Source organism: Mustelus asterias, chromosome 19, assembly GCF_964213995.1.
Source record: "Mustelus asterias chromosome 19, sMusAst1.hap1.1, whole genome shotgun sequence".
Taxonomy (NCBI): domain Eukaryota; kingdom Metazoa; phylum Chordata; class Chondrichthyes; order Carcharhiniformes; family Triakidae; genus Mustelus; species Mustelus asterias.
The window spans coordinates 14,822,149-14,934,237 of NC_135819.1; the positions used below are offsets into that span (position 1 = coordinate 14,822,149).

Below are 112,089 nucleotides of genomic sequence, written 5' to 3' on the forward strand. Positions count from 1 at the left end.
CATTCAATGTTTTGGCATCAACTACTTCCTGTGGTAATGAATTCCACAGGCTCACCACTCTTTGGGTGAAGAAATGTCCCCTCACCCCCGTCCTAAATGGTCTACCCTGTATCCTCAGACTGTGACCCCTGGTTCTGGACTCCCCCCACCATCGGGAATATCCTCCCTGCATCTACCCTGTCTAGTCCTGTTGGAATTGTATAAGTCTCTATGAGATCCTCCCTCGTTCGTCTGAACTCCAGCGAAAACAATCCTAACCTAGTCAATTTCTCCTCGTAGATCAGTCCCGCCATCCCCGGAATCAACCTGGTAAACCTTCGCTGCACTCCCTCGAGAGCAGGAACATCATAGAAATCATAGAAACCCTACAGTGCAGAAGGAGGCCATTCGGCCCATCGAGTCTGCACCGACCACAATCCCACCCCACATATTTACCCGCTAATCCCTCTAACCTACGCATCCCAGGGCACTAAGGGGCAATTTTTAACCTGGCCAATCAACCTAACCCACACATCTTTGGACTGTGGGAGGAAACCGGAGCACCCGGAGGAAACCCACGCAGACACAAGGAGAATGTGCAAACTCCACACAGACAGTGACCCGAGCCAGGAATCGAACCTGGGACCCTGGAGCTGTGAAGCAGCAGTGCTAACCACTGTGCTACCGTGCCGCCCCGGTCCTTCCTCAGAAAAGGAGACCAAAACCGCACACAATATCCTAGGTGTGGCCTCACCAAGGCCCTGTATAATTGCAACAACACATCCCTGCTCCTGTACTCAACCTCTCGCAATGAAGACCAACATACCATTTGCCTTCTTTACCGCCTGCTGCACCTGCATGCAGATTCTTGTTGTTCAGTGCGGACAGGATGGGCTGAATGGCCTTCTTTGCTGTACATGTTTGAATTTGCAAGATTACCAAATGTAAAGGGAGCAATAATTTATTCTATGTGAGAGAGTGCTGTCTTCCCATACGGTGTAAATTGTTGTTACTTTTACATTTTGTGTTCTTGTAAATTGACCTGATGAGTGCAAGAAGAAAAGCTTTGACAATCTGTTCAGCAATACTGAACTAATTTTGTTGGACATTCTTTTATCCAATCTGTCAATCATTATAAATAAGAATTTAAACTGAAGAATAAAGTAAGTGCACACTCCACAATATGAATGTAGCCCAATCCATCACGCAAACCAGCCTCCCATCCATTGACTCTGTCTACACTTCCCGAGGCCTCGGGAAAAGCAGCCAGTATAATTAAGGACCCCACACACCCCGGACATTCTCTCTTCCACCTTCTTCCATCGGGAAAAAGATACACAAGGCTGAGGTCACGTACCAACCCACTCAAGAACAGCTTCTTCCCTGCTGCTGTCAGACTTTTGAATGGACCTACCTCGCAGTAAGTTGATCTTTCTCTACACCCTAGCTATGACTGTAACACTACATTCTGCACTCTCTTGTTTCCTTCTCTATGAACGGTATGTTTTGTCTGTATAGCGCGCAAGAAACAATACTTTTCACTGTAAATACATGTGACAACAATGAATCAAAATCAAATCAAAAATAACGTGGTTAAATTGGCCATTTTGAATCTCAAATAATAAATATCAAATATAATAAGACGTATATTCACCATGAGGAGAGATTGGGGAGATTGGATCTGAATTCTCTAGAGTTTAGAAGAGTGAGAAATGATCTCATTGAGACATACAAAACTCTTACAGGACTTGACAAGGTAGATGCAGAAAGGATGTTTCCCCTGGCTGGGGGATCTAGAATCCGGGGACACAGTCTCAGATTACGGGGTAGACCATTTAGAATCGAGATGGGGAGGAATCTCTTCGTTCAGAAGGTGATGAATGTTCAGAATTCTATCCCAGGGCTGTGGGGTAACTCAGTAGCTGAGTTACGTTCATGGCACAGATTCCTAGATATTAAAAGTATCAAGCAATATGGGGATAGTGTGGGGTATGAGTGGCACAGTGGTTAACACTGCTGTCTCACAGTACCAGGGACCCGGGTTCGATTCCTGGCTTGGGTCACTGTCTGTGCGGGGTCTGCACATTCTCCCCGTGTCTGCGTGGGTTTCCTCCAGGTGCTCCGGTTTCCTCCCACAGTCCGAAAGACGTGCTGGTTAGGGTGCATTGGGCCGTGCTAAATTCTCCCTCAGTGTGCCCGAACAGGAGTGTGGCGACTAGGGGATTTTCACAGTAACTTCATTGCGGTGTTAATGTGAGCCTTACTTGTGATGCTAACATTTTAAAAGGTAGAAGTTAAGCCACAATCTAGTTGAGTGGTACAGCAGGCCCGAATGGCCATCTCCTATTTCCTATACTCGAATTTGCAGTTTTCCATCCTAGGACAATATGGCATTGGGTGAAGATCATCTGACTCATTCTACTTGTCGAGCTATCCCTGCTCTTCTCCCCCGAACCCCACTAATTCTTTTCCCCTTTCAGTTTGGATATCATTTTATTAAAGTTTTTGTTTTAAACCCTCAGGCCTCAGCATGCCCAGGAGCCCTGGGTGCTACAAGAGGGCTACCTGTCCCCCACAACAGCTGGCGGGGGTCCAGGTGTGATCTGAGCAAGTAGCAGGCTGCTTGCTTTTCCCATGTTTTACAAATTTGACTTGTTGTCACATGTATTGGGATACAGTGAAAAGTATTGTTTCTTACGCGCTATGAGGAGGCGATGGCCTAGTGGTATTATCATTAGACTATTAATCCAGAAGCCTAGCTAATGTTCTGGGGACCTGGGTTCGAATCCCGCCACGGCAGATGGTGGAATTTGAATTCAATTTTTAAAAAATCTGGAATTAAGAATCTACTGATGACCATGAAACCATTGTCGATTGTCGGAAAAACCCATCTGGTTCGCTTATGTCCTTTAGGGAAGGAAATCTGCCATCCTTACCCGGTCTGGTCTACATGTGACCACAGAGCCACAGCAATGTGGTTGACTCTCAACTGCCCTCCAAGGGCAACTAGGGATGGGCAATGAATGCTGGCCCAGCCAGCGACGCCCATGTCCCGCGAATGAATAAAAAAAAATACAGACAAAACATACCGTTCATAGAGTACGTAGGGGAGAAGGAAAGGAGAGAGTGCAGAATATAGTGTTACAGTCATAGCTAGGGTGTAGAGAAAGATCAACTTAATGCAAGGTAGGTTCATTCAAAAGTCTGATGGCAGCAGGGAAGAAGCTGTTCTTGAGTTCGTTGACACCTGACTTCAGACTAAAGAAGGTGGAAGAGTGTATGTCCGGGCTGCGTGGGGTCCTTGATAATGCTGGCTGCTTTGCCGAGGCAGCGGGAAGTGTAGACGGAGTCAACTCTGTACCTAACAGCACTGTGGCTGCACCTACAACTCAGAGACTGCAGCAGTTCCAAGAAGGCAGCTCACCACCACCTTGAGGGTTATTAGGGATGGCTAACAAATGCCACCCTTGCTCACGGTCCATGACGTGAGAAAATGGTTCAGTTGAGCAAGCCTATTGCCGCCTATAAATTGTGTTTGAGAATTTCACTTGGATCCTACCATTTTAATTAATTATAGTGTTCAATTCTGGTCGCCACACTACCAGAAGGGAGTGGAGGCTTTGGAGAGGGGACAGAAAATATTTACCAGGATGTTGCCTGGTATGGAGGGCATCAGCTATGAGGAGAGGTTGGAGAAACTTGGTTGGTTCTCACTGGAACGACGGAGGTTGAGAGGCGACCTGATAGAAGTCTACAAGATTATGAGGGGCACGGACAGAGTGGATAGTCAGAAGCTTTTCCCAGGGTGGAAGAGTCAATTACTAGGGGGCATAGGTTTAAGGTGCGAGGGGCAAGGCTTAAAGGAGATGTACGAGGCAGATTTTTTACATAGTAGTGGGTGCCTGGAACTCGCTGCCGGGGGAGGTAGTGGAAGCAGATATGATAAAGGGGCGTCTGGACAAATACATGAACAGGATGGGAATAGAGGGATATGGTCCCCGGAAGGGTAGGGGGTTTTAGTTCAGTTGGGCAGCATGGTCGGTGCAGGCTTGAAGGGCCGAAGGGCCTGTTCCTGTACTGTAATTTTCTTTGTTTTTTGTTCTAACTGGGACCATTATAATATCGCAAAATCGCCAGTTATGATGGGACATTTTACATGATCATCTTGTCCTTTAAAGTTTAATACGAACACAACTCACTCCGCATTCACTGGATGAATCATCGGAATGTCCTCGCACCCACTCAGAAATCATCCACCTCCGATAGCAACGACAGAACATGTCAAAGTCTCCTCTAATTTAAGGGTTTAATTTGTGGGTGACGCACTGCTTCCTCACAGCGCCAGGGACCCGGGTTCAATTCAGGTCTCAGGTGACTGTGTGGAGTTTGCACTTTCTCCCTGTGTCTGCGTACGTTTCCTCCCACAGTCCAAAGATGTGAAGGTTAGGCAGATTGCCCATGCTAAGTTGCTCCTTGGTATCCAAAGATGTGCAGGTTAGGTGGATTGGCCATGTTAAATTGCCCCTTAGTGTCCAAAGATCATAGAATCATAGAAACCATACAGCACAGAAAGAGGCCTTTCGGCCCATCGAGTCTGCACCGACCACAACCCCACCCAGGCCCTACCCCCATATCCCTACATATTTACTCACTAATCCCTCTGATCTACGCATCTCAGGACACTAAGGGCAATTTTAGCATGGTCAATCAACCTAATCTGTACATCTTTGGACTGGGAGGAAACCGGAGCACCCGGAGGAAACCCACGCAGACATGAGGAGAATGTACAAACTCCACACAGACAGTGACCCGAGCCGGGAATCGAACCCAGGTCCCTGGAGCTGTGAAGCAGCAGTGCTAACCACTGTGCTACCGTGCCGCCCTGGTGTGCAGGTTAGGTGGATTGGCCGTGCTAAATTGCCCCTTAGTGTCCAAAGGTGTGCGGGTTTGGTGGACCATGGCAACTACTCGCGCTTACAGGGATAGGGTGGAGGGCTGGGCCTTGGTGAGAAGCTGATTGGGGGAGTCGGTGCAGACTCGAGGGGCTGAGTGGCCTCTTTCTGCGCTGTTGGGGTTATATGGTCGGTCAGCACAACAAAGGGGTCGCCACCCCTCCAGGATTGGCCTGGAGTCACTGTCCGGGACACTAGACGCTGTGTCCAACCCTGGCGGAAAAATCACCAGGACATTAAAAAAAAGAGTTGGTCATCTTCATTGAACTTTCTCCTTGCCGGATATAATGGAAGCAGGGGGGGGGGAGTGGGGGGTGGTGATAGGGTGTGGGGGAGGGGGGTGATGTTTGGCTGACATAAGCATCATTCAATCGGGCACTGAGTCTTTTTGCTTTCCAGTTGGCGTGAGGAAGTCATAGACAGTCGGTGTATTTAAAAAGAAAAGTTTGGATCAGACTTTGCTATAATTTTGCCCCATTCCCCATCACGGGGACACTTTACATCTACACTCTTGCACAGAGAATAGTCTCTCGTTCATAAGTTCATAAGATATAGGAGCAGAATTAGGCCATTCGGCCCATCGAGTCTGCTCCGCCATTCGATCATGGCTGATATGCTCCTCATCCCCACTTTCCTGCCTTCTCCCCATAACCCTTCAACCCATTACCAATTAAAAATCTGTCCAACTCCTCCTTAAACTTACTCACTGTCCCAGCACCCACTTTGGGGCAGCGAATTCCACAGATTCACAACCCTTTGGGAGAAGTAGTTTCTCCTCAATTCTGTTTTAAATTTGCTGCCCCTTATCCTCAGACCGTGATCTCTCGTCCTAGAATGTCCCACAAGAGTGGGACCCAGAAGGGTGGATCAGTAAATTTGCTGATGACACCAAGATTGGTGGAGTAGTGGATGAGGTGGAGGGCTGTTGTAGGCTGCAAAGAGACATAGATAGGATGCAAAGCTGGGCTGAAAAATGGCAAATGGAGTTTAACCCTGATAAATGTGAGGTGATTCATTTTGGTAGGACTAACTTAAATGTGGATTACAGGGTCAAAGGTAGGGTTCTGAAGACTGTGGAGGAACAGAGAGATCTTGGGGTCCATATCCACAGATCTCTAAAGGTTGCCACTCAAGTGGATAGAGCTGTGAAGAAGGCCTATAGTGTGTTAGCTTTTATTAACAGGGAGTTGGAGTTTAAGAGCTGTGGGGTTATGCTGCAACTGTACAGGACCTTGGTGAGACCACATTTGGAATATTGTGTGCAGTTCTGGTCACCTCACTATAAGAAGGATGTGGAAGCGCTGGAAAGAGTGCAGAGGAAATTTACCAGGATGCTGCCTGGTTTGGAGGGTAGGTCTTATGAGGGAGCTAGGGCTGTTCTCTCTGGAGCGGAGGAGGCTGAGGGGAGACTTAATAGAGGTTTATAAAATGATGAAGGGGATAGATAGAGTGAACGTTCAAAGACTATTTCCTCGGGTGGATGGAGCTATTACAAGGGGGCATAACTATAGGGTTCATGGTGGGAGATATAGGAAGGATATCAGAGGTAGGTTCTTTACTCAGAGAGTGGTTGGGGTGTGGAATGGACTGCCTGCAGTGATAGTGGAGTCAGACACTTTAGGAACATTTAAGCGGTTATTAAGGCACATGGAGCACACCAGGATGATAGGGAGTGGGATAGCTTGATCTTGGTTTCAGATAAAGCTCGGCACAACATCGTGGGCCGAAGGGCCTGTTCTGTGCTGTACTGTTCTATGTTCTAAGAGGAAGTGCTCCACGTCCACTTCATCCATACCTTTTATCATCTTGTATACCTCAATTTGACCTCCCCTCATTCTTCTAAATTCCAGAGAGTATCGGCCTAAACTGTTCAATCTCTCTTCATACGACAAACCCCTCATCTCTGGAATCAATCTAGTGAACCTCCTCTGAGCTGCCAAATGTACAAGATGTTGAGAGGTATAGATCGGGTGGATTCTCGGAGGCTTTTTCCCAGGTCTGAAATGGCTGCTACGAGAGGACACAGGTTCAAGGTGCTGGGGAGTAGGTACAGAGGAGATGTCAGGGGTAAGTTTTTCACTTGGTGGGTGAGTAGAATCGGCTGCCGTCAGTGGTGGTGGAGGCAAACTCGACAGGGTCTTTTTAGAGACTTCTGGATGAGTACATGGGACTTAATAGGATTGAGGGTTATAGGTAAGCCTATGTATAAGCCTAGGTAGGTAGGGACATGACCGGCGCAACTTGTGGGCCGAAGGGCCTGTTTGTGCTGTATTTTTTCTATGTTCTATGTTCTAAATAAGGGGACCAAAACTGTCCCCAATTCTCCAGGTGCGGCCTCACCAATGCCCTGTATAGTTGCAACAACACTTCCTTACCTTTATATTCTATTCCTCTGGCTATAAATGCCAACATTCCATTCACTTTCTTTATTATCTGCTGTACCAGCATGCTAGTTTTCTGTGACTCATGGACAAGGACACCCAGATCCCTCTGCATCCCGAAGTCTCTCCCCATTTAGATAATATGTCTGAGGTATTTACTCAGTTGTGCCTTGAGAAGGGGCACCGAAGGAAGCAGCTGTCGTTGTACAGTGTGTTCCAGAATGGGTTTGGATGGTGGAACTTTCCTTACTGAAGATGTGCCAAGCCTGGGAGGAAGGGTAGTCCTTGATCCCCCTCTTGTGGCCACTTTCAGAATGCAGTCTCTTCTTCCCTCTCGACTTTGGGGAAAAAAAATCAGTTCATTGTAGAATCCCGACAGTGCAGAAGGAGGCCATTCGGCCCATTGGGTCTGCACTGACAACAATCCCATCCAGGCCTTACCCCCCCCCCCCCACATATTTACTCCACTAACCCCAGGACAATAAGGGTCAATTTTGGCATGGCCAATCAACCCAACCCGCACGTCTTTCGGACTGTGGGAGGAAACCGGAGCACCCGGAGGAAACCCACGCAGACACGGGGAGAATGTGCAAACTCCGCACAGACTGTGACCCAAGCCGGGAATCGAACCCTAGTCCTTGGAGCTGTGAGGCAGCAGCGCTAACCACTGTGCCGCCCATTCTTTGTGAGTAACAAAATAAGATTTGCTTTCATACACGGTTTTTTCATGACCACCAGATCTGTCTCCTTTATTTTTTATTCTTTCATGGCATCACTGGCAGGCCCAGCATTCATTGTCCATCCTTAATTACCTTTGAACTGAGTGTCTCACTCGGCCTTTCAGAGGGCAGTTAAGAGTCAACCACATTGCTGTGGCTCTGGAGTCACATGTCGGCCAGACCGGGTAAGGACGGCAGATTTCCTTCCCTAAAGGGGGCTTTTGCGACAATCAATGATAGTACTTTCATGGTGGCGCAGCAGTTAGCACTGACGAAGGGTCATCCAGACTCGAAACGTTGGCTCTATTCTCTCTCCACAGATGCTGTCAGACCTGCTGAGATTTTCCAGCATTTTTCTGTTGTTATGGTTAGCACTGCTGCCTCACCGCGCCAGAGACCCGGGTTCGATTCCCGGCTTGGGTCACTGTCTGTGTGGAGTTTGCACATTCTCCCCATGTCTGCGTGGGTTTCCTCCGGTTTCCTCCCACAGTCCGAAAGAGGTGCTGGTTAGGTGCAATGGCCGTGCTAAATTCTCTCTCAACTGCCCTCCAAGGGGCAACTAGGGATGGGCTATAAATGCTGGCCCAGCCAGCGATGCCCATGTCCCATGAAATGAATTTAAAAAATATAAAGGAGAAAAGGCAAAAGCAAAACAAAGAGCTATTTTAGGGACGGCACGGTGGCCCAGTGGTTAGCACTGCTGCCTCACAGCGCCAGGGACCTGGGTTCGATTCCCGGCTTGGGTCACCGTCTGTGTGGAGTCTGCATGTTCTCCCCGTGTCTGCGTGGGTTTCCTCCGGGTGCTCCCGGTTTCCTCCCACAGTCCGAAAGACGTGCTGGTTAGGGTGCATTGGCCGTGCTAAATTGCCCCATAGTGTCAGACAGATTAGTAGGGTAAATACATGGGGTTAGGACTGAGGTGGGATTGTTGTCGATGGGCCGAATGGCCTCTTTCTGCACTGTAGGGTTTCTACGATTCTATGAGATCATATCATTCACCGAGTGTACCCGAACAGGTGCCGGAGTGTGGCGACTAGGGGATTTTCAGAGTAACTTCAGTGCAGTGTTAATGTAAGCCTTGCTTGTGACTAATAAATAAACTATTAAATTTACTTTACTGAGGGAGAATTTAGCACGGCCAATGCACCCTAACCAGCACGTCTTTCGGACTGTGGGAGGAAACCGGAGCACCCGGAGGAAACCCACGCAGACACGGGGAGAATGTGTAAACTCCACACAGACAGTGACCCAAGCCGGGAATCGAACCCGGGTCCCTGGCGCTGTGAGGCAGCAGTGCTAACCACTGGGCCACCGTGTTGTTTGCTGTTGGCTTTTCTCTTGCCATTTGATAGCTTGTTACGATTACGAGCACCTTTCTCTATGAGTCATAAGATAATGTGGTCAAATGTCACTCCAGGGTTTGCGAATATCATTTAAACTGACACTGTGGTGCGTGACTGAGGGAGTGTTCCATATTACATTAAGAGCTCTTCCTGCTGGCACTAATCCCTCACACAATTCCACTTTACAAGATTAAAAACAGATTAACTGATTGTTAGCCCCATTACTGCGGATCCTCGAGTTGACATTAGCTGCTTTGTTTTATCTGGAAGCGAGCTACAAAGCAGCACCAACTCACAGTTACACAGCTCAGTTAAAGTCGTTAAAAAGTTTCAGAATGCTGAATGAAACTAACAACAACAAAAAAAGGCCGATTCAGGACAGATGACCCGAGGTTTTGTAAGAGAAAGGGGTTTCATCGAATCCCCACAGTGCAAAAGGAGGACATTCGGCCCATCGGGTCAGCACCGACTCTCTGACAGAGCAGCCCACCCAGGCCCTATCCCCGTAATCCCACATATTTACCCCACTAATCCTCCTAACCTACATGGGACACTAAGGGGCAATTTAGCATGGCCAATCCACCTAACCTGCCCATCTTTGGACACTAAGGGGCAATTTAGCATGGCCAATCCACCTAACCTGCCCATCTTTATACACTAAGGGGCAATTTAGTATGGCCAATCCACCTAACCTACACATACCATGGCTGGCACGGTGGCACAGTGGTTAGCACTGCTGCCTCTCAGCGCCAGGGACCTGGATTCGATTCCCAGCTTGGGTCACTGTCTGTGTGGAGTCTGCACGTTCTCCCCGTGTCTGCGTGGGTTTCCTCCGGGTGCTCCGGTTTCCTCTCACAGTTCGAAAAACATGCTGGTTAGGTGCATTGGCCGTGCTAAATTCTCCCTCAGTGTACCCAAACAGGTGCCAGAGTGTGGCGACCAGGGGATTTTCACAGTAACTTCATTGCAGTGTTAATGTAAGCCAATACTTGTGACACTAATAACTTTAACTGTACCTCGATACTGAGGGGCAATTTAGCATGGTCAATCCACCTAACCTACACATCTTTGGACACTAAGGGGCAATTTAGCATGGCCAATCCACCTAACCTGCACATCTTTGGACACTAAGGGGCAATTTAGCATGGCCAATCCACCTAACCTGCACATCTTTGGACACTGAGGGGCAATTTAGCATGGCCAATGCACCTAACCCGCACATCTTTGGACACTGAGGGGCAATTTAGCATGGCCAATCCACCTAACCCGCACATCTTTGGACACTAAGGGGCAATTTAGCATGGCCAATGCACCTAACCCGCACATCATTGGACACTAAGGGGCAATTTAGCACGGCGAATCCACCTAACCTGCACATCTTCGGACTGTGGGAGGAAACCAGAGCACCCGGAGGAAACCCATGCAGACACGGGGAGAATGTGCAAACTCCACACAGACAGTGAGCCAAGCTGGGAATCGAACCCGGGTCCCTGGCGCTGTGAGGCAGCAGTGCTAACCCACTGTGCCACTGTGCCGAGTATCTGAAACGATGACGAGAGGTTTAGGGGGAAAGAAATCTGATGATTCGGGTTTTGTCAGCTGAGGTCAGAGCCACAATGGTGGAGTGAATAAAATGTTGAGCGTGCAAGAGGCCAGAATTAGAGGGGCGCAGAGATTAATTGATGCTGTGGTACTTTTGCGGAATTTTGAACGATCAATAAGCACCGTGTAAACACGGGTCCTCGCTGCGTCTCTCCAGAGTTTTCTGTTTTTATTTCGGATTTCCTGCAGCCGCAACATTTTGCTTTTAAACACGAGCCTCGCTGCTTCATCAGAACGCTGTGGGTTCAGGTCCCACTCTGGAGATTTGAGAAAAAGAAATTCCAAGGATTATACTCCCAGTGCGGTCCTGAGGGAGTGCTGCACTGTCAGGGGCTGCCCGACCTTTTAGCAGAAGATTTGGAATCGAGGCCCCTGTCTGTCTTTGCCGGCCGTTGTGACAGATCCCGTGGTGCTATTTTGGAGAAGACTTGGGGAGTTCTCCCTGGTCACTATTATTTATTTATTTGTCACAAGTAAGGCTCACATTAACACTGCAATGAAGTTACTATGAAATTCCCTGAGTCGCCACATTCCGGCGCCTGTTCGGGTCATGCACCCTGAACCCTAATGCACCCTAGAAATTTATCCCTCAACCAATATCACTGACACATAGAAACTAGAAGCAGGAGGAGGCCATTCGGCCCTTCGAGCCTGTTCCGCCATTCATTTTTAATCCTGGCTGATCATCAAATTCAATATCCTGATCCCCCCTTCCTCCCATATCCCTCAATCCCTTTAGCCCCTAAGAGCTATATCTAATTTCTTTCTGAAATCACATAATGTTTTAGCCACAACTACTTTCTGTGGGAGTGAATTCCACACATTCACCAACCTCTGGGTGAAGAAATTTCTCCTCACCTCAGTTCTAAAAGGTTTACCCCTTATCCTCAAACTATGACCCCTAGTTCTGGATTCCCCCACCATTGGGAACATTCTTTCTGAATCTACCCCGTCTAACCCTGTTAGAATTTTATAAGTTTCTATGAGATCCCCTCTCACTCTTCTAAACTCCAGTGAATATAATCCTAACCGACTTAGTCTCTCCACATATGACAGACCTGCCATCCCAGGGATCAGCCTGGTAAACCTTCGCTGCACTCCCTCTATAGCAAGGACATCCTTCCTCAGATAAGGACACCAAAACTGCACACAATACTCCAGGTGCGGCCTTACCAACGCCCTGTACATTGCACAATCCAAACATTGGACTCTCCAGCATCCCACCAGTCACTAGATGAATTCCCTGACCTCTGGCACGGTGGCACAGTGGTTAGCACTGCCGCCTCACAGCGCCAGGGACCCAGGTTCAATTCTGGCCTCGGGTCACTGTCTGTGTGGAGTCTGCACATTCTCCCCGTGTCTGCGTGGGTTTCCTCCGGGTGCTCCGGTTTCCTCCCACACTCTGAAAGACGTGCTGGTTAGGGTGCATTGACCCGAACAGGCGCTGGACTGTGGCAACTAGGGGAATTTCACAGTAACTTCATTGCACTGTTTACTTTATCAAATCAGATCAGTCATGATCTCATTGAATGGCGGAGCAGATGGGCCAAATGGCCTACGTCTGCTCCTATGTCTTACGGTCTGTGTTCATAATGATCACGTGGAGATGCCGGCGTTGGACTGGGGTAGGCACAGTAAGAAGTCTCACAACACCAGGTTAAAGTCCAACAGGTTTATTTGGTAGCAAATACCATAAGCTTTCGGAGCGCTGCTCCTTCGTCAGATGGAGTGGTCTCTGTTCTCCAGCAGTGCACAGACACAGAAATCAAGTTACAGAATACTAATTAGAATGCAAATCTCTACAGCCAGCCAGGTCTTAAAGGTACAGACAATGTGGGTGGAGGGAGCATTCAACACAGGTTAAAGAGATGTGCAACCGAAGAGGAAAGAGTCGAATTGGACTCCTCCGGAAGGCCGCTGCCCTCGACTTGACATGTATGCCCAAGCCATCAGGAGGTGCGTCAACACCAAATTCATCAGCCGCACTCACAAGACAGCCCCGAACATCACCCAAGCACAACGCAACGCCATCCACGCTCTCAAGACCAACCGCAACATTGTCATCAAACCAGCAGACAAAGGAGGGGCCATCGTCATACTGAACAGAACGGATTACTGCAAAGAAGTGTACCGACAACTGAACAACGAGGAACACTACAGACAGTTACCCACAGATCCGACCAAAGAACACACCCGTCAACTCAACACTCTGATCAAAACCTTTGATCTGGACCTTCAGAGCACCCTCTGTGCTCTCATCCCACGTACTCCACGCGTTGGAGATCTCTACTGCCTCCCAAAAATACACAAGGCAAACACACCCGGCCCTCCCATCGTTTCAGGCAATGGAACCCTGTGCGAGAAACTCTCCGGCTATGTCGAGGGCATCTTGAAACCCATTGTACAAAGAACCCCCAGCTTTTGTCACGACACTACGGACTTCCTACAGAAACTCAACACACATGGAGCAGTTGAACCAGGAGCACTCCTCGTCACAATGGATGTCTCGGCACTCTACACCAGCATCCCCCACGATGATGGCATTGCTGCAACGGCCTCAGTACTCAATGCCGTCAACTGCCAGTTTCCAGATACAATTTTACAACTCATCCGCTTCATCCTGGACCACAATATCTTCACCTTCAACAACCAGTTCTTCATCCAGACACACGGAACAGCCATGGGGACAAGATTCGCACCTCAATATGCCAACATCTTCATGCACAGGTTCGAACAAGACTTCTTCACCGCACAGGACCTTCAACCGATGCTATACACTAGATACATTGATGACATTTTCTTCCTTTGGAGTCATGGTGAACAATCACTGAAACAACTATATGATGACATCAACAAGTTCCATCCCACCATCAGACTCACCATGGACTACTCTCCGGAATCGGTTGCATTCTTGGACACACGCATCTCCATTAAGGACGGTCACCTCAGCACCTCACTGTACCGCAAGCCCACGGATAACCTCATGATGCTCCACTTCTCCAGCTTCCACCCTAAACACGTTAAAGAAGCCATCCCCTACGGACAAGCCCTCCGAATACACAGGATCTGCTCGGATGAGGAGGATCACAACAGACACCTCCAGACGCTGAAAGATGCCCTCTTAAGAACAGGATATGGCGCTCGACTCATCGATCAACAGTTCCGACGCGCCACAGCGAAAAACCGCACCGACCTCCTCAGAAGACAAACACGGGACACGGTGGACAGAGTACCCTTCGTCGTCCAGTACTTCCCCGGAGCGGAGAAGCTACGGCATCTCCTCCGGAGCCTTCAACATGTCATTGATGAAGACGAACATCTCGCCAAGGCCATCCCCACACCCCCACTTCTTGCCTTCAAACAACCACGCAACCTCAAACAGACCATTGTCCGCAGCAAACTACCCAGCCTTCAGGAGAACAGTGACCACGACACCACACAACCCTGCCACAGCAACCTCTGCAAGACGTGCCGGATCATCGACACGGATGCCATCATCTCACGTGAGAACACCATCCACCAGGTACACAGTACCTACTCTTGCAACTCGGCCAACGTTGTCTACCTGATACGCTGCAGGAAAGGATGTCCCGAGGCATGGTACATTTGGGAAACCATGCAGACGCTATGACAACGGATGAATGAACACCGCTCGACAATCACCAGGCAAAACTATTCTCTTCCTGTGGGGGAGCACTTCAGCAGTCACGGGCATTCAGCCTTGGATCTTCAGGTAAGCGTTCTCCAAGGCGGCCTTCACGACACACGACAGCGCAGAGTCGCTGAGCAGAAACTGATAGCCAAGTTCCGCACACATGAGGACGGCCTCAACCGGGATGTTGGATTTATGTTACATTATCAGTAACCCCCACAGCTTGCCTCCTGGGCTTGTAGAATCTCACCAGCTGTTCTGTCTGGAGACAATACACATCTCTTTAACCTGTGTTGAATGCTCCCTCCACCCACATTGTCTGTACCTTTAAGACCTGGCTGGCTGTAGAGATTTGCATTCTAATTAGTATTCTGTAACTTGATTTCTGTGTCTGTGCACTGTTGGAGAACAGAGACCACTCCATCTGACGAAGGAGCAGCGCTCCGAAAGCTTATGGTATTTGCTACCAAATAAACCTGTTGGACTTTAACCTGGTGTTGTGAGACTTCTTACTGTTCATAATGATCCACAGTTGCCCCAGGACACTTCTGCCAGTACTGACCCCATGATCTTATGAGGAATCAGGTGATTATGAGTGTTCTGAACATTTAAAGCTTATTTATTAGTCACAGGTAAGGCTCACATTAACTGCAACAAAGCGATTGTGAAATCTCTCTTCAACCTTACAGGAAGAAAAACTTGCATTTATGTAGCAACTTTCACAATCTCTGGACAACCATTTATAGTCATTCTGAAGGCCAGTCACTGTTGTAATGTAGAAAATGCGGCAGCCAATTTGCGCACATCAAGATCCCACAAACAGCAGTATGGTAACGTCCAAGACAATCTGTTTATCATAGAATCCCTACAATGCAGAAGGAGGCCATTCGGCCCATCAAGTCTGCACCGAACACAATCCCACCCAGGCCCTATTCCCGTAACCCCACACATTTACCCTGCCAATCCCCCTGACACTAAGGGGCAATTTATCACGGCCAATCAACCTAAGCTGCACATCTTTGGAGTGCGGGAGGACACGCAGACACGGGGAGAACGTGCGGATTCCGCACAGACAGTGACCCAAGTAGGAATTGAACCCGGGTCCCTGGCGCTGTGAGGTAGCAGTGCTAACCACTGTGCTACCGCTCCCCCCCCTCAATCCTCAACTCCACTTTCCCGCCATATTCTCCATAACCCTCGATTCCCTTACTGATTAAACATCTGTCTTATCTCAGCCTTGAACATACTTAATGACCCAGCCTCTACAGCCCTCTGTGGTAAAGGATTCCACAGATTCACACCCTTTTAAAGACGAAATTCCTCCTCATCTCTGTATGAAATGGGCGACCGCCCCGCCTTACAAAACGTGGCAGATGGAGTTTAATGTGGATAAGTGCAAGGTTATCCATTTTGGTCGGAAAAATACAAAGGCAAATCATTATGGAGAGAAACTTGGGAGTGCTTCGGGGCAGAGGGATCTGGGTGTCCTTGTGCATGAATTGCAGAACGCTGGTATGCAGGTACAGCAGGTAGTGAGGATGGCAAATGGACTCTTGGCATTTATTTTTAAAGGAATAGAATATAAAATTAATGAAGTGTCGCTGCTACTGTACAAAGTATTAGTGAAGCCGCACTTAGAGTATTGGGCACCGTTTTGGTCCCCTTACTTGAGGAAAGATGTAGTGGCATTGGAGGCAGTTCGGAGGAGGTTCACTAGATTGATTCCAGAGATGAGGGGTTTGTCGTATGAAGAGAGATTGAACAGTTGATACTCTCTGGAATTTAGAAGAATGAGGGGAGATCAGATTGAGGTATACAAGATGATAAAAAGTTATGGATAAAGTAGACGTGGAGCGGATGCTTCCTCTTGTGGGACATTCTAGGACGAGAGATCACGGTCTTTGGATAAGGGGCAGCAAATTTAAAACAGAGCTGAGGAGAAACTACTTCTCCCAAAGGGTTGTGAATCTGTGGAATTCGCTGCCCCAAAGTGCGCTGGATGCTGGGACTGTGAGTAAATTTAAGGAGGAGTTGGACAGGTTTTTAATTGGTAATGGGTTGCAGGGTTATGGGGAATGGGCAGGAAAGTGGAGTTGAGAGCAGCCATGATGGTATTGAATGGCGGGGCAGGCTCGAGGGGCTGAATGGCCTCCTCCTGCTCCCAGTTCTTAAGTTGAATGAGTAAATGTTCGAGCTGCTGCCATTTGCGATTGGTGAAAGACCGTTTGTCATTTATTAATCTGAATAATTATGAAGGGGAAGTTAGATGTTTGATGAGGGGAATGGGAATAGAAGGTTATGATAATGGAACGAGATAAATTATGGTGGAAGGAGGTTTGTCTGGAGCGTAATAACTGGTCTGGAGAAATGTCCTTCATGGGTGGGTGGGGGGGGGGGGGGGCAGGGGGGGGGCGGTGCAGCAAGGGTAATGGATAAAATCTGCAAAGTAAAGATGATCAAAACTCATGAGCGTTTGCTCAGTAATATTTTCACCCCACACATGTAGCAGAAAGTGGCCCATAGGAATGCGGTAATGAAACCGGAGCAACTCAACACTGACTCAATAGGAAGTGTTCCTCTCTGCAGCTTAAACAAACAAAGGGTGTAGCATCGTCTATAACCAAAGTACACCCTCTCATCCCGAGTTACTATTGATCCCTGTGTGTTTGCCTTTGCTGTGGGTTACTGTTTAAACACAGGGAATGTCTGAGCCTTTGAGAGAAAGGTGCTACAATGGAATCGTGAGACTGTTACCCACTGGACAGCAGGAAGAAAAGGTTAGATAGTTAGAATCCCTACAGTGCAGATGGAGGCCTTTCAGCCCATCGAGTCTGACTGATTATCTGAAAGAGCATCCCACGCAGGCCCTAACCCCGCGCATTTACCCCGCTAATCTCTCTAACCTACACACCTTGGAACACTAAGGGATAATTTAGCATGGCCAATCCACTTAACCTGCACATCTTTGGATACAGTAAGAGTTTTAACAACACCAGGTTAAAGTCCAACAGGTTTATTTGGTAGCAAATACCATTCGCTTTCGGAGCGCTGCGCCTTCGTCAGATGGAGTGGAAATGTGCTCTCAAACAGTGCACGGAGACACAAAATCAAGTTTAAAAATCAAGTTTAAAAATCAAAATCAAGTTGATTTTGTGTCTCTGTGCACTGTTTGAGAGCACATTTCCACTCCATCTGACGAAGGAGCAGCGCTCCGAAAGCTAATGGTATTTGCTACCAAATAAACCTGTTGGACTTTAACCTGGTGTTGTTAAAACTCTTACTGTGTTTACCCCAGTCCAACGCCGGCATCTCCACATCATCTTTGGATACTCAGGGGCAATTTAGCATGGCCAATCCACCTAACCTGCACATCTTGGGACACTAAGAGGCAATTTAGCATGGCCAATCCACCTAACCTGCACATCTTGGGACATTAAGAGGCATTTTAGCATGGCCAATCCACCTAACCTACACATCTTGGGACACTAAGAGGCAATTTAGCATGGCCAATCCACTCATTATCTGAAAGAGCATCCACTCAGGCCCTAACTCCGCGCATTTATGTCGCCAATCCACCTAACCTGTACATCTTTGGACACTAAGGGGCAATTTAGCATGGCCAATCCACCTAACCTACACATCTTTAGATACTAAGGGGCAATTTAGCATGGCTAATTTCCCCAACCTACACATCTTTCGATACTAAGGGGCAATTTAGCATGGCCAATCCACCTAACCTTCCTATCTTTGGACACTAGGAGGCAATTTAGCATGGCTAATCAGCACATCTTTGGACTGTGGGAGGAAACCGGAGCGCCCGGAGGAAACCCACGCAGACACGGGGAGAATGTGCAGACTCCACACAGACAGTGACCCAAGGCCAGAGTTGAACCAGGCTCCCTGGCGCTGTGAGGCAGCAGTGCTAACCCACTGTGTTGAATTGGACTCTCACAGCTGCCTGGGTAAGGGAGTTAGAATTTACAGCACGAACACAGTCCATTCGGCCCAACCAGTCTATGCTGTGCTAACCACTGTGCCACCGTGCCGCACCACTTTCTGGGTAAGGGATTAGCTCCTGAGTTCCCCATTGGATTTATTCTGCACTATATTTATATATGGACTGCCCCAGGATTGGAAATCAATCTCCGGGATACTTGCTGTGTGTGCGACCCTGGAGAAAAATCATCGAGAGATTCCTTTTTGAAAACATTTCCCTTGAATGTTTCTCTTTGGCTGACATCAAGCATCATAGTCCAGAACTAGGGGGTCATAGTTTGAGGATAAGGGGTAAACCTTTTAGGACTGAGGTGAGGAGAAATTTCTTCACCCAGAGGGCGTTGAATGTGTGGAATTCACTCCCACAGAATGCAGTTGAGGCCAAAACGTTCATAGAATCCTACAGTGCAGGAGGAGGCCATTTGGCCCATCGAGTCTGCACCGACAACAATCCCACCCAGGCCCTATTCCCATAACTTCACAGATTTACCCTGCTAATCCCCCTGACACTAGGGTCAATTTAGCACGGCCAATCCACCTAACCTGTACATCTTTGGAGGAAACCAGAGCACCCAGAGGAAACCCACGCAGACACGGGGGAGAAGGTGTAAACTCCACACAGACCATGACCTGAGGCCGGAATTGAACCCGTGTCCTTGGTGCTGTGAGGCAGCAGCGCTAACCACTGTGCCACCGTGCCGCCCGTTGTGTGATTTCAAGAAGAAGTTAGATATAGCTCTTGGGGTTAAAGGGATCAAGGGATATGGTGGTGGAAGGGGGGGATCTGGATATTGAATTTGAGGATCAGCCATGATCAAGATGAATGGGGGAGTAGGTTCGAAGGGCTGAATGGCCTACTCCTGTTTCTATTTTTTATGGTCCTATCATCCAATTGGGTAACAAATCTTTTTGCTTTCCAATTGGTGCAGGAAGGCAGTGCATCACGAGGGGGGATATGTTGGCCGACTAATAGCTGGAGCACAGGGTGGAAAGTCATGCGATGAGACCTCCAGAAACACAATTGACAACATTTTTGACCCCCCTCCCTGCTCTGACTGTAGCCATAAGTGAAAACATAGCTACATCTGACCTGTTGAAAATCTTCAGGTTACCCTCTTTTTAGATGGAAACTCAACTGGACTCACCACATAAACACAGTGGCTACAAGAGCAGGTCAGAGGCTGGGAATACTGCGGCGAGTAACTCACCTCCTGACTCCCCAAAGTCTGTCCACCATCTACAAGGCACGAGTCAGGAGTGTGATGGAACACTCCCCACTTGCCTGGATGGGTGCAGCTCCAACAACACTCAAGAAGCTCGACACCATCCAGGGCAAAGCAGCCCCGCTTGATTGGCACCACATCCACAAACATCCACTCCCTCCACCACCGACGCTCAGTAGCAGCAGTGTGTACTATCTACAAAATGCACTGCAGCAATTCACCAGAGATCCTTAGACAGCACCTTCTAAACCCACGACCACTTCCATCTAGAAGGACAAGGGCAGCAGATAAATGGGAACACCACCACCTGCAAGTTCCCCTCCAAGCCACTCACTGTCCTGACTTGGGAATATAGCGACCGTTCCTTCACAGTCTCTGGGTCAAAATCTTGGAATTTCCTCCCTCACGGCATTGTGGGTCAACCCACAGCACGTGGACTGCAGCGATTCAAGAAGGCAGCTCACCACCACCTTCTCAAGGGGCAACTAGGGATGGGCAATAAATGCTGGCCCAGCCAGCGACGGCCATGTCCCACAAATGAATTTTAAAAAGATGCGTTATATGCGGGAAGCCTAGCTTTTGTCATAGCGGAGCCCAGTGCAGCTATTGATACTGGGGGAGGCAAATGCCATTAAACAAAGAACCATTGCAGCAAGCCATCAGGCCCATCATAGCTGTGCCAACATTTTGAAAGAGCTGTCCAATTAATCCCATGCATCTGCTCTTCCCCCACCAACTCACAACCCTCCTGTTGTAAAGAGAACAGTTCAGGCTTCCCTCCAACTAACTGAGACATTCCATAAAATTGCCTCTGCACCCTTAACAAGACCTTGATATTGTTTTTACATCTTGGTGCCAAGAATCGAACCCAATACTCCAGTTGAGATCTATTAATGATTTATGGAAGTTTAACGTAGCTTCTGTGCTTTTGCACTCTCAGCCAACATTGTCAAAGTTAACTACCCTGTAGGCTTTTATGTAAAACAACTCATCAGCTTGTCCTGCCCATCATCAAGTGTGTTCTGTATGTAAACCTCAGGACTCTCTGATCTTGCACTCCTTCAAAGGCAACCCATTTAGAAAACATCTAAAACAATGTCACTCTGAAGAACATCTGAAGTCAAACATGACAGGATGGAGCCAAGACATGAGTCAGCAGTGTTCCTGATTTTCCCAATGGGAAATGCTTCAATCCGGTACCATCCAAACTCTTGTACAGAGGACATTTTATGGAATATCTGGATTAGTATCCAAAGATGTGCAGGTTAGGTGGATTGGCCATGCTAAATTGCCCCTTAGGGTCCAAAGGTGTGTATGTTAGGTGGATTGGCCATGCTAAATTGCCCCTTAGGGTCCAAAGGTGTGTAGGTTAGGTGGATTGGCCATGCTAAATTGCCCCTTAGTGTCCAAAGGTATGTAGGTTAGGTGGATTGGCCATGCTAAATTGCCCCTTAGTGCCCAAAGATGTGTAAGTTAGGTGGATTGGCCATGCTAAATTGCCCCTTAGTGTCCAAAGATGTGCAGGTTAGGTGGATTGGCCATGCTAAATTGCCCCTTAGTGTCCAAAGATGTGTAGGTTAGGTGGATTGGCCATGCTAAATTGCCCCTTAGTGCCCAAAGATGTGTAAGTTAGGTGGATTGGCCATGCTAAATTGCCCCTTAGTGTCCAAAGATGTGTAGGTTAGGTGGATTGGCCATGCTAAAATCGTCGCTCAGTGCCAAAGATGTGTAGGTTACGTGGATTGGCCATGGTGAACGAGTAGTGTTATGGGGAGAGGAGGTGGATCTGTGCAGGTTGCTCTTTCAGAGAGTCAGTGCAGACTTGATGGGCTGAAAGGCCTCCTTCTGCACTGTAGGAATTCAATGGATTCTATCTCAAAGTGCTTCGAAGACTGTGCCCATTAATATGTGTACTGGTGGGGCACGTTTCAGACTGAACTTGCCTGACCTTGTTCTGAAGGCAAAGTCAGTTCAAGACAAACAAGAATCTGTGTACTCCCAAGAGTCTTTTATCACTGCACTCATCACTAAAGCAGTGATGTTTCCCTGGAACCATTCGGCTAAATTTACTGGTGTTCCATTATGCAATATGTTCTTATGCCAATCCCTGGCCAACCCTGTGCTCACTAACTTACATTACCCCCCTCTCCAGAAATGCCTCAAGTTTAAAATTCTTACTCTTGCTTTCAAATCCCTCTTTGAGCTCCCCCCTCCCCTGTAATCTCTTCCAGCCCAATTACCTTCAGTCCACCATTGCTGGTGGTCTTGCCTCCAGTTGCCCAGGCCCTCCTCTTCTCTCAGGTACCAAGCCAAGAGTTGGTGACTTCCATCGGATCGATCCATAGCCGTGCTTGGCAAAATACTGCAACGCTTTGCCATTACCGTCTGTAGCCTGGCTGATCTCCTGATTTTACCACCAGCCATTGGAAGGATTTATGGGTTGATACTCTACCTGTTCAGCCGCGTTACGAAGGCACCTTTCCTTGGCCATCAAGTCCCGGGGTGGGACTCGAACCCGGAACTTCTGGCTCAGAGGCAGGGGCGCTAACCCCACTGCGCCACAAGAATCCCAGCTCGGACCCTAAATCCCCAAAACTTTTCCACCTCTCCCTCCCTTCCTTGAAGAAAAATTAATTTAAAACATACCTGCCTGACCAAACGTTGGGTCTCCTATGGTGTTATCTCCTTATGAGGCTTTGTCAGGTGACAGCATCTCGGGACAGTCTCCTGCATTTAGGGCGCCATATAAATGCAAGTTGTTGTTGGTTTAAAATTGACTGTTTGGGGCTTCACATTGGTTTTGGATTGGACGTTCGAACACAATTTTATGCGTAGAAAAGCTATCAGTTTTATATGTTTCAATTATATCACAACTCCTTCTTTTAAACTCTGGAGAATAGGAAAGCATTTGATCCCTCCTCCCATCCCAGGGATCCATTTGGTGATCACTGTTGTTCCCCACCCAAACTGTACACATACTCCAGCTGTGATCTCACTAAAGGCCTTTATCGTGTCAGCAAGACCTCATTTCCTCCACTCGGATCCTCTCGAGGGTAAAGGACAGCAGCTTTACTCAGCGCTCTCACTGAATCGATCGGGGATAACTGGGATTATTAGTTACACAGAACCCTCTCCCCCAATCCATTTCCCCCACCCCACCCATCACACACACACACACAGACACACACACTCACACACAGACACACACAGACACTGACACACACACTCACACAGATACACACGCACACAGACACTGACACACACACTCACACACAGATACACACACAGGCACACACACACACACATCAAACACACACACACAGACATAAAAACACAGACAGACAGACACATACACAGATACACATGAAAACATAGACACAGACAGACAGACACATACACAAACACACACTCACTCGCACAAACACACACTCACTCGCACACACACACACACACTCACGCACACACACTCACTCGCACACACACTCAAACACACTCACACACACACGCGCACACACACACTCACGCGCACACACACACACTCATACACAGAGACACACACACACACACACTCACAGACACACGCACACACTCACTCACACACACACTCACGCGCACACACACACACTCACACACAAACACACACTCACTCGCACACACACTCACACACATAGACACACACATGCACACTGATACACAGACACACACACATACACATAGACACACATAAACACATGCATACACACACACACAACACACACACACACAAAGATACACCACACACACACAACACACACTCACACACATATAGACATTGACACACACACTCTGACACACAGTAGATTTAAGGCTGTTGAAAGTTGGCGAGTGAGATCTGAATACGATCCATCCTTCAGATCAGCCAGGGGATAGGCTTGAGGGGCTGAATGGCCTCTTTGTGGCTTTATGTTCCTGCCACGAATTGCGTCAGAATTCCTTCCTGGAAGGATTGACACCTGTTTAAAAGGCAAGGTCGGGAGGGGGGAGGCGGGGGGGGGGGGGGGGGGGGGGGGGTGGTGAGGAAGGGGATTAACACCCTGTGGGGCTGCCTGATCCCACAGGCTTGGTTTCTACCTTACACACTGCCTGTTCAGGCTGCTCTGTGTGAAATAAAACCTCTTGCTTTATCGGATTGAGCTGTGAGGCCGCTTTCTCATCAGATCCTGTTTTTCTGGTCTGGCTGCTTTATCTCCATTCCAACACAAGGATTGCATCAGTCAACGCACTCAGAGGCTCACTCCGTGAGCAAGGCTTCAACCACAGATCATACTGACATTAAAATAGTGCAAGAAATCTACACATGTGTGAGCTGTTACACAATCCGTCATGCTATTAAAATAAACCATATTTATAATTGCCTCCTCAATTCTGGCAGCTTGCTGGGTCACAACTGGCTGCCATTGGAATTCTAGAAAGTTTATAGCACAGAAAGAGGTCACTACAAGCGGTGACCCAAGCCAGGAATCGAACCCGGGTCCCTGGCGCTGTGAGGCAGCAGTGCTAACCGCTGTGCCGCCAAGGTAAATCAGACACATATTGACACTGATCCAAAGAAAGAGACACGGTGGCACAGTGGTTAGCCCTGCTGCCTCACAGCGCCAGGGACCTGGGTTCCATTCCCGGCTTGGGTCACTGTCTGTGCAGAGTCCGCACGTTCTCCCCGTGTCTGCGTGGGTTTCCTCCGGGTGCTCCAGTTCCCTCCCACAGTCCGAAAGACATGTTGGTTAGGGTGCATTGGCCATGCTAAATTCTCCCTCAGTGTACCCAAACAGGTACCGGAGTACTATAACCCTTGCTAAAAATCATTAACTGGGAGGGTGGGTGAGTCTTCAGTATAAGATACAAGTGACGCTTTACTGGGTGGTGACTGTCTTTGATCTATTCAGAGGCACAAAAGGTTGTGTAATTAAGCCTGGTGCTGTTTGCGTGACTGGAGAGTGAACGCACCCCTTCTTCGATGGCACAGTGGTTAGCACTGCTGCCTCTCAGCGCCAGGGACCCGGGTTCAATTCCCGGCTTGGGGACACTGTCTGTGCAGAGTCTGTACGTTCTCCCCGTGTCTGCGTGGCTTTCCTCCGGGTGCTCCAGTTTCCTCCCACAGTCCAAAAGACATGTTGGTTAGGGTGCATTGGCTGTGCTAAATTCTCCCTCAGTGTACCCGAATAGGCGCCGGAGTGTGGCAACTAGGGGATTTTCACAGTAACTTCATTGCAGTGTTAATGTAAGCTGACTTGTGACACTAATACTTAAAACTTAGGATAGAAGCTGCCTTTAAAGAGTGTTTTAAAGGGGGGGGGTGAGAGTAGAGAATGTTCTGGTGTGCCTTTAAGGGGTGTGGTTATGTTTTCAATGTACAGTAGTCACATGGTATATTACATAATTTCCCTCACATGACTCTACATAGACACGCCTCTTAAAGATGAACCCCAACAGTTTTTTTTAAGTTTTAAAGTTTATTCATTCGTGTCACAAGCAGGCTTACATTAACACTGCAATGAAGTTACGGTGAAAATCCCTTACGGAGACGTGTTGTGAGGAGATTACAGAGCTCAGACCCCAGAGAGCTGATGACAAGAAGATAGAAGCAGGGAAGTTGTTTCCACTGGCGGGTGAAATTAGAACTTGGGGGCATAGCCTCAAAATAAGGGGAAGCAGATTTAGGACTGAGTTGAGGAGGAACTTCTTCACACAAAGGGTTGTGAATCTGTGGAATTCCCTGCCCAGTGAAGCAGTTGAGGCTACCTCGTTGAATGTTTTTAAGGCAAGGATAGATACATTTTTGAACAGTAAAGGAAATAAGGGTTATGGTGAGCGGGAGGGTAAGTGGAGCTGAGTCCATGAAAAGATCAGCCATGATCTTATTGAATGGCGGAGCAGGCTCGAGGGGCCAGATGGCCTACTCCTGCTCCTAGTTCTTATGTTCTTATGACATGACTGCCAGGGTGGGAGATGCTCAGTTTGTATGGGGTGCAGAGACCCTGGGGAGTGGGGGGAGGAGTGTGATGGTTGGGGAGGGGCGGGGGGGAGCTGGAGGAGGTTGCAGAGAGAGGGAGGAGTGCGACCACTGATTTGACCATGAGGCTTTAACTCCCAGAAATGGTGGGAAAACAAGTGTTTTATTTATTTTTTTTCAAATACTTTATTTTTTGCAGAATTTCCCCACCATCCTCCCGACCATTCCTGGTCATGATGGTCAGAAGGAACTTTGCACTTTGGTGCAAAGGACATTGCATGTCTATGGTTCTGATCAGCAACAACAACTTGCATTCACATAGCCGCCTTTCATGTCACAAAACCACCCAGGGTATTCTTGGATAGAATTTGAGGGCGGCACGGTAGCACAGTGGTTAGCACTGCTGCCTCACAGTGCCGGGGACCCGGGTTTGATTCCGGCCTCGAGTCACTGTCTGTGTGGAGTTTGCACATTCTCCCTGTGTCTGTGTGGGTTTCCACTGGGTGCTCTGGTTTCCTCCCACACTCCAATAGGTGGATTGGCCATGCTAAATTGCCTCTTAGTGTCCCAAGAAGTGCAGCTTAGGTTGATTGGCCATGCTAAATTGCCTCTTAGTGTCTCAAGATGTGTAGGTTAGGTTGATTGGCCATGCTAAATTGCCTCTTAGGGTCCCAAGATGTGCAGGTTATGTGGATTGACCATGCTAAATTGCCTCTTAGTGTCTCAAGATGTGTAGGTTATGTGGATTGACCATGCTAAATTGCCTCTTAGTGTCCAAAAATGTGTGGGTTAGGTGGATTGGCCGTGCTAAATTGCCTCTTCGTGTCAGGGGGATTAGCAGGGTAAATATGAGGGGTTACGGGGATAGGACCTGGGTCAGATTTTAGTCCTTCTGTGCTGTAGGAATTCTATGATTCTAAGGTGACATGAATGAAAGGAGATGTCCCAACAAGTGTCCAAATGATTGAGCGCAGAGGTACATTAAGGAGCATCTTAAAGAAGGAGAGAGAGGTCGATTTATGGAGGGTAATCGCAGAACCTCTTACAGTGCAGAAGGAGGCCATTCGGCCCATCAAGTCTGCACTGGTTCATTATACGAGCATTCTACCTAATCCCACTCCCCTGCCATATCCTCGTAACCTTGCAGAATATTTACAGAGCTCCAGGCCTAGACAGTTGAAGGCTATTGGATCAGTTCCATTGCAGTTGATGAGATTAAATATCTCGGAGTGAGTATAACAGGCGATAGGTTGAGTATCACCCACCAAGTGGCTTGGGTCACTGTCTGTGTGGAGTTTGCACGTTCTCCCCGTGTCTGCGTGGGTTTCCTCCGGGTGCTCCGGTTTCCTCCCACAGTCTGAAAGACGTGCTGGTTAGGGTGCATTGGCCGTGCTAAATTCTCTCTCAGTGTCCCCGAACAGGCGCCGGAGTGTGGCGACTGGGGGATTTTCACTGTAATTTCATCGCTATGTTAATGTAAGCTTACTTGTGACACTAATAAATAAACTTAAACTTAACTTTCACCTTCAGTTCATGCCCCCTAGTATCAGATATTTCTACTCTGGGAAATAAAAATCATAGAATCCCTTCAGTACAGAAGGAGGCCACTCGGATTCTGTACTGACCACAATCCCACTCAAGCTCGACTCCAGTAACCCCACGTATTTACCCTGCTAAACCCCTGACACTAGGGTCAATTTAGCACGGCCAATCCCCCTAACCTGTACATCTTTGGACACTAAGGGGCAATTTAGCATGACCAATTCCCCCTAACCTGTACACCTTTGGACACTAAGGGGCAATTTGGCATGGCCAATCCACCTAACTCGCACACCTTTTGACACTAAGTGGCAATTTAGCATGGCCAATCCACCTAACCTGCACATCTTTGGACACTAAGGGGCAATTTAGCATGGCCAATCCACCTAACCCGCACATCTTTTGATACTAAGGGGCAATTTAGCATGGCCAATCCACCTAACCTGCACATCTTTGGACACTAAGGGGCAATTTAGCATGGCCAATCCACCTAACCCGCACATCTTTTGATACTAAGGGGCAATTTAGCATGGCCAATCCACCTAACCTGCACATCTTTGGACACTAAGGGGGAATTTAGCATGGCCAATCCACCTAACCTGCACATCTTTGGACACTAAGGGGCAATTTAGTATGGCCAATCCACCGAACCCGCACATCTTTTGATACTAAGGGGCAATTTAGCATGGCCAATCCACTTAACCTGCACATCTTTGGACACTAAGGGGCAATTTAGCATGGCCAATCCACCTAACCCGCACATCTTTTGACACTAAGGGGCAATTTAGCATGGCCAATCCACCTAACCTGCACATCTTTGGACACTTAGGGTCAATTTAGCATGGCCAATCCACCTAACCTGCACATCTTTTGACACTAAGGGACAATTTAGCATGGCCAATCCATCTAACCTGCACATCTTTGGACACTTAGGGTCAATTTAGCATGGCCAATCCACCTAACCTGCACATCTTTTGACACTAAGGGGCAATTTAGCATGGCCAATCCACCTAACCTGCACATCTTTTGACACTAAGGGGCAATTTAGCATGGCCAATCCACCTAACCAGCACATGTTTGGAGAATAAGATTCTATCTGTGCGAAAGAACACCTTTCAATGGGTTTATTTATGTTTAAATTGAAGGGATTGAGGGTTGGGAGGGAGGTTGTGGATGCAGATGTGACTTGGTGAAGGTGCGCCGGTGTTATTGCAAAGGCGCAGCGACGGTCGGCAGTCGGTGAACCCCCCCTTGTGAAACAGACAGCCCTGGGAAACAAGCGAGTGGAGACGGGACTTGATTCAGTCCTGCGCTGTGTGTGTGTGAGAGAGTGTCTGATGATCATCCCTGTACTGGCTAAAGGTGGTGGGAGAGGACGGAGAGCAGTAAAGTGGCCCAGATCCAGTGGGAGAGAGATCTCCCTTTAGCCTCTCCCTCTCCTAACCGTGTGTGAGAGAGAAAAGTGCAAATTGACTTATTTCCACCAACACAAGACCTGTCTTTTAAATCTCTCTGCCACATTCTGGATCCGAACAGCTGGCAATGGCTCACTCCAGGGACTCCCCGCCCAGGAGGCAAGTATATCAGCAGAGAGGGGGAGAAAAATAGTAAGTTCTGAGACTTGTGCAGTCACCATTGTCAGAAGGGAGTTGTTTACAGATGTCTCTTGAGTCAATGACAGTTTTCAGATCATTTTTTAAAAATCCTCTTTCTGTCTCTCTCTCTCGGGAGAGAGATGTGAACGTGGCAGTGTGATCAGATGGCCGGAAATTTAGGAAACTAGCCCCTAAAGAGTGGCTAAAATCAGCTGTCAATGAATATAATGTTCCCCCCCCCCCCTCCCCCTTTCTGACCTGATGCTGGGGTTTAAAGGTTTTTGATACATGGTGTGAACACCCTATGGGGTGGGCCTGATATGTACAACAGGTGTAACACTCTGCGGAGGCACAGTCAGGTTCTTATTTGCAAGTGGTTATGTGGGAGTGAAATCCACCTCCCCCTCATTTCCACGGAGGGTAATTTAATCTCTCCCTGTCCATTCCCTGGGAGGGTAATTTATTGATTTTAGTGTCGTAAGTAGGCTTCCATTAACACTGCAATGAAGTTTCTGTGAAAATCCCCTAGTCGCCCTCACTTGTTCGGGTACACCGGCCGTGCTAAATTCTCCCTATCTACCTCACCAGCACGTCTTTCGGAGCGTGGGGGGGGGGGGAAACCCACACAGACACGGGGAGAACATGCAGACTACGCACAGACCCAAGCCGGGAATCGAACCCGAGTCCCTGGCACTGTGAGGCCCCAGTGCTAGCCACTGTGCCACCGCACAGTTTCACCTGTCCGTTCCCTGGTAGGGTAATTTAATCTCTCCCTGTCCATTCCCTGGGAGAGTCATTTCATCTGTCCCCTGTATTTTGTTTTACAAAACAGTGGGCGGTAAAATTCATTTTGTGTGACCACTTGCATTTATTTTGTGTAACGAAACCAGAAAATGTTGGACAATCTCAGCAGGTCCGACAGCATCTGTGGAGAGAGAATCAGTACCGATGAAGGGTCATCCAGACTCAAAACGTTGGCTTTATTCTCTCTCCACAGATGCTGTCAGAGCTGCTGAATTTTGATTTGATTTATTATTGTCACATGTATTGGGATACAGTGAAAAGTATTGTTTCTTGCACGCTATACAGACAAAGCATACCGTTCATAGAGAAGGAAAGGAGAGGGTGCAGAATGTAGTGTGACAGTCATAGCTAGGGTGTAGAGAAAGATCAACTTAGTGCGAGGTAGGTCCATTCAAAAGTCTGACGGCAGCAGGGAAGAAGCTGTTCTTGTGTCGGTTGGTACGTGACCTCAGACTTTTGTATCTTTTTCCCGACGGAAGGTGGTGGAAGAGAGAATGTGCGTGGGGGTCCTTAATTATGCCGGTTGCTTTGCCGGGGCAGCGGGAAGTGTAGACAGAGTCAATGGATGGGAGGCTGGTTTCTGTGACGGATTGGGCTACATTCACGACTTTTTGTAGTTTCTTGCGGTCTTGGGCAGAGCAGGAGCCCAGACCAAGCTGTGATACAACCAGAAAGAGTGCTTTCTATGGTGCGTCTGTAAAAGTTGGTGAGAGTCGTAGCTGACATGCCAAATTTCCTTAGTCTTCTGAGAAAGTAGAGACGTTGGCCAGCATTTTCTGTTTTTGTTTCAGATTCCAGCATCTGCAGTATCCATCTGCAGTATTTTGCCTTTATATTATGAAGCTCCTATAACATCTGCGATCATCTGAGAAAGATAGTCACTCTGGGGGATAGTCTGGGGTGGGTGGGGGGGAAAGAGTGTTACAATTCACTCAGGGTGTTGGAGTTGCTGTGGTAATATGTGTGCTGTAGTCTGGAGCTGTGGATAGCAATGGCGGAGGCTGCGTAACAATGGGAGTAGGCCATTCAGCCCCTCGAAACTGTTCCGCTGCCATTCAGTGAGCGGCACAGTGGTTGGCACTTCTGCCTCACAGCGCCAGGGACCCAGGTTCGATTCTGGCCTCGGGTGACTGTCTGTGCGGAGTTTGCACATTCTCCCCATGTCTGCTTGGGTTTCCTTTGGGTACAGTGGGATTATAGCTGATGTGTGGCCTAACTCCATATATCTACCTTTGGCCCATATCCCTTAATACCTTGGCTTAACAAACGTTTATCTGTCACAGATTTAAAGATGATAACTGATCAAGCGTGAAATGTCATTTGTGATAGAGAGTTCCAAATCTCTACCCCCTTTGTGTGTCAAAGTGCTTCCTGACATCTCTCCTGAAGGGTCTGGCCCTCAGTTTTAGATCACAACCCCTAGTTCTAGAATCTCCAACCGCTGGAAATACTTTATCTTTATCTTCCCTGTCTTTTCCTGTTAGTATCTTGAAGATTTTGATCCGATCTCCCCTTAAGTTTCTAAATTCTTTGGAAAACGGGTCCAATTTATATAGTTAAAGTTTATTTATTAGTCACAAGTAGGCTTACATTAACACTGCAATGGAGTTACTGTGAAATTCCCCTAGTTGCCACACACTGGCGCCTGTTCGGCCAAATACCTGGCCGGCACATCTTTAAGACTGTGTGAGGAAACCGGAGCACCCAGAGGAAACCCACGCGGACACGGGGAGAACGTGCAGACTCCACACAGTCACCCAAGCCAGGAATCGAACCCGGGTCCCTGGCGCTGTGACGCAACATTGCTAACCACTGTGTCACCGTGCTGCCCCTAATCCCTCCTCATAATTTAAACCCTTGAAGTCCAGGTACCATTCTTGTAAACCTACGCTGCATTCCCTCCAAGGTCAACAAATCCTTCCTATGGTGTGGTGCTCAGATCTTCTCACAGTGACTCCAAGTGGGCTCCAACATTCTTTCCGTCACATGAGGCTGACCAGGAGTCCCTCCCGCTCTTACCGCCAGCCATTGGCATATTTGGAAGGACACTCGTACCTGTTTGGTTGTGTTAACATAGAAACAAAGAAGATAGGAGCAGGAGGAGGCCATTCGGCCCTTCGAGCCTGCTCCGCCATTCATTATGATCATGGCTGATCATCCAACTCAATAGCCTAATCCTGCTTTCTCCCCATAACCTTTGATCCCATTCGCCCCAAGTGCTATATCCAGCCGCCTCTTGAATACATTCAATGTTTTGGCATCAACTACTTCCTGGGGTAATGAATTCCACAGGCTGACCGCTCTTTGGGTGAAGAAATGTCTCCTCACCTCCGTCCTAAATGGTCCACCCTGAATCCTCAGACTGTGACCCCTGGTTCTGGACTCCCCCTTCGATGCACCTTCCTCGGCCATTGAGTCCTGGGATGGACCAGCAGCTACAGGCTCAGAGGCAGGGACGCTAACCCCACTGTGCCACAAGACCTCCCTGTAGATGCTGGGATAGGTGACCAAATAAGGACAGACTCTTAAGTTGGCAATGAGTGGTTTAGGGAGAGAATTTTCAGGCAGCTGAAGGCTTAGATTCTTAGATCTTAGAATCCTACAGGGCAGAAGGAGGCCATTCAGCCCATTGAGTCTGCACTGATCACAATCCTACCTAGGCCTTATCCTCATAATCCTATATATTTGCCCTGCTAATTCCAACACTAGGGTCAATTTAGCATAGCCAATCAACCTAATCTGTACATCTTTGGACTGTCGGAGGAAACCCACACAGACATGGGGAAGATGTGCAAACTCCACACAGACAGTGACCCGAGGATGGAATCAAACCCTGGCGCTGTGAAGGCAGTCATGATGTGGAGCTGCCAGCGTTGGACTGGGGCGAACACAGTAAGAAGTCTCACAACACCAGGTTAAAGTCCAACAGGTTTATTTGGTAGCAAATGCCATAAGCTTTCGGCGCGCTGCTCCTTCGTCAGATGGAGTGGAAATGTGCACTCAAACAATGCACAGAGACACAAAATCAAGTTACAGAATACTGATTAGAATGTGAATCCCTACAGCCAGCCAGGTCACGGGCATTCAGCCTCGGATCTTCAGGTAAGCGTTCTCCAAGGCGGCCTTCACGACACACGACAGCGCAGAGTCGCTGAGCGGAAACTGATAGCCAAGTTCCGCATGCATGAGGACGGCCTAAACCGGGATGTTGGATTTATGTCACATTATCAGTAACCCCCACAGCTTGCCTCCTGGACTTGCAGGCTGTCCTGTCTGGAGACAATACACATCTCTTTAACCTGTGCTTAATGCTCCCTCCACCCACATTGTCTGTATCTTTAAGACCTGGCTGGCTGTAGGGATTCGCATTCTAATCAGTATTCTGTAACTTGATTTTGTGTCTCTGTGCACTGTTTGAGAGCACATTTCCACTCCATCTGACGAAGGAGCAGCGCTCCGAAAGCTTATGGTATTTGCTACCAAATAAACCTGTTGGACTTTAACCTGGTGTTGTGAGACTTCTTGCTGTGAAGGCAGCAGAGCTCACCACTGTGCCACCCCAAATTGTTATTGAATTCAAATTTTCCCCACCTGCCATGGTGGCATTTGAACCAGGGTCCCCAGAGCACTACCCTTGTGTCTCTGGATTACAAGTGCAGTGACAATACCACTACGCCACCACCTTTTCAGTACTGGTGGAGCATTGAAAATTCCAAGGTTAGGGAAGAAGTAAAGAAGCCAGCATATTCAATCACTGGAACAATCCATCTGGCTAACATTCAGTAATTTTATCCACCGTGGGCCTTCCAGATATTTTGAGAGATAATTAAACTCCCTCTGAGCATCATTTATGAGAAAGACAGCCGAGCTTTTATGTTGCATTCTGTCATATATCTGTGAAACATCTCGAGCACTTTGCTCGCAGCTAATTACTTCAAAGTGTATTGATTGCTATGTTGGAAGACGACAAGAAAGGTTTATTTTTAACGCAAAGAAACTCATCCTGACTCTTAGCTCGGCTGGTAAGGCAGACATTTAGTGCCTATCTGTGGTTGCCCCGTGAGAATGTGATGCTGGGACTTCCTGTTGACCTGTTTGTGGTCTGTGTGTTATAGGTGGATAAGGGAGTGCCAGCCTTTTGACCCAGTGATGTTGAAAGAACAATGAGATATTTCTGAGTCAGGGTGGTGAGTGGTTAGGAGGGGAACTTGCAGGTAGTGGTGTTCCTATGTACCCGCTGCCCGTATCATAGATTCCCCGCAGTGCAGAACAAAGAAAATTACAGCACAGGAACAGGCCCTTCGGCCCTCCAAGCCTGCACCGACCATGCTGCCCAACTTAACTAAAACCCCCTACCCCTCCGGGGACCGTATCCCTCCATTCCCATCCTATTCATGTATTTGTCAAGATGCCCCTTAAAAGTCACTACCGTATCCGCTTCCACTATCTCCCCCGGCAGCGAGTTCCAGGCACCCACTACTCTCTGTAAAAAGATCTGCCTCGTACATCTCCTTTAAGCCTTGCCCCTCGCACCTTAAACCTGTGCCCCCTAGTAATTGACTCTTCCACCCTGGGGAAAAAGCTCCTGACTATTCACTCTGTCCATGCCTCTCATAATCTTGTAGACTTCTATCAGGTCGCCCCTCAACCTCCGTCGTTCCAGTGAGAACAAACCAAGTTTCTCCAACCTTTCCTCATAGCAAATGCCCTCCATACCAGGCAACATCCTGGTAAATCTTTTCTGTACCCTCTCCAAAGCCACTTGGCCCATCGAGTCTGCACTGACCCTTTGTGTGAGAGAGAGAGAGAGAGAGGGCAGGATTCTATGGCCTCGATCATCCTGAAACCGTAAAATCCCGCCCGAGGTCAACGGACCTTCCCACTGTCCGAGCCTCGGCCGCTCCAATTCCCGTGGCAGGGCGGAGCGGTAAAATTATGTCCAGTGTCTCTTCCCCCACCCTATCCCTGTGATCCCACACATTTACCATAGCTAATCCCACCGAACCTACAGATCTTGGGACACTAAGGGACAATCTAGCAAGGCCAATCCATGTAACCTGCACATCTTTGGACTGTGGGAGGAAACTGGAGCACTCAGAGGAAGCCTACGGGGAAACAGATAAATTCTACACAGACAGAAACCCAAGGCCGGAATTGAACCCGGGTCCATGGCGCTGTGAGGCAGCAGTGCCAACCACTGTGCCACCTTGCCGTCCCTTCTAGATTTGATATATTATTGTCACCTGTACTGATAGTGAAAAGTATTGTTTCTTGCGTACTATGCAGACAAAGCATACCGTTCATAGAGAAGGAAAGGAGAGAGTGCAGAATGCAGTGTTATAGGCATAGCTAGGCTATAGAGAAAGATATATGGTAAGTCCATTCAAAAGTCTGATGGCAACGGGGAAGAAGCTGTTCTTGAGTTTGTTGGTACGTGACCTCAGACTTTTGTATCTATTCCCCGACGGAAGAAGGTGGAAGAGAGAATGTCCGGGGTGCGTGCCGTCCTTAATTATGCCGGCTGCTTTGCTGAGGCAGCGGGAAGTGTGGACAGAGTCTATGAATAGGAGGCTGGTTTGCGTGATGGATTGGGCTACATTCACGACCCTTTGTAGATGGCAGCGATCCTGGGTTTGGAAGGTGCTATCGAAGGAGCCTTGGTGAGTTGCTGCAGTGAATCCTGTAGATGGTATGCGCTGCCGCCACTGTACGTCGGTGGTGGAGGGAGTGGATGTCTTAAGTGGCGTACTGTGGATCAATGAACTGCTTTCAATTTGGACAGCATTGAATCTCTTCAGTGTCTGAATTAGGCCTTGTAGGTATTAGGGAGACTTTAGGGAGTCACGAGGGTGACTCAGCCATGGGGATACCGTTGAACGTAAAGGGAGGTGGTTTGACTCTTTTTCTGTCGTGGGGTTAGTCTAGATTCAGCCTTTAGATCACTTGCCTTGGAGTTTGTGGCGCCACTTTGGAAAAGAGTAAGCACAAAATCCGGGACTAACACTCCAGCGCAGTACCGAGAGAGTGCCATCTCTCCGATGGAACCCACTCGGGTGAATGTAGCAACGCCCAGCTCACTATTGTAAAGGGAAGTTGCCTCGGTACACATGTGATTGTTTGTCCTTTAGCCCACTATCTCATTACAGTTAATGAGAGTTCATTGCGCGCAAATCGGCTGCCACGTTTCCAATGTTACAGCAGTGACAACACTTCAAAGGTATTTCCTGAGTTATCGGGGCTGTGAAAGGCACCATATCAATGAAAGTCGGGCTTTCATTTTGCTGAGGATTGCCTGTTTGCCCATATGTTTTTGTACATTGGGTTTCACAGTTCAGTGTTTTATACGACAACCGGAACCGTAGAGTCCCTACAGTGCAGAAAGAGGCCATTCAGCCCATTGAGCCTGCACCGACTCTCTGAAAGAGCATCCCTCCCTCTGCTTAACCCCGTGCACTTACCCTGGCCAATCCACTTGACTTACACATCTTTGGATGCTAAGGGGCAATTTAGCATGGTCAATCCACCTAGCCTACACATCTTCGGACCCGTGGGGGGAAAGCGGAGCACCCAGAGGAAACCCACGCTGACACGGGGAGAACGTGCAGACTCCACACAATCAGACAAGGCTGGAATCGAACCCGGGTCCCTGGCGCATTGAGGCAGCAGTGCTAACCACTGTGCTGCCCATTTTACTGCCTCTGTCCACTCCTGAACCCCAACCCCCCCCATGTCACCCTCTATCTGGTCTCTCTCCTCCCCCACCGCCCCCACTCAAGTTATGAGATGAAGGTCTATTTGTTCTAAGGGTCTCTACAATATGAAAGGAGTGGCACAGTGATTAGCACTGCTGCCTCACGACGCCAGGGACCCGGGTTCGATTCCCAGCTTGGGTCACTGTCCGTGTGGAGTTTGCATTCTTCCGGGTCCAAAGATGTGCAGGTTAGGTGGACTGGCCATGCTAAATAGCACAGGTTTGCGGGTATAGGGGGGGTTAAGACGCTCTTTCGGAGAGTTGGTGCAGACTCAATGGGCCGAATGGCCTGCACTGTCAGGATTCCATGGTTCCATGTGCGGGTCAAAGTAAAATGAGTTTAAATAATCTTCCTCAATCATAAATCAACCAGCAATGTTTGAACTCTGTTTTTACAGATGGATTTTGACTGACTTTCTTTGTATTGGGAGGTTAAAGATTGGGGGGGGGGGGGGGGTGGGGGGCGCGAGAGAGAGGGTAGGGGTAGATAATGAGAGAACAAGGATATATAGTGAAGGGCCTGTGTGAATATTGTGACTGGTGCTTTGACAGTTAACAAATCCTGTAATCTGACCAGTTGAATTGCTTGATCGAAGCTACTTCTACCTGTTCAGTTGGACGTTGAACCATGTTTTAAAGAATGTAAAGCATTTCTCAGGATTCCTGACCAACGTTCCTCCCTCCCAACTGCTCCTCAGATCAACTGTCCTGATATCCGCACCTGGAATGTTGTTGCTGCCCGCCTCAGTTGACCTCCCTGACCTCTGGACATCCCATAACAGCCAACGCAGCACTTTATTCACATTTGGCCTCAGTTCTAATTGCAGGAAACACCTCAGCCAATGTGTGCACAGCAAGCTCCCACAAACAGCAGTGAGTGCGCTGGAGGAAGAGTAATAGGGCGTCACGGCGGTTAGCACTGCTGCCTCACAGCTCCAGGGACCCGGGTTCAATTCCTGGCTCGGATCACTGTCTGTGTAGAGTTTGCACATTCTACCCCCGCCCCCCATGTCTGTGTTTCCTCCGGGTGCTCCGGTTTCCTCCCACAGTCCAAAGATGTGCGGGTTGGGTGCATTCATAGATCATAGAATCCCTACAGTGCAGAAGGAGGCCATTTGGCCCATCGAGCCTGTCCTGACCACAATCCCACCCAGGCCTTATCACCATGCATTTACCCTAGCTAGTCCCCCTGATGCTAATTGACAATTTAGCACGGCCAATCCACCTTGCCAGCCCATCTTTGGACTGTGGGAGGAAACCGGAGGAAACCCACGCAGACACGGGGAGAACGTGCAAACTTCACACAGACAGTGACCCGAGGCTGGAATCGAATCCGGGTCCCTGGCGCTGTGAGGTTGCAGTGCTAGCCACCATGCTGCCCCATTGGCCATGCTAAATTTCCCCCTGATGTCCCAGAATGCATAGGTTAGAGGGATTAGTGGAGTAAATTTATGGGGTTGCGGCGATAGGGCCTGGGTGGGATTGTTGTCGGTGCAGACTCGATGGGCTGAATGGCCTCCTTCTGCACTGTAGGGATTCTAGGTGCTGACAGGAAGGGGTTGAGTCAGGATGGAGTTTGGGGGCTGGAACTACACTGTTGGGAGGTCGTCCCATGGGTGTGGTGTTACCAACTATGATTGGATGGGTTTCTGGAGAGTCTACCACATGACTCTTTCCCATTCTCCAGCCATTAGTCAGTCAACTTCCATTCTCCTGACGCACTTCCTTCCAACACCAATTGGAAAGCAAGAAGACTCATTACCCAGTTGGATGTTGCTTCACTTCCTGGAGTCTCCAGGCCAGTCCTGGAGGGCTTGACGACCCTACATGCGTGGGAAGGGATTTAACTTTGTCCTGTTGCTGTCCTTGTCAGCCAAGGCACGCTCGTATCCCGAATTATCCGTCCGGCCCACGACGAGAGTGTGGGGGAACTGGGAAACCTCTCCCTGAGTCACAGGGTTCCGTGTCAAAGTTCCGCTCCAGTTCTTAAGCTCTCAACTCAAATTGGACACTGCCAGTGCAGGACGGACGGAGGGAGTGCCACACCATTGGACATGCCGTTTTTTTTCAGATGAGAGGTCCCATCTGCCTGTTCGCGTGGATGTAAGAGATTCCCCAACATTGCTCGAAGAATCTGGGCCAATATCCCTCAATCGGTATCTCACGAAAGCAATGGATTGCGCCCGATTTTTCCATCCCCGCCGCGGTGTGTTTTCCAGCAGCGGAGGCTCCTCATTGGCTGCTGGTGGGATTTCCCGGTCCTGCCAAATTTTAAGCTGTTGTGTGTGGCTCATGTCCCCCACTGTTGGGGAACCCGCCCCAGGGAGAGGGGGGCAGAGAGGTAGGGAGGGAAATGGCTTTTGGCAGGGCTGGAAGATCCCGCCGGCCAGGAAAGGGCCGGAAAATCCTGCCCATTATCCACCCATTGCACTGAGTGGGATCTTGCTGTGTACAAATTGGCTGCTGCTTGGGCAGAGGTGCCACGAGGGAGGGGCTAAAGTGAGGGCTCCCAACTATCTGGGACGAGGAACGTCGAAGCAGGGAAGGCCTGCATTTAGGTAGCGCCCTTCCTGACCACTGGACATCCCGCAACAGCAAAGCGCTTTTTTGACATTTGGTCAGGGTTGTGATGCAGGAAACACTGCAGCCAATCTGAGCACAGCAAGCTCCCACAAACAGCAGTGTGGCTGAGGGGTAATTACTGGCAGGAATCATGGGGGAAGAACCACTCCCCCACCCCACATACCACCCCTTCCCACCCCCCACCCCCCCTGCCACCACTCCAGTGTAGCTGCACATTACATCCATCAGTGCAGCATCTCCTCTGAGAGGTACTGACCCTCTGACAGTGCGGCGCCCCCTCAGCGCCGACCCTCTGACAGTGCGGCGCCCCCTCGGCGCCGACCCTCTGACAGTGCGGCGCTCCCTCGGCGCCGACCCTCTGACAGGGCAGCGCCCCCTCGGTGCCGACCCTCTGAGGACCCTCTGACAGTGTGGCGCCCCCTTGGCGCTGACCCTCTGACAGTGTGGCAGTGTCTAGCACTTCGCACTTGTGTTTCTGGAGCAGATATTGAACAGACACTCTTCTGAGTCAGAGGCACAGAGGCACATCTGACAGGTTACAATCTCCACCCGCCATCTTGAAGGAGAGTGGAGAATTATCCTGCTATCTTGAGCAGTGTCTCTTAATGGGGAGAAATTAACTTGCGACTTATGGAGCAAAAACCTTCCTATAAATTACAGACTGTAGGAGCTGCCTTGGTGTCTGCTGCTTTTATGTAACCCCTGGATTAGCTCATTATCATGTGGCCTTGCAACTGCCCAGAGGTTGCCTCACTGTCTTGTTAGTACACACAGTCCCAGCCGTGTGATGTTATTATGAGCCTGTGTTAGTCTAAAAGAAAATCTAAAGTTGGGTTATTGTGAGCTGCTGCAGTGAATGGTTCCTTTGCGATCTTCTCCTGCCACCCTGGAAAGCATGGGAAAGAAAGCAAGTCCCGGAAAACAGAACCACAGGGCCATTTGCTTCCATTACTGTCTGTGGGATCTTCCTATGCACAAGATGGCTGCAGCGCAACAGTAGAAACTGCGTTTTAAACTAACTCGTCATAGGGCGTAGGTCTCAGGGGGAGACACCACAGTAACTATTCCAGGAGCTTTTCCTAACCACCTACGGGGTGGCACAGTGGTTTGCAGTGCTGCCTTCACAGCGCCTGGGATCCGGGTTCAATTCCGGCCTCGGGTCACTGTCTGTGCGGAGTCTGCATGTTCTCTCCCGTGTCTGCATGGGTTTCCTCTGGATGCTCCGGTTTCCTCCCACAGTCCAAAGGTATGCGGGTTAGGTTGATTGGCCGTGCTAAATTGTCCCTTGGTGTCTGGGGGATTAGCGGGGTAACTGTGTGGGGTTACGAGAATAGGGCTTGGGTGGGATTGTTGTCGGTGCAGGCTTGATGGGCTGAATGGTCTCCTTCTGCACTGTAGGATGCTATAAATATCTCCTTAAGACCCACAAAGCACCAACTTCCTTCTGTTGTCCAATCCTACACTTCTTTATTTGTTTACGGAATGTGGGCATCTCTGGCTAAGCCAGGGCTTACTGCCCATCCCTAATTGCTCCTTGGGAAGGTGGTGGTGAGCTGCCTCTTTGAAGCACTGCAGGATTTGAGTAAAGGAATAGGAATGTCTTACTGCAATTCTACAGGGCGTTGGTGAGGCCACACCTGGAGTATTGTGTGCAGTTTTGGTTTCCTTATCTGAGGAAGGATGTCCCTGCTATAGAAGGATTGCAACGAAGGTGCATTCCTGGGATGGCAGGTCTGTCATATGTGGAGAGACTAAGTCGGTTAGGATTATATCCACTGGAGTTTAGAAGAGTGAGAGGGGAATCTCATAGAAACTTATAAAATTCTAACAGGGTTAGACAGGGTAGATTCAGAAAGAATGTTCCCGATGGTGGGGGGAGTCCAGAACTAGGGGTCATAGTTTGAGGATAAGGGGTAAACCTTTTAGGACTGAGGTGAGGAGAAATGTCTTCACCCAGAGGGTGGTGAATGTGTGGAATTCACTACCACAGAAAGTAGTTGAGGCCAAAACGTTGTGTGATTTCAAGAAGAAATAGATATAGCTCTTGGGGCTAAAGGGATATGGCGGGGATCAGGATATTGAATTCGATGATCAAAATGAATGATGGAGGAGACTCGAATGGCCTACTCCTATTTTCGATGCTTCTATGTCCCATGTGGTGTAGATACACCCACAGTGCTGTTGGGAAGGGAGTTCCAGGATTTTGACCCAGTGATGGTAAAGGAATGGAGAGATATTTCCATGTAGGGATGGTGAGTGGCTTGGAGGGGAGCTTCCAAGTGGTGGTGTTCCCGGGTATCTGCTGCCCTTGTCCTTCTAGATGTGGCTTTGGAAGGTGCTGTCTCAGTGAGTTCCTGCAGTGCATCTTGTAGATCAGCCTTGTTGCTTGGGTGGGACGGGGGGAGGGGCATATTTGCATTGCTTTCTCACTCAAGGGGCTGATAAGCAAATTTTGGAAAGATAAGGTTTGGCACAATAAGCTGAATCTTTTTTTTAAAAAAAGGTGGAGGTCGCCAAAGTTTCCCCCAATCAACGTCACATATCTGGTCATTATCACATTGTTGCTTGCGGGAGCTTGCCGAGTGCCAATTGACTGCCACGTTGCCTAGGTTACAGCAATGACTGCACTTCAAAAGTACTTCATTGGCTGTGCAGCACTTGGAGGTGCCCGTTGGCTGTGAAAAGTGGTCTTTTCTTTCTAACAAGAATCGAGGGCAGAGATGAAAAGAGTAATTATCCTGAATTCTCAACATGCAAGGAACCTCAGAGGGAATGGGGAAGTGATGGCTAGTGGTATTGTCACTAGACTATTAGTCCTGCAGCTTAGCTAATGTTCTGGGGAACTTGGGTTCGAATCCCGCCACGGCAGATGGTGGAATTTGAAATCAGTTTTAAAAAAAATCTGGAATTAAGAATCTATTGATGACCATGAAACCATTGTCGGAAAAACCCATCTGGTTCACTAATGTCCCTTTAGGGAAGGAAATCTGCCATCCTTACCTGGTCTGGCCTACATGTGACTCCAGAGCCACGGCAATGTGGTTGACTCTCAACTGCCCTCAGGCAACTAGGGATGGGCAATAAATGCTGGCCCAGCCAGCGACGCCCATGTCCCATGAATGAATAATAAAAAATAGTGAATCTGTGGATTTCTTTACCGCAGAGAGCTGTAGGGGCTGGGCCGTTAAGTATGTTCAAGGCTGAGACAGACAGAGTTTTAATCAGTAAAGGAATCGAAGGTTATGGGGACAAGGCAGGAAAGTGAAGTTGAGGATTATCACTGATAATCAATGATTTAAGTTTTCTATGTATCATAGAATCCCAATGTGGAGATGCCGGTGTTGGACTGGGGTGAACACAGTAAGAAGTCTCACAACACCAGGTTAAAGTCCAACAGGTTTATTTGATAGCAAATACCGTATTTGCTACCAAATAAACCTGTTGGACTTTAACCTGGTGTTGTGAGACTTCATAGAATCCCTACAGTGCAGTATGAGGCCATTTGGCCCATCGACAACAGTCCTGTCTGGACGCTATCCCCGTAACCCCATGTTTTTACTCTGCATTCAGGGTAATCCCCCTGATACTAAGAGGCAATTTAGCATGAGTTAGGCTAACACCTAACCCGCGCTTCTTTGGAGTGTGGGAGGAAACCGGAGCACCCGGAAGAAACACGGGGAGAACGTGCAGACTCCGCACAGACAGTGACCCAAGCCGGGAATCGAACCCGGGTCCCTGGCGCTGTGAGGCAGCAGTGCTAACCACCGTGCCGCCCCCTTCGGCGAAGCTGGTTGAGGTATGATTAACTCACCACAGACTGAGGATGAAACCTGGGTAGTATCTGGTCCATTTGACCCAGCCTGACAGTTCGTAGAATCCCTACAGCGCAGAAAGAGGCCATTCGGCCCATCGAGTCTGCACCGACAACAATCCCACCCAAGCCCTATTCCCGTAACCCTGCTAATCCCCCTGACACTAAGAGGCAATTTAGCACGGCCAATCCACCTAACCCACATATTCTTTGGAGTGTGGGAGGAAACCGGAGCACCCGGAGGAAACCCACGCAGACACGGGGAGAATGTGCAGACTCCGCACAGACAGTGACCTGAGCCGGGAATCGGACCCGGGTCCCTGGCGCTGTGAGGCAGCAATGCTAACCACTGTGCCACCCTTGCTAAATGTGCCACTGGGAGGACTATGCGGTGAGCTGAATGCCAATGGAGGAGGTGTCCAACCTGCCGTTTCTGATCCGGACGAACAGTTTGTGAATTGCGTTTCTTTCTGGGGAGGGGTGATGGGTGGAATCCCGGAGTTGGACATCCCAAACCTTTGCTTCCGTTCCCGGAACCTACAGCAATAAAAGTGAAACGTTATTTATTCTGTGCCGCTTTGAACAGTGTGTGTCCCACACAAACTGAACAGTTAGCACTATTTACACGTGGGTGGAGTGCCCCATTATTCTGTAAGAAGTTGTGCAATATTTGCTCTTTAGAAGTCACGATAACATTTATGAGATGCATCCTAAGTTGGGGGGAGGATTGGGGAGAGTGCTTGTTTTTCCCACGGTCCTCTCCTGAATGCCCTTTTGGGCTAAATACTCTAACGGGACTACTCGGATCCCTCACACCCCAAAACGACCATGCTTGGCTTCACCTCACCTCCCGGACCGCTAGTTCTTTTCGTAGAGTCAACGAATCCCTACAGTGCAGAAGGAGGCCATTCAGCCCATCGAGTCCGCTATGACCACAATCCCATCCTATCCCCATTGTTTCTCTTTTCCACGGTAACACAGAAAAGTCACAGCACACAAGGAGGCCGTTTGGCCCATCTTGTTCATGCTTTGCCGAGGTGGCTTCTCTGCGGGAATTTTGCTGGTATCTTCAGCACTTTGCGTGTCTCACCCCCCCCCCCATCCCACCACTAGGGGTTCCCACTGCAGCGATGGGGTGAGGGGCATATTATTGGAGGAGGTCGCCTTTGGCGGGACTGGTAGTTCCTGTAGGCGAGAAGAGCTGGAAAATCCCACCCGTAAAGTGGTTGGCAGAGTAGGTTAGAGGCTGGGACTCCAGCCTCGGGTAACTTGCCTCCTCGCTCTCCGACCAACCTGTTCGCCGACTGTCCACAAAGGGCGCCACGGTGGCGCAGTGGTCGGCACTGCTGCCTCACAGCGCCAGGGACCCGGGTTCGATTCCCGGCTTGGGTGGCTGTCTGCGCGGAGTCTGCACGTTCTCCCTGTGTCTGCGTGGGTTTCCTCCCACAGTCCGTAAATGTGCGGGTTAGGTTGATTGGCCATGCTGAATTGCTCCTTAGTGTCAGGGGGACTAGCAGGGTAAATATGTGGGTTATGGGGATAGAGCTTGGGTGGGATTGTTGGCAGTGTTGGCACTGTAGTGATACTGTGAAGGCACATTTCTGGAGTCTGATACACTCCACTGGGTGAGAGCAGCCCAAAGAGCACTCAACACCATTCCCAGACAAAGCAGCTCGCATGATTGGCACCCCGTCTACCAACTTAAACATTCACTTCCTTCCACCACGGGCGCACACTGGCAATGTGTACCAGATGTCCTGCCAAAACCTGTCGAGGCTCCTTCAAAACAGCACCTTCCAAACCAAAACTTGTGTCACCCTAGGGCAAGGGCAGCATGGGGGACATCATCTACAGGTTACGCTCCATGTCACTCGGATTTGGGAATATATCAGCCGTTCCTTCACAGTCGCTGGGCCAAAATCTTGAAATTCCCTCCCTAACAGCACTGTGAGTGTGCTTACACCACATGGATTCAAGAAGGCACCAGCTTCTGAAGGGTAACCCAGTGCTGGCCTAGCCAAGGACACTCACATCCCATCAAAGATGGCACAGTGGTTAGCACTGTTGCCTCACAGCGCCAGGGACCCGGGTTCGATTCCCGGCTTGGGTCACTGTCTGTGCGAAGTTTGCACCTTCTCCCCGTGTCTGCGTGGGTTTCCTCCGGTTTCCTCCCACAGTCCGAAAGACGTGCTGGTTAGGGTGCGTTGGCCATGCTGAATTCTCCCTCAGTGTACCCGAACAGGCGCTGGAGTGTGACGACTGGGAGATTTTCACAGCAACTTCATTGCAGTGTTAATGTAAGCCAATACTTGTGATACTAATAAATAAACTTTAAACTTTAAAAACTTTTTAAAAGTTAGTTTCAGTAATGGTGACCATGTTACTATTGGATTGTCATAAAAGCCAATAACAGTTAATGGTAGGGCACTGGGGGGTGTTGTTGAACTGAGCGACCTAGGGGTGCAGGGACATAGTTCCTTGAAAGTGGCGTCACAGATAGGGTGGTGAAGAAGGCGTTTGACACACTTGTCTTCATCGGTCAGAGCATTGAATACAGGAGTTGGGACGTTTTGTTACAACTGTACAAGACATTGGGAAGGCCACATTTGGAGCACTGCGTACAATACTGGTCACCCTGCTATAGAAAGGATGTTATTAAATTGGAAAGGGGGCAAAAAAGATTTACAAGGATGTTACCGGAACTGGAAGGTTTGAATTATAAGGAGAGGCTGGATAGGCTGGGAATGTTTCTCCCTGGAGTGTAGGAGGATGAGGGGAGGCCTTATAGAGGTTTATAAAATCATGAGGGGCATTGATAAGGTGAATAGCCAAGGTCTTTTCCCCAGGGTAGGGGAGTCCAAAACTAGAGGGCATAGGTTAAAGGTGAGAGGGGAAAGATTTAACAGGGACCCGAGGGGCAACTTTTCCACACAGAGGGTGGTGCGTGTATGGAATGAGCTGCCAGAGGAGGCGGTAGAGGCGGGTACAATTACAACGTTTAAAAAAAACACTTGGACAGGTACATGGATGGGAGAGGTTTAGAGGGATACGGGCCAAACGCAGGCAAATGGGGCTAGTTCAGGAAATGTGGCACAGTGGTTAGCACTGCTGCCTCACAGTGCCAGGGACCCGGGTTCGATTCCCGGCTTGGGTGACTGTCTGCCTGTGTGGAGTTTGCACCTTCTCCCCGTGTCTGCGTGGGTTTCCTCCGGGTGCTCCGGTTTCCTCCCAAACTCCAAAGGTGTGCGGGTTAGGTGGATTGGTCATGCTAAATTGACACTTAGTGTGAGGGGATTAGGAGGGTAAATACATGGGGCTACGGGGATAGGAGCCTGGGTGGGATTGTTGTTGGTGCAGGCTCGATGGGCTGAATAGCCTCATCCTGCACTGTAGATTCTATGAGTTGAACAAATAGATAGCATTTAACATATAATTGAAAGATAACAGCTCTCGTCTTTATTTAGAGTTGCACTGGGGCATCACAGAATCCCTACAGTGCAGGAGGAGGCCATTCGGCCCATCGAGTCTGCACCGACAACAATCCCACCCAGGCCCCATCCCCGTAATCCCACATATTTACCCTGCTAATTCCCCTGACACCAAGGCGCAATTTAGCATGGCCAATCCACCTAACCCGCACATCTCTGGACTGTGGGAGGAAACCGGGGCACCCAGAGGACACCCACGCAGACACTGGGAGAATGTGCAGACTCCGCACAGTCAGTGACCCGAGCCGGGAATCGAACCCGTGGAGTCTGCACGTTCTCTCCGTGTCTGCGTGGGTTTCCTCCAGGTGTTCCGGTTTCTTTCCACAGTCCAAAAATGTGTAGACTAAGTGGATTGGCCATGCTAAGTTCTCCCTTAGTGTCCAAAGATCTGCAGGTTAGGTGGATTGGCCATGCTCAATGCAGTGGGGGTTATGGGGTTAGGGCGGGGGATTGGGTCTAGGTTGGGTGCTCCTTCAGAGGGTCAATACAAACTTGATGGGCTGAATGGCCTCTTCTGCACTGTCGGGATTCTATGATTTTTCGATGAAAGTAATCTAACTCAGCACTAAATTTCCAATCTTATTTGCGGATTTCTGGGGTGTGGATATTGCTGGTAATGTCAGCATTTATTGCCCATCCCTAGTTGCCCCTTGAGAAGGTGGTGGTGAGCTGCCTTCTTGAACCGTAGCAGCCCCTGAGGTGTAGGTACACCCGCAATGCCGTTAGGGAGGGAGTTACAGGATTTTGATCCAACGACAATGGAGGAATGGTGATATATTTCCAAGTCAGGATGGTGAGTGGCTCGGAGGGCAACATGCAGGTGGTGTTCCCATGTGTGTGCTGCCCTTGTCCTTCCAGCTGGCAGAGGTTTGGAGGGTGCTGTCTAAAGCAAAATGTCGCAATGCGCATTGTAGATGGTACACACTGCTGACTCTGTCTGTCTTTGATGGAGGGAGTGAATGTTTGTGGATGGAGTGCCAAATCCTGGACGGTGCTGAGCTTCTTGTGTTGTTGGAACTGCACCCATCCAGGCAAGTGGAGAGTACTCTGACTTTGTATGAGAAGAATTATAACCCTCGTGGGCATTCTCTGCTTGTGTTGGAGCTCCATTGAGTTTGTAGCTAAGTTTATTTATTAGTATTTGATTTATTATTGCCACATGTATTGGGATACAGTGAAAAGTATTGTTTCTTGTGCGCTATACAGACAAGACATACCGTTCATAGAGAAGGAAAGGAGAGAGTGCAGAATGTAGGGTGTAGAGAAAGATCAACTTAATGCGAGGAAGGTCCATTCAAAAAAATCAGTTCACACGTAGGCTTACATTAACATTGCAATGAAGTTGCTGTGAAAATCCCCTGGTGGCCACACTCCGGTGTCTGTTCGGCTACACTGAGGGAGAATTCAGCATGGCCAATGCACCCTAACCAGCACGTCTTTTGGACTGTGGGAGGAAACCGGAGCACCTGGAAGAAACCCATACAGACATGGGGAGAAGGTGCAGACTCCACACAGACAGTGACCCAAGCCGGGAATCGAACCCGGGTCCCTGGCGCTGTTAGGCAGCAGTGCTAACCGCTGTGCCACCGTGCTTTACTGGGGGCAGTGCAGGCAGAATCAACAGATTCAAGAAAGTGATATGATGTGGAGATGCTGGCGTTGGACTGGGGTGGGCACAGTAAGAAGTCTCACATCACCAGGTTAAAGTCCAACAGGTTTATTTGGAATCACGAGCTTTTGGAGCGCTGCTCCTTCATCGAGAAAGAGATAGATATCTTTCTGAAAAGTGGGATGAAGGGCTATGGGGAGCAGCCAGGAAAGTGGAGTTGAGACCGGGATAAGATCAGCTGTGAGGATGTTAAATGGTGGAGTGGGCTCGAAAGGGTAGCACAGCGGTTAGCAGTGCTGCCTCACAGCTCCAGGGACCCGGGTTCAATTCCAGGCTTGCGTCACTGTCTGTGTGGAGTCTGCACATTCTCCCCGTGTCTGCGTGGGTTTCCTCCGGGTGCTCCGGTTTCCTCCCACAGTCCAAAGATGTGCAGCTTAGGGTGGGATTGGCCAGGTGAAAATGCTCCTTAGTGTCGGGGGACTATCTTGGGTAATGTTATGGGGATAGGGCCTGGGTGGGATTGTGGTCGGTGCAGACTCGATGGGCCGAATGGCCTCCTTCTGCACTGTAGGGTTTCTATGACTGAGTTGCCTTCTCCTGCTTCTCATTCCTACGTTGCTATGGGGCAGAATAAAGTGAGCTTTGTTCTTCATTATTGTTTATAATAATCTACACCCTTCCTCACCATTAGTTAGCTTTTTCTTCAGACACCTCCTCAATGTATTTTTGACTATATATCAGTCACCTCTCCAGTTTGGTGTCAAAGCTCCCCCAGAAAAGCAATGTTTATTTATTTTTTTAACCAACTTTAAGAAAACTGCCGTATAAACTTGCTGTGGAGATGCCGGCGTTGGACTGGGGTGAACACGGTAAGGAGTCTCACAACACCAGGTTAAAGTCCAACAGGTTTATTTGGTAGCAAATTTGCTACCAAATAAACCTGTTGGACTTTAACCTGGTGTTGTGAGACTTCTTACCGTATAAACTTGCACCAATGGTCCTTGCCTTGAAGAGCTCAAAATTTACAAAACAATAGGGGGAATTAGACCACTCCTACTCGCAAAGTCCTGACTTCAGATAAACTGAAACAGGGAATGTAACTAATCGTGTGCATCCTCCCGCAATGGCTGTGCTCCCTGCTGGAGGGCGTTAGGACCTTGGAGGAATTCCTGCAGCATTGTTTGGTCCTTTTTAGCCACGTACTATAGGTGAGGCAGTCGGGGATGTGGCGTGGAGTTTGGCAACATTGCAAACAGGCAAACCACAAGGCAAATTGTATGCAGATTTCTGTTGTCAGCAGTTAAGCAATTTCAATCGGCTCCAGGGCGATTTAGTAACAAGACAAATAGTCCATGTTCTGTTTGGTTCACGTGAATGGCCTTGTCTTGTTGTATGTATGTGTGCATACTTTGTGTGCCCATGTGCTTTGTGTGTGTGCGTTTCATGTGTGTGAATGTGTGCTCTCTCTCTTTCTCTCTCTCTCTCAGGGATGCCCAAGGCGTTTTATGACCAGTGATGTACCATCAATCAAGCAAAGACTTTATTAGCAAAAGACTTGGAGCACACCCATGCCGATGAACTGGTCCAGACTGAGGCAGGGGGCGGGGGGGGGGGGAGCAGTCGCCTTTATACCTGGACCAGGGGTGGGGAGGAGTCTCGGGTAGGGCCGGCAGGGATGTGTCCAGGCATGTCACATATACAGGTAATAAGCTAACAGTGGTTTACCACATTAGGTGCAGTCACTGTGGAAATGTGGAGACCAGTTTGCGCACAGCAAGCTCCCACAAACAGTGGCATTATCACTAGACCATTAATCCGGAAACTCAGCTAAGGTCTGGGGATCCGGGTTCGAATCCCGACACGGCGGATGGTGGAATTTGAATTCAATAAAAACAAATCTGGAATTAAGAATCTACTGATGACCATGAAATCATTGTCGATTGTCAGAAAAACCCATCTGGTTCACTAATGTCCTTTAGGGAAGGAAATCTGCCATCCTTACCCGGTCTGTCCTACATGTGACTCACAGCAATCTGGTTGACTCTCAACTGCCCTCGGGCAACTAGGGATGGGCAATAAATGTGGCCCAGCCAGCGACACCCATGTCCTACGAATAAATAATTTAAAAAAATTCACAGCTACAATTTGGATCAAATATCTGATCAGAAGATAGCACCTCTGACGTCCGACTCCCTCAGTGCTGCACTGCTTCTGACAGCCTTGACTTTTTTAAAACTTAAGTCTCTGGCCTGGGACTTGTAAACTTTGACCTTCAACTCCGTGGCAGCCACTGAACCAATTAAAACTGGGTGGAGTTCACACTGTGTAGTTTTTAAAAAATAAAGGTATCCAGGCGAAAAGTAAGAGCTTACATTTTGAATAGGAGAGCAAACAAGATAGTAACTAGGTCACACCAAACGCAGGTGTTGAAAACTCATGGAATTAATGCAATCGTGAGGATAGCGGGTTGGAGCCCAGCCATTGGAGATATGTGGGATCTGGGAAGGGTTATTATGTGCAACAAGGCACTGCAACGGACAGGCTGAGGCGACTAGCAATGGTGTCCTTAAAGATAAATTCACAAGGGAGACAGGAATAGAAGAATATGCCAGCGGGGTTTAAACAGTAAACACATAGAAAGCAGGAGGAGGCCATTCAGCCCTTCGAGCCTGCTCCGCCATTCATTGTGATCATGGCTGATCATCCAAATCATCGAATCCCTTCAGTGCAGAAGGAGGCCATTCGGCCCATCGAGTCTACACCGACCACAATCCCACCCAAGCCCTCTTCCCATCACCCCTATATATTTACTCTGTGCAGGTTTGAGGGGCGAGGTTTAAAGGAGATGTACGAGGCAGATTTTTTACACAGAGGGTGGTGGGTGCCTGGAACTCGTTGCCGGGGGAGGTAGTGGAAGCGGATACGGTAGTGGCTTTTAAGGGGCATCTTGACAAATACATGAATAGGATGGGAATAGAGGGATATGGTCCCCGGAAGGGTAGGGGGTTTTAGTTAAGTCGGGCAGCATGGTTGGTGCAGGCTTGGAGGGCCGAAGGGCCTGTTCCTGTGCTGTAACTTTCTTTGTTCTTTGTAATCCCCCTGACACTCGGGTCAATTTAGCATGGCCCATCCACCTAACCCGTACATCTTTGGACTCAATAGCCTAATCCCACCTTCCCCCCACCCCCCCATATCCTTTGATCCCTTTCTCCCCAAGTGCTATATCCAGCCGCCTCTTGTAAACATTCAATGTTTTGCCCTCGACTACTTCCTGTGGTAGTGAATTCCACAGGCTCACCGCTCTCTGGGTGAAGAAATGTCTCCTCATCTCTGTCCTAAACGGTCTACCCTGAATCCTCAGACTGTGACCCCTGGTTCTGGACTCCCCCACCATCGGGAACATCCTTCCTGCATCTACCCTGTCTAGTCCTGTTAGAATTTTATAGGTTTCTATGAGATCCCCCCTCATTCTTCTGAACTTCAGCGAAAACAATCCTAACCGACTCGATCTCTCCTCATAAGCCAGTCTTGCCATCTCAGGAATCAGCCTGGTAAGCCTTTGCTGCACTCCCTCGAGAGCAAGAACATCCTTCCTCAGATAAGGACACCAAAACTGCACACAATACTCCAGGTGTGGCCTCACCAAGGCCCTGTATAGTTGCATCAAGGCATCCCTGTTCCTGTACTGGAATCCTCTCGCAATGAAGAAAGCAATTGAGACAAAAACATTGAATGTTTTCAAGAAGTAGTTAGATATGGCTCTTGGGGCAAAGGGAATCAGAGGATAAGTGGGGGGGAAGGTGGGATCAGGCTATTGAGTTGGATAATCAGCCATCATCATAATGAATGGCTCCTGCTCTGCCCAAGGCCGCAAAGGGTTGTGAATGAATCCCAATCCATCACGCAAACCAGCCTCCCATCCATTGACTCAGTCAACACTTCCTCGGGAAAGCAGCCGGCATAATTAAGGACCCCACGCACCCCGGACATTCTCTCTTCCACCTTCTTCCGTCGGGAAAAAGATACAAAAGTCTGAGGTCACGTACCAACCGACTCAAGAACAGCTTCTTCCCTGCTGCCATCAGACTTTTGAATGGACCTACCTCGCATTGAGCTGATCTTTCTCTACACCCTAGCTGTGACTGTAACACTACATTCTGCACCCTCTCCTTTCCTTCTCCCCTACGTACTCGATGAACAGTATGCGTTGTCTGTATAGCGCACAAGAAACCATACTTTTCACTGTATCCCAATACATGTGACAATAATAAATCAAATCCAATTGGCAGAGCAGGCTTGAAGGGCCGAATGGTCTCCTCCTGCTCCTGTTTCCTATATTTCTCTGCTTCTGATAGTTTTAATAGGGGACTTTCGCTACTGCTATGAATTCTGGGATAGTTGTACCTCCATGGTTTGCTTCTTTTTCTTTACTCATTGCCCCCAAGAGTTTGTCCTGAAAAATTACTGGCGCTGATATTAACTTGAGGATCCAGTGAGGGGTTGGGGGAGAAGGGGGTCGGGGAGAATAACGATGAAATTTGTTCTGATTGTTTTCCCCCCCCCCCCAATTTATTTTTTTGCAGCTCCCCAGGTGTAGACCTGAAGACATCTCTGGATGAGTGTATGTCAGCTATGGACATGTTCCTTAACAACCAATTCAGTGAGAGCCTGGAGATGCTGAAACCGAGGTAAACTTTCCAACTGAGTAACCTTTGCAGCAGTGCCCATTATCCCCGACTTAACCTCCAAATCTGGGCTGTACTGGAGGAGTGCTGCACTGTCAGAGGCACTGCCCTTGAGTCTTATCTGTCTCTTTGGGTTGGTCTGGTAGTTGTTAAGGACCCACATAGTTCTGTTGAAAGGACAAATGTGCCTTAAGCTGCCTAGACCATAATCTCTGGAACTCCCTCCCTACACCTCTCCACCTCAATGTCCATTAAGATGGGCGGCACAGTGGTTAGCACTGCTTCCTCATAGCATCAGGGACCCCCGGGTTCAATTCCCTATCTTGGGTCACTGTCTGTGAAGTGTTTGCACGTTCTCCCTGTGTCTGAGTGGGTTTCCTCTGGTTTCCTCCCACAGTCCGAAAGACGTGCTGGTTAGGTGCATTGGCTATGCTAAATTCTCAAACTGGTGCTGGACTGTGGCGACTGGGAGATTTTCACAGTAACTTCATTGCAGTGTTAATGTAAGCCTACTTTCTCTACACCCTGGCTATGAACGTAACACTACATTCTGCACCATGGTGGCCTATGAGTGGAATGGTGTCACAGTGGTTAGCACTGCTGCCTCACAGCCTTATTCGACTCCCTGCCTTGGGTCACTCTCTGTGCACAGTCTGCACGTTCTCCCCATGTCTGCGTGGGTTTCCTCCCACAGTCTGAAAGACGTGCTGGTTAGGGTGCATTGGCCGTGCTAAATTCTCCCTCAGTGTACCCGAACAGGCTCCGGAGTGTGGTGACTAGGGGATTTTCACAGTAACTTCATTGCAGTGTTAATGTAAGCCTACTTGTGACATTAATAAATAACTTTAAAATAAACTTCAAACTCTTCAGCATCTAACCTTTTGACAAAGCTTTTGACCAGTTGTCCTAATATCTCCCGAGGCCTCGGTGTCATACTTTGTTTTATAATATTCCTACAAAGTTCCTTGGTAGAGTTTATCATGCTTAAGGTGCTATATCAATTTAAATTGTTGTTAAACACTAAGCATCTGTTTTCTTAAGTTAAATATGAATTTTTTTGTCCCTTCTTACTCCTTATGTTAGAAGATCGACGATGTAGATTTTTAAAGCAATTTACTGATTTTACCATCAGGAACAACAACTTGAAGCTTCCAGGAATTAGAATCTGAACAGCAAATAGTTTTAATATCTACACACCAGAGAAGAAAGCTATAGTTCCTGCTTAACATTGTGTGTGAACACATGTATGAGCGTGTGTGTACGAACATGTGTGCGCACATGAGTGTGTGTGCCCGCACGCACGCGGGCAATTTAGCATGGCCAATCCACCTAACCTGCACATCTTTGTGGGAGGAAACCGGAGCACCCGGAGGAAACCCACGCAGACACGGGGAGAACGTGCAAACTCCACACAGACAGTGACCCGAGGCCGGAATTGAACCCAGGTCACTGGCGCTGTGGGACAGCAGTGCGAACCGCTGTGCCACCGTGCCGCCCAAATGTGCCACTCGGACTCTGGGGTTCAGTAACTTGTCTCTCATCTGTTTGACAGGGTGAAGGACAGCATGTACCACGCTCTGATATATGCCACCATTTTGGAAATGCAGGCCATGATGACCTTTGAACACGATGACATCATCAGCGCTGGCCACACGATGAAAGAAGCCCAGGAGATTTGTCAAAGGTGCACCTCTGGTTGGGGGGGTTGCGGGGAAGGGGGGGGGGGTGTCGGCGGGGGTGCTGGAGGCCAAGTTCCGTCCTCATGTGTGCGGAACTTGGCTATCAGTCTCTTCTCAGCGACTCTTCACGATCGTGTGTTGGCCTTCACGACACACGACAACGCAGAGTCGCTGAGCAGAGACTGATAGCCAAGTTCCGCACACATGAGGACGGCCTCAACCGGGATCTTGAGTTCATGTCACACTATCTGCCACCCCCACGACTTGCCTGGGCTTGCAAAATCTCACTAACTGTCCTGGCTGGAGACAATGCACATCTCTTTAACCTGTGCTTAACCCTCTCTCCACTCACATTGTCTGTACCTTTAAGACTTGATTACCTGTAAAGACTCGCATTCCAACCATTATTTTGTAAATTGAGTTTGTGTCTTTTATATGCCCTGTTTGTGAACACAACTCCCACTCACCTGAGGAAGGAGCAGCGCTCCGAAAGCTCGTGGTTTTTGCTACCAAATAAACCTGTTGGACTTTAACCTGGTATTGTGAGACTTCTTACTGACTGAAGCAACCAGGGCTAAGCAGCCATTCGATCATGGCTGATATGCTCCTCATTCCCATTTTCCTGCCTTCTCCCCATAACCCTTCAACCCATTACCAATTCAAAATCTGTCTAACTCCTCCTTAAATTTACTCACTGTCCCAGCATCCACCGCACTTTGGGGCAGCGAATTCCACAGATTTACAACCCTTTGGGAGAAGTAGTTTCTCCTCAACTCTGTTTTAAATTTGCTGCCCCTTATCCTAAGACTGTGACCTCTCGTCCTAGAATGTCCCACAAGAGGAAGCATCCACTCCACGCCTACTTTATCCATAACCTTTTATCATCTTGTATACCTCAATTTGATCTCCCCTCATTCTTCTAAATTCCAGAGAGTATCGGCCTAAACTGTTCAATCTCTCTTCATACGACAAACCCCTCATCTCTGGAATCAATCTAGTGAACCTCCTCTGAACTGCCTCCAATCCCACTGCATCTTTCCTCAAATACAGGGACCAAAACTGTGCATGATACGTCATGTTTGAGACTGGTTTAGGATCACAGTGAGAACCAAGAGGGGCCTGGAAGTTGGCAGTGTTGAGGATGTGGAATGTTGGCAGACAGGGTGCTGGTGGGCAGAGGGTCATGGGTGGTGAGGGGGGGGCAATGACGCTGGCACGGAGGAACTAAGCTCTCTCGTTTGGTGGCCTCCACAGCTTGCTCCACCAATGGGTGAGATGGACAGACAACCATCTCTGAGGAATTTACGGGAAATTCCAAATGAAAAATTAAATTGGACAATTTGAACATTGCGAATTTGAATGTTCCTTGCCATTTCAAACTAAGGTTGTTAAAAGCATCTCATTAATGCCACCAGCTCCTGTATTTGCCTGCAGTTATTTACATACTGATAAGAATAGACTCATTCCCAGGACACAATCATTTTGACAGAATATGACTATTGTGGGGGCGTCTTGCAATTCATTTGGGGTTACGGGTTACCATGGCAACGTGCACTCTTACATGCATGTTGTAATCCGGGCGTATAGATAGCGATGGCGGAGGCTCCGAGGTCCTTCCCTATATGTGGCTGACCAGGAATCTCTCCCACTCTTCCCACCTCTCGTAGGTGTGTGTTGGAAGGATTTTCAGTTTGGCCATTGTGTGACCATCAAGTCCTGAGGCGGGACTCGATCCCGGGCCTTCTGGCTCAGAGGCCCGGTTCACTACCCACAGTGCTACAAGCTCTCATAGAATCCCTACATTGCTGAAGGAGGCCATTCAGCCCATCAAGTCTGCACCGACCCTATTATAGAAAGGATATTATTAAACTAGAAAAAGCGCAGAAAAGATTTACTAGGATGCTACCGGGACTTGATGGATTGAGTTATAAGGAGAGGCTGGATAGACTGGGACTTTTTTCTCTGGAGCGTAGGAGGCTTAGGGGGTGATCTTATAGAGGTCTATAAAATAATGAGGGGCATAGATTAGCTAGATAGTCAACATCTTTTCCCAAAGGTAGGGGAGTCTATAATTAGAGGGCATAGGTTTAAGGTGAGAGGGGAGAGATACAAAAGGGTCTAGAGGGGAATTTTTTTCGGAGGGTGGTGAGGGTCTGGAACGAGCTGCCAGAGGTAATATTAATGTTGTGCCCAGAGGCGGGTACAATTTTGTCTTTTAAAAAGCATTTAGACAGTTACATGGGTAAGCTGGGTATTGAGGAATATGGGCCAAACGTGGGCAATTGGGACTAGCTTAGGGGTTTAAAAGGGTGGCATGGACAGGTTGGGGGGGGGGTAGGGGGGCATGTGGGGGGGAGGTGGGGTGTGGGGAGGATTGGGGGGAGTGTGGGTGTGCAGGTAGGAAAGTGGAGTTAAGGGTACAGGCAGGTCAGCCATGATCTTATTGAATGGAGGAGCAGGCTTGAGAGTTGGGGTGGTGGGGTGAAGGCCTACTCCTGCTCCTATCCCCTGATGCTCTGATGTGTGTGTGTTTGCCTGTTGACGCTCTCAGGAGTGCCCAATTGGACAGTTTGTCCTAACCAATTGCTTTGTCGCCAGCAGGTTTCGGAAGAAATCGACCGTTGTTGGCTCACTCTCCAGTCTCGTGAACAAGCCAGTTGGTGACCATTTCACAGAAGGTTTGTGTGTTTTGAGAAAGTGAAACTTTCGAGATGATCCCCCACTTCATTTCGTTACATCGATTTCCCAACTTATCACCAATCAAAAGATTACAGCTTGTATTTGTGGAGCCTTAACATCTTAAAACATCAAAAGATGTGCAGGTTAGATGGATTGGCCATGCTAAATTGCCCCTTAGTGTCCAAAGATGTGCAGGTTGGGTGGATTGGCCATGCTAAATTGCCCCTTAGTGTCCAAAGATGTGCAGGTTGGGTGGATTGGCCATGCTAAATTGCCCCTTAGTGTCCAAAGATGTGCAGGTTGGGTGGATTGGCCATGCTAAATTGCCCCTTAGTGTCCAAAGATGTGCAGGTTGGGTGGATTGGCCATGCTAAATTGCCCCTTAGTGTCCAAAGATGTGCAGGTTGGGTGGATTGGCCATGCTAAATTGCCCCTTAGTGTCCAAAGATGAGCAGGTTGGGTGGATTGGCCATGCTAAATTGCCCCTTAGTGTCCAAAGATGTGCAGGTTGGGTGGATTGGCCATGCTAAATTGCCCCTTTTGTCGAGGGATTAGCAGGGTTATGGGAATAGGGCCTGGGTGGGATTGTGGTCGGGGTGTAGATGCGATGGGCCCAATGGCTTCCTCCTGCACTGTTAGGAATTCTGTGATCCAAAGCTGTTTCACAGGCGATGGCCTAGTGCTATTATGGCGAGGCTGTTCATCCAGAAACTCAGCTAATGTTCTGGGGACCCGGGTTCGAATCCCGCCGCGGCAGATGGTGGAATTTGAATTCAATAAACGAAAAATCTGGAATTAAGAATCTACTGATGACCATGGAAACATTGTCAATTGTCACAAAAACCCATCTCGTTCACTAATGCCCTTTCGGCATTACCTGGTTCTTACCCGGTCTGGCCTACATGTGACTCCAGAGCCACAGCAATGAGGTTGACTCCCAACTGCCCTCAGCTCAAGGGCAACTAAGGGCAACATGGTAGCACAGTGGTTAGCACTGCAGCCTCACAACACCAGGGACCCGGGTTCAATTCCGGCCTCGGGTCACTGTCTGTGTGGAGTTTGCACATTCTCCCCATGTCTGCGTGGGTTTCCTCCGGGTGCTCCGGTTTCCTCCCACAGTCCAAAGATGTGCGGGTTAGGTTGATTGGCCGTGCTAAATTGCCCCTTAGTGTCGGGGGGATTAGCAGGGTAAATATGTGGGGCTACGGGGATAGGTGGGATTGTGGTTGGTGCAGACTCGATGGGTCGAATGGCCTCCTTCTGCACTGTAGGGATTCTATGATAGGGATGGGCAATAAATGCTGGCCAGCCAGCGATGCCCATGTCCCATGATGAATAAAAAAAATGAGTTGAGGCAGGGTCGGAGGTGACAAAGGCAGTCTTTCTGTCGCAATTAAGATGGGCTGAATGGTCTCCTTTAGTGTTGTAGCATTCTACAATTCTCTTGTTTGTCCTTGCCCACCCCAAATGCACCTCTGCCAAAAGCAACTTTCTGTAACGAAGATGCCTTTGCTTTTCTTTGGTTAAAGTTTGATTTGGGTTTAATCACAGTCCAGTTAATGCAAGGTTCAATTCATGTCCGTCTCAGATTAACACGTCACAGCTTGGCTAGCAGTGGAACCAATTTAATCAGCCTATCTCCTCACCCTTGTCACCATCCGTCAGGCTTCCTGCTCTGATCACTCGCCAATAACGCCCTGTTGGCAGTGGAGCAGGACCAGACGAGGTTAAGGTTGGCTATGATGCCCTCTGCAGTCGCATAGCCTGGCTGAACATGCCTTAACCTGACCACTCGGGTGATGTACTGGAGGGAGACGGGAGCCAACTTCCCAGCAAGAATAGATATCTCGTAGGTGAAGGTCTGGGATTGGAGGGGTGAAAGTTGAGGATAGGAGGTTGTGGGCGGAGGGACGGGTGGGGGACAGTAAAAGTTTTAAAGTTGATTTATTAGTGTCACAAGTAGGCCTACATTAACACTGCAATGAAGTTACTGTAAAAATCCCCCAGTCGCCACACTCCGGCGCCTGTTCGGGTACACTGAGGGAGAATTTAGCACGGCCAATGCACCTAACCAGCAAACCCTTTTTTGATTGCTAACAGTTAACTATTCATAGAATCCCTACAGTGTGGAAGGTGGCCATTTGGCCCATCGAGCCTGCACCAACAACAATCTACACCCAGGCCCTATCCCTGTAACCCCACATATTTACCCTACCATTCCCCCTGACACTAAGGGGCAATTTAACCCATGGCATGAAAAGATCAGCCATGATTTTATTGAATGGCGGAACAGGCTCGAGGGACCAGATGGCCTACTCCTGCTCCTAGTTCTTATGTTAACCATCTGCCATGGTGAGATTCGAACTCGGATCCCCCAGAACATTAGCTGAGTTTCTGGATTAATTGTCTAGCAATAATACCACTAGGCCATCACCTCCCCCTTAATAATGACAATCAACTTGCTGGGGTTTTATATTTTTTGAAGAGGGGGGGGGGAAAAATGAGGATTTGCATTTATATAGCACCTCCCATGACCACTGGATGTCTCAAAGCAATGTGCAGCCAGTGAAATACTTTTTAAAGCGTTGTCACTGTAGCAAACACAGCAGCTAATTTGAACACAGCAAGATCCCAGAAACAGCAATGTGATCAGGACCTATACTCTCTGGAATTTAGAAGAATGAGGGGAGATCAAATTGAGGTTTACAAGATGGATAAAAGGTATGGATAAAGTAGACGTGGAGCGGATGCTTCCTCTTGTGGGGCATTCTAGGACGAGAGGTCATAGTCTTAGGATAAGGGGCAGCAAATTTAAAACAGAGTTGAGGAGAAACTGCTTCTCCCAAAGGGTTGTGAATCTGTGGAATTCGCTGCCCCAAAGTGCGGTGGGTGCTGGGACAGTGAGTAAATTTAAGGTGGAGTGAGACAGATTTTTAATTGGTAATGGGTTGAAGGGTCATGGGGAGAAGGCAGGAAAATGGGGATGAGGAGCATATCAGCCATGATCGAATGGTGGAGCAGACTCGATGGGCCTCATGGCCTCATTCTGTTCCTATATCTTATGAACTTAAGACCAGAGAATCTGCTTTTACTTTGTGCTGACGGATAGGCCTGGGCCTCGGGGAGATCCCCCCACCCTTCTATAAAACAGCACCTTTGGGATCAATCCAAGCAGACAGACAGGTCCTTGGTTCAATGCCTTATCCACCTCTGGCAGTGCGGCACTCCCTCGGTACTGCACTCAGGTGTCTGGATTTCTGTGTTCATGCCCTGGAACCAAAGGCTGCGGAAAGGGGCCCAGGTCATTGTTTCATTTGCCCTTTGGGCTGTAGGCTACACTGGCAAGGCTGCCATCTGATGCCCAGACCCGACTGAGTTGAGAAGTTGGTGATAGACCTCCGTCTTTGGGATCTGCTGCAAACGATTGGATCGATATTATTTCCAAAAGGCGTTTGATAAGGTGCCCCATAAAAGGCTACTGAAGAAGATTAGGGCACACGGAGTTGGGGGTAGTGTGTTAAAGTGGATTGGGGACTGGCTATCCGACAGGAAGCAAAGAGTCGGAATAAATGGGTGTTTTTCCGGTTGGAGGAAGGTAACTAGTGGCGTGCCGCAGGGATCGATACTCGGGCCGCAACTATTTACCATTTATATAGATGATCTGGAGGAGGGGACGGAGTGTAGGGTAACGAAGTTTGCAGACGACACAAAGATAAGTGGAAAAGTGAATCGTGTGGAGGACGGAGGAGATCTACAGAGAGATTTGGACAGGCTGAGTGAGTGGGCGAGGATATGGCAAATGGAGTATAACGTTGAGAAATGCGAGGTTATACACTTTGGAGGAAATAATAACAAATGGGATTACTATCTCAATGGAAACAAATTAAAACATGCTACCGTGCAAAGGGACCTGGGGGTCCTTGTGCATGAGACGCAAAAGCCCAGTCTGCTGGTACAACAGGTGATCAAGAAGGCAAATGGGATGTTGGCCTATATTGCGAAGGGGATAGAATATAAAAGCAGGGATGTCTTGACGCACCTGTACAGGGCATTGGTGAGGCCGCAGCTGGAATACTGTGTGCAGTATTGGTCCCCTTATATGAGGAAGGATATATTGGCATTGGAGGGAGTGCAGAGAAGGTTCACCAGGTTGATACCGGAGATGAGGGGTTTGGATTATGAGGAGAGGCTGAGGAGATTGGGTTTGTACTCGTTGGAGTTTAGAAGGATGAGGGGGGATCTTATGGAGACTTATAAGATAATGCGGGGGCTGGATAGGGTGGAGGCAGAGAGATTCTTTCCACTTAGTAAGGAAGTTAAAACTAGAGGACACAGCCTCAAAATAAAGGGGGGTCGGTTTAAGACAGAGTTGAGGAGGAACTTCTTCTCCCAGAGGGTGGTGAATCTCTGGAATTCTCTGCCCACTGAGGTGGTGGAGGCTACCTCGCTGAATATGTTTAAAGCGCGGATGGATGGATTCCTGATCGGTAAGGGAATTAAGGGTTATGGGGATCAGGCGGGTAAGTGGTACTGATCCACGTCAGATCAGCCATGATCTTATTGAATGGCGGGGCAGGCTCGAGGGGCTAGATGGCCTACTCCTGCTCCTATTTCTTATGTTCTTATGTTCTTATGATATATTTGGCAGGAGTTGTTAAAGGTTTTTTATTCATTCGTGGGACATGTGTGTCGCTGGCTAGGCCAGCATTTATTGCCCATCCCTAGTTGCCCCTTGAGAAGGTGGTGGTGAGCTGCCTTCTTGAATCGCTGCAGTCCACGTGCTGTGGGTTGACCCACAATGCCGTTCGGGAGGGAATTCCAGGATTTTGACCCAGTGACTGTGAAGGAACGGCCGATATATTTCCAAGTCAGGATGGGGAGTGACTTGGAGGGGAACTTGCAGGTGGTGTTCCCATGTATCTGCTGCCCTTGTCCTTCGAGATGGAAGTGGCCATGGGTTTGGAAGGTGCTGTCTAAGGATCTTCAGTGAATTGCTGCAGTGCATCTTGTAGATGGTACACACTGCTGCTACTGAGCGTCGGTGATGGAGGGAGTGGATGTTTGTGGATGTGATGCCAATGTAGTAATGTAGCCTGGGATTGGAGTCACCAGGTAGACCAGGGCAGGCGGTGAGGACAATTCCCCTCGCGAAAGAACGCTGGTGGACTAGTTTGGGTATTTAATTAGACTTGATTTATTATTGTCACGTGTATTGGGATACAGTGAAAAGTATTGTTTCTTGCGCACTATACAGACAAAACATACCGTTCATAGAGAAGGAAACGAGAGAGTGCAGATGTATCTTTTTCCCAATGGAAGAAGGTGGAAGAGAGTATGTCCGGGGTGTGTGGGGTCCTTGATTATGCTGGCTGCTTTTCCGGGGCAGCGGGAAGTGTAGACAGTGTCAATGGATGGGAGGCTGGTTTGCGTGATGGACTGGGCTTCGTCCACAACCCTTTGTAGTTTCTTGCGATCTTGGTCAGAACAGGAGACGTACCAAGTTGTGATACATCTGGACAGGATGCTTTCTATGGTGCATCTAAACCTTCCAACCTGCTCATTGAGCTGGTAACCCCTGAATCAGCAGTTAGTGGTTTGGTTGTACAGAACTTGAGCATTGCTGAAAAAAGCCATCTGTCACAGCTGTTCATCTTGCGCCCATCTGGCCAATCGCAAGAAAACCAATGTCAGGGGAAACGACACCTTTACGCTGTATCTTCTCCTTCTTAATCTGTCCCTTGGTCCTCCTTTGCTGAATTCTAAACTGCTCCCGATCCTCAAATCTGTGGTTTCTTATCTGGCCATTTTGTGTACCTTCTCCTTGGATCTAATATTATTTCCCTTGCAAACCATGGAATTTTGGTCTCCTTTCTTGATTTGCATTTGTACAAGACAGGAATAAACCATTGTTGCAGTTCACTCATGCGCTCCTTAAATATTCGTCCTTGTCTATCCACCATCGTCCCTTTAAGTCACGTTTCCCAATCATCACAGCCATCCAGCATAAAGTTGTTGCTTCACCTGACATAGTTTTTTTAAACTTTATTTATTAGTGTCACAAGTAGGCTTACATTAACACTGCAATGAAGTTACTGGGAAAATCCCCTGGTATCATAGAATAGAATCCACTTCCGTGCAGAAGGAGGCCATTCAGCCCATCGAGCCTGCACCGACCACAATCCCCCCCGGGCCCTATCCCCGTAACCCCATGCATTTACCCTAGCTAGTCCCCCTGACACTAGCAATCCGCCTGCCCGCACATATTTGGAGTGTGGGAGGAAACTGGAGGAAACCCACGCAGACACAGGGAGAATGTGCAGACTCCGCACAGACAGTGCCCCAAGCCAGGAATCGAACCCGGATCCCTGGCGCTGAGACAGCAGTGCTAACCACTGTGCCGCCCCAATTTTTAAAGTTTATTTATTAGTATCACAAGTAGGCTTACATTAACACTGCAATGAAGTCACTGTAAAAATCCCCTAGTCGCCACACCCCAGAGTCTGTTCGGGTACACTGAGGGAGAATTTAACACGGCCAATGCACCTAATGTGCAAACTCTACACAGACAGTGACTCAAGCCGGGAATCGAACCCGGGTCCCTGGCCCTGTGAGGGAGCAGCGCTAACCACTGTGCCACCATGCCGCCCTTGGTATTCCTTCAATTGACCTGATGAGTGCAAGATGAAAAACTTTGACAAAATGTCTTTTCTCAGCAATTAACGATTCTCCAACTTGCCGTAACCACCACACGACTGTACTCAGGGCATGACAAGTGCTGTATTTGGAACATAAAGATTAAAGACAGACCTGCAAAGGTTAACCTGTCTGCATCTGTGTTATGATTTGTTTTGCAGAGGAAGTCCACGCAGAGGTCTGCTACGCAGAGTGTTTACTACAGAGAGCAGCCCTCACTTTTCTACAGGTAAGTGCAGACAACCTAATATCAGACAGAACAGCTTGATCGGAATACAGCAACAATGTCTACGTCAGACCCTCCTTTTTTGACATTGTGCGCTTAAATATTTCACAAAGCTTCCATTTGCTCCCTCAGACAGACCTCAGGGATCCCGCAGTATTACTCGACGAACATTCTCCCCAGTGTCATGGCCAATATCTATCCCTTAAGCACCAACACCAAACCATGGGGTGGCACAGTGGTTAGCATTGTGCCAGGGACCTGTGTTCGATTCCCGGCTTGGGTCACTGTCTGTGTGGAGTCTGCACGTTCTCCCCGTGTCTGCGTGGGTTTCCTCTGGGTGCTCCGGTTTCCTCCCACAGTCCGAAAGACGTGCTGGTTAGGGTGCATTGGTCGTGCTAAATTCTCCCTCAGTGTACCCGAACAGGCGCCGGAGTGTGGCGACTCGGGGATCTTCACAGTAACTTCATTGCAGTGTTAATGTAAGCCTTACTTGTGACACTGATAAATAAACTTTTAAAAAACCCATAATGCGGAGGCGATGGCCCAGTGGTATTATCGCTGGATTATTAATCCAGAAACTCAGCTAATGTTCTGGGGACCCGGGTTCGAATCCTGCCACGGCAGATGGTGGAATTTGAATTCAATAAAAAAAATCTGGAATTAAGAATCTACTGATGACCATGAAACCATTGTCGGAAAAACCCATCTGGTTCACTAATGTCCTTTTAGAGAAGGAAATCTGCCGTCCTTACCTGGTCTGGCCTACATGTGACTCCAGAGCCACAGCAATGTGGTTGACTCTCAACTGCCCTCAGGCAACTAGGGATGGGCAGTAAATGCTGGCCCAGCCAGTGATGCCCATGTCCCACGAATGCATAAAAATTAAATTTGGCCTTCATCGCATTTCACCGCACTCATACCTAGCTGTGCCCACATTTGGTTGCTGTGTTTTCTTGCACTTTTTCTGAGTGCTTTGTGACATCCAGAGGTTGTGAAAGATGCTCTGTCGAAATCCAAGTTCTTTCTTTGATACCAGATCTAACGCAATATTGGCCCATTGCACCCGGCTGCAGATGTAAGATAACCTGAAGGAAAAAACAAACTCACTCACTCGGGGCTGGCTGTTTCTGATTTCCAAAGTCCCCAGACCAAATGCCATTTGTGGCTCGGTTTACTTAGCCACAGCCGAGTATTTGGAGAGATACAGAGAGTGGCAGACGATCTGGGGCGGCACGGTGGCACAGTGGTTCGCACTGCTGCCTCACAGCGCCAGGGACCCGGGTTCAGTTCCGGCCTTGGGTGACTGTCTGTGTGGGGTTTGCACGTTCTCCCCGTGTCTGCGTGGGTTTCCTCCGGGTGCTCCGGTTTCCTCCCACAGTTTAAAGATGTGCGGGTAGGGGTGGATTGGCCATGCATAATTGCCCCTTGGTGTCTAAAGTTGGTAGGTTTGATGGATTGGCCATGCTAAATTGCGCCCTAGTAGAAACATAGAAAACTACAGCACAAAACAGGCCCTTCGGCCCCACAAGTTGTGCCGAACATATCCCTACCTTTTAGGCCTACCTATAACCCTCCATCCTATGAAGTCCCATGTACTCATCCAGGAGTCTCTTAAAAGACCCTATTGAGTTTGCCTCCACCACCACTGACGGCAGCCGATTCCACTCGCCCACCACCCTCTGTGTGAAAAACTTCCCCCTAACATTTCCCCTGTACCCCCAGCACCTTAAACCTGTGTCCTCTCGTAGCAGCCATTTCCACCCTGGGAAAAAGCCTCTGACAGTCCACCCAATCTATGCCTCTCAACATCTTATATACCTCTATTAGGTCTCCTCTCATCCTACGTCTCTCCAAGGAGAAAAGACCGAGCTTCCTCAGCCTATCCTCATAAGGCATGCCACTCAATCCAGGCAACATCCTTGTAAATCTCCTCTGCACCCTTTCAATCTTTTCCACATCCTTCGTGTAATGAGGCGACCAGAACTGAGCACAGTACTCCAAGTGGGGTCTGATGCGGGTCTTATATAGCTGCATCATTATCCCCAGACTCCTAAACTCAATCCCTCAATTGATAAAGGCCAGCACACCATACGCCTTCTTAACCACCTCCTCCACCTGCGGGGCCGATTTTAGAGTCCTATGGACCCGGACCCCAAGGTCCTTCTGATCCTCTACCGTACTAAGAGTCTTTCTCTTTATATTGTACTCCTTCATCCCATTTGACCTGCCAAAATGGACCACGATGCATTTATCTGGGTTGAAGTCCATCTGCCACTTCTCCACCCAGCCTTGCATCCTATCTATGTCCCTCTGTAACTTCTGACATCCCTCCAGACTATCCACAACCCCACCAACATTTATGTCGTCGGCAAACTTGCCAACCCATCCCTCCACTTCCTCATCCAGGTCATTTATGAAAATGACAAACAGCAAGGGTCCCAGAACCGATCCCTGGGGCACACCACTGGTGACCGACCTCCAATTAGAAAAAGACCCATCTATACACACTCTCTGCCTCCTTTGGGCAAGCCAGTTCTGGATCCACAGGGCAGCAGTCCCTTGGATCCCATGCCCTCTCACTTTTTCTAGAAGCCTTTCATGGGGTCATGGGGGACCTTATCGAACGCCTTGCTAAAATCCATATAAACCACATCTACCGCTTTCCCTTCGTCAATGTGTTTAGTCACATTTTCGAAGAACTCCACCAGGCTCGTAAGGCACGATCTGCCTTTGACAAAGCCATGCTGAGTATTCTTGAGCATACTAAACCTGTCTAAATGCTCATAAATCTTGCCCCTCAGGATCTTCTCCATCAGCTTACCAACCACTGAGGTTAGACTCACCGGTCGGTAATTTCCTGGGCTATCCCTATTCCCCTTCTTGAAAATAGGAACCACATCCGCAATCCTCCAATCCTCCGGCACCTCTCCCGTCTCCATCGACGATGCAAAGATCATCGCCAGAGGCTCTGCAATCTCTTCCCTCGTCTCCCACAGTAACCTGGGGTACATCCCATCCGGACCCGGCGACTTATCTATCTTGATGCCATTCAAAGATTCCAGCACAACCTCTTTGTTAAAGTTCCACATACTCAATCTTTTCAGTCCACCGCAAGCCCACAGTACATCCACCCATGTCCTTCTCCTCTGTGAAAACCGAGGCAAAATACTCATTAAGCACCTCTGCCATTTCTACTGGTTCCGTACTGATTTTTCCGCCTTCACCTTTTATAGGCCTTATTCCTTCACGTCTCATCCTTTAACTCTTCACATATTTATAGAACGCCTTAGGGTTTTCCTTAATTCTACTTGCCAAAGCCTCCTCGTGACCCCTTCTGGCTCTCCTAATTTCCTTCTTTAGGCTCTTCCTACAAGCCGTATACTCATCTAGATCCCGATCTTCGCCAAGCTCTCTGAACCTTTTGTACGCTTTCCTTTTCTTCTCGACTAGGTCCCACACAGCTTTCGTGCACCACGGTTCCTTTAACCTACCAACTCCTCCCTGTCTGCTCGGAACATTGCCCTGTAGTGTTCAAAGATGTGTAGGTTAGGTAGATTGGCCATGCTAAATTGCCCCTTATATCTGGGATATTAGCAGGGGAAATCCATGGGGTTCGGGGGATAGGGCCCAGGTGGGATTGTTGTTGGTGCTGACTCGATGGGCCGAATGGCCTCCTGTAGTGATTCTAAGATTTCATTGGAGATTAAATGCAAAATTATCATGTCCGTTTCCACAGTGTTGCAGCCCAGTTACCATGAGCCATCCAATTTGGGGGAGATGGTGGTGGTAATGTCATTGGACTAGTAATCCCAAGGTCCAGGCTAATGGGGGTCAGGGTTCAAAACCCACCATGGACGGCCCCTGTGTGGAATTTAAATTCAATCAATAAATTTGAAATTATAAGGCAGCCTCAGTAATTTTTTTAAAACTCAAATTCTACCTTAGCGGAATTTGAACCTGACTCCAGGTCTCTGATGTTCAATAATTCCATCTTCTCAAGTACTTTGTTCTTTAATGCGTGCTGACACTGAAACAGCGCAGTTGGTGTTAAAATGTGGACGTTCCTTGTCCTGTATTTGTGCTTCCAGGATGAGAACATGGTCAGCTTCATCAAGGGAGGAATTAAAGTGAGGAGCAGTTTCATGATTTACAAGTGAGTTCAGGTTTTCTTTGTTCCCATCTTTCATCCGCAATTTTCTCCCATTCCCCTTCCCATTCTCGAAGGCCATCAGTCCCTTCCTTGCGGCATGGTGGCACAGTGGTTGGCACTGCTGCCTCACAGCGCCAGGGACCCGGGTTCGATTCCCGGTTTGGGTCACTGTTTGTGTGGAGTCTGCACATTCTCCCCGTGTCTGCGTGGGTTTCCTCCGGGTGCTCCGGTTTCCCCCCCCACAGTCTGAAAGACGTGCTGGTTAGGGTGCATTGGCCGTGCTAAATTCTCCCTCAGTGTACCCGAACAGGAGTGTGGCGACTAGGGGGATTTTCACAGTAACTTCATTGCTGTGTTAATGTAAGCCTTACTTGTGACTAATAAATAAACTTTGACTTTACTCTCAGCGCCAGGGACCCAGGTTCGATTCCCGACCTCGGGTTACTGTCTGTGCGGAGTTTGCACATTCTCCCCGTGTTTGTGTGGGTTTCCTCCGGGTGCTCCGGTTTCCTCCCACAGTCGGAAAGACGTGCTGGGTTAGGTGCATTGGCCGTGCTAAATTCTCCCTCAGTGTACCCGAACAGGAGTGTGGCGACGAGGGGATTTTCACAGCAACTTCATTGCAGTGTTAACCCAAAGATGTGCGGGTTAGGTTGATTGGCCATGCTAAAATTGCCCCTTAGTGTCCGGGGATGCGTTGGTTAGAGGGATTATCGGGTAAAATATGTAGGGATATGGGGGTAGGGCCTGGGTGGGATTGTGGTCGGTGCAGACTCGATGGGCCGAATGGCCTCTTTCTGTACTGTAGGGTTTCTATGATTCTATGAAGCCTTACTTGTGACACTGATAAAATAAACTTCCTTTCTAATGTTTGCTTTCTGTCATTTCTTTTTTTCTCTGATAATTCCCGGAGTAGCCCCGGAATACTTTACCACATTTAAGCTGTGAAACGCTTTTCCTAATTTTTCTCCAAAGTTGTGCGGGTTAGGTGGATTGGCCATGATAAATTGCCCCTTTCGTGTTGGGGGACTAGGAGGGTAAATATGTGAGTTACGGGGATAGGGCCTGGGTTGTCGGTACAGACTCGATGGGCCGAATGACCTCCTCCTGCCCTGCAGATTCTTCTACCCTAGTGTCCCAAGATGTGCAGGTTAGGTGGATTACAGAATCCTACAGGTGATAAACTTCTAGCCTTAGTCTTCCTAAGGTGTAGTGCCCAGAGCTACTCTCAGTCCTCCTGGTGTGGTCTAACCAGGGCTTTGTAAGGGATCATAACCACCAATGGGATTGGTGTGGAGATGCCAGCGTTGGACTTGGGTGGGCACTCCTCTGATGAAGGGGCAGCGCTCCGAAAACTCGTGATGCCAAATAAACCTGTTGGACTTTAACCTGGTGTTGTGAGACTTCTTACTATACCAATAGGGTTGAACAGCCTGGTTCTGTTGAGTAAATGTGTTGTGATATAAATCGAAATTGCTGTCCCTGGGATACTGGTTGGGAGACATTATTAACCCTGTGGAGTTGTCATCCTCCACATATGAACCTTCGTAGCTCAGGTGGCTTTATTGACCACCTTGGCATCACAGGCAGGTTCTAACATAGGACCATAGAAAAGTTTAAGTTTTAAGTTTAAAGATTATTTATTAGTGTCACAAGTAGGCTTACGTTAACACTGCAATGAAGTTACTGTGAAAATCCCCCTAGTCGCCACACTCCTGTGCCTGTTCGGGTTACACTGAGGGAGAATTTAGCACGGCCAATGCATCTAACCAGCACGTCTTTCAGACTGTGGGAGGAAACCGGAGGAAACCCACGCAGACATGGGGAGAACGTGCAGACTCCACACAGACAGTGACCCAAGCCAGGAACCGAACCCGGGTCCCTGGCGCTGTGAGGCAGCAGTGCTAACCACTGTGCTATCGTGCACAGAAGGAGGCCCATCTTGTCCATGCCAGCCTGAGGCCACTTTCTAATCCCACCTTCCTTGCCCCAGCCCATAGGCCTGTAGCTTACAACACTTCAGGGGCAGATCCAGTTACTTTTTAATAGAGTTTAGGATCTCTGCCTCCACCACCAACTCGGGCAGTGAATTCCAGACACCCACCCTCCTCTGTGTAAGAAAGTTCTTCCTCATACCCCCTCTGCACCTACTGCCACTTACCTTGAATCTATGTCCTCTGGTTCCAGTATTCTCCTTCAAAGGGAAACAATTCTATTCTGTCCACGCTACCTCTATCTCACCTCGTCTCCAAGAAGGGAGCAACTGGATAGAGTCCAGTTGAACCCCTGGCTTAAATGACTTTCCAATGACCTCTGGGTATTGAGGCTACCTGGGGTGTTCGGACTGCTGCCTTTGTGGTGAGATTGATTAACATTGAAACTAAGAGCAGGAGGAGGCACTTCGAACCTGCTCCACCCTTCATTTTGATCATGGCTGATCATCGAATTCAATATACTGATCCCCCCTTCCCCACCCATATGCCTTGATCCATAGAATAATAGATTCCCGACAGTGCAGAAGGAGGCCTTTCGGCCCATCGGGTCTGCACCCCCAACAATCCCACCTAAGCCCTATCCCAGTAATTCCATAGATTTACCCTGCTAATCCCTCCTTTCCTGTGTTGTTGGCAGGGAGCTCCACAGTTTCCTACAGTCAAGTCTCTTCAGTAAAGGACCGAATCACTCGCATTTAGAAGGAGGCGTTTCGTTAGGAATCGGAGCCTTTAATCTGGTAAGGTGGAAACTCGAGGTGACTTGTTCATTAAGGGAGAGGCTCAAGACAGAAGGGGAAAACTTTGGGATCCCTCTCGGCAAAGCCGAGTTGGGTGTCGTCGGGCCGAATGGAGAGCTTCAGCTTTCCTTAAAGCCATTCGATTCCAGCACGCGCCGTGGCTCCGCGGGAAGCACCCTCGCCGCTGAGTCAGAAGGTGATGGGTTCACGTCCCAGTCCAGAGACGTGAGGGCAGAAACTGAGCTGATGCTTTTGGTGTGACACCGAGGGAGACTTTCGGGTGAGACAGCATGGCGAGGCACGGTGGCGCAGTGGGTTAGCACCGCTGCCTCACAGCGCCAGGGACCCCGGTTTGATTCTGGCTTTGGGTCACTGTCTGTGCGGAGTTTGCATGTTCTCTCTATATCTACGTGGGTTTCCTCCCATAGTCCGAAAGATGTGTTGGATGGAATGGCCATGCTAAATTGCCCCTTAGTGTCCAAAGATGTGCAGGTTAGGTGGATTGGCCATGCTAAATGCGCAAAGATACGGGTTAGGGCGGGGGATGGGCCCAGGTAAGATGCTCTTTCAGAGAGTCGGTGCAGGCTCGATGGGCTGAATAGTCTCCTTCTGCACTGTAGGAATTCTATGGTCTCTCAGGTGGATGTAAAAAATCCCATGGTGCTATTTTGTCTTCGGCCAAACTCCTAATTGTAATGGTCATAGAGCACAACAAAGTATCTGTAAGTGAGGGGGAAAAAAATCCACAATCCCATTTAGAAGCAATAGGATGTTTTTAAACTATCCAGACACTCGAGCCTGAATAATGACCATCGAGACTCCAATATTCATTCCATCACATGGCTATCCAGGAACCTCTCCCGCTCTCATTCCTATGTGTGTTGGAAGGATTTGACAAGTCCATACTCAACCTGATGGGCCGCATTATTGAGCGCATCTTCCTTAGCCATTAGGTCCTTTCGTGGGGCTTGAACCCAGGGCTCCTGGTTCAGAGGCAAGGAGGTTACCCACTGCACCACAAGACCAGAGGGTAGTTTAGTTTGCATTTAGCCCATGCTGCCCCTGACCAGGGAGCCCTTGATACTGTCACTAGGTTGCCAGAAGTTGGAAGATCTTCCATTTAGAATCACAGAATCCCTACAGTAGCATCTGGCGGATCGAGTCTGCACCAACTCTCCAACCAAGCATCCCACCCAGGCCCTAGCCCCGCAACCCCGCACATTTAACATAGCCAATCCACCTAACCTGCATATCTTGGGACACTAAGGGGCAATTTAGCATGGCTAATCCCCCTAACCTGCACATCTTTGGACACTAAGGGGAAATTTACCATGGCCAATCCACCTAACCTGCACATCTGTAGATACTAAGGGGCAATTTAGCATGGCCAATCCACCCAACCTGCACATCTCTAGCATGTGGGAGGAAACCGGAGCACCCGGAGGAAAACCATGCAGATATAGGGAGAGCGTACAAACTCCACACAGTCACCCGAGGCCGGAATCGAACCCGGGTCCCTGGCGCTGTGGGGCAGCAGTATTAACCACTGTGCCACCGTGCCGCCCATTCCCATCCGTCACTGGGAAACGGCCTGGTAACCAGGTATTGGTGAAAGGACCACAGCCCCCAGTGGCCTGGTCTTTTACGAGGGAACAACTCCCTGTTTTGACTTGTCCCTTTTTCTTGTCCTCAGGCACTGTCCCTGTTCCCCACGAGGATCCTGAAGCTGTTGGAGTTTGCTGGCTTCTCTGGTGACAAGGTAGGGTCTGGATGTTTGGCCATTTCTACCTTGAAAGGAGGCGATGGAGAAGGGACCTTTCACAGGGGCACACAGGGAGTGAATGGTGAACTGAGGGAGGTCAGTGTAGGATATCCCGTAAAAGGGGGAACGTGAGCTCCAGCTGATGAAAGGAAAGTTTAAGACGCACACGAGGAGTGATGTCTTGGTGCGCGTGTTGAGGAGGTTAAGGCCGTTGACTTGTTGAGGTGCAGTGATGGGGGGAATGTAGCTTTTTATTATTGATGGATAGGTAACCTTTTCTCAAGCTGTTGTCAAACAGGTCAGACCTGAGATGAGGGGAAATCTTTCTTCCACGGTAAGGGCAGTGAGAGGAAAATCTGAACTTTCCGATGGGAGTTGGGTAAACACTTGGAAAGGGCTAGAGGAAGAGAGCAGGGTGACAGGGATACATTTAGTAGCTCTTTCAAAGAGCCAGCACCACTATGATGGACAGAATGGCCTCCTGTGCTGTATTATGTCTATTGAAGAGTCTGTCATGAGGGGACGTAGTTTTAAGGTGAGGGGCAGGAGCTTTAATCCCGGCACGGTGGCACAGTGGTTAGCACTGCTGCCTCGCAGCGCCAGGCACCCGGGTTCGATTCCCGGCTTGGGTCACTGTCTGTGTGGAGTTTGTACATTCTCCCCGTGTCTGCGTGGGTTTCCTCCAGGTGCTCCGGTTTTCTCCCACAGTCCAAGGACGTGCGGGTTAGGTTGATTGGCCATTCTAAATTAACCCTAGTGAGGGGGATTAGCAAGGGTAAATGTGTGGGGTTACGGGAATAGGGCCTGGGTGGGATTGTGGTTGGTGCAGACTCGATGGGCTGAATGGCCTCCTTCTGCACTGTAGGGATTCTATGGATTGGCGGGGGGGAATATGAGGAAAAACTCTTTTACCCAGAGGGTGGTGATGGTCTGGAATGCGCTGCCTGGGAGGGTGGTAGAGGCGGGATGCCTCACATCCTTTTGAAAAGTACTGGGATGAGCACTTGGCACACTGCAATATTCAGGACCACGTGCTGGTAGATGGGATTAGGTGGAAGTTCAAGTGTTTCTTGCATGTTGTGCAAACTCGATGGGCCGAAGGGCCTCTTCTGCCCTCTATGATTCTTCTATGATGTGAAGAGAAACTAAGTCGGTCAGGATTATATTCATTGGAGTTTAGAAGAGTGTGAGGGGATCTCATAGAAACTTATAAAATTCTAACAGGGTTAGACAGGGTGGATTCAGAAAGGGAGTCGAGAAAGGGGAGTCCAGAACTAGGGGCAATGTTTGAGGATAAGGGGTAAACCTTTTAGAACTGAGGTGAGGAGAAATTTCTTCACCCAGAGGGTGGTGAATGTGTGGAATTCACTCCCACAGAAAATAGTTGAGGCCAAAACATTGTGTGATTTGAAGAAGAAATTAGATATCGTTCTTGGGGCTAAAGGGATCAAGGGATATAGCGGGGGGGGGGAGATCAGGATATTGAATTTGATGATCAGCCATGATCAAAATGAATGGCGGAGCAGGCTCGAAGGGCCGAATGGCCTGTTCCGTAATTCTGCTACTTCGCACCTCCAGGGACCTGGGTTCGATTCCCGGCTTGGGTCACTGTCTGTGTGGAGTTTGCACATTCTCCCTGTGTCTGCGTGGGTTTCCTCCGGGTGCTCCGGTTTCCTCCCACAGTCTGAAAGATGTGCTGGTTAGGGTGCATTGGCCGTGCTAAATTCTCCCTCAGTGTTACCCGAACAGGCGCCGGAGTGTGGCGACCAGGGGATTTTCACAGTAATTTCATTGCAGTGTTAATGTCAGCCTACTTATGACACGAATAAAATAAAAAAAACATTTCTATCATTTTGAGAGCTGAGACTATGATTGTGCCTTGTGACTTTGTATTAATTAGAGAGATAGCGGTGCCCGTCTGAGACAGACTGTGTCCCTTTCTTTGTCAATTAGTCGGAATCATAATTATCTTGGTTAATTAAAGTATTCTCAATAATGCATTAATGAATGCATCTGGCATTCTTCCCCAGCACAAAATGAGGACATGTTCTGTACTGAGATCTATTATGAAAAGGTTTGAGAGGTTATATGGTAGAAGATAATATTCATTTGACTGCAAAGTAGTAACAAGGAAGCGGGGGGTGGGGGGGCGGGGAGCGGGAGAGGGGCGGGATTACTATCAGAAGTGTAAAATGGGAAGTTAGAATCGTAGAATAGAATAGAATCCCTACAGTGCAGAAGGAGACCATTCGGCCCATCGAGCCTACACCCGAACAGGTGCCGGAGTGTGGCAACTGGGGGATTTTCACAGTAACTTCATTGCAGTGTTAATATAAGCCTACTTGTGACACTAATAAATGAACTCCTCCAGCGCAATCACGTCCTTCCTATAATGTGGCGACCAGAACTGCACACAGTGCTCCAGCTGTGGCCTCACCAAAGTTCTATACAACTCCAACATGACTTCCCTGCTTTTGTAATCTGTGCCTCGATTGATAAGGGCGAGTGTCCCATATGCCTTTTTCACCATCCTACAGACATGTCATAGAGGTTTACAGCATGGAAACAGGGCCTTTGGCCCAACTTGTCCATACCACCCTTTTTTTTAAACCCCTAAGCTAGTCCCAATTGCCCGCATTTGGCCCATATCCCTCTATACCCATCTTACCCAAGTAACTGTCTAAACGCTTTTTAAAAGACAAAATTGTACCCGCCTCTACTACTGTCTCTGGCAGCTTGTTCCAGACACTCACCACCCTCTGTGTGAAAAAATTGCCCCTTTGGACACTCTTGTATCTCTCCCCTCTCACCTTAAACCTATGCCCTCTAGTTTTAGACTCCCCTACCTTTGAGAAAAGATATTGACTATCTACCTTGTCTATGCGGAGCGGAGGAGGCTGAGGGGAGACTTAATAGAGGTTTATAAAATGATGAAGGGGATAGATAGAGTGAATGTTCAAAGACTATTTCCTCGGGTGGATGGAGCTATTACAAGGGGGCATATCTATAGGGTTCGTGGTGGGAGATACAGGAAGGATATCAGAGGTAGGTTCTTTACGCAGAGAGTGGTTGGGGTGTGGAATGGACTGCCTGCAGTGATAGTGGAGTCAGACACTTTAGGAACATTTAAGCGGTTATTGGATAGGCACATGGAGCACACCAGGATGCTAGGGAGTGGGATAGCTTGATCTTGGTTTCAGATAAAGCTCGGCACAACATCGTGGGCCGAAGGGCCTGTTCTGTGCTGTACTGTTCTATGTTCTATGCCCCTCATTATTTTATAGACCTCTATAAGGTCACCCCTCAGCCTCCTACGCTCCAGAGAAAAAAGTCCCAGTCTATTCAGCCTCTCCTTATAACTCAATCCATCAAGTCCCGGTAGCATCCTAGTAAATCTTTTCTGCACTCTTTCTAGTTTAATAATATCCTTTCTATAATAGGGTGACCAGAATTGCACACAGTATTCCAAGTGTGGCCTTACGAATGTCTTGTACAACTTCAACAAGACGTCCCAACTCCTGTATTCAAAGTTCTGACCGATGAAACCAAGCATGCCGAATGCCTTCTTCACCACTCTGTCCACCTGTGACTCCACTTTCAAGGAGCTATGAACATGTACCCCTAGATCTCTTTGTTCTGTAACTCTCCCCAACGTCCTACCTTTAACTGAGTAAGTCCTGCCCTGGTCCAATCTACCAAAATGCATCACCTCGCATTTGTCTAAATTAAACTCCATCTGCCATTCGTCAGCCCACTGGCCCAATTGATCAAGATCCTGTTGCAATTGGAGATAACTTTCTTCACTGTCCACTATGCCACCAATCTTGGTGTCATCTGCAAACTTACTAATCATACCCCCTATATTCTCATCCAAATCATTAATATAAATGACAAATAACAGTGGGCCCAGCACTGATCCCTGAGGCACACTGCTGGTCACAGGCCTCCAGTTTAAAAAACAACTCTCTCCAACCACCCTCTGGCTTCTGTCAAGAAGCCAATTTTGTATCCATTTAGATACCTCACCCTGGATCCCGTGAGAGTTAACTTTATGCAACAACCTACCATGCGGTACCTTGTCAAAGGCCTTGCTAAAGTCCATGTAGACAACATCAACTGCACTGCCCTCATCTACCTTCTTGGTTACCCCTTCAAAAAACTCAATTAAATTTGTGAGACATGATTTTCCACTCACAAAGCCATGCTGACTGTCCCTAATCAGTCCTTGCGTCTCTAAATGCCTGTAGATCCTGTCTCTCAAAATACCTTCCAACAATTTACCCACCACAGATATGAGGCTCACTGGCCTGTAGTTCCCAGGCTTTTCCCTGCAGCATTGGTAAGGCCACATTTGGAACACTGCGTACAATCCTGGTCACCCTGCTATAGGAAGGCTGTTATTAAACTGGAAAGGGTGCAAAAAAGATTTACAAGGATGTTATTGGGACTGGAAGGTTTGAATTATAAGGAGAGGCTGAATAGGCTGGGAATGTTTCTCCCTGGAGCGTGGGAGGATGAGGGGAGGCCTTACAGGTTTATAAAATTATGAGGGGCTGAGATAAAGTGAATAGCCAAGGTCTTTTCCCCAGGGTAGGGAAGTCCAAAACTAGAGGGCAGAGGTTAAAGGTGAGAGGGGAAAGATTTAAAAGGGACCCGAGAGATGACCTTTTCACACAGAGGGTGGTGCGTGTATGGAATGAGCTGCCAGGGGAGGTGGTAGAGGTGGGTACAATTACAACATTTAAAAGACATTCGGACAGGTACATGGATGGGAAAGGTTTAGAGGGATATGGGCCAAACGCAGGCAAATGGGGCTAGTTCTGTTTAGGAATCCTGGTAGGCATGGACGAGTTGGGCTAAAAGGCCTGTTTCCGTGCTGTATATCTGTATGAATCTATGACACTATAGCCGGACTTTAACGACCTGGCTCGGGAGAGGCTCATAAAATCCCGCCCGAGGCCAACGGAGAATTCCGTTCTGCGAGCCTCGATTCCAAGGCGGGCGAAACGGTAAAATTCCAGACCTTGACTGCATCTCAAACCCCCGACTGCAAGCGATTAAACTTAACGACTCAGTCTGATGTTGTTGATGTATTTTCCAACAGGAATACGGTCTGTCCCAGTTACACGATGGAGTGCTGGTGCCAAACCTTCGGGCCATTCTCTGCGTCATGCTGCTCCTGTGTTATTACACCTTCATTACTTTCATACTCGGTAAGAGAAAATGGATGGCCTCCAGATTTATTTGAGCAAAGCGCCTGTCGCGCCTCCGTGGGTGGCACGGTGGCACTGCTGCCTCACAGCGCCAGAGACTCTGGTTCGATTCTGGCCTCGGGTCACTGTCTGTGTGGAGTTTGCACATTCTCCCCCATGTCTGTGTGGGTTTCCTCCGGGTGCTCCGGTTTCCTCCCACATTCCAAAGATGTGCAGGTTAGGTAGATTGGCCATGCTAAATTGCCCCCTAGTGTCCAAAGATGTGCAGATTAGGTGGATTGGCCATGCTAAATTGCCCCCGAGTGTCCAAAGATGTGCAGGTTAGGTGGATTGGCCATGCTAAATTGCCCCCTAGTGTCCAAAGATGTGCAGATTAGGTGGATTGGCCATGCTAAATTGCCCCCGAGTGTCCAAAGATGTGTAGGTTAAGTGGATTGGCCATGCTAAATTGCCCCTTAGCCCTGGTAAATGTGTCACGTTTTGGGGATAGGGCAGCGAAAAGGCCTGAGTGGGATGCTCTTTCAGAGAGTCAGTGCAGACTCAATGCGCCAAATGGCTTCTTCAGCACTGTAGGGATTCTATGGTAGCAGTAATTTGAGAGGGGAGGTACTTCTTAAGGGATCTTCTCCCCTTGTCTCTCTTCCTTCATCCCCCTGCGCACTGGCACTACCAACTGAGAACACAATAACTGGCCATTCAGCCCCTCAAACCTGTTCTGCTATTCGACAAGCACATGCAGTCTGTATCCTAACTTAATCCATCTGTCTTGGCTCCATTTCCTTGCCGAACAGTAATCTATCCAATTATATTGGGGCCGCATAGTGGCACAGAATCCTCTCAGTGACTTGCACTCTCCTGGGTTGGTTTCCATTGCCTAAGGGCGAGGAATTTTAGTTTCCCAAATTTGGGTTGGGTTCTTACCTTGTTTGTACTTTTTTGATCCTTTCATTGGATGTGCTAGCAAGGCTGGTATTTGTTGCCCATTCCTAATTGCCCCTGGCTTGCTGGGCCATGTCAGAAGGGCAGTTAAGAGTCAACCATATCGCTGTTGGTCTGGAGTCACATGTAGGCCAGACCGAGTAAGGACAGCAGATTTCTTTCCCTAAATGGACATTAGTGAACCAGATGAGTTTTTGATGACAATTGATGACGGTTTCATGATCACCATTGTATATAAATTTCACCAGCTGCCATGATGGGATTCGAACCTCCGTCCCACAGACGAATAACCAGGGCCTCTGGATTACGAGTCCAGTGACAATACCACTAAACCACCATCTTTTTTATTGATGACCCAAACCCCATCCACCCACTTTTTAAAAAATCTTCATTCCCGGGGGTGAGAATCTTTGCCAAAGTTACCATCTGACATCCATCCCTAATTGCCCCCTTGTGAATGTGGTGGCGGGCTGCCATTCTTGAGTCGCTGCAGTCCATAATGTGTAGATGCACCCACTGTGCTGTTAGGGAGATCCAGGATTTTTGACCCAGCGACAGTGAAGGAACGGCCGCTGTATTTCCAAGTCAGGATGGTGAGTGACTTGGAGGGAAGTCTCGACTTTCTGATCAACCTATGTGCCCCCCTGTCCCTGGTCTCTCAAGGGGATAGAGGGGGTTTGGGAGGTGCTGTTCCTGAGGAGGCGATGGCCGAGTGGTATTATCGCTAGACTATTAATCCAGAAACTCTGCTAATGTTATGGGGACCCGGGTTCAAATCCCGCCGCGGCAGATAATGGAATTTGAATTCAATAAAAAATATCTGGAATTAAAGATCTATTGATGACCATGAAACCCTTGTTGATTGTTGGAAAAACACATCTGATTCACTAATGTCCCTTTAGGGAAGGAAATCTGCCGTCCTTACCTGGTCTGGCCTACATGTGACTCCAGAGCCACAGCAATGTGGTTCATGCTCAACTGTTCTCGGGCTACGAGGGATGGGCAATGAATGCTGGCCAGCCAGCGATGCCCATGTTGGCACAGATGAATAAAAAAAACCTATTGTTAATATGTAGGTAACAGCTTTGTTTCAAAGGCCATTCGGCCCATCGAGTCTGCACTGACAACAATCCCAGGTCCTATCCCCATAACCCCACGTATTTTCCCTGCTATTCCCCCTGACACTAAGTGGCAATTTAGCATGGCCAATGCACCTAACCCGCACATCTTTGGACTGTGGGAGGAAACCGGAGCACCCGGAGGAAACCCATGCAGACACGGGGGGGAATGTGCAGACTCCACACAGACAGTGATCCAAACCGGGAATCGAACCCGGGTCCCTGGCGCTGTGAGGCAGCAGTGCTGACCACTGTGCCACCATCGTGTTTCAGCCAATGTTGATTTTTCCCACCTTGTCAGCCAGCCCTGAGCTGCTGTTTCCCACTGTGGGGATTCCCCTCCCCGTGGGGTACATAACTGACAGAAGTCTACAAGATCATGAGGGGCACGGACAGAGTGGATGGTCAGAAGCTTTTTCCCAGGGTGGAAGAGTCAATTCCTAAAGGGCATAGGTTTAAGGTGCGAGGGGCAAGGTTTAAAGGAGATGTACGAGGCAAGTTTTTTTACACAGAGGGTGGTGGGTGCCTGGAACTCGTTGCCGGGGGAGGTAGTGGAAGCGGATACGATAGTGAGTTTTAAGGGGCAAATACATGAATAGGATGGGAATAGAGGGATATGGTTCCCGGAAGGGTAGGGGGTTTTAGTTCAGACGGGCAGCATGGCCGGTGCAAGCTTGGAGGGCCGAAGGGCCTGTTCCTGCGCTGTAATTTTCTTTGTTCTGACTTGGTGATTGTGGGATCCCTCGGAGATATATCTGTGGAGCGCTCTGAAAGCTCCCTTTGGGATACGCAGCGTCGCTTGTATCCAGATTCTGAAATGCTATTTTCATGCTTTTTTTTCCCCTCCTCTTGTATTTAGGAACAGGAGAGGAGGAAATCACTGATGCAGTGGTTCTCCTTCAGCCTTACCTCGCTCGCTATCCCAAGGTAGGAGCCGTGCCTTCATTTAATTTCTTACCACGTCCAAGTGACGTTATCCATTGATCAAATCTGGGGGCTGGCTTGTCCCTCCTATGGGAGGCCCAGAGGTCATGACCCTCCCTCCTCCCCTCCATTTGACCCTGCCATCGAGCTCTCAACCCAAAATGGGCATTATTTTTATGATTGGGGCTCACGTCTGCTTTGTGCTTTGACAAAGGGTCGTCTGGACTCGAAACGTCAGCTCTTTTCTCTCCTTACAGATGCTGCCAGACCCGCTGAGATTTTCCAGCATTTTCTCTTTTGGTTTCAGATTCCAGCATCCGCAGTAATTTGCTTTTATCCTGCGTAGGTGAGGGGGTTTGGTTGGGTAAATACCTGGGGTTATGGGTGGGATTGTGGTCGGTGCAGGCTCGATGGGCTGAATGGCCTCCTTCTGCACTGTAGGGATTCTATGAGGCCGTTGGCAGGGTCAAAAGGGGGGGGGGGGGAAGGGGTTATGATCCTGTATTCTGTGGCGACTAGGGGATTTTCGCAGTAACTTCATTGCACTGTTAATGTAAGCCTACTTGTGACACTAATAAATAAACTTTAAAACTTTTACTGTCCCCCACCCGTCCCTCTGCCCACAACCTCCTATCCTCAACTTCCACCCCTCCAAGCCCACCCCTTCACCTACGAGGGTGGAAGGCCTCGCAGCCGAACCTTGTCCTGTCTCCACCTGTGCGCCATGGCAATTTGCTGGAAGCGAGTTGCAGTTTTCCCCGGGGTTGTCCTTGAGTTTCCTGGACAGATGTGCGAGGAACCACAGGGAAGGTTCAAAAAGGCAATTAAAAAAAAAAGTGTTTCCTTTGGCTTTTGTGGATTACAGAATCACAGAATATTACAGTGCAGAAGAGGTCCTTTGGCCCATCGAGTCTGCCCTGACCTGCCCACATAATTCCACTTGCCAGCACTTTAAAAGTTTATTTATTCGTCAGTAGTTAGGCTTACATTGACACTGCAATGAATTTACTGTGAAATTCCCCTAGCCGCCACACTCCGGCGCCTGTTCGGGTACACCGAGGGAGAATTTAGCACGGCCAATCCCCCTAACCAGCACGTCTTTCGGACTGTGGGAGCAAACCGGAGCACCCGGAGGAAACCCACGCAGACACAAGGAGAACGTGCAAACTCCACACAGACAGTGACCCGAGCCAGGAATCGAATCCAGGTCCCTGGCGCTGTGAGGCAGCAGTGCTAACCACTGTGCCACCGTGCTGCCCTTGGACCATAGTCTTGAATGTTATGATGTGCCAAGTGCTCATCCAGGTACTTTTTAAAGGATGCGAGGCATCCCGCCTCCACCACCCTCCCAGGCAGCGCATTCCAGACCATCCCCATCCCCTGGGTAAAAATGTTTTTCCTCACATCCCCCCTAAACCTCCCACCCCTCACTTTTAACTTGTGTCCCTTCATAACTGACCCTTCAATTAAGGAGAACAATGGCTCCCAATCCACTCTGTCCATGCCTCCCATAATCTTGAACACCTCAATGAGGTCGCCCCTGATTGGATGATTAAACCGATGATTGGGGTGGCTGCTTGACTGGGTGGGGCAGTTGGAGACAGGAGGTCATGTGATGCGCCGTCCAGGAATGCGGCCAATCAGACTTGGCGCCTCTGTGGCTGATCCTGTTGCTTTCTTTTCCCGCAGGGCGCAATCTTCCTGTTCTTTTCAGGGAGAATTGAAGAAATCAAAGGGAACCTTGATGAGGTAAGGAACATGCCCACAGGGTTGATTTTGATTTGATTTATTGTGGTCACATGTATTGGGATACAGTGAAAAGTATTGTTTCCTGCACGCGATACAGACAAAGCATACCGTTCATAGAGAAGGAAAGGAGAGAGTGCAGAGTGTAGTGTTACAGTCATAGCCAGGGTGTAGAGAAAGATCAACTTTAGTGCGAGGTAGGTCCATTCAAAAGTCTGACTGCAGCAGGGAAGAATCTGTTCTTGAGTTGGTTGGTACGTGACCTCGGACTTCTGTATCTTTTTCCTGACGGAAGAAGGTGGAAGAGAGAATGTCCGGGGTGTGTGGGGTCCTTGATTATGCCGGCTGCTTTTCCGAGGCAGCGGGAAGTGTAGACGGAGCCAATGGCTGTCTGTTGTTGGGGACAAGTGCCCTTCTTTTGTCTCAGGTCAACTGCGGTTCAGCGCGTATCTCTCTTGCCTCCAGGTCAGGAGGTTGTGGGGGTTTGAGTTCCACTTCCAGTGACACGAACACGAACAGATCCAGGCTGATGCTCTGGCACGGCACTGGAGGGAGTGCGGCCCTGTCAGAGGTGCCCATTGTTTGGATATTAAACCAAGATCCCGGTGGGCTTAAAGGAACACTTTGCACAGAAGGGCAGGGGAGTTATCCCTGGTGTCCTGGCCAGTATTTATCCAGTAATCAACACTGCAAAAACACATACTCTGGTCATTGGCACCTTGTTTGTGGGAGCTTGCTGGGTCCAAACTGCCTTTCCTAGATATCTGCTAATGTAGCTTGGTATCAGCCTTTGTTTGTGAACAGCCCTGTGAAACACCTTGAGATGTAATACCGCAAGAAGTTGTGCTACATAAACACTTATCATGTTCCCTTTCTAAAACAGAGTATCATAGGAAATAGGAGCAGGAGGAGGCCATTTGGCCCTTCAAACCTACTCGGGCATTCATTGGATCACAAATAGCTTGATCCTGTCTGTGGTAACCCACTGTTGGCTTATTACCTGTATATGTGACATGCCTGGACACATCCCTGCCGGCCCTACCCGAGACTCCTCCCCGCCCCCCCCCCCCCCCCCCCCCCCCCCCGCCCCCCTCGTCCAGGTATTAAGGCAACTGCTCCCCACCCGCCTGCCTCAGTCTGGACCAGTTCATCGGCATGGGTGTGCTCCAAGTCTTTTGCTAATAAAAGCCTATTTGTTCTTGCATACAAACTAGTCTTTGCTCGATTGATAGTGCATCACTGTCTTCCCCCCTTTTCATAGAATCCTTACAGTGCAGAAGGAGGCCATTCGGCCCATTGAGTCTGCACTGACAACATTCCACCCAGGCCCTATCCATAAGACATAATGGCAGCATTAGGCCACTCGGCCCATCGAGTCTGCTCCGCCATTCAATCGTGGCTGATATTTTTCTCATCCCCATTCTCCTGCCTTTTCCCCCGATCCCCTTATTAATAATTCTCTCCATAACCTCACATATTTACCTTGTTAGTCCCCCTGGCACTAAGGGGCAATTTAGCACGGCCAATCCACCTAAGTTTCACACCTTTGGACTGCGGGAGGAAACCGGAGCGCCTGGAGGAAACCCACGGAGAGAACGTGCAGACTCCGCACAGACAGCGACCCGAGGCCGGAATCGAACCCGGGTCCCCTGGCGCTGTGAGGCAGCAGTGCTAACAACCCATGCCACCTCAAACTCCAGATTGATATTGAATTCAAATTTTCCCACCTGCCATGGTGGGATTTGAACCCGGGTCCCCAGAGCACTACCCTGTGTCTCTGGATTACAAGTGCAGTGACAATACCACTACGCCACCACCTTTTCAGTACTGGTAGAGCAATGAAAATTCCAAGGTGCCGCTGTGGAGCAGAGTTAGGCCGCTCGGCCCATCGAGTCTGCTCTGCCATGCGTGCCGCCCAGACTGTACCTGAAGGCAGCCCTGTATGTTACAGTAACTTGTACTGTGTGTGTGTTTGCTGTAGGCGATTGGAAGGTTCGAGGAAGGCTGCGCGGCACAGCAGGCCTGGAAGCAGTTCCACCACATGTGCTACTGGGAGCTGATGTGGTGCTTCACCTATAAGCAGCTGTGGAAAGTGGCCTACTTTTACGCTGACCTCCTCAGCAAAGAGAACCGCTGGTCGAAGGTGAGGGACTGGAGTGGTGGACGGCTGGGGGATGCGTGGGGGAAGTGCGGGGCTGATCGGGTGGGGGAGAGTGGTGACGACTTAAAGAGTTAGTGTTTAAAGACTGACCCCCCCCCCCCAGGAACACCCCACACCAATGAACGATGCAACAGAGATTCTCCACATCAGGAGCTCTGGGTTTTAATGAGCCTTTAAAACTATGGGCGGGATTTTCCGGCCAAGCTCACCTGGAAAATCCCGCCCGAGGTCAACGGACAGTTGCATGATTCCACAAGCCCTCCCTCCCCCCACCCGCTATGATTCCCGTGTATGAGTGGAAGTAGAGAAAGTGTTTCCACATTGGGGGAGACCAGGACCAAAGGTAATGCATGTAAGATAATCCCACTAATAAGTCCCAATATTTTAACAGTGGGCTTGTCAGCCAACTCGGAATCCATTAAACCAGACTGGAAGCCAATCAATCTTAATCCTTCATAAGAAGATAAATCCTTTATTGAATGAGAGAATCCCGACAGTGCAGAAGGAGGCCATTTGGCCCATCGAGCCTGCACCGACAACAGTCCCACCCAGGCCCTATACCTGTAATCCCATGTATTTACCCTAGCTAGTCCCCTTGACACTAAGGGGCAATTTAGCATGGTCAATCCACCTAACCCGCACATCTTTGGATTGTGGACGGAAACCGGAGCACCCGGAGGAAACCCACGCAGACACAGGGAGAAGCCCATAAGATATAGGAGCAGAATTAGGCCATTCAGCCCATTGAATCTACTCTGCCATTCAATCATGGCTGATAAATTTCTCAACCCCATTCTTGCACCTTTTCCCCGTGACCTTGATCCCCATACCAGTCAAGAACCTATCTATCTATGTCTTAAATACGCTCAATGACCTGGCCTCCACAGCCTTCTGCGGCAAAGAGTTCCACAGATTCACCACTCTCTGGCTGAAGAAATTCCTCCTCATCTCGGTTCTAAAGGCTCGAGACACCCTTTAGGTTACGGGGATAGGGTCTGGGTGGGATTGTTGTTGGTGTAGCCTTGATGGGCCAAATGACCTCCTTCTGCGCTGTAGGGATTCTATGATTCTATACATTAAATCAATCCCTTCAGTCCCCTTTTATTGACTTTTCTGTAGCGGTCTGGTACAGCTAAGGGTCTTGCTAGGCCATTTCAGGGGGCAGTTAAGAGTCAACCACATTGCTCTGGAGTCGCATGTAGGCCAGACCGGGTAAGGACGACAGATTTCCTTCCCTAAAGGGACATTAGTGAACCAGATGGGTTTTTAATGACAATCTGATAGTTGGTTACCAAAGAAGGTCGTAGGTTACAGGAAGATATAGATGGGATGGTCAGATGGGCAGAGCAGTGACACACTGAGTGACCTCTCAGAGGGTGGTGAATCTCTGGAATTCTCTGCCCACTGAAGTGGTGGAGGCTACCTCCGTTGAACATGTTTAAATCACGGATAGATGGATTCCTGATCGGTAAGGGAATTAGGGGTTATAGGGATCAGGCGGGTAAGTGGAACTGATCCACTTCAGATCAGCCATGATCTTATTGAATGGCGGGGCAGGCTCGAGGGGCTAGATGGCCTACTCCTGCTCCTATTTCTTATGTTCTTACATTGCCTTTCATCCTGGTAAGTGTGAGGTGATTCACTTTGGAACAAGTAACAAGACAAGGGAGTACTTAATAAATGGCAGGATATTAGGAAACTCAGATGGATCTTGGTGTACTTATTCACAGATCCCTGAAGGCGGAAGAACGGGTGAATAAGATAGTTGAGAAGGAATATGGGATACTTGTTTTTATCAGTCATGGTATTGAGTACAAGAGTGAGGAGGTTATGTTAGAGTTGTACAGAACATTAGTTAGGCCACAGCTGGAGTACTGTATACAGTTCTGGCCATCTCACTATAGGAAGGATGTGATTGCACTAGAGGGGGTACAGAAGAGATTCACCAGGATGTTGCCTGGGATGGAGCATTTGAGCTACAAGGAGAGACTGGATAGGCTGGGATTATTTTCTTTAGAGCAGAGAAAGCTGGGAGGGGACATGATTGAGGTGTATAAGGTTCTGAGGGGTATGGACAGAGTGAGTGGGGAGCAGCTGTTCCCCTTGGTTGAGGGGTCAATCACGAGGGGGTGTAGTTTTAGAGTGGGGGGCAGGAAATTGAGAGAGAATTTGAGAAAAACCTTCTCGCTCAGAGGGTGGAGGGAATCTGGAATGCGCTGCCTGGGAAGGTAGTGGAGGCCGGAAACCTTACAACCTTTAAAAAATATTTGGATGAGCACTTGAAACATCATAACTTTCGAGGATCTGGGACAAGTGCGGCACAGGGGTTAGCACCGCTGCCTCACAGCGCCAGGGACCCAGGTTCGATTCCTGGCTCGGAACACTGTCTGTGCAGAGTTTGCACATTGTCTGCGTGTGTTTCCTCCGGGTGCTCTGGTTTCCTCCACAAATGTGCGGGTTAGGTTGATTGGCCATGATAAAATTGCTCCTTAGTGTCAGGGTGATTAGGAGGGTAACGATGTGGGGTTACGGGGATAGGGCCTAGGTGGGATTGTGCTCGGTGCAGGCTCGATGGGCCAAATGGCCTCCTTCTGCACTGTAGGGATTCGATGATAAAATGGGATTAGCGCAACTTTAGTTATTGTTGGTGCAGATTCGATGGGCCGGAGGGCCTTTTATACGCAGTATGACTCTCTTACTGAGGCTCGCTTACAATTCCAAATTTCATTGACCAATGGAATTTAAGTTTCACCAGTTGTGCTGTGTGGTTTTGACACATCATCATGATGTTCCTCTCATGTTTGTCTCAACAATGTTCACAAACCCAATACTTCCTAGCTTAGGGGCTTTAAAAAAAAAGGGCAGCATGGACAAGTTGGGCCGAAGGGCCTGTTTCCATGCTGTAAACCTCTATGACTTCCAAACCCAACTTGGAACTTCTAGAAACATCTACACAGGGCAAATTTAGTTTGAGATCTTAATTATGATGAGCGGAAGGTACAAAGAGAAAAGATTGTGCGTTTGTTGAGCCATTTAGTTAGCGGCTTTTCCCAGAAAGATCCGGAAAATCTTGACCGTCAACGAATTGCAGTTAACCTGGTTTCTTCTCTTGTTCTTCAGGCTATGTATGTCTACATGAAAGCAGCGTATCTGAGCATGTTGCCTGCACATGAATCTAAACCCTTCGGAGACAATGAAGTCGAACTCTTCAGGTGGGTCAAAGTCCTTAAGGATATTTCTTCCCAATTCCGCTGAGCGAGTGAGGACTCCCCCCCCCCCCCCCCCCCCCCCCCGCCACTCCCCAACAACTTTTCACACCCCCATTTACATAATCCTCCTCCTGCATTATCTGTGTCGGTACCACAGAGTAATGTCCATATTCAACCAACAATGATGTGGGCAGTGCTGGGAAGGCCCGGCGTGACCTGCTGAGGTGGACGCCCTGAGGATAAAATCTAAAGACAAGCCTTGGAGATTTCCAGTGATTGGGGCCATGACTGCTTCCATTGGTGGCTTGTTCCACTGTGGGATTGTCCGTGGGAAGAACGATTGTTGGTACCCTGCCTTGGAAACAAATGGGTTGGAATTTTCTAGCTGTTCCCGCCGGCGGGATCCTCCAGTGGGATTTTCCAGTCCCGCTTAAACCGAACCTCCCGAGACGGGTTTCCCAGTGGCAGGGGGTGCATACAATGGGGAGCCCCATTGACAGCGGCAGCACCCCCCTCTCAAACAATGACGAGACAGAGTACAGGAATGAGATAGAGAATCTGGTGAACTGGTGCGGCAACAATAATCTCTCCCTCAATGTCAACAAAACGAAGGAGATTGTCATCGACTTCAGGAAGCGTAGAGGAGAACATTCCCCTGTCTACATCAATGGGGGCTAAGTAGAAATGGCCGAGAGCTTCAAGTTTCTAGGTGTCCAGATCATCAACAACCTGTCCTGGTCCCTCCGTGCTGACACTATAGTTAAGAAAGCCCACCAATGCCTCTACTTTCTCAGAAGACTAAGGAAATTTGGCATGTCAACTATGACTCTCTCCAACTTTTACAGATGCTCCAGAAAGCATTCCTTCTGGTTCTATCACAGCTTGGTATGACTCCTGCTCTGCCCAAGACCGCAAAGAACTACAAAAGGTCGTGAATGTAGCCCAATCCATCACGCAAACCAGACTCTGTCTACACTTCCCGCTGCCTCGGCAAAGCAGCCAGCATAATTTGGGACCCCACGCACCCTGGACATTCTCTCTTCCACCTTCTTCTGTTGGGAAAGAGATACAAAAGTCTGAGGTCACCGACTCGAGAACAGCTTCTTCCCTGCTGCTGTCAGACTTTTGAATGGACCTACCTTGCATTAAGTTGATCTTTCTCTACACCCTAGCCATGACTGTAACACTACATTCTGCATTCTCTTCTTTCCTTCTCTATGAACGGTATGCTTTGTCTGTATAGTGCGCAGGAAACAATACTTTTCACTGTAGGTTAATACACGTGACAATAATAAATCAAATCAAATAAGGGGACCAAAACTGTGCATAATACTCCAGGTGCGGCCTCCCCAATGCCTTGTATAGTTGCAACAATATTTGCTTACCTTTATATTCTATTCCTTTAGCTATAAATGCCAACATTCCATTCGCCAGTGAGGGAGGGCACCATTTCTGTCATTTCCCACTGGTCCGCCCCATATTTTCTGGAACATGGCCACTCTACGTATCTCCTTCCTCTGCTGCAGTCATTCTCATTCCAATTCTTCAATCAAGGATCTAATGTTCTGGGGACCCAGGTTCGAATCCCGCCACGGCGGATGGTGGAATTTGAATTCAATTTTAAAAATCTGGAATTAAGAATCTACTGACGACCTTGAAACCGTTGTCGGAAAAACCCATCTGGTTCACTGATGCCCTTTAGGGAAGGAAATCTGCCGTCCTTACCCGGTCTGGCCTACATGTGACTCCAGAACTACAGCAATGTGGTTGACTCTCATCTGCCCTTGGGCAACTAGGGATGGGCAATAAATGCTGGCCCAGCCAACGATGCCCATGTGCCATGAATGAAAAAGTTGATCCAGGCAAGTTGTTCGGTACAGTGACCGATTCAGATCCAGTCCCACCTCGCTGGAGAAGTATGCAGTGTGATTCAGTACAAGGCGTGCTTTGGTGAACTGAGTGGATGTAACATTCATGCATCGTCTGGTAACACTCAGGAAATCATTGCAGCCGACCTGGCTGCCCTTGGGGTAATCAACCTGCTTTGCCTCAGTACCTTAGATAATTTTTTTAAATGTTTCAAAGCTGGGTCCCTGGCACTGTGAGGCAGCAGTGCTAACCACTGTGTCACCTTAGAAATTAGATTTATTTCTGAAAATACCAGAATATGGCATGTGCTTAATTTGAGACAAGACTTGCGGTAAATATAGCCGGAAAAAAGGACGACTTTGGATCAATGTTCCCAAAACTGTGTCTGAAAGTCAAGCCTGGGTCTGTTGTGGACTAATTGATTGGTATGCTTCAACAACACGTCTATTATTGTATAATGCCACCATTAGGATGGCAGAATGCCAGTGAGATGGACCTTGGTGTTGTATATGTGTCTCCAATGCCACATTCCTATAAATAATCACTGCTGAAAGGCGAGACTGAGGATTGGAGGCAGAATACAGACTGTACTCAACCCAACCGTACTTGTAAAACCCAGAACAAAATGATTTGATTTATTATTGCCACATAGATTAGTATATAGTATACAGACAAAGCATACCGTTCATAGAGAAGGAAGGGAGAGGGTGCAGAATGTGGTGTTACAGTTATAGCTAGGGTGTAGAGAAAGATCAACTTGATGCAAAGTAGGTCCATTCAAATGTCTGACGGCAGCAGGGAAGAAGCTGTTCTTGAGTCGGTTGGTACGTGACCTCAGACTTTTGTCTCTTTTTCCTGACGGAAGAAGGTGGAAGAGAGACTGTCCGGGGTGTGTGGGGTCCTTGATTATGCTGGCTGCTTTGCCGAGGCAGAGGGAAGTGTAGACAGAGTCAATGGATGGGAGGCTGGTTTGCGTGATGGACTGGGCTATGTTCACGACCCTTTGTAGTTTCTTGTGGCGTTGGTCAGAGCAGGGGCCATACCAAGCTGTGATACATACGGAAAGGATGCTTTCTATGGCGCATCTGTAAAATGTCTATTCTTGCATGCGATCCCCTGATTGAGCAGCACTTGCTGAATAATCCTGAGTTTTCTATTATTCATTTATGGGATGTGGGTGCCGCTGGCTAGGCCAGCATTTGTTGCCCATTCCTAATTGCCCCTTGAGAAGGTGATGGTGAGCTGCCTTCTTGAAACGTTGCAGTTCCTGAGTTATAGGTACACCCACAGTGCTGTTGGAGATGGAGTCCCAGGATTTTGACCCAGCGACAGTGAAGGAATGGCGATATATTTCCAAGTCAGGATGGTGCGTGACACAGAGGGGAACACTCCACGTGGTATCTGCTGCCTTCTGTCCTTCTAGATGGTAGTGGGTTTGGAAGGTGCTGCCTAAGGAGCCTTGGTGAGGTTGCTGCAGTGCATCTTGTAGATGGTACACACTGCTGCTACTGAGCGTCGGTGGTGGAGGGAGTGGATGTTTGTGGATGTGGTGCCAATCAAGAAAGTTGCTTTGTCCTGGATGGTGCCGAGTTTTGAGTGTTACACAGACAAGTGGAGAGTATCCCACCACACTGCTGACTTGTGCCTTGTAGATGGTGGACAGGCTTTGGGGAGTCAGGGCGGGAGTTACCCGCCACACAATTCCTAGCCTCTGACCTGCTCTTGTAGCCACAGATTTATATGGCTGGATCCAGTTCACTTTCTGGTCAATGGTAACCCCCAGGATGTTGATAGTGGTGGATTCAGCAATGGTAATGTAATCGAATGTCAAGGGCAATTGCTGCTTGCCTGGCACTTCCGCGGTGTAAATGCTATTTACCATTTAGCCCAAGCCTGGGTAGTGTCCAGATCTTGCTGCATTTGGACATGAACTGTTTCATCATAGGAGAAGTCGCAAATAGTCCCAAACGTTATGCTATCATCAGCAAACACTTCCGAGTGCGTTCATAGCTTCCAATTTTAAGATATTCAATTGTAACGTGACTTATTTACACTTGCTGGAAGTAATGTACATCCATATCGAGAGAGCCAGTCGCTACAAACAAAATTAGCTCGGACCTTGGGGAACCGATAGTTCCTCACCTACAGTGGTTAGCACTGCTGCTTCACAGCGTCAGGGACCCAGGTTCGATTCCCGGCTTGGGTCGCTGCCGGTGCGGAGTCTGCACGTTCTCCCCGTGTCTGCGTGGCTTTCCTCCGGTTTCCTCCTACAGTCTGAAAGACGTGCTGGTTAGGGTGTATTGGCCGTGCTAAATTCTCCCTCAGTGTAACCTGAACAGGCGCCGGAGTGTGGCGACTAGGGGATTTTCACAGAAACTTCATTGCACTGTTAATGTAAGCCTTTCTGTGACTAATAATTAAACTTTTTTTTATTCGTTCGTGGGACATAGCTGGCCAGCATTTATTGCCCATCCCTAGTTGCCACGAGGGCACTTGAGAGTCAACCACATTGCTTTGGCTCTGGAATAACGTGTCGGTCAGACCTGGTAAGGACGGCAGATTTCCTTCGCTAAAGGACATTAGTGAACCAGATGAGTTTTTCTGATAATCGACAATGGTTTCATGGTCATCAGTAGATTCTTAATTCCAAATATTTGTTTTTATTGAATTCAAATTCCACCATCTGCCATGGCGGGATTCGAACCTGGGTCCCCAGAACATTAGCTGAGTTTCTGGATTAATAGTCTAGCAATAATACCACTAGGCCATCGCCTCCCTATGCTTTCTCCGTGGCAAAATCCTGGCCAATTATAGTTGACTTGTCAACCAACCAGCACAATTTTCTCCGATAATATAAATTGTGATTATTTGAAATTTGGTATTCTTGTGTTTGGCCTGATGAGTTGCAGATGAAAAGTTTCGACAGCATGTCTCTTTTCAGTGATATTCATGTTACTATTACCTGGTTTAAAACCAAATGCACAGTGAGTATAGACAGTAGTAAATGCATGTTTGTTGTTCATCAAAATCTAATCTAAATATCTATGTTATTTTTTTAACTGAGAACTGCTCTCAATCTGTTTTTCTTGCTCTCTTGTAGACAAGTCCCCCTGCTGAAACAGAAGATAGCAGGAAAGTCTCCTCCCACTGAGAAGTTTGCCATAAGAAAAGCCAGGAGGTACAAATCCAACGATGCCGTGAGGCTGCCTGTGCCAGCACTAGTAAGTTCCACATAAATCCTCCGTAATCCTGCAGTGACTATGGCCTAAATAAGGAGGTTTGCTTATAAAGAGGCCACTTTGCAATAGAAAAGCCTCCGTCTGTCACATTCTAGATTTAAAAAGTCCGGAGGAAAGAACAGGATAGGGGAGCAAGTGCTTTAGATCAGGCTGAGACTGTGTTGACAGTCGGAACAGAGGAAGACTGGGAGAGGCTAAAGTATTTTTCTATTTGTGTGTGGGATGTGATGGAGCCAGCTGGGACACTGGTTGTAAAGTACGATTTGTTGAGTGTTATATATTTAAAAGGGTTGCAGATTGCTTCAAGAACTGTTCACGTGATTTGATGGTGATGTCATTAGGGAGCTGGAAGAGGCTGCTGTTTTACTTTCAGTCTCGCACTCTGTGGGGAGCAGAAAGAGCAGCTCTCCAATAAACCTGTTGTATGCTACTTTGAATCCACGTGTGCAAACCGCACATTTCCTTTTTGTGTGGAACCCACACCCCTAAGTTTAAGGGAGATGTGCGGAGGAAGATTTTCACGCAGTGAATGGTGGATGCCTAGAATGCGCTGCCAGAGGAAGTAGTGGAAGCAGGCACATTAGCAACACTTAAGAGGCATCTGGATGGGTGGATGAATAGGGGAGGAATAGTGACTGAGGGAGGGCAGAAGCATTTTTTTTTAGTTTAGTTAGGGCATCATGATCGGCATGGGCTTGGAGGGCTGAAGGGCCTGTTCCTTCGCTGGACTGTTCTTTGCTCTTTGCGCTAACATAGTTAGGGCCTCACAGCGAGTTGACTATTTCTGGCTGTTGCTGGACTTATCTCCAGGTCTGCTCTCCCAGTTTTGGCACCAGTCCCCAGATTTTCCTGTGGCAGACCTTTGCAGGGTCGACCAGGCTGGGTGGTCCCATCCTGGTGCCTGGGTTGAGTCCTTCACTCGGTTTTAATCCTTTACTCCCATCGAAGAACGCCTTGCGTTGAGTAACCCTGTATACTGCTCCCTCTGAGGTGACCTGAACCAGTCAATGCCGTGAGCCATCTCACTCCCCGAGTGGCTCGCTCGGCCATTTCAGAAGGCGGTTCGCGAGTCAACCTCCCAGTTTTGTAGGCGGCGAGAACTGGGGAACGGTGCGGCCAGGCTTCACTTCGACAAAGTGAGGATTGGGAGGGGAGGAGGACGGTGGGTGTGAGTCAGCTCCGTTCTGTCAGTGGGATTTCTCAGCTGCGGCTCCGAGCACCAAGGATTGGTTCACCATCCAGCCTGAGCCATCAGTCTAATCCTGTCAGAGGCGTGCAGCTGTGGCGAGATTGAGCATTGTCGTCCTCTCCCAGTGACCATTAGGGGGCGGCACGGTGGCCCAGTGGTTAGCACTGCTGCCTCACAGTGCCAGAGACCCGGGTTCGATTCCCGGTTTGGGTCACTGTCTGTGTGGAGTCTGCACGTTCTCCCCTTGTCTGCGTGGGTTTCCTCCGCGTGCTCCGGTTTCCTCCCACAGTCCAAAGATGTGGAGGTTAGGTGGATTGGCCATGCTAAATTGCCCCATAGTGTCCAAAGATGTGGAGGTTAGGTGGATTGGCCATGCTAAATTCTCCCATAGTGTCCAAAGATGTGGAGGTTAGGTGGATTGGCCATGCTAAATTGCCCCTTAGTGTCCAAAGATGTGCAGGTTAGATGGATTGGCCATGCTAAATTGCCCCTTAGTGTCCAAAGATGTGCAAGTTAGGTGGATTGGCCATGCTAAATTGCCCCTTAGTGTCCAAAGATGTGCAGGTTAGATGGATTGGCCATGCTAAATTGCCCCTTAGTGTCCAAAGATGTGCAGGTTAGATGGATTGGCCATGCTAAATTGCCCCTTAGTGTCCAAAGATGTGCAGGTTAGATGGATTGGCCATGCTAAATTGCCCCTTAGTGTCCAAAGATGTGCAGGTTAGATGGATTGGCCATGCTAAATTGCCCCTTAGTGTCCAAAGATGTGCAGGTTAGCTGGATTGGCCATGCTAAATTGCCCCTTAGTGTCCAAAGATGTGCAGGTTAGGTGGATTAATGGGATAAATGTGTGTGATTATGGGGATAGGGCCTGGGTAAGATCCTCTGTCGGAGAGTCGGTGCAGACTCGATGGGCCGAATGGCCTCCTTCTGCACTGTAGGGATTCTATGATTCACTGTCGGATGGATACGTGTCTTAAGATAATAGTGAAATTCTGCGAATGTCGGAATCTGAAACAAAAACGGAAAATGCTGGAAAATCTCAGCAGGTCTGACAGCATCTGTGGAGAGAGAGAATAGAGCCAACGTTTCGAGTCTGGATGACCCTTTGTCAGAGCTGAAACGTTGATTCTATTCTCTCTCCACAGATACTGTCAGACCTGCTGAGATTTTCCAGCTGTTTCTGTTTCAGAGCAATGCATAGTTGACACTAGTTTTTAAAGGTTTACAAAGGTTTTCGAATATCTTTGCAACCACAAAATGTTGGCACTCATGCTCACAGCTTAGTTGCCAGAAGCTTTTGTGGCGTCTGCTTGCTTTGCTCTGAATCCGCACCCAGGCCTAACCAATGAAGCACAGCAAACATAGATCAGACACACTCAATCGAACACGGAATGATTGAACACTACAGGGACAAGAAGCCTCTTAGAAATTGACCAGTAGATTTTCTTTATCAAATGCCCCTCTCCCTCTCTGCAAATAGGAGATGATGTACATGTGGAATGGCTTTGCAGTCATTGGTAAACAGCGGGAGCTGACGGAAGAGATGCTACAAACAATCAGTGAAGCTGAGGCAGTGCTGGAGCAGACCGCATGTATGTATTTAACCTAATCGCCAAGGGGCACCTTACACTGAACGCCTTGCTATGTCTGTCTCTCTCTCTCTAAGATGCTGGGAAGGGTTTCACACTCGGTGAATTTTTTGAGGTGCACTTTCTCTTATTTTTGGCAAGCGCGCCTGCCAAGATATGCACAGCAAGATCCCAAATGGAATAAAGGCCCAGCTAATGGAGTAGGCCATTCAGCCCCATGAGACTGGCTCCGCCATTGGTGGAAAGCCCAACCGTGCCACGTCCATAAGATGTAAGAAATAATAGCAGGATTAGGCCACTCAGCCCCTCGAACCTTCCTTCCCATTCATGGCTGATCTTATACTTCACCTTCCTGCCTGTACTCCATACCCTTTGACTCCCTTTTGTAGTTCAAATATCTGTCTAACTCACCTTTGAATGTACTGAGTGACCCACAGCCTCCCCTACTCCCTGGGGAGGAGAATTACAAAGACTAACGACCCTCTGGGTGAGGAAATGGAAACGTAGAATCATAGAAGCAAGAGGAGGCCATTCGGCCCTTCGAGCCTGCTCCGCTATCTATTTTCATCAAGGCTGATCATCTGATTCCCCCCTTCCACCCCCCCCCCCCCATATCCCTTGATCTCTTTAGCCCCAAGAGCTATATCTAATTTCTTGAAATCACACAATGTTTTAGAACATAGAACATTACAGCGCAGTACAGGCCCTTCGGCCCTCGATGTTGCGCCGACCAGTGAAACCAATCTAAAGCCCCTCTAATCTACACTATTCCAATATCATCCATATGTTTATCCAATAACCATTTGAATGCTCTTAATGTTGACGAGTCCACTACTGCTGCAGGCAGGGCATTCCACGCCCTTACTACTCTCTGAGTAAAGACCCAACCTCTGACATCTGTCCTATATCTCTCACCCCTCAATTTAAAGCTATGTCCCCTCGTGTTAGCCATCACCATCCGAGGAAAAATGCTCTCACTATCTACCCTATCTAATCCTCTGATCATCTTGTATGCCTCTATTAAGTCACCTCTTAACCTTCTTCTCTCTAATGAAAACAACCTCAAGCCCCTCAGCCTTTCCTCATACAATCTTCCCACCATACCAGGCAACATCCTGGTAAATCTCCTCTGCAGCCTTTCCAACACTTCCACATCCTTCCTATAATGCGGCGACTAGAACTGTATGCAATACTCCAAGTGCGGCCGCACCAGAGTTTTGTACAGTTGCAGCATGACCTCATGGCTCCGAAACTCAATCCCTCTACCAATAAAAGCTAACACACCGTACGCCTTCTTAACAACCCTACCAACCTGGGTGCCAACTTTCAGGGATCTATGCACATGGACACCGAGATCTCTCTGCTCATCCACGCTACCAAGTATCTTACCATGAGCCCAGTACTCTGTATTCCTGTTACTCCTTCCAAAGTGAATCACCTCGCACTTTTTGGCCTCAACTGCTTCCTGTGGTAGTTAATTCCAACACCCTCTGGGTGAAGAAATTTCTCCTCACCTCAGTCCTAAAAGGTTTACCTCTTATCCTCAAACTCTGACCCCCTAGTTCTGGACTTCCCCCACCCTCAGGAACATTCTTTCTGAATCTTCACCGTCTAATCCTGTTAGAATTTTATAAGTTTCTATGAGATCCCCTCTCACTCTTCTAAACTCCAGTGAATATAATCCTAACCGACTTAGTCTCTCCTCATGTGACAGACCTGCCATCCCAGGGATCAGCCTGGTAAACCTTCACTGTTACCTTCAGGTAAACCTGAAGCCTGTTTTAAAAAGGACACCTCTTATCATTGTTCTAAGCTTCCCCACAAGGGGAAAAATCCTCATAGAATTCTTCTAATATTGAATGATCAGTGCTGCGGACCAAGAACAGGGGTTGAACTTCCAACCATGGATTGTGAAGGAGGTTATTCGGCCCATTGAGTCTGTGCCAGAGCTTTTGAAGAGTATTCTAGTTAGTCCTACTCTCCCTTTGTAGAATCTCTACAGTGCAGAAGGAGGCCATTTGGCCCAACGAACCATCACCGACAACAATCCCACCCAGGCCCTATCCCTGTAACCCCATGCATTTACCCTAGCTAGTCCCCGTGACACTAAGGGGCAATTTAGCACGGCCAATCCACCTAACCCGCACATCTTTGGACTGTGGAGGAAACTGGAGCACACGGAGGAAACCCACGCGGACATGGGGAGAACGTGCAACTCCACACAGACCCAAGCCGGAATTGAACCCTCCTGGATCCTGGCATTGTGAGGCAGCAGTGCTAACCACTGTGCCTCATTTCCCTGCAGTTAATCATCCAAGGGCGGCACGGTGGCACAGTAGTTAGCACTGCTGCCTCACAGCGCCAGGAACCTGGGTTCGATTCCTGGCTCGGGTCACTGTCTGTGTGGAGTCTGCACGTTCTCCCCGTGTCTGCATGATCAACCTAACCCGCACATCTTTGGACTGTGGGAGGCAACTGGAAGAAACCCACGCAGACACGGGGAGAACGTGCAGACTCCGCACAGACAGTGACCCAAGGTCGGAATTGAACCCTGGTCCCTGGCGCTGTGAGGCAGCAGCGCGAACCACTGTGCCACCATGAATGTGTGGAATTCACAACCACAGAAAGTAGTTGAGGCCAAAACATTGTGTGATTTCAAGAAGGAATTAGATATAGCTCTTGGGGCTGAAGTGATTAAGGGATATGGGGGGAAGGGGGGGGGGGGATCAGGACATTGAATTTGATGATCAGCCATGATCAAAATGAATGGGGGAGCAGCTTGAAGGGCTGAATGGCCTCCTCCTGTTTCTTGATTCTGTTTCTGTGTGACTCCAGAGCCACAGCAATGCGGTTGACTCTTAACTGTCCTCTGAAATGGCCAAGTAAGCCACTCAATTCAAGGGCAACTAGGGATGGGCAGTAAACGCTGGCCCAGCCAGTGATGCCCACATCCCTTGACAGGACAAAACAATGTGCGGAATGTGAGAGCGCACTTTATATTCCAAAAATCATTTCAATGAAGAATTGCTTTTCAGCTTAGAGCTAAGCCAATTGCGAGCTTCACACAAAAGATTCTTTGAACACTATGGGTGACACAGTGGTTGGCACTGCTGCCTCACAGCGTCAGGGACCTGGGTTCGATTCCGGCTTCGGCTCACTGTCTGTGTGGAGTTTGCACGTTCTCCCCGTGTCTGCGTGGGTTTGCTCCGGTTTCCTCCCACAGTCCAAAGATGTGCGGGTTAGGTGGATTGGCCGTGCTAAATTCTCCCTTAGTGTCAGGGGGACTAGCTTGGGTAAATGCATGGGGTTATGGGGATAGGGCCTGCGTGGGATTGTTGTTGGTGCAGGCTCGATGGGCCAAATGGCCTCCTTCTGCACTGCAGGGATTCTTTGACTGCCACAGAAGTTGAAACCCAACTCTGGCGCATACAAGGTACATTTCAGAAATCAGGTTAAAATCATGGCTCGAGGAACCAGGCTCAGTGTGATTAAAAAGAATGATTTCTCTGTTCTATATAGAATCATGGCATCTTTCACACCCACCTTAGACGGCCTCTGTTCAATGCCTCACCTGAGAGATGGCACTCCGGACAGTGCAGCACTCCCTCAGCACTGCACTGGGAGAATCAGCCTAGATTTTATACTCCAGAGTTCAGAGTGGGACCTGAACCAAAAATGTGCTGGTTGGGTTGATTGGCCATGCTAAATTGCTCCTTAAGTGTTAGGGGAATGTCAGGGAGATTAGCAGGGTAAATATGTGGGGTTATGGGGATAGGATGTGATTGTGGTCGATGCAGGATCGATGGGCCGAAAGGCCTCTTTCTGCACTCGTAGGGATTCTATAATTCCACGAGCCTTGGATTCCGAGGACGACCAACTGTGCCGCTGTGGGCTAAACGTGACTGAATTGTCTTCCCGGGACCTGGGCACCTTCCAGGCTGCTAATATTACCTGGTTTCATGTTTTCCAAATAAGGGAAAAGGATGCCCTCAAAACCCATCTGGTTCACTAATGTCCTTTAGGGAAGGAAATCTGCTGTCCTTACCCTGGTCTGGCCTACATAGGAATTCGGCAAGTTCAGCCCTTCGAGCCTGCTCCGCCATTCAATCAGATCATGGCTGATCTCTCCCTGGTCTCAAATCCACCTCCCCACCTCTTGCCCACATCCCCTTATCCCGTTCATTATCAGAAATATATCTATCTCCTTCTTGACACCATTCAATGATTCAGACTCCACTGCGCTATGGGGCAGCGAGTTCCACAAATTCACCACCCTCTGCCAGAAGTAGTTCCTCCTCATCTCAGTTTTAAATCTACCGCCTCTCAACCTATACCTGTGACCTCTTGTTCTAGATTGCCCCACAAGGGGAAACATTTGGTCCACATTTACTTTATCAATGCCTTTTAAAAGTTTATATACCTCGATCAGATCCCCTCTCGTCCTTCTAAACTCCAGCAAGTACAATTACAAACAGGCTGGCATGGTGGCACAGTGGTTAGCACTGCTGTCTCACAGTGCCAGGGACCTGGGTTTGATTCCCGGCTTGGGTCACTGTCTGTGCGGAATCTGCACGTTCTCCCCGTGTCTGCGTGGGTTTCCTCCGGGTGCTCCGATTTCCTCCCACAGTCCGAAAGACGTGCTGGTTAGAGTGCATTGGCCGTGCTAAATTCTCCCTCAGTGTACCCAAACAGGCGCCGGAGTGTGGCGACTAGGGGATTTTTAGTTTAAAGTTTATTTATTAGTGTCACAAGTAGGCTTACCTTAACACTGCAATGAAGTTACTGCGAAAATCCTCTCATCGCCACACTCTGGCGCCTGTTCGGGGACAATGAGGGAGAATTTAGCACGGCCAATGCACCCTAACCAGCACGTCTTTCGGACTGTGGGAGGAAACAGGAGGAAACCCACACAGACACGGGGAGAATGTGTAAACTTCACACGGACAGTGACCCAAGCCGGGAATGGAACCCGGGTCCCTGGCGCTGTGAGGCAGCAGTGATAACCGCTGTGCCACCGCAATAACTTCATCGCAGTGTTAGTGTAAACCTACTCGTGACGCTAATAAATAAACTTTGAGACTGTTTAATCTCTCCTCTGTATGTCAACCCTTTCATCCCCGGATTCCATGTGACTCCAGACCCACAGCTTGACTCTTGACCTCCCTCTGTCAAGGGCGAGAGTCAACACTGGGAGCGATCAGTGTATGACGATCCCCCGGTCCACACCTCTGCAGCTTTCGCTTTGGGTCCCGTTCCACCAGACTAATTGCCTGTTCTTACCCCACTCCCCCCAGCCAACGAATACCTGACTGACGACAAGTGCGTGGTTAAACTCTTGAAAGGCTTGTGCCTGAGGCATTTGGGGAAGATTCTAGAAGCGGAACAATGCTTTGTCTACATTTATCATAAGTAAGTACAAGCAAGCGTCTCGGGGAGGAGGGGGTGAACGCGGCAGCTACAGAATCGCATCGACGGGGCTAATCTTTCCAACCCTTTGTTGACAGCGAGAAGAACATTAAATATGATCACTACTTGATTCCAAACGCACTTCTGGAACTCAGTCTGCTTTTTATACAACAGGCGAGAAAGGAAGAAGCGATTAAATGGTTGAGGCGAGCAAAGTGAGTACTTTTTTCCTTAATTATTTTGATTTTATTAGTGTCACAAGTAAGGCTTACATTAACACTCAATGAAATTGCTGTGAAAATCCTCTAATCGCCACACTCCGGCGTCTGTTTTGATTTTGATTATTGACACATGTATTAACATACAATGAAAAGTATTGTTTCTTGCGCGCTGTACGGACAAAGCATACCATTCATAGAGAAGGAAAGGAGAGAGTGCAGAATGTAGTGTTACAGTCATAGCTAGGGTGTAGAGAAAGATCAACTTAGTGTGAGGTAGGTCCATTCTAAAGTCTGACAGCAGCAGGGAAGAAGCTGTTCTTGAGACGGTTGGTACGTGACCTCAGACTTTTGTATCTTTTTCCCGAAGGAAGAAGGTGGAAGAGAGAATGTCCGGGGTGTGTGGGGTCCTTGATTATGCTGGCTGCTTTGCCGAGGCAGCGGGAAGTGTAGACAGAGTCAATGGATGGGAGGCTGGTTTGCGTGATGGATTGGGCTACATTCACGACCCTTTGTAGTTCCTTGCGGCCTTTGGCAGAGCAGGAGCCATACCAAGCTGTGACACAACCAGAAAGGATGCTTTCTATGGTGAATCTGTAAACATTGGTGAGAGTCGTAGCTGACATGCCAAATTTCCTTAGTGTTCTGAGAAAGTAGAGGCGTTGGTGGGCTTTCTTAACTATAGTGTCGGCATGGGGGGACCAGGACAGGTTGTTGGTGATCTGGACACCTAAAAACCTGAAGCTCTCGACCATTTCTACTTTGTCCCCGTTGATGTAGACAGGGGCATGTTCTCCTTTACACTTCCTGAAGTCGATGACTTCATAACATTCATAATCATAGTCGATAACCTGCACATCTTTTTGACACTAAGGAGCAATTTAGCACGGCCAATGCACCCTAACCGGCACATCTTTGGACTGTGGAGGAAACCGGGGCACCCGGAGGAAACCCACGCAGGCACGGGGAGAACGTGCAGACTCCACACAGACAGTGACCCGAGGCCGGAATTGAACCCGGGTCCCTGGCACTGTGAGGCAGCAGTGCTAACCACTGTGCTGTCCCATGGACATTTCCATAACTTATCCATGGAAACACACCCCAACAGAGTGGGGAGGGTCAAATGCAGGGACAGGGATAAAATGAGGACAATGATTGCATTTAAAATGGTTTTACACTAGGTGGTGCTGTTTGATAATCTATCCCAACATTCCACCTTTTGCTGCTGAATTTATGGCCAATTGAAGCAGATTCATGAACAGCAAATGCACCCTGATGCTAAAAACTCAGTAGGACATTAAAACGTCCAAGCCAATTTTGCACGCAGCAAGCTCCCAGGAACGGCATGGTGGCACAGTGGTTAGCACTGCTGCCTCACAGCGCCAGGGACCCGGGTTCAATTCCCGGCTTGGGTCGCTGTCTGTGTGGAGTCTGCACATTCTCCCAGTGTCTGCGTGGGTTTCCTCCGGGTGCTTCGGTTTCCTCCCACAGTCCAAAGATGTGCGGGTTAGGGTGCATTGGCCGTGCTAAATTCTCCCTCAGCGTACCCGAACAGGCACCGGAATGTGGCGACTCGGGGATTTTCACAGTAACTTCATTGCAGTGTTAATGTAAGCCTACTTGTGACACTAATAAATAAACTTTAAAAAAAAATTAGGGCAGCATGGTGCCACAGTGGTTAGCACTGCTGCCTCACAGTGCCAGGGACCCGGGTTCGATTCCCAGCTTGGGTCACTGTCTGTGTGGAGTCTGCACATTCTCCCCGTGTCTGTGTGGGTTTCCTCCCACAGTCTGAAAGATGTGTAGGGTAGGTTGATTGGCCAAGCTAAATTGCTCCTTAGTCTTAGGGGGATGTCAGGGGGATTAGCACGGTAAATATGTGGGGTTACGGGGATAATGCCTGGGTGGGATTGTTGTCGGTACTGATTCGATGGGCTGAATGGCCTCCTCCTGCACTGTAGGGGTTCTATTCTTCTCTGATGACCAGAAAAATGCGTTTCTAGTGACGTTGACGGGGAGAATTTGTCTTTGAAGCAATGTCATCAGATGTCCATCTGAGCAGGCAGATGGGGCCTAGGTTCAGCCTCTCATCCAAAAGGTGACTCACCTGACAGTGCAGCACTCCCTATACTGGGTGCAACTGCTTCCGATTTTAGCCCTCGAGCCGATGGGGTCGGGTTTGAACCTACAACCTTCTCACTCACAGGGCCAAAGTCCTGCCCACTGAGACATGGCTGGGAACTCTCAAACTGTGGAGATGCCGGCGTTGGACTGGGGTAAGCACAGTAAGAAGTCTCACAACACCAGGTGAAAGTCCAACAGGTTTATTTGGTAGCAAATACCATAAGCTTTCGGAGCGCTGCTCCTTCGTCAGATGGAGTGGAAATCTGTTCTCCAGCAGTGCACAGACACAGAAACCAAGTTACAGAATTTGATTTCTGTGTCTGTGCACTGCTGGAGAACAGAGACCACTCCATCTGACGAAGGAGCAGCGCTCCGAAAGCTTATGGTATTTGCTACCAAATAAACCTGTTGGACTTTCACCTGGTGTTGTGAGACTTCTTACTGTGCTCTCAAACTGGACAGATCCCTGAAGGCAGCAGAATAGGTCAGTTACGAAGGCATAAGGGACACTTGCTTTTATCAGTCAGGGTATAGAGTATAAGAGCAAGGGGTAATGTTGGAGCTGTATCGAGCGTTGGTTAGGCCACAGCTGGAGTACTGTGTGCAGTTCTGGTCACCTCACTATAGGAAGGATGTGATAGCACCAGAGTGGGTACAGAGGAGATTCACCAGGATGCTGCCTGGGATGGAGCTATAAGGAGAGACTGGATAGGCTGGGATTGTTTTCTCTGGAGCGGAGAAGGCTGAGGGGGGACATGATTGAGGTGTTTAAGATTCTGAGGGCTATGGACAGGGTGAATAGGGAGCAGCTGTTCCCCTTGATTGAGGGGTCAGTCACGAGGGGCCATAGTTTTAGGGTGAGGGGACAGGAGATTCAGAGGGGATTTGAGAAAAGAAAAATCACTGAGGGTGGTGGGAATCTGGAATGCGCTGCCTGGGAAGATAGTGGAGGCCGGAAACCTTACAACCTTTAAAAAATATTTGGATGAGCACTTGGAATATCATAACTTTCAAGGATATTGGACAAGTGCTGAAAAATGGGATTGGCACGACTTTAGTGGTAGTTATTGTCGGTGCAGACTCGATGGGCCGAAGGGTCTTTTTCTGCACTGTAAGACTGTATGAGTTAGAATCATAGAATCCTTGCAGTGCAGGAGGAGGCCATTCAGCCCATTGAGTCTTCACTGACCACAATCCCACCCAGGCCCTATCCCCATAACCTCATGCATTTACCATGGCCAATCCACCTAACCGACACATCTTTGGATATCATAGAATCCCTACAATGCAGGAGGCGGCCACTCGGCCCATCGAGCCTGCACCGACCACAATCCCACCCAGACCCTATTCCCGTAACCCTGCATATTTACCCTGCTAATCCCCCTGACACCAGGGTCAATTTAGCATGGCCAATCCACCTAATCTCCATCATCTTTGGAGTGTGGGAGCACCCGGAGGAAACCCATGCAGACATGGGGAGAACGTGCAGACTCCGCATAGACAGTGACCCAAGTCGGGAATCGAACCCGGGTCCCTGAGGCTATGAGGCAGCAGTGCTAACCACTGTGCCACCATGCCACCCTTTGATTGGGGATCAAGGATAAATATGTTTCTGGGTTTGACTAGTGGGAGGGCGTGTTCTGCTTTCCCTGTAACTCTATTGCTCTCTCTCTCTCTCTTTCTCAGGCAAAACTACAAGGACTATTCCATGGAATCCAGGACGCTTTTCCGAATACACGCCGCTCTTTCCAAACTAAAGGCGGAAAAGGACGAGAATGGGTTTGAGGTGACCGCCCTTTAGTGGGAGGGGGGAGGGGGGAGGGGGGAGGGGGGCAAACCCGATCCAAAAACAACAGAGGACTTAACAGATGTAAAAAGTGGCTTGAGGTTGGTGGGAGCAGAGTTAGAAATAAATGGAAATGCTTCCGCCCCAGAGAATACCTGGGGGTCCGGGGGTGGGGGATATTAATTTTTACTTGGTGGGATATTCGAGAGCTTGAGGGAAGCTGGTCTGCCCAGGCTAAGTCTCAGACTCATACAGACAGGGAAGGCAATAGCTAGATACTAATCCAGAAACTGTTCTGGGGACCCGGGTTCGAATCCCGCCAGGGCAGATGGTGGAATTTTAATTCAATTTTTAAAAAAAATCTGGAATTAAGAATCTACTGATGACCATGAAACCATTGTTGAAAAAACCCATCTGGTTCACTAATGTTTCTCTCGGGAGGGAAATCTGCCGTCCTTACCCGGTCTGGCCTACATGTGGCTCCAGAGCCACAGCAATGTGGTTGACTCTCAACTGTCCTCGGGCAACTAGGGATGGGCAATAAATGCTGGCCCAGCCAGTGACGCCCATGTCCCACGAATGAATAAAAAAAAAAATTGTCCCTCTGCCCTTTTGGATTTGAGGGAAGGAGGTGCAGAGTGTTGTCATGGTGATGGAGCTGCCATATTTCATTCGAACCGCATGGCATGTTTTCCTTGCGATTATCTTCTCTTGGAGTAAAAAGCATCTCAGATCATCATAACCGTCACGCTAATGGAATGTGAAATGCTTCCCTCACCTCGAGGCACTTAATTGCGATGGCTCCCGGACAACTTTACAAAAAGAGCTTTGTGCTTTGACACAAACCAGCCATTATTTCTTTTTCGAGTGATGGAGGCCTGTCGGTGTAGGCCGCAAGAGTTCAGAGGTCAAGTGGAGATGTTCACCGATCATTGCACAATGTTCAGCACCATTTGCAATTCTTCAGATACTGAAGCAGCCCATGGTCAAATGCAACAAGATCTGGACAATATCCCAGGGGCAAGTAACATTCACACCACACAAATGCCAGGCAATGACCATCACCAACAAGAGACACTCCAACCACCGCCCCTTGATATTCAATGGTGTAACCATCACTGAATCCCCCACTGTCAACATCCTTGGGGTTACCATTGACCAGAAACTCAATTGGACTCACCACATAAACACAGTGGCTACAAGAGCAGGTCAAAGGCTAGGAATACTGCGGTGAGTAACTCACCTCCTGACTCCCCAAAGCCTGTCCACCATCTAAAAGGCACAAGTCAGGAGTGTGATGGAATACTCCCCACTTGCCTGGATGGGTGCAGCTCCAACAACACTCAAGAAGCTTGATACTATCCGGGACAAAGCAGCCCTGTTTGGCACCACATCTTCAAACATCCATTCCCTCCACCACCGACGCTCAGTAGCAGCAGTGTGTACCATCTACAAGATGCACTGCAGCAACTCACCAAAGATCCTTCGACAGCACCTTCCAAACTCACAACCCCTTTCACCTAGAGGGACAAGGGCAGCAGATACATGGGGAACACCACCACCTGCAAGTTCACCTCCAAGCCACTCACCATCCTGACTTAGGAATATATCGGCCGTTCCTTCGCAGTCGCTGGGCAAAAATCCTGGAATTCCCTCCCTCATGGCATTGTGGGTCAACCCACAGCACATGGACTGCAGCGATTCAAGAAGGCAGCTCACCACCACCTTCTCAAGGGGCAACGAGGGATGGGCAATAAATGCTGGCCCAGCCAGCGACGGCCATGTCCCACGAATGAATTTTAAAAAAACCTTGTTCGTATAACTTTGTTTAATTCAATGTATGTAATTGAGAATGCATTTTGGAAAGAAGCTGGGGTCTGTGAGATCGATTGTTCCTTGAAGTAATGGGAGATTGAGATAATTAATAAACTTTCCCACACAAGTTCCTTTACGTTCAACAACGCTCTTAATGGGCTTTACATCTTGCATTGAGTCACACTTTTTCTCCCCCCTCAAACTGTGGAATAACCAACTCCCCATCAGTTTTACAAACCTGAGTGATTTGATTCTGGCTGGTACTTTGACTAGATAACAACGAGCAGAAGATTTACTGCTTAATTTGATGAAACCGGTTTCTAGAATCATTTTGCTGCACCGTAACAAATCATTCAGTCCCCATTCTGGTTGAGGTGCAGCAGTCGGCTTCACTCACCTTTGGACAAGAGAGGCTCTCGCCTTGCCTGGCTCCAACACTGGAGGAGCTCGACACCATCCGGGACGCAGCAGCCCCGCTCGATTGGCACCCCATCTGCCATCTTCAACATCCGCTCTCTCCACCACCGACACACACAGTGGCAGCAGTGTGTACCATCTCCAAGATGCACTGCAGCAACTCACCGAGGCTCCTTCAACAGAATGTTCCACATCTCGACCTCTACTATCTAGAAGGACGAGGGCAGCAGACACGTGGGGAACACCACCACCTGTGAATTGCCCTCCAAGTCACTCACCATCCTGACTTGGAAATATATCGGCTGTTCCTTCACAGTCGCTGGGTCAAAACCCTGGAATTCCCTCCCCATTGGCACTGGTGTATCTACATCACGTGGACTGCGATGGTTCAAGAAGGTGTCTCCACCTTCTCAAGGGGCAATTAGGGATGGAGAATGAATGCTGGCGTAGCCAACGATGCCCACATGCCATGAAAGAATAAGACCCCTATCCCCCACCCTTATTGGTCTCCATTCCAAAGGTAGATTTCCCCCGGATAGCACAGCCATTTCCAAAATCTAAACTGGAAGTATTAATTAGTTGAATAGTCAGTTTTTGTTTTCCCACTTCTGTTCGGGGATTCACAGAATCCCTACAGTGCAGAAGGAGGCCATTTGGCCCATCGAGTCTGCACTGGGCACAATCCCACCCAGGCCCTATTCCTGTAACCCCACATATTTACCCTGCTAATCCCCCTGACACTAGGATCAATTTAGCATGGCCAATCCACCTAACCCGCACATCTTTGTACTGTGGGGGGGAAACCGGAGCACCCGGAGGAAACCCACGCAGACATGGGGAGAATGTGCAGACTCCGCCCCGACAATGACCCGAGGCTGGAATTTGAACCCAGGTCCCTGGCGCTGTGAGGCAGCAGTGCTAACCATTGTGCCGCCCAGGTTGTTAGGATTTTAGAAGTCTATTTTTGTTTGCAATTCAATCTATGATTCCCAAACCTTGATTCCCAAGTCCGGTAATAGTCAAGAGCACCAATTCTGGCATTTCAAATCCAGGGAGACTCCGGCTACACTCCCGAAACTCGCGTGTTTAAAACGACGAGAGAAAATGCTGGAAAATCTCAGCAGGTCTGGCAGCATCTGTACGGAGAGACAAGAGCTGATGTTTCGAGTCCAGACGACCCTTTGTCAAAGCCCTTTGGACTGTGGGACAAAGGGTCATCTGGACTTGAAACGTCAGCTCTTTTCTCTCCGTACAGATGCTGCCAGACCTGCTGAGATTTTCCAGCATTTTCTCTTTTAGTTTCAGATTCCAGCATCCGCAGTAATTTGCTTTTATCCAGTGTTTAAAACGACGTTTGCTCTTTTAATGCAAAGTGTCAAATCCTTGCATTTAAACCGGGGAGATCACTGTGGCAATGTAGGGGGCAGGCTATGTAGAACACACAATTGTATCCCGGGTGCCTTGTCTGATCTTAAGCTCAAACTGCCTCTAAACGCCACCCCGGTGAGCAATCACGCAGAGCCCCGTGCTGACTCTGGTTCTATCCCCCCGTCTGATCGGAGACTGAACATGCATATTTAAAAAAATACTTCACTTCATCTTACTTGAGGTGCTGCAAAACTGCAAATTTACAGGTGATTTAATTAAGTGCTGCGCGCACGGAGTACAAGAATTTTATACCGCATTATTTCAAAATGGATTAAAAGCAAATCATTTTAATTTATGTCGATTAACTTTCAGAATAAAATGGAAACTTGGCTAAAGATCTCTTTGGATTTTGTCATTTAAAACCATTCGAACATTTACAATCTTAAGTTTAAGTTAAGTTTATTTATTGGTGTCAAGTTTAACGCTGCAATGAAGTTACTGTGAAAATCCCCCTAGTCACCACACTCCGGCACCTGTTTGGGTACACTGAGGGAGAATTTAGCACAGCCAATGCACCCTAACCAGCACGTCTTTCGTGCTGTGGGAGGAAACCGGAGGAAACCCACGCAGACACGGGGAAAACATGCAGAATCCGCACAGAGTGGTGAAGGTATCATTCAGCATGCTTGGTTTCATTGGTCAGAACATTGAATAGAGGAGTTGGGAACTTCTTGTTGAAAGGTTTATTGATTTATTAGTGTCATAAGTAGGCTTACATTAACACTGCAATGAAGTGACTGTGTAAATCCCCTAGTTGCCTGTTCGGGTACACCGAGGGAGAATTTAGTATGGTCAATGCACCGAACCAGCACGTCTTTGGACTGAAAGGGGAAACCGGAGCACCCGGAGGAAACCCACGCAGATACGAGGAGAACGTGCAAATTCCACACACTGACCTGAGCCGGGAATCGAACCCGGGTCCCTGGTGGTGTGAAGCAGCAGTGCCAACCACTGTGCCATCGTACCGCCCCAAAGGTTGCACAAGACATTGATAAGGCCGCACTTGGAATACTGTGCCAAGTTCTGGTCACCCTATCATAGAAAATATATTATTAAACTAGAAATAGAGTGCAGAAAGGGTGTGACCGGGACTTGATGGTTTGAGTTATAAGGAGAGGCTGGATAGACTGGGACTTTTTTCCCTGGAGCGTAGGAGGCTTTGGGGTGATCTTATAGAGGTCTATAAAATAATGAGGGGCACAGATCAGCTAGATAGTCAATATCTTTTCCCAAAGGCGTGGGTTTCCTCCGGGTGCTCTGGTTTCCTCCCACAGTCCAAAAATGTGCGGGCTAGGTTGATTGGCCATTCTAAATTACTCCTTAGTGTCCCGGGATGCATGGGTTAGTGGGAAAATATGTAGGGATATGTGGATAGGGCCTGGGTGGGATTGTGGTCGGTGCAGACTCGATGGGCCGAATGGCCTCTTTCTGCACTGTAGGATTCTATTCTATTCTAAAGGGGAGTCTAAACTAGAGGGCATAGGTTTAAGGTGAGAGGGGAGAGATACAAAAGGGTCCAGAGGGGCAATTCTTTCACACAGAGGGTGGTGAGTGTCTGGAACGAGCTGCCAGAGGCAGTAGTAGAGGCGGGTACAATTTTGTCTTTTAAAAAGCATTTAGACAGTCACATGGGTAAGATGGGTATAGAGGGATATGGGCCAAAGGCAGGCAATTGGAACTAGCTTAGTGGTTAAAAAGAGAGGCATGACAAGTTGGGCCGAAGGGCCTGTTTCCTTGCTCTAAACCTTGATGGCAGTGACCCAAGACAGGAATCGAAGCCGGGTCCCTGGCGCTGTGAGGCAGCAGGGCTGACCAGTTTTAAAGTTTCTTTACTAGTGCGGCAAGTAGGCTTACATTAACACTGCAATGAAGTTACTGGGAAAAATCCCCTGTGAAAACCACTGTGCTGCTTTTCACCCTGGATGAGAGGATATGAATCCCAGCGCGGAATTCGAATCTGGAAATAAATCTGGAAATTTCGGGGGGGGGGGCGGTGTCACAAGCAGCCATCCGAGAAAGAATAGCGCGCGACCAATAATCACCGGCTTCACAGGACCTACTGGTGTGGGGGATCAAAGGTTACGGGGAAAAGGCGGGAGAATGGGGTTGAGAAACGTGATGTGGAGATGCCGGTGTTGGACTGGGGTAAGCACAGTAAGAAGTCTGACAACACCAGGTTAAAGTCCGAAAGCTTATGGTATTTGCTACCAAATAAACCTGTTGGACTTTAACCTGGTGTTGTTGAGAAACATACCAGCCATGATAGAGTGGCAGGGCAGAATCGATGGGCCGAGTGGCCTAATTCTGCAACTATATCTTATGGTTTTATGAGGGGAGTCGGCCATCTTTGTTGGCTCCGACACAACTTGACTCTGGTCTAATGTTCGATTCTTTACTGGCCTCCGAGACCGCATTACAAGCCCGACAGCTGTACAAAGAAATGGCTTTGACCAAGGGTGATCTGGACTCGAAACGTCAGCTCTTGTCTCTCCTCACAGATGCTGCCAGACCTGCTGAGATTCTCTCTTTTGGTTTCAGATTCCAGCGCCCGCAAGTAATTTGCTTTTATTAGCTGTACAAACATAAATCAGCACAAAGACAGCTCCCAAAACTGGGTCTCCGGGAAAGGCAGACGGTAACTGTGACCTTGCCACGTGTTGAATTAAAAATAGCCGGGTGGTTTAGGATTGAAACAGTTCACACGCGTGTTGAAGTCCGGACATTCCAGTGAACCCGTTCAAATCAGGTGAACGAAATGTCTTTGCAGAGTCTCGTCCCCCCCGGCAACGTGAATGCAATCGGTCTAAGAGGCGCCTGTTGTTGCTGCTGTAACCTCGCCCCCGGCGCCCTCTCCCCTCTGCCGCCTCTTCAGCAGTTTGCGCTTCCTCTTCTCCTCTTTCTCCAGCTCCTTCACCATCTCCTGGAACTTGGAGCTGCGCGGGTCGATGCTGTAACCGAAACGCTCCCGGGCCTCGGACAGCAGCCGCTCCCGCCTGGCTTTCTCCTCCCTCTGCTGTGCCTTCAGCTCCCGCTTCTCCCGCCGCCAGTCTGCCACCATCTTGGGCATCTTGGCCA

The 112,089-nt window shown here is 48.8% G+C and overlaps 2 protein-coding genes across 2 annotated transcripts in view; one reads left to right on the top strand and one right to left on the bottom strand.

Annotated features, from left to right (window-relative positions):
• Positions 1 to 28,671: 28,671 nt before the first annotated feature.
• Positions 28,672 to 105,377, top strand: LOC144507780 (tetratricopeptide repeat protein 39A). Its single transcript, XM_078235063.1, has 18 exons — positions 28,672 to 28,949; positions 52,600 to 52,704; positions 54,254 to 54,385; positions 56,982 to 57,058; positions 63,914 to 63,981; positions 68,067 to 68,131; positions 70,760 to 70,859; positions 72,553 to 72,618; positions 77,726 to 77,834; positions 80,751 to 80,818; positions 82,505 to 82,564; positions 84,543 to 84,704; positions 87,843 to 87,934; positions 92,901 to 93,021; positions 95,712 to 95,823; positions 101,115 to 101,229; positions 101,325 to 101,441; positions 105,255 to 105,377. Exons 1-18 carry the CDS (start codon positions 28,918 to 28,920, stop codon positions 105,367 to 105,369), a joined length of 1,716 nt encoding a protein of 571 aa, XP_078091189.1. The 5' UTR covers positions 28,672 to 28,917; the 3' UTR covers positions 105,370 to 105,377.
• A 6,186-nt stretch (positions 105,378 to 111,563) lies between these two features.
• LOC144507796 (large ribosomal subunit protein mL64-like) overlaps positions 111,564 to 112,089 on the bottom strand; it is a 10,142-nt gene continuing 9,616 nt past the window's right edge. The window contains 1 exon segment of the mRNA XM_078235097.1: positions 111,564 to 112,081. Coding sequence (XP_078091223.1) covers positions 111,818 to 112,081 — 264 coding nt within the window. The 3' untranslated portion in view covers positions 111,564 to 111,817.

Bases quoted from the DNA above. Each gene is read 5' to 3' on its own strand.
- LOC144507780 (XM_078235063.1), top strand. From the start codon at position 28,918: ATGGCTCACTCCAGGGACTCCCCGCCCAGGAG. The intron at 54,386-56,981 runs GTGCACCTCTGG...TGTCGCCAGCAG, and splicing joins GCCCAGGAGATTTGTCAAAG to GTTTCGGAAGAAATCGACCG. The intron at 57,059-63,913 runs GTTTGTGTGTTT...TTTGTTTTGCAG, and splicing joins TGGTGACCATTTCACAGAAG to AGGAAGTCCACGCAGAGGTC.